Source organism: Megalops cyprinoides, chromosome 8 (genome assembly GCF_013368585.1).
Source record: "Megalops cyprinoides isolate fMegCyp1 chromosome 8, fMegCyp1.pri, whole genome shotgun sequence".
Taxonomy (NCBI): Eukaryota; Metazoa; Chordata; class Actinopteri; order Elopiformes; family Megalopidae; genus Megalops; species Megalops cyprinoides.
This window is the reverse complement of record NC_050590.1, coordinates 36,523,536-36,667,714: the sequence shown is the minus strand read 5'-3', so window position 1 is coordinate 36,667,714 and position 144,179 is coordinate 36,523,536. Positions and strand designations below refer to the sequence as shown.

Here is a 144,179-nt window from a genome sequence, read left to right as displayed (position 1 = left end):
CCTTTGTTTTAAGGCCTAACCTTGTAGCTTATGGCACATAGATATCTGTGTGCCTTCTTACAGTCTGCAGCACTGCGGTCTGGCTAACTGAATTACTTAACCTTTTTTATTATTTAAATGTGGGCCTGGAAATAATGGTAATATTCCAGGCATATATGCTGTGTATTATTTAATTATGTTTAAAAATCATATAGGTGTGGAGTGGGAATAATGGGAAATTTCAGAAGTGGTATGTTTAAAAATAATATACAATTAATGACTATGGAGTTTATGGGACTTTCCAGGCGGGGTAAATGTAACAGCTTAAAAATTAAATAATGGTGTATTAAAATGGAAAATGGGATGATCTTGAAGGAGGAGCCTGGGAGGAGTTGGAAGTTGTGGTCTGGGATAGGAGGAGTGAGAAAAGGCAGAAAGGATGGATGTAAGCTGAGGGGAAGGCGGAGTGATTGGGGAGTGTTTGTGAATGTATACACACCGCAGATACACCTGTTGCTCCGCGGACCAACCCGGTTTACTGTATGTGATTGATCACCATATGCAATAAACCAAACAACCATGATTACATCAGACTCTGTGAGGACTTATTATTTTCCGGAAGGCATCAAAATGTGGAGGAAGACCCTCGGTCCATTTGGCCCAGACCAGGGGGATATCCACCACAATATGAGTTGTGTAAGTTGCCCTAGGTAACGGTGAACCAAATGCAGTGATGTGTGTACAGCTGTACAATAGCAGACTGTGATCTATATGAGCATTTGATTGTCAGCTCTTTCATTACAGAAAAGGCTGTTCTTTCTTTGTATTCTACTGGGGGGGGGGGAGGGGGGTCAGTTGGACTGATAGAGCATAGCGAGCATTGTCTTATTAGCACTGTTTCAATCCCTCTTGGATGATGTCGGTTTTGTGGCCATGAAACGTTTTTTTGCTTCGATCTTGAGCCTTTGCCCTATCTCACAGAACAAGCCATCTGCAGAACACCTGCCCCCAGTGCGCTCTCCTGTTTATCAGCTCAACTAGGCCCATGGGATAATTTACGATCTCTTCTCCCCTAGCTCACCTGCAGCTTTGAAGGGGGAATGCAGAAGCTGGGAACAGTGACTGAGAAGGACACAGCAGTATTTACAGGAGGAAAACATGCTTTTGTCAGGGCCAATTAAGATAGCAACTGTATGTTTTAGAGGGGTTCTGTTTTCTACATTAATGGTAAATGATCTCCTATGGGTCCTTACTGGGATTTGCTTTGTAGGTTGTGAGTAGTGACGAGTGGCCCTTTGCAAATGTATATCACAGCGCATCATAGCATGTTTGTTACGTTCCATTTATGGGTCAAGTGACTGATATCGGTTGCTGTTATCATCAGCAATTTTTTCTCAACTGATCTTATCATTAGTTTTTTTTGCTATTCTAGAATCCTTAAACATTTGTACTAATACGTACTTTTGTTTAGGCTATAACATTTTATGGTAAAGAGAAATGTGAATCTGAATCCATATGGAACATGCAGAGAGGTATGGCTTTTTAAAAATTTAAGAACATAAGAACATATGATGACGAGAACAGGCCATTCGGCCCAACTAAGCCCGTCATTTCTTAATTAAAGAGTATGCAAAACTGCATCAAGTCTAGACTTGAACACAGCAAGGGTCTCTGTCTCAACTACATGACCTGGCAACCTATTCCATGTATTGATAAATCTTCGTGTAAAATAATATTTCCTTATATCAGTGTGGAACTTACTCCATTCCATTTCCATTTATGTCCTCTTGTTTTACAGACTGAACTCACCCTAAAGAATCTATTATAGTTAACCTTATTGATTCCTTTTATAAATTTAAATACCTCAAATAAATCACCCCTAAGCCTCTTCTCGCTCAGTCTAAATAGGTTAAGTAACTTGAGTCTTTCCTCGTAGCTTTTATATTTCATGCCAGGAACTAATTTAGTTGCCCTTCTTTGAACCTTTGAGCTTTGATATCTTTTTTATAGTGCAGTGCCCAGAACTGCACACAGTATTCCAGGTGCGGTCTGACTAAGGCATTGTATAATTTCAATATAACCTCTTTAGATTTATACTCAATACTTTTGGCTATATATCCCAGCATCCTGTTGGCCTTTTTTACTGCTACAGCACACTGCCTAGATCCTGTTAAGCTTGGGTCAACTATTACTCCCAAGACTTTTTCAAATTGAGCACATTCTAGTTTTTTCCACCCATGAAGTAGTCTTGTCTAAGGTTCTTATTTCCCACATGCAAGACTTTACATTTATCTAAATTGAATGTCATCTGCCAGGTATTTGCCCACTTTTGGATGCTGTTTAGGTCTTCCTGTATTACCTTAGTTGATTCTATATGTAACCGGTAGAATGGAATGACCATTGCAGCCACCGTAGCGCTTGTTTGCGATCACGCCCCCTTCTATGCTGCTGTCGAAGTTAGCCGTGCAAACAATTAACTTGCCACACAAGGCAGGTATATATATAGGCCAGGTAAGATGCACGGAGCTGAACTGCTCCTCTGCATACCTTTTGTTTCCGTGTGCCATAATATTCCTGATCTGAGGTAGGTTCCTGACTTGACTTGTGTTTGTCGATTGGGTGTTGTGGGCAGGCTTCCATTACTTCCACGGTAACCAATATACTACACTCAACAGGTGGTTGCTGGTATCCTGGGTTTGAAGAGTTTTGCGGTGGCTGTTCTCCTTTTCCCACCCCGGTTCATTGCCTCTCTCCATAGGAGCAGCTAAGCCCATCAGGCAGGTAAAATTTCAATTTTATGAGTTGGTTCAACAGGTAGCCGTTAGAGCAGCAGTACCATGAGTTGTTCGGTGCCTCCCGTTTTTACCTCCTGTGTAAGTAATGTTGTTGTCTTAACAGGAAGACTGCCACTGCTGCTTTGCCTTTCGTTAGTTTGTATGCTCTGAGTATTGCCCTTGTTTTAGTGTTCGTTGCTATTAGATTGTGTGTCCTTTAAACAAATTGCCTTTGTGGGTTGGTTGGTGTATTTTTGTTTTGTTTGCGTTTGTTCGTATGATTTTCCCCATTCCCGCATATGTGCCTGTGGGGTCGTTTTGTGTTCGTTGTGTTTATTGGTTAAGCCCAATTGGGCTGGTGTGTTCGGCAGCTCGTCTCTTCCGTGCCGCAGTGAGTGCGTGGGGGGGAGAACTCTTTCGTCGGCGCAGCTAGTATTTTGGTACTGGTGATTGCAACTGTTGGTACCTAAAAAAAGGGGTAACGATAATTACTTTGGCTAGCGGGGTCTGACTTTGTGTGTACCCACCCCCCCCCCCCCCCCAACAATATTCTTGACCTTATGAAATAGCAACTCCCGCAAACACGGAGATGTGAGCTGATTGGTCTTTTTTTTGGAGTTTCTGTTTGAGTTGTATTATGTTGGATCTGTTCTTGATTTTGGTTTTTGTTTTCTTTCCTTTGAGTAGGTGCTGAGGTTCTCCTGGGGGAGAGGCTAGGCACTCGGTGGTGAGGTCCCGTCACTGCATGATTTGCTTATAGGTTGCACTGGAGTTCACAGAAGGTACACCTGTTTTTTTCTTTGAAACACTTGTGTGAGTATTTCACTTCTGGACACACACTACTGTAGTCTGCCTCCCCGTGGCTGACCGAGGCCCTCTCCGCATTGGCATTTTAATGTACTCTTTTAATAAAGTAAAATTTTAACTTGTACCGTAGCACGAGCAAATAAAAGTGTGTTGTATTTTGGAAACAACGTCTCTGTCCTCTCTCAGTGAGCAAACTTGTGTGTCTAGCATGTCCTCCTAGGATTGATTGGACTGGTGTTGACCCCGGTGTATATTTCCCTGGGTAGTAGTCCCAGGGTGGCGTAGTTGGTACCTCCCTGGTCAGATTTTTAATCCCCCCCCCCCTTTTTTGTACTCACCACATCTAGAACAGCAACATAGTGCACAAAGGTTCTGGGGTGACTTCCAGGGAGGGCCAATGCTGAAGGCAGTGTTCCTTCTCCAAGGTCACCCACTGTCCTGTAATAGCCCCCAACATTACCCCCCTAGCGGTGTCTTACAATGGCCTACATGCAATGTTTATGACCTAGGGTAAACCCCAGCATCATTTAGGCATAGAATCACATCATATTACTTTTCAGTAGTAGTGCTTAATGCAAACAATATTTTCCACTATACAAAGTATGATAGAATACATATTATTTAAGGCTAACATATTAGATTGTCTGGTTTCCTAATACACTTCCAGACCTCCACATGTACAGTAAAGATAAAATAAATAGCTAATGTAATATATCAATAACTTCAGTTAATATGTCAATAACTGTGGTTAAAATCAAAAGCTAACATCTGTTGGCAATGCTTATGATGTCTGCTGGCAATAACTTATTTCCACCATGTAACAAGCTTAATCGTACCACGTCAAACTCCGCTTTTCTCTGGGGGGGGGGGGGGAAAGTGGCAATACTCATAATTTACATATGGGGTATACACTTTATCAAAAATTTTCCACCACAATATCTTTAAATATTATTATTGCATATGTACAGGAAGCATGGAAGCAGTTTAGGTCAAGCATCTTGTCCTACACCACATATATCAAAGACAAGGCCCGTGGGCCAAATTTGCACAATTCTATCTGGCTCACACAATGATTTAGAGTTTCTACTAATTCTGGCCTGCTTCCATATCGTCCACAACATGCTGCACTACAATCCCCAACATACACTGCAACATGCTGCGCTCTAAACACCTGCATGTCACCCCTCCTCGCCCCACCCTTTCTCCCACCCACAACCAAACACACTGATGAGACAGTCATTGCATATCACAATCCCACACCAGGCACGAACAGTTTCAGCAGCAGCCCAGCATGACTGTTGTATCTCGCATCAAAAATAACTGGCTGGCTAGCTAGCCAGCCAGCCAAAAATGGCAAAAAGAAAAGTGGACAGTGAAGGCAGGGGTTTTCAAGACAGGTTGGAGATCGAGTACGTATTTACTTACAATAGGGATAAACCTGTCTGTCCCATTTGCGGAGCTGATGTGGCCGTAATGAAAGAATATAACATTAGGTGCCATTACGAGACAAAACACCATGACAAATATGGGGACTTGGATAGACAGCACAGGGTACAGAAAGTGGCAGAGTTGAAAAAGGGCCGTGTAGCACAGCAGGCTATGTTTACGAAGGCAAAATCACAGAGTGATGCTGCACTAAAAGCCAGTTTCATCTTGGCACAAGAAATAGCTAAATCAGACCAACCATTCACTGATGGTGATTTTCTGAAGCAGTGCATGCTTAAAGTTTGTGCCCAGATGTAGTGTGCTCAGAAAAAAGGCAAGCATTTTCAAATGTCAGTCTTAGTAGAAGTGGATGTCGAGTGGATGAGCTAGCCACCAATCTACGAAAGCAGCTCAGTGAAAAAGGAAAAGACTTTTTAGCTTATTTGCTTGCTGTTGATGAGAGCACTGATGCTACAGACACTGCTCAGTTGTCAGTTTTCATCCGTGGGGTGGATTCCAACTTATCTGTTACGGCAGAGCTTCTGGGTGTTAAGTCAAATCATGATAAAACTACTGGAAAGGACATTTTTAAAGAAGTAGAAAAATACTTTAATGACATGAAGTTGCTCTGGGACAAACTTAAGGGACTGACGACAGTTGGGGGCCTGCTATGTGTGGTGGTAGGAGCAGATTGGTGAAGAGGATGCGAGAAAAGATGCAGGAGGAGAACTGCCCTGGTGAGCTGACAGCCTACCACTGTACTATACACCAGGAGGTGCTTTGTGGTAAAGCACTGAGAATGGAACATGTAATGAACACTGTAATGAAAATAGTTAACTTTACCAGGGCCAGGGGTTTGAACCACCGACAGTTTCAGTCATTTCTTGACGAGGTGAATTCCGAATGTGAAGATGTGCCCTACCACACAGGTGCGTTGGCTAAGTCAGGGCAAAGTGCTGAAGAGATTTTTTGAGTTGCATGAGGAAATCTGTTGTTTTATGGAGAGCAAGGGGAAAGACATCACAGAGCTCCGAGATGAAAGGTGGCTATGTGACTTGGCTTTTTTATATGTCCCTACAACTGCAGGGACATGATCATGTAGTCACTGATACTGTATGTATGACTCTGTGAAAGGCTTCCAAACCAAAAAGCACTTGTGGGAGAATCAAATGCAGCAAGACAACGTGGGTCACTTTCCATCCAGCCAAACAATCACAAACGAGCTCACTACCACTGCTTTCCCAAGTGCACATTTCGCTGACAAACTGAGCACACTTTGCACAGAGTTTACAAGACGATTTGTAGACTTCTAGGCCCAGAAATTCAATTTTGAGCTTTTCAGTAATCCTTTTGCAGCTGACGTGGACAGCGCACCAATGAACATACAAATGGAGCTAATAGAACTGCAATGTAACGGCGCACTGAAGGCCAAGTATGATTTGGGGCTAGCAAGTTCCCCCCTTTCATCCCAGAAATGATGCCAGAGCTCTGCCAACATGCGGCCCGTATGCTATGGATGTTTGGCAGCATGTACCTGTGTGAGCAGTTGTTCTCAGTAATGAAGATAAACAAAACATCTCACAGGACACATCTCACTGACAGACACCTTCACTCCATCCTGAGAGTTTCGGCAGCTCAGACCTTAATACGGGGGGTCTCGGGGGTCCAAGACCTCTTGATTGACACTTGAGACACCCTGAAAGCCTCAACAGCAAAATTTTGGGGGGTCTCTGGAAAAATCTTTAAAAAATTATTTGTCACTTGTAGTTGTCTCTAGTCTCTAAAAATGTCTTTTAACCCTTAAAGCCCGACAGATGCAGCCTGCGCCCAAATTCACATCCCTTCTTCTCGGTTGAATTGCTCATAAAGTAGCCTATTCAAGAGATGCTAGTAGTAGCCTATTAAGATATGCTAGCTGCTTGTCTATGCAACAAAGTGTTGGCGAGAAAAACAAGTTCGAATTTACGTCAGATTTAATCATTGTTACAATCTGCATACAGCTCTGCATCCATCTCCACACTCATTACCCTTGTTTGAATTAGGCCTACTCATGAACTTGTCATTGCATAGATATGGAACACATGCCACAAGAAAGAGCAGACCCAGAGCTTTATAATGATGCTAGTCACATATTTGTAAATACCAAAGTAATGACATTATGAAGATATATCAAATCTCTGCAAAGTAATATCTTTACTAATTTCTTCACCCAATTTCACACCCCTGTTTCTCAGTTGAATAAGTCACAAAGTCCCTATTGCTTCACAACGTACTGCATATCAAAATAAACAGCAGAACCTACCCTTTCCGATGATATTAGTTTCTCTGTGCGACAAAGCGTTGTCAAGTAATCCGGGTTCATAAATCCGAAATCACAGGAAATTTCTGCATTGGCTCCAACATAGGGCCGACTTTACATCCCACTTTGTATGAAAATAAACTCAAAATAATGTATTTGCTTTTTATTGCAATGATTCAAAAGTTGTGGTCAAAAGACGCAGGTTTTCATAAAATAAAGCACATTCTTCATCCAATGATTCAGTGACAAGACTTCAGTGAATAAAACAATGACATTTATTTCTGTTAGACACTAAGCACATATTTTTTCAAATTGCTAAATCACAGAGTATCCCACCATCATGTTTCTGATATTGCCAGATTCCAGACAATCTCCCAAACTTTATTATGAATAGTCATCATACATGGATCCGTAAGTTTTGTATGTTTGTACCCAAGTTGCCAGATCATCTATGAAACACAAAAACACAATCTACACACACAATCCATACACTACATACAATTATTTATTCAATTATTTATTTATAAATAATTGAATAAATAAAAATATTTTTTTAAAAATAAAAAAAACTCCTGTAATTATATGTAATTATATGTATGTATTGTGATAACTGTTTTTTTTTTTAATTACAAGTACAACCTGCCTACATTTTGCAGAATGGTATTTTTTAAAAATAAAACTATAGGCCATGTCTGGCCCATGAATTCATGGTGATTTTTTAATATGGCCCCTTCAGTGATTGAGTTTGACACCCCTGTTCTAGACCGTAACAGAAGCGACCCATTTCGGAAATTAACTTGCATCGATATAGTTTCAGCTACTCTGCGCATATAAACTTTTGAGAAAATGTTTCATTCATAGAAAGTCGAACATGTTTTAAATATGTTTGCATACATGATTCAACAAAAATCAATCGGGGAAATGTGCAGCTTGCGCGTCCCCTGTCGGAATCTAAAGCAAGACATTTTCAATACCTCTAAATCTCCCGTCTGGAGTTATAACTCCCCCTTGCGACAAAATGTAAAACTGTAAAAGGGGAGGAAGGTAAGGAAGCGTCACTTTTCGAAGCGCCAAACTAGAAGTTTGGCTTGGTTTATACTTTCGCAATCGTATATGATTACACGTAGGTCTTGGGGTGATAAAGTGTACTTTCTTAAAAGTCCGTCCAAACGTTCAACTTTAAGGGAGTTATAACCGAGTAACTGGTTTCATCAACTAGCCAATCCAATTTTCAAATTCGAGAGCACACATTTTCCCCTTATTTCATTGTCATTGTCATTGTCACCACAGTCCTTCCGTTGCATTAGATGTATTTACAAGCGTTTGAAGTCCTTGAAAAATAAAGATTTATTTTACTATGTGGCAAAGATTGCCTCTTGAAGCTATCAGAGGTAATGCAACCTACCCGATGCGGTCAAATTTGCAGGTGAATTTTCAGGAACATTGCGAGGAAACAAGTGATTCGTTTATAGTATTGTGGGCTAAGTGCACGTTAACGTTAACAGTGTTTGAACGCGTGTAATTACTCATATTCTAATTTACATATACATTTTGACTGGAGTCATTTCCCAGTAACTTATGGTATTTTAGTTCTTTCTTGAGCCGCCAAGACAGATTTATCCATCTCAAACTCGGTGGGTGAATGATGAAATTAACTGTATTCTACCAGACATTTCTATAACATTAAGTAACACATCAAACTATTATAAAGTTAACATAAAATGGCACATGTCAATGTGGACAACATGAAGGATGTATGTTTCTTGGGATGTTTTTAGAGGTAAGCCGTTGACTATATGCTTTAGATCTTTTAAAATTTCTGAAACTACTGAAGGTATTCCATTTGTATAATATATTTTAAATACACCAACAGCATGTTAACAATTCGGACTAAAAAAATGAACCACGTACGAATGAATGTTATTACTGTGGGAGTGAGAGTCAAATGTGAAAGGTCCCTGACCGAACACTTATACCGAAAAGAATCCATATTTTTCGTGTTCAACGGCCCACGTTTCAAATGAACCAGCAGCGGCCACAGGACCGCGTTATCGTACATGGAGTGGTAAAACAGAGCTTGCGAAGACCGCGATTTCAGATTTACACAGCGATTCGCTTCTGATTTCTTGCTGCTTTTGTCAAAATTTGGCATCTTCGTGTTTGGTAAATAGGAAGAAAGCCATATTAGAGGCCTTGTCTTTATTTGTTTACTTATTTATTTATATCCATAAAAGAAAAGCTGCTGTCTTGCTATCAAAACACTCGTAGTGGTTCATTTCCTTAAAGGGTCCTGTTGGAAAACATAAATAGCAGCGAAATCTAGTTTACAGTAATAATGGCTCGTCCACGGCCTCGAGAGTACAAAGCTGGAGATCTGGTTTTTGCGAAAATGAAGGGATATCCACACTGGCCAGCGAGGGTGAGTAGGCTATATGCTGTAGCCGGGCCGAGAAACGGGGAGGCGGGGTTGCTTGGAACAATGTAACCGGCGTTGGGGGACGGGAGGTGCCGTCGGGCTTCTCCGTCGTTTTTACATCTTAGCATTTTCTTAAAATCAAACTGTGCGTTATTACGCATTGATCTTTACCAGACCCATAGCATTTCATACCATGATAGATCAATACACCACAATTCGTATAGTAAAGTCTGAGAGAATACGCTACATTTTGTGGGCATTCCTCGCTTAGCAGTTCCGATGGTGTGTAGTGAAAGTATATGCTGAGCTGATGTTGTTTTACAGTACGTTTCTCCATTTTACGTGTTTTCCAGGTGGTGGAGGAGGAACAAATTCACTGAAACATGTCATATTTAGGTTTTGTGTTTAAAAAGACACTATCTTTGGTGGTGTTGCGGAGATGGTGCCCGTGCTGCTACGTACTGTTAAACAGAGAGAAGAATGCGCAAGCTGGTGCGTTCAGTAGGACAGCGAAGGTCCCCGATTCTCAAGCGACAAAACCTCCTTTCACCCTCAGTTGGTCACAGTATTTGCTTTCACTAGACTGGTTAATTGGCCCACGTAGTATCCTGAAGAATGTGTTTGATGCTTTTAAAATGTATTTCTCACTTTCTCCAGCAAGGGAAGAGGTTTAAATTTGTATGTTTAGTTAAAATTCTGTTGTAAATGAAAGAGTTTATTTTGGGCAAGGGGAGGATTTTTTTAAATTTTACTAACATTCACGGAAGGAAGCGTAAGCAAACGTCATTTAACTGTTGCTGAGAGGAAAAAAAACTGAGGTTGTGACAACAGTGGCAAAATAAACTCTTGGGCAACCCAAAGTTCATTAAGCTCAAAACACTGAATGACCAGCTGTACTACTGTAATACTAACAGTAGTGAACAACACGCAACAGTGTCTGCCTATGTATCTATTATCTATCTGCTTTGTATCTATCTACTTGAATTTTAAGAATCAGATATACTCAGTAACATTTATTAAAATGCCATTGGTTATATGTGACTATGGGAAATGTTGCGTTAGAGTCATTTAAGGTGAAATTAACGCTACTTGCTGTAGACACGGACGGTCTACTAACCTTTTTATATGTTGGATTATGCTCGTTTAGTACCACTTCGTGTTTTTACTATATTGTGTGGCAGAAACAAAGACGCGGTTTCGGGGTATTGTTTAACAGTCACTATTGGATATGTGCATCATGTTTTCAAGGGCATGTTGGCCTGTTGACTGAAAATATTAGTAGCTATAGTTATAGTTATTCAGGTTCAGTCCATGCCACCCCTCTTTTAGTACTAAAAAACTGAAAAGAACAGAATAAAAAACTATATTAATCTCCTTGAATGGAAACACATTGCCACCGGCAGAAAACATTAGAGATCTACAAATGATAACATAAAATTATGCTTAAGGTGTATGTAGAGTGATCCTGTTTTTAATCTGTGTCCTACTTCTACTTATAGAAATAATATTAGAAGTATTTTTGATAATTGGCTTTTAAATAATTCCTTTAAAATTCTCAGTATGCATGTACAGTGTATACCAAATTGTGCTGTTGCATACCACAATTCACATCAGCTGTGAAGTTGAACTAAGTAGTCTTTTGTGTTGGCATTTTGCCATGGCTAAAGGTGCATCTCACAGTGGTTGAATACTGTGTATGATGATGTTAAAGTAATTGTACTATCTGAGCCATTGAGAATATGGGTGTTCTAAATGTATCAGATCAGCTCAGATTGCATCTGCATTGTAATGAAAATATGTGATGTCCCAGGGTCAGTAAGCAGGTGGCTGCCAGTGAGCTGGGCCTCCTTTATAAAATAACTAATTTTGAGTTTTGCCATGTAATCTTAACCAGAACTGATTGCAACATACAAAAACGGCAATTTACTCACATGTACAAAGGACATCATATCTGCAAGTCATACATTCATAAATATACACTGAAAATATGTCTACCATTAATGTCATTAGTATCACAGTGAATTTTCTTGTACTATTGCTTGTTGGCTTTTATCATTAGCAAAAGCCACTCACTGGTTATAACTGTGGTGAATAGTTGCTGTTCAATAGATGTTATGGAATGCTCATGACACTTTGTTCCAAGCTTACCTCCTGCAGAAACTGAGATAAACATGTCTCATTGAAAACATTTGTCTGTAATTTATTTACTTGAATTATGCAAACTTCAGAATATTTCTCTGCATTAGTTGGTGTGTGTACATGTGTATTGCTTTGTGCATATGTAGAAGTGTATGCGCAGTTTCAGTTGAGTTGTGGTTCATAACTACATATACACAGTATCATTCTAAAATGTAACCAACAATACAGAAAGAGAATATATCTAAATAAAAAATGTTAAACATTCAAAAACTGCAAATTACTCATATGTACAGAGAATACAAAAATACAGAGTCTTTAAGATAGTAAATACACAGTTCAAAATAGGTTTGCAATTAATATCAATATCGAAATTAAGCCAAGTCACAAAAACAATTTGGGACACATCACTAGGATAGCTATCAAGTGTTTTCCAGATCCTTTCACATCACATATAAAGTGTTGGGAAAAAAACAAGCAACCATAGGCGTATATAATATATCAACTTACATGAAGCTGGCATGCACACAGTCCATAACTGATCTATGACACCACATCAGATTTCACTCAACTGAGGTGGGTGCTGAGGTGCAAGAAGCTAGGAAAGGTATCCATCCAGTTTCTAGGAACCAAGGTGTAGTAGTCTGAATAGGTGGATGTTATGTTTAAGTGGAAAATGCGAGGAAATTCTGCCATTCTAATGGGTGCAGGAAGCTTATCCCACCACCCCCTTTGGCTGTAAAGAAAGGGGTGAGATTACAATGTCCATTTTAGGACATTCTCAGTGATGTACCTCTGTCTGGGTTCTGCAACAGAAAAAAACAGTGCTCTCCAGCCTCAGGTCTGTATTCCAGTTCAGCTCGATTTCACCTCCGGAAAGTCCCTCTTGACACTACCACAGGAAAAAGACTTGATACTCCAACCCAGTGTCCACCCTCGGACTGTGGACAGCCTGTCTCGTTTGCACATGTCATAAAATGGAAAAGCCATATCCACTCCCTCCTTAGCACTGAGCACCCACTTTCTATGTGATAAAAAGTCAAACTCATGCCGAGCGAGGTCTATTTCATAAAAACAAGAAGGTGGAGCACTAGCTCCAGAGCAGCTCAGTTGGTAAAAGTGCTTGTTGCTTCAATTGCAGTCTGGGCCCTATAGCCAGGGCTTGATCCTGACTGTCATCTGCTGATGATGACCAGGAGCCTACAGCAGTGGAACAAATTGGCATTTTCAGTCTAGCAGCTGTGGTTTGCCTATGTAAAGCTGCATATAAAGTGTCCTCCTCTCACTCAGGGCTGTGCAAAATTGGCAAGGGGACCAAGAGGTTTTTAGAAGTGATGGTGGCATCACATATTCCAGATGAGAGCATGTGTGTGTTTGCGCCCAGTCAGTAGAGAGTTGAAATTAAATAAACGTTCAGGAACTGAAATACCAATATGGACAAAATGAATGTGAAAAACATTTGTTTTACATGGTAATCCTGAATCCTAAATTTTCAGTTTGAGACTAGCAATATAACAGTTTAAATGCTGCATTGTTTATAATTCACCTCATTGGGCTGTCTACATTGAACCGTAGGGCAGTCAATTGTAAACACTGCTTAATTTGCAAAAAATGGTATGAAATGGTTTTCTAAGCATTGACAATTGGCACTTCTTAATCAGATGCATATCACAGAGATGCATATTAGTTTAAACCTTGAAATATGGCCATCAACAATCCCACAGTGCACCAGGAAGCAAACACAAGATGATAGGTAAATCTCCCTGAGTTTAATTGAGCAACTCATGGGTGTCTGAACAAGTGGCAAGGTAACAAGGGGACTCTAGCCAACCCACTCACCCCAACCCTGGGGGACACCAGGGCTCAAACCTTCAACACACAAACACTTCAACACATGTGAAGGGAAGTATTTTTAAATTGGGCTTTGAGTACAAAAAGGTGTGACCCTGTGTGGAACATGCTAGAAACTTGAAACAGTCTCTTCCCAAATAAAAATTATGATCCTGACTGATTCTTTTTTTATATATTTTCTGATTTATTGAACAGATTGATGAACTCCCGGAAGGAGCCGTCAAGCCACCTGCTAATAAATACCCCATATTCTTCTTCGGTACTCATGAAACGTATGCACATGCATTTTTATGTTGTGTTTTCAAAGAATTAGTAGTAATTCACTTTAGCTGATGAACTCAAAAAGCTGTTTGATGTCAGGTTGTTTCATACGGGGCTGTTCCGCTGTTGAGTGAAATCTGAGCCGCGTTCAGCAGAAACAGTGGCACACAAAGGGTGCAGTGTGGCGCTACTGAGAATTGTAGTCCAGAGCTTGAGCTGAATTGTGATGTATGTTTAACTTGAGACTACACCTCCCAAAATGTTTCATGGCCCTGAGAAAACAGACTTGGGAAATTGTCAGCCTAAGGGCTAATGCATGTATTGACTTGATCCGCATGGGACATTGTTGAGCTAAGGCATTCCCTTTCGCATGAGTGAAAATAAGCTGCTTAGGTATGATAAAAACACTTATTGAGTGCAATTTGGCATTTGTAGTTTGATTTTGTCATAGCTGAAAAATTCACCTGATATGCATGCAATGTAATTCAATAACAGCTTAACTCATTGAAAATAGTCATTGTATGTATATCTGTATGGGGACTCTCATGTAAGTGTCTAACAGAAATGCAGCTAAGAAATCACATTGAGCAGATATTACAAGTACACCAACATGGGGTCAAACTGTATTTGCCACTGCATGCTTTAACTTAACATTTTTGCCCTCCTGCAACTGCAGGGCATTCCTGGGTCCCAAGGATCTACTTCCATACAAGGATTATAAAGAGAAATTTGGCAAGCCCAACAAGAGAAAAGGCTTCAACGAGGGCCTGTGGGAGATTGAGAACAATCCTGGTGTCAAGTTCACTGGCTACCAGGTGAGACATGAGACATGATTGGGTGTGTTTTGTAATTTGGGGCCAGTTAGAGTATACTCATGAGATACAATCATGAGCCAGAAGACAACACCAAAAATGCCCTCCTTGCCAGCATGTCCAAGCATATAAAATGGCCAAAACAGAACAATGTTGTAATGAATATGGGAAAGTAGAGCTAGGTGGCAGTGTAAACAATGGATTTGGCAAAACTTGGTGGTGATGCAAGTGACACTTACTAGCTGGTGTAGGGTGGTGATGATGTACGTGATTATGTAATAAAGCTAAAAGATGGGCTTGGTGATAATGCAAGTGATGATGCGAAGGCTGAATATGTGACTGTGTGCTGTTTGTGAAGGCCATTCTTCAGCAGAGCTCCTCGGAAACAGAAGCCGAGGGGGTCAACGCTGCCGATAGGAGCAGCGGGGGAGAAGAGGGCGAGTCCATAGACGAGGAAGACAAGGGCAAGCCCAAGGGGGATAAGGCTGGATCCAAGCGGAAAAAGACAGTTTCATCCAAGGTACAGACATTGAGACCCTCAAACATGTTCAGAAAGGGAGGACCTATCCCTATTACCCCTCCCACCCCTCAGGAGATGCATGTAGGGCAGAGCCAGGTAGAGCCAGTGATTTTAAACTTGGAGGGTGGTTCTCCTCAGGTTCTTTTAATCTTGGACATTGGCAAAAGATTTAACACTTTACCTCTTTGTCAGTCATGAAACGGTATGGTTTGGCTTAAAGTTTCCCTACGGGGGCACTTCTGCTGGTCAAGGTATTTAACCCATGATTACCTTAGTAAATATCCAGCCCAATAAATGGATAACATGTCAAAAAAGTAAGACATGTAAGTCACTCTGGATAAGAGCATCTGCTAAATGCCAATAATGTAGTTTAATGTAAACATACCACATAGCACTGTAGGGACAATAATCAGAAAATGTAAAACATATGGAAGGGTTGCAACCTTGCCAGGAAGAGGATGCAAGTTATCTTCAGACTTAGATCCCATCGAAAACCTGTGGTCTGAACTGAAGAGGGCAGTCCATAAGCCAAACCCAAAGATAGCAATGATCCTGAAAAGTTCTGCATGGAGGAATGGTCAAAATCCCTCCAAATGTGTTCTCTAACCTATAAAAAATTGTAGGAAATGATCTTTGTCATCTTTGCCAGGGGTGGTTGCAGAAAGCATCAAACCAGGGGTGCCAATAATTGTGAAACCTGGCTTTTTTTTTTGAAAAATGTAAGACTTTGCTTGATTCCATTGAATCATTTATAAAGCACATTGTTTTACTCGTGTTGGAAGATTAAATTAATGTCAATAACTGTATTATTTTTTAGTTTACAGCATTTTTGTGCATATTTTACAGGCTGATAGTAATTCCAGACCTGACTGTAGTTATGGCTCTTTCATTTTACCATAGCTTTACAAATATAACTCTTCAAAGCTAGAGTTATGAGTAAAAGTTACATGGGTAAAAAGTAGGTAAAAGTGAAGAGGAGGTGAAGTGGGCAAAAATGTGGTTGACCTGCCCTGTCTCCCCAATAAAAAATAAACTTTGGTACAGTACTTCTCCACTGTTTATTAACGTAGCAACCATGGTTGCTTAGAAACTGTGTTGCCTTACATGAATACACTTCCTACAGAGTGCAGTATTAGAAAATATTCTCTTTATGAATCTGGTATTTGATGTTAGAATATAGTGCGATTTCACTTTCCTTCATAATTCACACTTGAGCTGCTTACTTCTGCTTACAGGTGCTGTATCTGCAGGAGGCTACATGTGTGTGTTGTACCTCCAACTGCTATTCTACATAAAGCACAATTCTTAGGATTATTTCTGTGCAAATTTAAATCATGGACTTCTAAATGGAAATATTTATATGAAGGGAGCCACTGGTGAATGGTATAGCAGAGAGGGCGTGATTTGGGACACAGTCTTACATTCTTGAAAGCCATAAATATGCAGGTCAGAGAGTAGACAAAAGTGGTTAATAGCATATTAGTCAAGATGTGACAGGGGTGCTGGCCAAAAACAAATTGATCTGTTTCTCCCAGAAGGCATCCAAGTTATCAAGGAAGTGCTCAGGTGATGAAGATGAGGAGAAGGATGGTGAAGAGGAAGACCAAAAGAGTGACTCAGAGACCGGAGACCCCAACAATGACAATGACATGCGAAATGCTTCAGAAAACAAGAAAGTGGGGTCCAAGGGGGTAATTTTTGACACAATAAACTTCTCTGTTGTTTCCTATGAAATTAATCCAGAACACATCTTTGTCCTATGCTGCCAACTGACAGTTCTATAGCAGTTTCTCATGGAGAGTTTGTTTCCAGCATTACCGACCTACATTATGCTGTTTAGCTTTAAAGGGAGAAAGAAACAAAAGAAAACACTAGTCAAATAATCGGATTTGACTGGTGTGTCATAAGTCATTGTAGGTGCAAATGTCACCACGGGGGGGACTAAACATTTCTTTGGGGAGTAAGGCTTTGATTTGAAGGCAGATTTGAAAGTCTGAGAGTGTGTTCCTGGTTTAGGAGGATTGTGGATTGTTTACTGATAAAACATATGCAGAACATGTTGTTGTTAAAGGAGCTGTTTATATAATTCACATCTAGAAAATCCAAAGGAAGTAATGAAGGTTCTCAGTCCTTATGGTCTTGTTTTCGTGCTGATTGAGTTTAATTTTTCCTGTTCTTTTTCAGACCCAGTTACTCAGAGAAGAACGCTAAATTTTGAGGAATCACTCTTAAGAGAAGTAATTAATTTTGGCTGTCAAGTGTCATTGAAATTGTGAATTTCTGATCGCTTTCCTCTCTCCATTTCATCCATCATCACAAACCAGGGATTTCGTCTGTTACATTTGTTCCTGTGAAGACAAAGCATTCATTATCCAAATATGGGATCAACTCAACGAGGAGGTCGAAGCAAACTGATCAGGTCTGAGGATGGCCAACAATGTTAATTTTCAATTTGTAAAGTTGTTCTCCAACATCAGTAACCCACACAATCCATAGAATCTGTTTTAGTCTGCCTCATTGCTTGTGTCTTGTTACATAAAACTACATCCCTATACAATGATAAAAGAAAATGGACTACCTGCTGGAATATATCTGTTGAAACTTGTGCACACTGCATTATGTCACTGTTTTATGTAATCAGAATAAAACTGAATTTAAAAATAAAAATTACAATAAATGTATGAAATATTGTTCACAGAGTTACACATTGTAACTTAATTATATATTATAATTATTTTACTGTAGAATATAGGATCTCTAGTATTCTACTAAACTCTAGGCCACTGCTCATCTTTTTACAAAACAATCTAACTCTTCAATGTCTGTGGAATGGTTTATGTTTCTAGTGCTTTTTATTGGCATGCCTGACAATTTGTACATATCCATTTGTCAGAGTAGTTCCTTTAGTTTTCCAGTTAACCTGCTTTTGAACATTAGCGTAGCACTGCCACAGTACCATGGTATCAGTGTGTTTGAGCTTGCTAAGGCACTTCTGTTCTCTTCATTAAAATCTCTTCATTATACTGCAATGTGACTGTGCTTTCATAATTAGTTTGGGTGAGTTTGACTGGGGGGAGGGATCCCACCAGTGGTCACATGTATTCTTCCAAAAGTAAGGCATTCCATCAATATTATACAAGTTGCCTTTTGCTTTGCTGTTTTTTTTCTCTTGTCACTACAAAGAATATATTCTATTTATTTTTATTAGCTGAAAAGCTGTGGAGAAATATAAACTCATTTAACTCTTGAGTGTCTGCAACATTTTTGATCTTTTTTGTGCTTGTGATTTGACATTTTACATTTCCCAGGTTTGTAGTTATAAATGTAAAAGGGGTTTTGCTGTTTATGAAGAAAAACATTTTACACAATAAAATCATTGGAATGCTAAGTGTGTTGTGAGCTTGATGGCGTGCATGAGAAAGCTCCCTCACACGAGGACAGGAAGTACGTTGGTGTGTGTCCCTGTGATCATTTTCATGGTAATCACTGTTTTCCTGTTTGTTTCGGAGCACACAGCAGAGCTGCTAGAAAAGATTAATGAGGCAGTCGCATGGCAACACTTCCTTCTAGATGCAGCAGAGGGCTCTGCTCTTATTTTTAGGTAGGCTAGCTGACATCCTGAAAAGATGGGTGCCTGCTCTTGGATGTCACCTGGGTCTTAAATTAGATAACCAAATTGTAGAATTCTTTCAAAGGAGCTGCCTGAGATGTACAGAATGAGCTCACAGCAGAAACCATTTCAAGGCCAACAACACTTAAAGTACCTTGCCATCAGGATTCTGTCAGAAATAGATTTTGGTTGACCTGTCTGTGTTGATATTCTCATTTTAACCTTTCATTCACTGGGGCGCACACCATCAAATAAGTGATTGCAGATGAAATGTGCTGCTGAGTAGACAGGAAGATATAAAAGAAGTGTTTACAGAGGACCTGCTAATACATTAGATACAACCCACAAGTTAAATACAGGCTTTGCACTGCAGACATGTCTCTATACCTGAACATAAGAGAACTGAACCTATCCTGATGTGTCTGCACAGCAATTACATCTCAGAAAAGTAATATAGAGGAGTGAGGGTTGGAGAGCTTGCTTGCTGGAGCTGAGAACCAAGTCTCTGGTGTCTGGCTCTGCTGATCCTGTAGCATGGCTGGAGTGCCCTGTTACAATGCAAAGCTCCTCCAAGCAACCTCACCTTGATTAACAGGTGATGATCACCACACTGCCTTCTCTTCTACGCCTGAGTATCCTGACATTCCCCACTCACTTGGTAGTATCCCAGCACTGATGCCAATGTTGCAAATTGAGGAGGTGTATCCTGACATGCCAGAGCCCAGGAGCTCACGCCACAACACAGTGATATAACAAGTTGAGTCCTGGACCTGAAATTGTCACTACAAAGGCACTTTCCTTATAAAGGGCTGGGCTGATGAGGAGATGGGATGCAGGTGGGCAGGCAGGCAGGTGGAGGCAATCAGGAAATCAGGTGGGCGGGGACAGGACGGAGAGCGGATTTATCCTGTCCAGGTTCTATTAAGAGCAGATTAGCAGAGTGAATGGAAGTTATCTGTAGGTACTACACTATCCAGCAATCAGGTTAAGATAGTTGATGCCTTGATGCTGTGTGTTAATGATAGAGTTGAAAAAGGGAAATACTTTTTTGAGGTGTCTAGCTGATAGAACATGGTGTGAGTCCTATATAGCTGGATAATTCATTCTTATACTAATGGTGAGACAATGAGATAAAGAATGAGAATAGAAAGATGGAAGAGGTAGTTCTCCAGTACAATGTACAGTATATGTAGTACCTGCTCTGGGTGATCCTAATATATGATGTTTGACACTTTTAAGTTAGCTGTCCATTGCTCTCTGTCTTATTTTCTGAAGTAGCTACTGTAGCTAGCTAACCTTGTCAGCTATCATACAACCAGTGCTGCTCTCAAATGTGCAAATCAGTTGGTATAATTAATAATATGTCCAATTATTATTCATAAATAGTTTAAGACAAGGGTTATCAACAGCTTATTTTTTATTCTAATTAGTCTGCTCAATGGGAGATTAATGGAGTTTTGGATAACTTGTAAAAAATTAAGTTTTGTTTTGTTTTTTTTTAGCTGTTTGTCTAACAATTATATTAAGACAAATCTGCAAAGTCCAACAAATGGGTTCTTATGAGAAATAAAAGGCAACTTGATATTTTCCCAGTTAAACCATAAATAGTCTTGTTATTGTATTTTGTATTAATGGTATACCTACCATACGCATTCAGAATAGTTTTATGGAGTGTGCTACCACACTGTTTTATACGCTGTGAACTCAACGGTCAATGTGCGCCATCTGGCGGAGACATTGACCATAACAATAAACGGAAGTGTGTTCTGCCTGACGTCATTAATATGAATAGTAAACAGAGGCTATATAACAGTGAAAGCCGTGACCATCGAAAAAAAATGGTTCTAGACTGTCGAATTAGCGGTACATATTGCTGATATTTAGCGGTTCGGCCACATAAAGCTCACATACATCAAAACCGACGACATGGCAACTGCGCAAAATGTTGAAGGGCAAGCCTCGAACTTCGCACATTCAGGATCTGGGAGAAACGCAGCATCGCTCCCGAATGGAGCTGCAACCGCCGCAGCTGCGCCGATTTCCCCGTCTGCTGTAGGCCTGCCCCGGGAGCCCATGTACAACTGGCAAGCTACAAAGAGCTCCGTCAAAGAGCGCTTCACTTTTCTGTTTAACAACGAGTTGCTTAGCGACGTAAGGTTTGTAGTGGGGAAGGGCAGGCAGGCGCAGAGGATTCCGGCACATAAATTTGTATTAGCTGCAGGCAGTGCTGTTTTTGACGCCATGTTTAACGGAGGCATGGCGACCACCTCTGCTGAAATAGAGCTTCCAGACGTGGAACCAGCCGCATTCCTGGCATTGCTCAGGTAAAAGGAAATAAGGTCGTTCAGTAGCTTGGTTGGAAGCTGGCTAACCTCAAATGAAATATACAGGAAATTAAAATGGTGTAAGTTACTAGCAGCATCTAGCTGGTAAGATTTCTATGATTAACGACTCATCAAACGAGTTACTTTGAGACGCAGTTCACGGGTAAGTGACCAACTGGATGGGTTTTACACTCGTAGGCTGCATATATATCGTAAGGTTAGCTCACATATAACCAATTCCAATGTTATTATTCAGCGTTCCCTTTAGTTTGGCTTTAGTTATAATTTTGTATTGCAGGGGGGTCTGTGTGTTTTTATGAGCTCTATTATTGTTTTCAAAAGAAGTCCAGCTGTAATACAGCTTTAGTCCAGACCTTTTCAGAATGTTTCTGACAGCTAGTTATGTAGGCCTATGTATTAAAACATTAGGCTAGCTAGCTTAATGGATCTTTAATTCCTCTGAGTGCAACGTCTTGCTTTCTGTTTTTTCATAATCAGCCTTTTCATCGTGGGATGGTATTTTATTTTCATTGAATTATCTGAAGGACGTAAGTTTATTGAGGGTAGCTCTGCCACTTCACTTTTTTGTTTCATCTCCAAAATCGTTTGTCAGTTTGACGTTACGGTGTTGATTGCCTGTAATCTTCCTTCTCTGTTGCACAAAGGTTCCTGTACTCGGACGAAGTCCACATAGGTCCGGAGACAGTTATGACAACTTTGTACACAGCCAAAAAATACGCCGTTCCGGCGCTGGAGGCGCATTGTGTGGAATTCTTGACGAAACACCTCCGAGCCGACAACGCCTTCATGCTACTCACCCAGGTAGGGAAAGAAGCAGTGTCATTGACAGGTTATGTCAATGCGCTCTGCAACTGTGAAATGATTGGCCAAACCATTGCATTTCAGGTTTATTTCTCTGAAGTGGAAAGGACCATTGGTTGAGGCAGGAAATGGTAGTTCATACTTTTTGATAACATTTATTTAGACATAGGTATTTCTGTATTAGTCATAATTACAGGAGTGCATTACAGGCTTCGAGTGCTGTGCATATTTCTTAAATTTTGGAACATTTTCTGATCCAGTGTGTTTAATTTTATCTACTGTGATTCATTTTTTAGGCCCGATTGTTTGATGAACCACAGCTTGCTAGCCTCTGCTTGGACACAATAGATAAAAGCACCGCAGATGCAATAAACGCAGAGGGTTTCACAGATATTGATTTAGGTAACAGACATTTCAGCTTTTTGTTACGTTTCCATTTTGCCTGACAAAACTGTTGATTGGAGGATTTCAGCCCTGTCTATGTGCCATGTTTTTGCATGTAAGATTGTGTCATGACCTGCCTTATTTTTGTGCAGACACTCTTTGCGCTGTGTTGGAGCGGGACACTTTGGGGATTCGGGAAAGTCGCCTCTTTGGCGCCGTGGTGCGCTGGGCTGACGCAGAATGCTACAGACAGCAGCTGCCCCTCACCTCTGAAAACAAACAGAAAGTTCTGGGAAAAGCGCTGTCCCTCATCCGTTTCCCACTGATGACAGTGGAAGAATTTGCTGCAGGTGAGTGTCCCTATTGAGAAGACCACATTTTCTTTGTCTAATTTAAAATACAGACATTTTATAGCCATTAGCTATAAAATATAACACATGCAGGCATTCGTGGTTGTTTTCATAGTAGACAGTTCTGGTCAACATTATCGGCACCCATGTATTTTAAGTACATAATGTACAATATCTCCTAAAAAAAGCTGTGGTTGATATATACTCACATGTTTGAAACAGAACAGCACAGGATAAAACAATAACAATTTAAAAAGAAATGGTTGGAAAAAGTGTAAAAAACAGAAACATTGCCATGGACACAATTATTGGCACCCTTTTGAAGGATTCAAATCAGATTGAGAAGAAGTAGTAGACTGTCATTGCAGTGAAATTAGACGCATCTGTGATAAATTGTCAGTGCTCACCAAATACAAGAATTCTAAAGGGTAGAAGGCTAGCTCCAAAGACCTTGGCATCCCTGTTTCAACAGTGTGCAATGTTAAGAGGTTTGCTGCTCATGGAACTGTAAAGAACCTCCCAGGACAAGGTGGAAGGAGGAAATTGGATCAGAGAACTCTTCGGATGTTGGTGCGAACTGTGGGGGGGAAAAAAACACCCCATAAAACACCCACAGAGCTCAAGGGTGCCCTGGAGCAATCTAGAGTGATGGTTTCAACCCATATGCCACACACCAAACGAAGAACAGCTTTATGGGCAAAGGCCAAGGAGGAGGCCACTGCTGAGAAAAAAAACATAAAAAGGCAAGACTGATCTTTGCCAAAACCTACCTAGACAAACCACAATCCTTCTGGGAAAATGTTGTATGAACAGATGAAACCTAAGTAGAGCTCTTTGGCATTGCAGACCAGTGATTTGTTTTTAGGTGACGAAATGAAGCTTACAAGGAAAAGAACACCCTACCAACAGTTAAATATGGTGGAGGATCTGTAATGTTGTGGGGCTGCTTTGCTGCCTCTGGTACTGGAGGCCTTGAACATGTTAAAGGAACCATGAAATCAGAGGATTACCAAGGCATTCTAGAGCGAAATGTGTTACCCAGTGTCAGAAAACTAGGTATGGGTCGAAGATCATGGGTCCTCCAGCAGGACAGTGACCCAAAGCACACATCCAAAAGCACAAAAGAATGGATGAAAATGAAAAAATGGACTGTTTTAAACTGGCCAACAGTGAATCCTTATCTCAATCCGATTGAAAGTCTTTGGAAAGGGCTGAACCTGCCATTGGGGAAAAGGTATCCCACAAACATTCAAGTGCTTGAACAAATTGCACTTAAAGAGTCTGAGAAACTACCAGCAGTCAGGTGCAAGAAGCTTACACATGGCTACAAGAAATGTTTGGAGGCTGTCATTGCTGCTAAGGCTTGTGCAACCAAATATTAGGGAAGGGTAGTTTTAATGCTGTCCAGGTCACATTTTATATTTAGTCTGTGAAATCACTACATGTAAGTTGACAACACATCTTTTTTTGTTGAATGACTTTGGACATCCTATTAAAGTATTCTGATGATACAAAGTTGGTGCATTTCCAATTATTTCTCAAGATATTGTACATAATGTACTTAAAATACAGGGGTGCCAATAATGTTGACCAGAACTGGATGTGAGCTAGTTGACACAAGTGAACAGTTCATTACCAAAGGGTCAGTCCTTTGTATATTGTAATTAAACATAAGGTGATACATTAATGTGGATTGTAGTCCTAATACACAGTCTGTGCATGTCCTCTCCTGAAATACTAATGTATTTGGAAGTGTTCTGTTTCTGCTTTGTTTGTCTTTTTTTTTTTTTACATTTTTGAGAATAGAAGCACCGAAACAAGTTTGATATTCTTTCTCATGCAACAGGGCCTGCCCAGTCTGGAATTTTGTTCGATCGGGAGGTGGTAAATCTGTTTTTACACTTTACAGTAAACCCCAAACCCCGGGTTGACTACATCGACAGGCCAAGATGTTGCCTCCGTGGAAAGGAGTGCAGCATTAGTAGGTTCCAGCAGGTTGAAAGCCGCTGGGGATATAGTGGAACCAGCGACAGAATAAGGTGAGTTCAGCACACATACTGGCATCGCAAAAAGAACCAGGGAGCATCACCGTTGAAAATAAGTTTAACATTTAAAATGTTACCAGAGGTGAGTTTTTAGTTCCGTTTTTCCTAAATGTTTTTGTTTTTTGTTAATACAGGTTCAACGTAAACAGACGAATATTAATAGTTGGGTTTGGACTCTATGGATCTATTCATGGACCTACCGATTATCAGGTCAACATACAGGTAAGGCTGTGGTGTTTTTTTGGCTTTTTTTTTTGCTGATCTGACTTCCTGTAAGCTTGTTTCAGACATTGTCAGTTTTTAATTTGCTCTCAGATATAGTTTGAGAAGGTTGAATGAGGGTTTTTGTCTCTTGCTGAAATAAATGAATGTCCTTTTGTCCATGTAGATCATTGAGAGTGACAAAGGCCTAACGCTCGGACAGAATGACACAGGATTCAGTTGTGATGGAACTGCAAACACGTTCAGGGTCATGTTCAAGGAGCCTGTTGAAATCATAGCAAATGTCAGCTACACAGCTTGTGCGACCCTAAAGGTGAGTGTAGCCTGTTAGGAGGTCACAGTTCTCATCAGAAATATACTAATGCCTGCATTTTGACTTTTTAAAATTATTGTAGGATGTCTTGAGCACTGTTTTGAACAAGCACTGGAAACTAACATAAGCTGCAAATTTAAAAAAGTTGACTTTTTTCTGTGTTTACATGTACCCATCCCTCTCAAACAGTAAAATTTTTTTGAAAAAAATCTTGTGGAAAGCCTCCCAAGAAGAGTGGAAGCTGTTATAGCTGCAAAAGGGGGACCAACTCCATATTAAAGTATATGTATTTGAATACAATGTCATTACAATGTAATGGTCAGGCGTCCGAATACTTTTGTCCATATAGTGTACGTTAATGTGGAGTTGGTCCCCTTTTGCAGCTATAACAGCTTCCACTCTTCTTGGAAGGCTTTCCACAAGATTTTGGAATGTTTCTGTGGGAATTTGTGCCCATTCATTCTGTAGAGCATTATGAGGTCAGGGCTCTGTGCGGTCCAGTCAAGTTCTTCCACACCAAACTCATCAAACCATGTCTTTATAGTCCTTGCTTTGTGCACTGGGGCACAGTCATGTTGGAATAGAAAAGGGCCTTCCCCAAACTGTTGCCACAAAGTTGGAAGCATAGCATTGTCCAAAATGTCTTGGTATGCTGAAGCATTAAGATTGCCCTTCACTGGAGATAAGAGGCTTAGCCCAAACCCTGAAAAACAGGTGTGGCCAAATACTTTTGTCTATATAGTGTACCACCCCCCCCCCCTCCAACAACCTGTCCTGATGGGTACATTTTGATTGGTTGCAGATGTCATGTGACATTCTCTGGTTTCTATCATGCAGGGTCCAGATTCCCACTATGGTACAAAAGGACTAAGAAAAGTGACCCATGAGTCTGCAACAGGGACCAAGACCACCTTTTCCTTCTTCAGCTCTCCTGGAAATAACAATGGTACCTCTGTGGAGGATGGACAGATCCCAGAGATCATCTTCTACTCTTAAACCCAGAGGCCATTTAGCTTACCAGCCGATGGGAACAGCCCCAAACAAGACAGGAAAGGACGTACTCCATAATCAGGATAGCCAGGGCAAAGATCCTCTCCTGGCATGAGTCAGGCCTTTTGCACCAAACTGGCTTTTTTTTTTTTTGCTTCATACAGCTCGCTTAACTGGAATGCAGATAAATCCAGGAAAGGGGATCAGGTCAGGGATGTCACTCTTACAGCTGCATTTATGGTACATTTCCACCAGGATCCAAAATTATTGGGGAAAGACTCTTGGTCTCTTGTGTAAATAGCAGTAAACACTCCCCACATCGCCATCCAAGGGCCATCATCCTTCCATGGATGCAAAAAGGCAACAATGTGGTGATATCATGCAGAGCACCACCTCTCTCCTGTTTTGTTTGCATCTGTGGCTTAAGTAAAATGCTGAAATGTACAGATGCTTTCAAAGGTTGTGAATAGCTTCTACAGGAACATTTACAATGTTTGCAGGTTAAAAAACAAAAGTATGCTTGTAAATGAGGCGGGCCCAGTTGCTTAAGCATGTCAGTGTTGTAGTGGAAAAAAAGAAATTACTGTTATTTGCTGATACATTTTTTTCATTTATTTTATGTGATACAATATCCTGTGTTATTTAATGATACAAGCCTGGGCAATAAAGTCTGTTTGAGACCAAGCACATGCAGTCAGTAATTTGAATGAATTTCAACAATGTTTTGGATCTTTAAAGAATGTGCTTACAGAGGCTGCAAAGCAGAGCTCACAGTATGTGTACATCACAAATATGTTCAGCTTAGTACATCTATGAACTAAAAATTCAAAAGAAAATCAAATTATGGACTTGGATATGTGACAGCAGTAGATAACAAGCAGGTTTGTGGCTTGGGTGGAAGTTTTTGCTACATGTTTCTGCAGTGAGCAGTAAAGTGACAGACACGTGTAATGCTTTAGATGTCAATGACCGCATGACAGGTATGCATCAGCATGCACAGGGAGGAGTCTTGTGCAAGGCACTGCACTGTCTGCGCAGGCCAGCTGACCTGCTGCATGGCAGCAGCGCTGTGGTTCACACAGTCTCAGGATGATTGGTGTACTTCTTGAGGAGCCGGACTGCTTGAACACGATTGTTCCTCACTGCCTCCTGCAGGGGCGTGTTCCCCCACCTGCCGAAAAATTTAATTTGAATGATTTCCTTTTTTTTGGTAGCGGGGGGGCTTGTCTCATATGGATTCTGAAAGAATTTAGCAGTTTCCAGTCTGTAAATTGGCGTGTCAGGTATGGTGGAGAGGGTGAGCTGTGAAGATGATTTGAAGTGAAAGATGAATAAATCTGTAAGATTAAGTACAAGTTGACCACACGATTATCTTGGTCAGTACTGTTCAACAGGAAATGATACGAAAGCTGACAATTACCAAAAAAGGATTTTGGCTTATTTTAAGAGTAAAAATAAGATTATAATTTAGAAGTATGTAATTTTTCTCTTACTTGGGCCAAAGACACCTGTTTGGAGCACAAAGCAAAATCACCCAACTGCAATTGTTCCTCAAGACCATTTTTTTTCAGTTCGGATAAAAAAGTAATAATATATTTCGGTCCTTATTAACAATTTTCCAAAATGAATGCACATAGAAATAAATAATTAACAATCAGGCATTAAATTAAAAGAAAAACAAAAAATATTGACCAAAAAAGTGTAGGCTGAAGCTTTAGCTTATTATACCTACCCCTTTTACATAACCATGTTCGAATAGGCAACCCTTTCACTACTAGGTTTAGGCTATACAAAGACAAAATAAAACAAGCAAAAACAAAAGTTCCAAACATTTCATACACAATAATGCTCATACCTCAGTTATACATTTGTTTACCACCTTATTTTTAAACATTTTTTGTAAATTTCCTAAGTGAACTACACATTCTTAATTCCTTGTCACAACTATTCCACAAGTTTACCCCCTTTGACAGATATACATGTATTTTTTATATTTGTCCTTACCCTTTTTTTAAACATACTTATTCCCCTAAGTTCATACTGGCTCTCTCTAATTTCAAACAACCTCTGAATACAGTTAGGAAGTAAGTTATTTTGTGCTTTGTACAATATCTGTGCAGTTTTAAGATCAACTAGATCACATTTTAAAGCATTTAAGTTAGTGTGTTGGTTGGTTCATAATAATCCAATCGATTTACAATTCTTATAGCTCTCTTCTGTAGCATGAAAATTGGATTAGTATTTGTTTTGTATGTTTCCCCATACCTCCACACAGTAGGTAATGTATGGAACTATGAGAGAACAATACAGTATATATAAGTGAGTTCTGATTCAAGATATCTTTAGTTTTATATAATATTGCAATGGTTTTAGACATTTTTGTTTTTACGTTTTTATATGTGGTTTCCAACATAATTTATGATCAATTATCACACCCAGAAATTTATTTTCATACACTCTTTCTATTTCAATATCATTGATCATAATTTTAAGTTGATTATTGATACAAGACAGTCCATGAATTGTGGCTATCACTTCATGACGTGTTTCTGTCCTTGTCAATGGCTGAGAAACACATGATATTACTGTACCTGTCATTGGCTGAGAAATGCACCCCTGCGTTTTCTATCAGGAACATGATGACCTCTAGGTGGCCTTCTGAGGCAGCAACATGCAGGGCAGACCTCCCATCATAATCGACCGCATTCATATCTGCCCCCGACAAGAAGTACCTATGGAATCAATGTAGCGCACTCCTGAGGTTCATTGAAGTCTGCTGATACTGGTGATGAGGCTCCAGATAGAAGTTTCCCATAAGTACTGATTTAGGACCAGTTTTTCTGTTTGGTTTATAATGGTTAAGGTTAGAACTGCAGCTGGGGAATCTGGTCTTAGATCATCTTACAGGCAACCTCTGCTTTGAGCAGTGTTGACAGGGCAAGGCTTCACAACCTTGGCCCCGTGGACTGGTTTTGGTTCCAGCAGAGCTCAGTGTGGTTTGTTTTGTCCAATTATAGTTCATATTTAATATTGCTTCATATTTAATTCAGTATAGTTTACTCCCTCTCATTAATGGTGTGTCAACTGTCAATACAGACCAAGTGTAGATCAGTAATTAGCTAAAAAGCTGACTGATCTTGGTTAGAACAAAAACCAGTGCACACAGGGGGTCCCCAAGACAAAAACTGGGATATACTATCAATGGATGAAGCTGCCGTGAGCTGTCAGTCATTTAGCAACATGAACTAAACAAAACACTTTACCCACCAAGGTAAAAGACTTTGATTAGTTCATATCACTGAGTTACTGAAAGCACAGGGTATCGCATCCTGTTAATGAACTCTTGCATCATAAGGTAAAACCTGATTTTGACATCATGCTGTGAGCTATATGTTATCAGCTGAGGTGTTAACCGGGAGGTGGTGCTGGTAACACAGAAAATGTGTGTATGTTACAAGTAGAGTGCAGCTGTGTGGCATGTAGCTGGTCTGAAAACTCACTGTTGCCAGTTCAATCCCTAGCTCAGCAGTACTAGATTTGAGCAAGGAATTGACCTTGGATTGTAAATACGCAGCCTTCTATATGGGTAAAATAATATACAAGTTGCATTGAACAAGGGGTGTTGCCATGTACTAATAAATAATATCAGAAATAATAGGATCGATGCTGATGTGAAACAGCAGTAATGTAGTGGTAAGGAGCAGGGCTCATACCACAGGATTCCCATGTGGGGCACTGCTGTTGTACCCTTAGGCAAGGCACTTAACCTGAAGTGCTTCAAGAAATATTTGACTGTCAAAATGGATTACGTGAAAAAATGTAGCCATGTAAGTCACTCTACTAAACAGGCACAATGTAATGGAATGGAACTTACCTCCGTAAGGACTGCACATCTCCCCTGTAGGCCGAGAGTAAGATGTTCATTATCTGATAACCCTGCAACATGAGAGCAGATAGAGTGATACAAGTTAGACGCATGTACTGGCTCAGCAAGTGCACAAAACCAAAAGGTATCCTTCAGCAGGTTACTTAACCTGAATTTCCACAGTGGATCTTCAGCCATGTGGATGGATTCAGATTTGTTTAACATGCAAACATGTCCTTTTCATTTCACCACTGCACTGTAATCAGCTGTGCAGTTTTTCTGCATGTTGTTTATTATAAAATACTGTAATTCTGTATGCCGACCTATGGTAAAATATGTCAACACTTATGACACATTTAACAAAATATATACTCTTGCCACCTTACACTTATGTGTACTTTTATGCATGTATAAAAAAATATTTTTACTTTTAAACTTTCATCATAGGCAGAGTTGAAAGCACAAATGATAATACCTTATTAATATATATGTAATGTATATACAGTATTTGTGTTATATCTCTGTACATTTTTTTGGATCTAATTTTCTGACAGCAGAGGTCCACTGACCTCAGACTCCGCCTTCCATTGTCGGTAGGCCACCACCTGTCGGAATGGGGTTCTGACTTCAAAGCTGTGGAGCTGGAATGTTGACACCAATTCCTGCAGAAATTTCAGAAAGGCTGAAATTAAAACAGCTGCACAAATGAACACCCCCCCAGAAAAGGATTAACCATTACAGTTTCTATCTCCCTGGTTAGTTTGAGGGGTTCCTGGCTGATACCCCACATCTTGGTTGAGGGTTATGCTATGACCCCCACCTCACAGAAGTGGACAGACTTCCAGGAGTTTCCAAAGGCATCCAGCTCTGGCGACCAGCACATGAGTCCCAAGACACCGGGAACCACCATCAGCATGCCCCCTGATTGGCTGGATTTGGCTGGCACTGAAGTCTGTTGAACATAACACAAATGGATATCATCTGTCCAGACATCTCCAATGTCAGTTGTTATTTTTTAAAATATTTCTCTAACTTTCTGCAGTGTAAATGAAGTATGTCTATTGTGCACATTGCACACCTTAAAATGGAATGTTCTGGAGTAATCGTTCATTCCTGCCACTTGCATCATAGACAACATGCTTCGGGTGGATGAAGGACTGAGGACTTGGTCACCTGACAAGGGACAGAGCCCACCATTGGCTAATGTGGCTGCCATGGCAGCCCCAGACTCGCAGGTCACTTCTGTGGAAGAACACTGACACAAGTTTCCACCAGGTGAATTGCCAAAAGTTAATCTTTAAATTATGATGACTGAATTCATGAATGAAATCTGAAATGCATCTTGTGCTCAGGACACCCAAACCATGTGCACACTATAAATTAACAAATCCTAATATACAGATATCACAAAGCACAAAGAAAACAAATGTAGAAAGGACCTAAAATATGTATCTCACTGATTTTCAAATGTCAAATGTTTCTCAATGTTCTCAAAATTATGAGAAAATATTTTTTGCAGTTATAGTATATTTGTAAATCAAATATATATGTGCAGAAATGAAAAAAATCAGATCAAATATTTACCTGATGCAGTAAGTCTAAGGTGGTGTTAATGTCTATTGACTCTGGAAAACACTAACAGAAAAGAAGAAAGATCTACTAGAATTTACCAGAAATTATATACAGCTATAAAAATAAAAATAGATGAAAGACTACTTATTCTACCACTGAGAGTCTAAATGTTATTCTAAGACTATTCTAAGTCATTAATCTTATACTGGATGTTTTCAGATTTCTAAAATGACTTACTTTCTTTTCCTGAAGGTAAAAAGCAAGAGCATGTAGCCCAACGCTGTCCTTCCTCAAGTTCTGGTAACTGAAAACAGATGTATAACCACTCATATTACAAAAAATCCAAAATAATAAATACACAATTTTTAGCTATTTTTAGCAGTTGTTGAAATGTGAGATACCTTGTGCAGTTTATGCTGGCGTGCTCTTTGTTACACAGCTTTCTGATAACATTAAGAACCTGCCAAAAAAGAGCACAAAAGATTGCAGTGTCTTTTGCTGTTGCATGTACTGTATGGAGATGTTAGTTCTACTGTATGTGACAGTCTGACACACAGAGCAGCATTTTTGGCTTGGTTATAAGGATACAGCACTTTGCATGTTTGGAATGTGGCTTACCGACTCATATTTTTCGTCTTCCTCAGTGCCCAGCCGCGCTGCTAACTGTCAAAGTCAATACAAACAGGTCACCTAGCTGCAGAGGAGTGGCTCCTCACACCTGTTGCAGGCAAAGAGCTGTCTGAAAGATGTAGAGTTCACATATTCCATACCTGTAATAAGGAAGTGGTGATAATGGCACCTGTCTCAGTCAAAGGACTGTGCGGAACACCTGAAAGGACATGGAAAAGAATACTCTGTTACAGTACCTGATACTGCGTTGGGTGATATGGCGCAGATGTCTGCTTGGGTTACCTTGTTTGGTGAGCATGAAAGCCGACTCATACTTCGAAAAGTCTTCAACGCCCACATGTCTGTGCACATAATCAACACTGAGCTGGTCCACTGCGATGCCGTAAATTAGGGGCCAGGAAATCTCTCTCAAAACACAAGGCTCGGCACTGTCTCCAATGCACAACCTGGGAGAGTACAGCCAAAACTGCCTGAGAAAACTGTTATCCACTACAGACAAACTGGAGCAGTGCAGCCAGACCAGCGGGAGAAAAATAATCGCATAGTCAACAAGGAACAAACTTGGAACAAATTTAGGCCAGTTTGAGAAAACTGCCATCCCCCAGACACTGGAGCAGTACAGCTCATCCATGGTGCTGTACTTCCTTCAGCTAAAACAGTGGGATGAAATGGCCTGATGACATAGCATATGTTAGCATAGTTTGAATATAGTGTTGCTTTGTAGGCAAGATTGACAGTAAAAGACTTGAATATGAGGACTGCATGGTCCGAAACACGTGGAAGTGTGGTTTTCCCCCTCCAGCAGCGCAGTACCTTTGACCGTCGACCGTGCAGATGGAAACTCCCCATTTTCCACTGTTTCCGCTGACCGAGCCTAGTTCCTGGTGAAGACATCAGAAGCAATGGATATCTGCTGGGTGCTTTCTAGTCTTATCAGCTCAAACCCAACTGGTTTTTTCTGGATCATCTACTTCGAATTCATCCTCCTGCTTTCATCATCATCTATATTACAGGCAAAATACAAACGTGATGAAAATCATGGCTGGCAGTTTTCAGTGAGCCTATTCAAATGTTAAAAATTAAGTGCTTAATTTGTAATGTTGGGGTTCACTGTTTAAATTAGTCACTTAATTCCAGCCATTCTGACTGCATGAATATATGGACAGTTAGCTTTTTCAGTACCACAATGCTGAAATATTGTAATATTGCAGGCTTGGCAGAGGGAATGAAACCAGCGTGTAGACAGGACATTAGTTTTATCTTCTACCTCCTTCTTTACTAAAAGCCTCTTTATTACCTGGAGCATGGATATGCTTCAAAAGTACCTAAAGAACAGTGCTTTTACCCAGAAGGTAAACTTTCTATGAGCTGGTATTGTAACGACTCAGGTAAGGACTCAGTCGCAGACCACGAGAGCTTCAGGTTCCAGGCAGGTTTATTGAAAAATGCAAAACTAAAGCGATATCAAAAACGGGCACGGTCGAACCCAGGAAGGCAGTCCGAGGGCAGAATCAGGGGCAGAGAACAGGAACAGGCAGGGTCAGGAACCAGGTAGGTAGGTGATCAGGCAATAGGACAAGGCAGCAGGCAGAAATGAAGTCGAAGTCGAAGTCGAAAACGGTAATAAACGGAATCGAGAAATACAGCAGGGACGAAACAGGTACAGAAACAGGTGTGCGGGCAGGCAGGTGGAGCAGATCAGGAGGGTGGAGACAGGGCGGAGAGCGGGGCAGGGCTGGAACACAAGGAGAAACAAACAAAAGCACATGGACAGGGGAAAAAAAACAAAAACACCATAGCTAGGGAGGCGGAGTACTGACAGGGATACTTAAGCTTGCCTCTCCCACTCAGGCTCTATGTACAAGTAATGCTTATCCATGTCGCCCTAAAACTGATTCCACCCAAGACCTGGTTACATGCCCAGTCTCACAAATCACATATTAGAAGGTAATTTGATGCAAATGAACTAAATATAGTCTCTCACAGGAGGCTGGGACAGATAGGCAGAGTTGCATGACATCACAGAGTGCTGCTCTTAGTAAGGGATTTGGCATAGAAAACTGCATTCTAGCTCAGGGCACCAGTGTTCTGCTGGAGTTAATGCATTACATTACATTACACGCATTTAGCAGATGTTATTATCCAGAGTGACTTCCAGCACAGAAGAACAGAAGTGTATCCCTCCAAGTAGTAAGAACAACAGTGACAGACCACTCCCAGACCAGCACGTGCATGAACAACAGCATTCAAGCATCACCACAAGCGTGACTTTCTCTAATGCCTACATAATTTGGATTTTTGGCTACATCACTTCAGAATCTGTTGCCTTACTCCCCCTCCTGGTCAATTTCTGTCTCAAAAGAAAGTTTCTGATTTCTAATAGGAAACCTAAGTGGCAATTTTCATTTTTACTTTCATTTGCATTATTGATTGAACTCTCAAACAAGGAGGGGGGGGGGGGGGGGGTACTGGTCGGGTACACACCTTTGTGGGAGACAGGTGTTTGCTCTTCAGAAAAAGCTTCTGTGTTTCTTCGGAGAACGTGGAAAAATCCGGAATGACAAACCGCCCTTGCAGCGCTTTCAGGATGAAAGACACCATGCCAGTCACACACCTGTAGTCAGGGGCAAATGACAGCCCATCAAATACTGCCATGTGAAGAATTTGACACCCGCTACAGAGTGTTCCATTTTTTTTTCAGGTAGATGTACATGCTAAATAGAATGCTTTGCTTTTGTCTGAATCAATTTTGCTATTTACTGTAAAGAGAGGGCAGAAAACCCATTTTCATAATGCTAGTCATCCTGAACCCATTTGTGATTGTTTAACATGATTAACAAGCATCCCAGTTTAAATAAGCACCAGCCAATCGCAGTCAATTATAACTTATTTTTCATGCCACATGTAAATCATGTTAGAAGAAAAACAACAACTGGTTTTAAGTTAAAATTCTGGATTCTCTCTCGTCGGCAAAACTAATGTAACTGATTGTCAATCTAATGTAACACAACTTTTTTGTTACAGTTAAAAGCATTTTTAAAAGTACTCAAAAGTCTAATGCTACCACATTAGACATGATTAATTAAGAATAAATTTATTGGGGCTCTGACAGCAAAAGCACTCGTTTCAAGTGCAGGCTGAGCCCTATGACTTGGATTCAAAATCCGCCATGTCATTTGCTTACAGTGGCCAGGAGCCCACATTGGGAAAACAGATTGGATTTGTTCCACCAGGAGCAGGAGTGGGCTGGTCAGCAAGAATCCCTTCAGCACACAGCTCACTTCACCATGGGATTGGACTGAATGCCTATGAGTTACTCAGATAGTGTCAGGAAGATACACTTGTTCTCTGGTAGCATTTGCCTCTTGGTCCACTGTGGGACTTGTAGTATGGAAACTAGTCATGGTAGGCATATGTGTGTATCAGAAGACTGCATGCACCTAATGAGTGCATACTCCTGAATGAGGTATGCAACTATTACTATGGTGGTGCCTAAAGGTTTAATTGGCAGCTACTAAAAAGTTAAGTGTAAAAGGGGGTAGGACGGTAGGAATGCTAAATAAATTTACAAAAATCAGCTACTGATGGGTGATCCTTACTAAAAGCAAGGTTTTCAATCAGGGAAATGGGACATCATCAGACTAAAGAAGAGCCCTCTATCTCCCCTATCCATATCTCACTGACTGCCACTAAGAAAAGAGCTTATGTAGACAATGACTTGTTAATATATTTTTGATAAATTTCCCCTCCAGGGTGACAGTCTGACCTGTGGAATGTGTTTCTGTCTACAGTTCCATCAGCTTCCTGGAGCTTCTTCATCAGTAAGTAACAGTCCTTAATCCTGGGGTCTGATTTCTGAATCCCAGAGCTCCACACTGCCTACAGGTAAAGAAGTGGAGTACTCAACCTTGCAGTTACCATACACAAGTTATACATGTAACCCACATAAAATGTACCCTCACTGAAAGGGTTAATTTCTGCCTGGTCATGCGTAGTAGACGGTAGAGGGAGCACGCACGCACGCTCTCATTTTTCTTCCCCGGATACCAAGATCAATGCAGACAGAGAAAATTAAGCAGAAAGTTGAGAACCTTTTACTTTACTTTTAATAATTTCTTTGAAGCCAAATCATCACCATTAGAGTACATATACGTAGGAGACATCCCTGGAAAAGTACAGAACCCAGAAGACTTTTTTTTTTCCCGTGCAGTTCTGCTATTTTTTTTTTTGAAACTCCGGTTGGGTTTTTTTTGTGTATACACATATGCAAGAGTCAAGATACAGAGATGGCGAGCCAGAGAAGGTCCAGCGAGCTGCGTTGCCTGTGCTAGAGGAAGGACTGCGTGTGCGTCGATCGTCCTGTCCTGTGCAACTCCCACCATACTCCTCCAACGGATCGGGGCAACTGGATATCAACCGAGCAGCTAAGCAACAGGAAATTTAAAGAGATCTCTAATTTTTTTCCTTTCAAATCAAATTACCGGTAGATGGGACTTTGCTTTGCTTTATTTTTATATCTAGAAGCCATAAGGTTGCAACATAATTTTCTTTAAAAAAAAATGTTAGTACCAGAGTAGTAAGATTTTAGTTAAAGACCTTATGAGTAAAAGAGCGCTCATTTTATTTTTATACTTGTAGCAAATCGAATAGCAAATTGGTCAGGAAAGTTTCTTTTGCCATTACCTTGAGAGATATATTTTGTTTTTTATACTGAACTGTAAATATTTAAAAGTGAGGACATTTGAGCTTCATGTGGTTGATAATAAATGTGCCGGCAATATTTTGTTTTTCCTTACCAAATTCTCATTGAGTTCTTATTCCTCCGTAACCGGACCTAGAGTGGGTGTTTACTTTAGATGCGTTCATCCAGTGACTAGCCCAGCCTACTCCACAGACAAGCCAGATCAGAAGATACTAGGATTTGATTTGTTCTCTACTGTAACATTACTCACCCACGGTGTTACATTCAGATGTAACTGTATGTGTGTGTGTGTGTGTGTGTGTATCTATCAGAGGTTGTATTTAATTCAGTCTTAACTAGCCTCACTCAAATGAAATGTTTTTTTTTTTAAGAAAGAACAGGCAGAATATGAAAATGTTTTACTGTACCTCGAAAAACTGCATCACGCTGATTCTCTCATCAGAGGCAAAACTCTCAAACAGCACATCGGCCGCCCTGTATATATAAGACTGGTAGTGATTCCTTATGAAACTCAACACCTGCATTACACTTTCCATCAACCTGTATTTTTGCTGAAGTTGTTTTGTGTCAACACGGGGCATTTTTCAGCCACAAGTGTTTAATCTACTGCATAACCCTATGTAGGTAGTGATGGTTTACCCCATGCCAGTTCAGGGTAGCTAGAAGACCTACAGTTTCCGTTTCCCAGGGTTCTGCTGGGTCTCCAGCCTGTTGATGCTGTGCCAGTAGGGGTTGGTATTCCGCCCTGATTCTCCATTTGGTCCGGCAATCCTTTGACTCCCACTGCTGACTAGTAACGGAGAGCCTGCAGATTAAAAACAAATCTGTGGCTCACATAAAAAATTAATACCAGTCCTCACAAGACTGAACTACTTGATCCATTTCTCAGAGATTGTTTGTAAGTTCCATGAAAAAATTTAACATTTTGCTGGAGTGTCACTTTAAATCAGTAAGGCTTAGTGTGCTCAGTGAATGCTGATATTTACATTTACATTTATTCATTTGGCAGACGCTTTTATCCAGAGCAACTTACAAGTGAGGTACAACACAACACAATGATGATTGTGTTGTACTGTGCTTCACCTGTGATATGATATGATATGATATGATATGATATGATATGATATGATATGATAGTTATACTATGAAGGGATAGACATTTTCTCTTCTTTCACCTCTGGAATAATTTTGCAAGAATTTTTGTCCAATGCTTGGAATAAACTACAAGGGAAAGTGTTTTAACTCAAGCAGTGAAATGACAGCAGCCTCCACATTAGCAGGTGTCGGTTTAATCTGTATTCTGCAGGGAAAGATATTTCTCTCACACACATAATAAAGTCACGAATAGAACAGAGTGTTTTTACTTGCACTTGAGCCTTTATGCATTTCATCCTTGCACACTTTGCCATTGGGGTGTATACGTCCATTCATGTATTTATACAGGTTGTCACGAACTGAACGCCGTGCCATTTGTGGAAGACGCCATCGATTCCGTTTCACAACACTAAACACATTTTTGTGAACTTGTAAATTCCCGGTGCCGGCGGAACATCAGCGGGATTGGCGAGTTTAAAAATAAAGATGTCTAGCTGTAGGTGAATGGTTGTAAAGAGCAGTTGAAAAGGTGGTAGTTATGCTTAAAAAAAAGCGGGGGGGGTGTAGAAACGAACTTTAAAAGTTGAAATGCTAATTAAGGTAACTACAGCATAGAGATGCCAGGGAGTCCTGCTGGCGAATCAAACACAGTTAAAAAAAAAACTCTTAATCAATGATTCTTTAGGGTCATTGTAATTGGTAAATAAGGGGGGAAACAAAGGAAGTACTTACACACCGGTTTGCCATGGTGTGGCTGTAAAGGGGGGGGGGGGGGGGGGGGGGCGGGTGAAACCATGCACTTAAAAAGAGGTGGGTTTCGTCCAGGGCGAACCAAACAGTAAACAGCAGGGGGAGAATATATGTGAACACACAGCTTCTATGATGGTTGTAAGTGTATTACAGTATCCCTTATTGTATGCTACTCCTGAATAGCAGTTGTCTTTCCTTATGTGAAGTAATAGGAAATGGAAAACCATGTAAATCAAAGTATGTGTCTGAGTGTTTGCTGTATCCCAGGGGGAGGGGCTTCAGGTTTATAAGGCCTGGGTAGAGCACCCTCGGGTGTCTTTCCAAAAATGTGAAGCACGGGAGAGTACGCTAACTCTCCTGGGGTGTGCTATAGGGCCCAGTTGGGGCATAGCCTACTAGTACAAGTAAATTCAGGGTAATCTCTTTCTTTCTTTTCTTACTTTTGTTTTGCCAAGTTTTGTTGTTTGTTAGTACATGTAGCTGTTGCACTGTAAATACCTCGCATTAGTAATTCGGGCACCTGTAAATAAACCACTAGGTTTGGAACTTCCTCATCCCTCTGACGTTTTTATTATGCCAACCGTCGGCATCCCAACACAGGTCCTATGTCAATTTTTAATGCCATCATGACCTTTTGAGTAAACTGTATTCCTATATGTTTGTGCTTTGAGAGTGTTTTACACCAGTTTTAAATAATAAACAAATACCAAATGTGTAAATGATCGGATGCAGGTGAAACATAGCTGAGAGAGTGTCACATTTGTCAGGTACTGAAGTTAATGTTGAGCATCACCCTGCTGTTTGCACATCCGGATAGCTATGGATGGAAATGAAAAGAAAGGCCTTTTAAAATTATTTAAGGTATCCCTGCTCTGTGAGAAATTCATGGAATATATCGGTGACTGTGACACTGTGTGCTGCTTGCTAACTTGTACTCTTTCATTCAGCCTTACTACCAGTTTACCTGGTGATCCTGCAGTCACAAAGTTGACAGATTTCTGAGACTGGAATGCATTTCTTGGTATTGGGCTTGCAATGTTGACTGCCTCAACAGTTTCCTTGGGATACAAACACAAGAAGATCAGATGGAGAAATTCCACTTTACCACAAATCATCTTTGACCAGGATATCTGGAGTGCCACAAAGTCATATTAATGTGATTGCTTTAAAGAAAATGTCATATAATGTCATCTCCCATCAAAATGCTCAGACTCAAAGTCCATAATCCATTAGGGCAAGCCCACATGATTTTCCTGTGGCGCAGAATGCCATCCCTATAACAGAGTGTACTTCCTCACCAATTTGCACTTAGTTCTTATTGTAGTGTGTACATCCAAAATGGATGACATGAAGTCCTGCATTCTCATGGAAACTGGAATAATCTTGGGTGACTTCAAGAAAGCATTCTTTTAATATCAGTTTTCAGATGACACAGGCTAGTTTCCATCACACAGGCCTTCCTCAATGCAGCAAAGAGGTTAAGGTCAGTGTAGCGCAGAATGTAGGTGTGACTGAGGCACAGTTGCCTTACTTGTGGCTACAAACTGTAGGAGTTCCAAAGATTTTTCACTTTGTGTCCTCCAGACACTAAATATATGCAAGCTGGCAACTCCTCACTAAAACCTACAGTAGCACACACTAACCCTATAATGTGCCTATGTTAACTTAGTTCTTCTTGCCGGTGCATGGTGTGTGCGCGCGCGGGGGGGGGGATCGTGTGAATTCTTCCACCATCTGCTGCACTCTGCTGAGAGGTGCAGACAGGGCTGGGCCTGTACCTGGCTTTCAGTGCTCTTTGCCTCAGAAGAATTCCTCTCCTGATGGGACTCTGTCATCAGGCCATTCTCTGAAACACAAGGAAGGCTATTATGCTAGGTAAGCAGTAAGGGACTGGGGGGAGGGGAGAATGGCATGAAGGAGCTGAATGATATTGGTTCTTGAAGGCGTTGCTAACTTCTACCCGTTTCTTGCTGCTAGTTATAGCCCCATTGTTGTCTCTGCTATTTATGAACATTCTGAAATACATAAAAATCCCACAAAACACCACTCCCTGAATAGAATGCAACCCCAGTAAAATCACTGCTCTGCTCTACTCTGGTCCCACTTGGTACATTTAATGACTTTATTTTTAACATGCTGGCTTGAAAATTCAGCAGCATGTGCTCTGGGAGTAGTCATTAAGTCACCACAGACAGAAAAGTGGTATGTTCTTACTTGGAGCTCCCATTTAGCCTTGAAGGGCTGTAACATTTTTTAAGTGCTCTGAGGCTAACAGGTTTGGAAGTATTAAGAACTACTAAATAATCTTCATATTTGATTAGCAATCATTTCCAGTGTAGCTTACATAACATTGTTTTCAGTAAACATTGAAGGTTGTGTAAACAACAATGTAATTCATATGATATTCTATTGAGAAATGTGTAGTTGATCTCTAAGAAATCATGTGCTTGAGAAAAAATGAATGCCTTGTAACAATTGAGATCACTTGGCTTACTTACTGGTCAAAGCACAACCAACAAGAGAATCTGATTGTCAGTATGAGCTTGATTTTTTTTGCCCAAAAGCGACCGTATTATATTGGAACATTCCAGACAAAAGAATGCAGACAGCATTTCCTTCAAAGCAGGAGGGTGTTTCTGAGGGGGGTCACACATACTGAGAAACTATGAGTCACCTGTGAGAAACTGAGAGCATATGTACGTGAAGTTACAGGTGAACTGCACTTACATGCATGTGAACAGAATGACAGATAAGGTGATCATTCAGAGGATGTGTGCATGTATCTCCATGTTCACTTAATACATGACTTCTACTGGTTTTTCTATATAGAACAGATACCACATCAGTTTTTCTGGATCTGGTTTTGGTCTTGACCACGCCCACTTCTGCTTTAAAATCTCACAGCCCAGAGAACCGCTGGCCCTGTTTAATTAAACCTGACCGACAATGAATCACAGATAACGCCCACACAGCTCTTCCTGTTAAAGCTTGTTTAAATCTGGCCCCAAGTCAAGACCATGTTGACTGAAAATCACAGGGTGAAAAGCCACAGGGCTTAGGTCGTGGTTTGGCACATATGTATGCTACAGACCTACCTCTCATATCATCCTCCTTTTCTGGCTCCAGCAATTTGTTCCCATCCAAACCACCATATCGCTTTCTCCATTTACGACGCAGTGACGGCGTTCTCTGGAAGCTAGCAGAGGACAGCACTGATACTTAAATGTGCTGTTACATTTCAAGGCACACAACTTTGAAATACGCAGCACTGAATGATGATGTACCTCATCAGCACATTGATCAGATTGTAATGTGTTGTACTAAGTTTTTAAGTCTTGAGTTTTTGTATGGTGCTTGAATTGTACTGGATACAGCAACAATGCTTTCCACATTGTAAATTTTGGATTTAGGTTGTGGATGTTTCCTTCACATCTGTAGAACTTCACAAATTTCTTTACTGTACTTTCAACTTGCACTACTGTCTTTACTGTAGCACCATATTACACATTTTCAGCTTTGTTTAGATGAGTCACTGATGCTCTGGTTAAAAGCATCTTCGAAATCCAAATGAGTAAATGTAAACACAAAAATGAGTCTTACCACGAGTAGTGTATGTGTGTGTGTGTGTGTATGCTCATGGCTGCCAATAAGAACAATGGCATGGCTATCACTCACTATTAGTGCAGGCAGAGACACCAGGCCATGCGGTACTATTATGGTTGTGTGTCTGACTGTTCAGTCTGCCAATGAGTTCTACATATTTTAGAGGACATACTTTCATATTAAAAGTACTGGGAAAGGACACACAATAGGATAAATTGTTCACAACAAAAGACAAAGTGACAATATGAGCAGTACACAATTTATTATAAAACTCAGTACTTAGATAACAGTTGTTGCATGTTGTAGCAAAACACAAATTGGATATTGTGTCTAATATTTAGACAATTTCATCCGGCTGCACAGTGTACTGAGTTGATTAAGCTTACCAGAGATAAGACTTTTCATCACTGCGGTCCTGACTCGGGCTGTTTTCCATTGGGAGCTGATGCGCTCAGGTTTGTGGTCTTCCTGTGGGTCTGCTGGTCTCGTCCTCTCTTCCCTTGTCTTTGATTGTTTTCAAAACCCAGGTGATTCTGTGAAACAGCTGTAGGTGTCTATCATATCCAGAATGAACACATGTAGTTTAAAACTGAGGCTTAAAAGTCATTGTGAGAAAAATCCACAGCAAAAGATCAGGGTGTCTGTCAGGTTCTGGCCATGGTAAGCATCCTGAATGAAGGGGGTGGGGTGAGGGAGGGGCCAGCAAGCAAGGGGTGGGCTCTCATTATGACACTCCTGGAATGTCTATGCCCCTCATCCACAAACCCTATGCAGTCTTCTGTCTTTGTGTCCACAGTCCTTTCCCAGGCTTAGGAAGTCATCCTAAGGAGGTTTTTGCTCCAACTTTAAAGTAAAGCTGCAACAACTTCTTATACATCCAGTAGAATACCACCAATATTGTCATAAGGATCCACTGGCACTTGTGAAACCATAACTCACTGCATCAAAATGACAATGGAATGTGCAAGTCACCTCAGTTCTTGAACCCCTAAGAGATCCCTTAGGTTGCTTCCAGTAGCTGTTTTCATTACATCTCATGGGAAGGACATTTGACCTAGCCATGTAGAGTAAGTTATAGCATGTTTCAGAAAAAAATGTCAGAACTAGGACTTTGCCAGATGTTTTTTTTTTCCATTCTTACTTGTACAACCTCTTCTTCCTAGGTCAAGGGTCGGCAACCCGCGGCTCTCGAGCCGCATGCGGCTCTTTATCCCCTCTCTAGTGGCTCCGTAGCTTTGTCAAAATATATGGAAGTGAATAACATTTTTTACATTTTGCTATCAGTGTTGTAGGCCTAAAGTCATCGTTACATTATCCAATGTTCAAAATTTATTGTGTGATATTCGTTTCGACAACGATAAAATAACGCATGAACACACGAACACACACTACGGTAAACAAACAACAACAATCGTATGCTTTTGGTGTTTCCTGAAGTCTCGCACAATAGACCAATACTTCCGTGTTGTCACATAGGGGGCTGGTGGCAGAAAGTGGCTTTGGCTCCCGTAGACTTACATGCAAAATTCACGACTTCCTCAATGTTATTAAATAACTTTACCATGTTTATATAATGTCGATATATATATATATATTGCATTGTAGCAGTCACATACTACCAAATATAAAATATATTCTCACCAACATGATCACATAACTAACTTTAGAGATTTATTTTAACGCGGGTTTCCCCCCCATAAAGACAGCTGACCGAATGCATGTGTCAGCCAGCACTTAACAATCACCCACCGTACTGGCTAGGTTCGAGGTAAATTAACTTATTGATTATCTAAGTGCCTTAGATAAAACATAAAACTTCACATTGGGATTTAGTTTTTTTTTTTTTTATTAATATTACACCTGACAGCACAACTCTTCGCTCTTACTATTAGGCTACTGGGGATCCGTTGATATGTGGCTAAACTGCTACCTAGCTGCTAACTCTAGGTAACATTACTTCCCCATACAATCATATGGTTTTCCTCGAATCGGACACGTTACCTTTACATTTCTTTTAATTGTAGGCGCACGGAATCGTTACTGTAGACAGATATTATTTAATATACATCTGATAGATCATGTAAAATTATAAAATGTAAGATTACATGATGATAACACAATAAAACACACTGTCGAGAATGGTCAATTTTCTGTTGGTACTGGTTAGGCTACTGCCTGATGCCTTTCTGCCACCAGGGGCAAGAAAGGTTTAGTGAAAACTCAGAGTTAGGTGACGCAGAGTTGAATGAAACTCTAGGCTTTCGGTTTCACAAAGCCAGTTCAGCGTAACTCGGAGTCACTTACCATGGCAACATACTCCGTGAAGCTAACCTGCTCGCTGGCAGGTTTACTTCAACTAACCCTGAGTTTCTCCTCCTCTCTAGCTGAAGCCTGAAGACTGGAGAAGGTGTCAGACATGGCGTGTCTTTTTCTCGCAGAGCCAGTTGATGTTGAAGCACAAATACTCCGCAGAAGTCTCCGTTGGGAGAGGGTGATGTACGATGGAGTATTAGGGCCACATTGAGGGGAAAAAATATGTGATTTCGAGAACAAAGACTCAAAGTCATAATTTTACGAGAATAAAGCCGTAATATTACGAGAAAAAAAGTCATAATTATGAGGGGCCGTTCAGGAAATATTTCAGACTTTTGTTACACATAGCCTACACATATGAAACACGTACGCATTCACATGTGGAACTGTCACACACGCATCCACACTACTGAAAACTCACACACATATATGTGAAACACTCTTTTGTAACATTGCACACTCATACATGCTTCAGCATGAAACTTTAACTATGTGAAAAATTCTATGTTTTATACAAGTCTATATGCGCGGTTATGTATGAATGCGCCCGTTTCCATAGCCTACACTGTATCTGTAGGAACATTTCATAAGTATGTGTGTGTGAATGCCTTTCGCATGTGTCTATATATATATATTTCTAACTCCACTGGGGAGAAGTAGGAGGATCGAGCCCTTTTTTCTCCTGTCATGATGAATCATCTTATCTGAATTCCATTGATGAGGGCTTTTTATCTTCTCGAGCACGTGCTTTACTTAACTCAGAGTTGATTGAACTAAATGTTATCACCTGTTCTGAAACCGAAAACTCTGAGTTTGACAGCTCAGGGTTAGTTAACCCAGAGTTCAGGTTTGAACTTAGAGTTTGTTAAACCTGCTTTCTGAAACTCCCCCCAGCTAATGCTCACACGCCGCAATGTTTGTAAATATAGGAAATGCAAAGTTAAAGTACCAAATAATCATAAATAGCCTACCGCAGCCACCTTGTGGTAAAACATATGAATGAATGCTCATTTAGACCTATTAGCAATGTTGATAGGCTAATTTAGACTGATACGCTGTGGTAGGCTACCTGCATTTAAAGGGCTCAAATACGCTATTTTTTGAGGCTCCAGACAGATTTTTTCTTTCTTTCTGGCCAAAAATGGCTCTTTAGATAGTAAAGGTTGCCGAACCCTGTCCTAGGTGGATATTAATCGTTTGACAGCGCATTGAAAACTGTTGATTTTGGGAAACGGGGCTCAAGGGACAACTTCCGTTTACACCCATAATTATGAAGAGATCTGAGATCTGTTTACGACAAGCTTTATCTGGGGTGTATTCCAGAAAGCGGGTTTTGTTGAAAACTCAGAGTTTGTTAACCCCAGAAAAGGGAAACTCAGGGTTTTCGTTTCCAATAAAAGACAAAACTAAACCTCTAGGTAAGTTACCATAGTAACTTACTCTGAACATAACCTACTCTCTAGCAGGTTTTGTTGAAACAAACCCCGAGTTTCTGCGTATCTCCTCCCTCCTGCTGACCAGCTATTGGACATGAGCTGTGATGTCGTCGCCTTCCCGTTGCTGTTAAAACAAAGTTAATTTGCATTAGGCCATGTAGGAAGAAGAAGCTGGTTTGAGTTTCTGCGAAGTCCTTACAGACTTTTTCGTAGGCTACTTAATTTAAGAACATGGGGTGTCCTTTCATGAGAAATCCCATTGATATCGAGGCAGAGCTGATTCGCGCAGCTTTACGTCGGGAGAGGGTTTTGCGACCCCGTGTAGACATACTGTCATTTCCAGATGAATACCTAATAGAAAGATAACGGTTTTCTTCATAGTCACTTACATACCTCAACAATATCCTACGGCCTTTCATCGTGTGGCAAGCGGTTGTATTATAGGGCACTAACCCGTGTAAAGGATCCGACTACACCACCCTGGGAATTTCACCCAAGGAAATATTTGCCTAAAATCAGTCCCATTAACCCAAAAGGCACTCAGGTTTGTATACTAATGAGCAGGAGACGTGGTTCCATCCATTAATGATCCTTTATTAACAACAAAAGAAATTAAACAATAATAAAAAAAGGGCCTTCAGTTACACAATCCACCATAGATCACAGAGGGACAGGGATAATCCTGAGAGCTGAGGCTTACCGGTGGAGGGGCAGGCTAGCTAGGGGAAGGGAGGTATCCCAAAGAGAAGCCACCCCAAATCACACGTGCCCACACATCCACACACAATGGTGAAGGGTCAAACCAACGATGTACAGGTGAAAACGGCACACAGGAAAGGGGGATACCGCCACCAGAGAAACCAGCCCGCCCCCCACTTTAGGCTCTCAGCTTCTGCAAAACAGGGAAAAGAATGCATACAATGAATGGGGCAACAACCAGCGCACCAAAACTGCAGTTGGCCAAATGCTGAAACAATAAACACTGGTTATCAGCAGCTATAAAAAAAGGCCTCCTGCCAGTGGTGCAACACAAAATAAAAGAAAAGAAAACCAGAAAGACTGGCGTAGGCCAAGGGCTGAAACAATGACACTGGCTCTCAGCAACTATAGTAAAATGGCCTCCCGCCAGAGATGAAATTAAATACAAAAAAAAAAAAATAAGATAGCGAAAAAAAACAAAGGCAACACTACACAGAATAATATCAATTGCCAAGATGGTCAAACGAGCAATTTACGAATTAGCGAGGGGAGGAGATAAAAGGAATAAACCCCACTCGCAATGCACCCTCACATGCATGCAACTGCAACAGACCCACGGGGGTAGCAAGCAACTAACACCACGAAGGAAAAAGGGTTTCAAACCAACGGTCTGAAACACAAGCAGCTAAAAGCGAAGCCAGCTATAGTGGACGTTAGCTGTAGGCAAAGCAGCAGCGTTCTTGCAGCGGGAGCCACAGTAGCACTCGTAGTTCCCCAGTCATTACGAGACACCAACCCCGGCCTATAGTCCCGATCAGGCAGCGTCTACTTGCTCAGGGAAGGGGAGAGCCCATTACGCTTACTCGGCTACTAACCGCGGTTACCAGCAATGATCTGTAAAAAGGTAGCTTCCAGGGGAGATCCACCAAAAAAGGACCTGCGACCAAGGTGGAAATCAGATAAACAGGAAACGGGGCGTCGAGTTTGAACCTAGACAAGTTACCTTTCCTTATATAGGAGTACCCACGTATAATGATTGGCTGGTAATTGCGGAGTGGTTAAGGAAGCAGAGCAGTGCACCTAAATAGAACGAACAGGAATACCACATCCATCCTGCTACAATCGGCAATATCACTCACCGCGGGCATGCGCTGAAATTAGAACAAATTTTGTGCATTGCTCTACGCTTTTTTGCCAATGGAAGTTTCCTGTATAACATCGGTGATGCAGAAAACGTAGGCAAAGCAAGTTTGCAGAGCCGTTAGAAAAGTGTGTCTTGCACGTCTGCTGCACAATTTTGTAGTTTTCCCCAGGCACAAACCTGTCAATGCCATTAAAGAGGAATTCCACAGGATTGCAGGTGCCTGACAGTGTTTGTCATCCATTCAATTAATATTAATTTTGTCAATTGTATTACTCATTCTGCTGCAACCTCTGCATGGATTTAACTCATGATGCTATTTTACAGGGTTTCCTAATGTAATTGGCTGAATTGATGGAACCCAGATTCCCATCACAGCTCCTTCAGTAAATGAAGGAGACTATGTGAATAGGAAGTCTTTTCCTAGCATTAGTGTGCAGGTATATTGCATGTTGTGATACAGTAGCATACTATATCAGGCTACATCACAGTACACTGTAACTCATAGGTCATCTCTCATTGTCTGCACTGTGAAGATCATATGTGATGCTGCACATTTGATAAATGTAGAAGCAAAATGGCCTGGATCTGTTCATGACTCCAGAATTTTTCAGGAGTCCACTGTGAGCACCACACTAGGAAATGGTAAAAAAGGCTTTGGATAAAGAATTTTGCTCTCTGTCTCTTCTGGCTCTCAAAATATGTTCACTGTCATTTCAGGAGAGTTTGTAGGCCACCTTCTGGGAGATAGTTGATATCCTTGTCTACCTCATCTGATGACCCTTTACCCAGACCCAGAACCAGGCCCACAACAAAGTTTCAACATAGCCCAGAGCAGGACCAGAGCACGGGTTGAAAAGACAATTGGCGTGCTCAAAGCAAGGTTTCAGTGTCTGCGTAAACTCAGAGTAACCCCTGAAAGAGCATGCAACATCATTGTGGCATGTGTTGTTTTTCATAATATTGCTACAATTAGAGGAGAGCAGCACCCTGCCATACAAATTGAAAATGATGACCCCATCCCTCCGGCAGATGTCCTGGATGGCAGGGCTGTCTGGGACACCATTTGTAGAAATAATTTTGCATAAATCACCCCTGGTTAGAAATAAAGACAAGAAAACTAGCCATCATCTGTTCTTCTTTATTTCCTAAAACAGAAATGGAACTTTTATTACATATTGTTCCATTATTTCACACAATGTAACCATGACCATACACCCACCTCTAGTTGGTGTTCCAGTAGCTGAATGTCCAAATCTGTCTTTTTAATAAGCTTTGACAGGTAAGTCCTTTCAATTTCTGTTTTTTCTATCCGTTTCAAAAGGTGCACTTTATACAAGTCCTTTACAGGTAACTGCGGAGAAACAGGGATAGTATTAAGTTTACAGTTCCATTGTACTTGCATAACTGGAACCAGGAACATAATTAACATCTCACAGTGTTCATATGTGCTGTGCTCGTCGATGGCTGGTCCTGGCATGCTCTGTGAAAAAGAATTTAATACAAATAGCTCTTTAAAATTCACTCACCTTCACCACATCACTTCTATACATTTCAACCTGTCAAATCCTCAGTTATGCAAGACAAATTAGGTTGATGTATATCTCTGTAGGCCTTACAGAAGGCTCCTCTGTGGCAGCTGTGGCAGTGTCCTCATCAAGATGACCACAACCAGCACCATGGTCATGATCACTACAGTCATCACCATGCTGTAGACAACAAGCTGTTAGCAGTACAATTGGGAGTACATTTAACCAAATGTCTGGAATTCAGATTGCTTACAACTGCAGGGGCTTCTGTTGGGGTTCCTGGAGGCTCTTGAAGGTGGATGACACCATCTACAACTATAAAGACAATAGTGAAAAAAGCCATGGATGTATATGTGCACCCATCACACCTACACATACAGCATACAGTCTTCTAACACACATACACTGGCATTTTATGTAGCCACTTGTGTCATGGGGGGCACTGGGCTCAGAAGAGCTCCCTCCTGGGATGCCTTCGACTATTGGTCGCCCCGTGTTTTGGCTCAGAGCCAGTTGCTCGGCCTCAGTCAGAGGTGGTGGTGGTGGTCCTCCACCTGTTTTGTGGGCCTCTGCCGTCTTTCTGTTAAAGAGGGAAAATAAAAAAGTTACCTACCATCTCAAGGAACACTTAGGCCTATATGTTAAAACCGACACTTAGCTCTACATACATAGCCTAAATTTTACACTATATAGGGGAGCGCGGGGCACAACCTAATACATTTTGTTTTTTGCAAAATAATTTTTAAAATATTTAAGTTGGAATAATCATGTTTTTATACAAGCAACATATACATCTCTGCTACAAACGAACAGTTGAACTTTGTTTCTAGCGCCTACCGTTCATGTGCAATTCCACCGAAAATGACAGGAGGTGCAATGTTACAACTTACCCCATGGGTGGGGTTAATTGTAACAGACAGAGGGTTAGTTGTAACACTTGCAAAGTTAATTCAATATAATTGTATACTGTATGAAACAAACATATTGTGGTGTGGGGTACACATAGCTTCACTTAACAGTTTAATTAGTTATATTATTGAGGGTGGTACACCGCAGTTACACTCTCTCAGCACAACAGGAAAGAAATCCCTCTCTAATGGTGCATTAGTGACTCAACCCTCAACCCTATGGTTCCAGTGACGGTTACTATAATTCTGAACGTGTAATGTGTTGTAATTCACACCAATAACAACAGGCAATTGTCTAACAGAATGTCTTCTACAGTTACTGCAGTTAATCTAGAAACTTTTAACATTTGTATGAAAAACACAACAGAATAGTACTTTATTAACCCCAGCACAAAGCATGCTGGGTAGGATCAAGAATAACATTAACAACAATAACATGCTGGCTTCAGGTGATTCGCCACAATATTTTCTAACCATACTGCATTATATATTATCTGTCTATATGACAGACAGACAAATCAATCGATAGATCCATACACACACGTCAAATTATATATGAATACTGACATGAGACTCCCCTATCCGTTTTTCTTATTCGATGTCTCATTCTGTGAATAAAACGTTACATGAAATTAGTTGTTTTTATTTTAGATGAGAGAGAAATAGCTTCTTGTCATTGTTTACGAAAGGTGGCTTAGTTGTAACGCCGTGTAACAACTAACCCCGCAGTATGGAGGCTGTACTTGAGCCTAGCTAGTACTTGCTGTGAGCTTGTCATATGTTTCAAAACGGTGCTACATTATAGGCAACAAGATGGTGATTAAAGTAATATAAGGTTGGATTTTGTGATTTACACACACAGCTCAGTAACTGAAAAACACTTGTGATGAAAAAAAAATTACTTGCATGCCCTGAAAACACTCTTTCACAGATTTCTTCAAAACACAGGCGAATCTTTCTGAATTTTCGCGGGACACCTTGGCTAGGACGTGTAGTAATGTGGCCAGAAGCACACGCTGCTTGACCTTGTGTATAACATAAAAAGTCCGTGTTACATTTCGCCCCGCGTTAAGTTGTTCCCCGCGCTCCCCTACACACACACGATTCAAACCAAAGTCATATGCCTTACCTGTTTGCACGATGTTTTTATATTTCATTTTTAACTGCAGCCATGTGCGCTTCACGCCAGTGAAACTGCAACTACAGATATTCTCAGACAGAAATAACTGCCCTACTGCAGTACTGTGAAACTGCAGTTTTCTGAGTATCAAAACTGCATTGAAACTGCAGTATTTGAAGGAGTATTTGCAGTTAATATGCAGGAAATGCAATATATTTATTACACGAAAAAAATGTTTTTCAGTCCCATAACTGCAGTTATTTTTGTAAGGGCCAGTTTGAATGTCTTCACAGTATATCACTTTTGCAAGTTTCAAAAAGAAAAGCCGTGCAGGTTGTTCTAGTTCATGCAAAGCTACTTGCTATTTTATAACGGTCAAATAACCGAAATAGCATTTAACAACGGTATTCACCAGCCTATTCATAGGGCGTAATTATTTTAAAGGATCATACGCTATTAAGAGACGAGAAAGGGCTTAGAAATCGACATTATCAAAGTTACGTACACATTGACTCGGGCAGCAATGGACCCCCATGCTGCCTGTCTTGCTTTTGCGGAAGCTGCTGTGTTACTTTTTTTTCTGATAATGTGTTCGTAGTCGCCGTAGGCTTTTAGGAGTCTCCCTAGTTCCAGTGGCGTGAAATACGATGAACGGTTGCGTTCGCCTGTTGCCATGGTCAATCAATGAATCGGAGCTCTATTGATGACGGCTTTTTATAGTTGTCGGGCACGCGCGTAACTCGAGGTAAACCTACTCAGAGTTAATTGAACTAACCCAGAACATCTGTATTTGAACCGTAAACTCAGAGTTTCCTATCTCGGGGTTTGTTAACCCATAGGTCAGGGTTTATCTCAGAGTTTGTTGAACCTCCTTTCTGGAATACACCCTTGGTAAGAGTAGAGGAGCCGAGACTAGATCATCTAGCAAATATTCACTATCTTTGGTGTCGACGAGCGTCTTTTCGTGTTACGTTTTCACGCATGCGTGTCAGACAACGTTGACATAAGAGGTAGTAGTTACAAATTACTACATCTTTGTATCTGTGCAAGAGGATGGTTTTTTTATGGGTTTTTCTTTAATGATTGCGCTAACTGTTAATATTCGCTATTATTTAGTATCGCTGCTGCTTTCTCGGTTATTTTCAAGGGAGGGCCTTCATCCACAGTCTTTCCTGATAGTCGGCAGGAGGTTGTGCGCCTGGCCAAGGCGGGAGCGAGCGGTCCTTTCTGCCAACAAACTGTGCCAAGGAAGAAACTATTCTGTGACAGACAACATGCCGAAAAAAGACAAAACGGTAGGGAAACGTTTATTTGGCTGATGTGAATGTTTGCAGCTAGCCAACTAGTTAACTGGCTAAAAAACGAAAACGTTTCCGCACTCTCGGTGTTACATGCCAGCTAACCAGCTGGCCACTCGACTGCTTGAAATGCATTGCTCTTCCATTTCAGTAATAAGATTTTATCGTTTGCAAACGCGTCATGATTTTAAACCTGTTGTTATTTGTCTCTTTGTATAGAATAGGAATACACAGAACCAAGCAGGGCGGGCTCCGGGGCCAGTTTCACGGGATAAAAATGGGCTGATCTCTGTAGCGATACACGCTAAACCGGGATCCAAAAAGAATGCCGTAACAGGTGGGCCCATGTAACGTTATTACACAGAAAATATCTGTCACGATGATTTGCAAAATAGTAGTAAAATTAAACACCCTGTCAGAGAAATAAAGAAATTGAACAGCAGATGGGGTCAAAATAAATAACACTGACTAGCTGTCGACACTTTTAATTTAAGGGAGATCCCTGGTTAGTTAGTTATCTGCAGCAGGCAAGCTAAGCTGGGCCAAAGGACATGTATAACTAGCTAGTGCTGTAATGTTTTTTCTAATATCTGGGTCACTCAGGAAAGCAAAAACATAAAATCGCCCTGATTGCAATTTGCAGTGCATGAGATACCTTTTCGTTATGCCTAGATGTGTTCTCAGAGGCGGTAGGGATCGCTATAGCTGCACCACCGTCAGAAGGGGAGGCCAATGCAGAACTTATCCGGTACCTGTCCGAAGTGCTGGGGGTGAAGAAGAGCGAGATAACTTTGGACAGAGTACGTGGGCATACCGCTACGACTTTTGTGACCTCCGTACAGTGTAAAACTACCTTTTGCTGCCCTCCTCAGTGTCTTTGAATGTTGGAGCCTAACTTGTAAATTAAGACTGGCCGTATATCAAGGAAGAACTGATACGCATTGTGGAGGCAGTTGTAACTAGCTGTGCTACATTAAGGATAAGTTTAAGAAGGAATTGCTGTTGCCTGACTGGTGTACCACAATACACTTTCATGAAAAGGACATACAACCATTTCCGTGGATGAGATTTGTTTTCCTCGTATTATTATTTGTCTCCACACAGGGTTGCAAATCAAGAGAAAAACTGATCAAGGTTTCTGGGTTAGTAAGCCCAGAGGAAGTTCTGGAGAGACTAAAAAAAGCAGCTGCTGAATGATGCTATGAAGCAGAAGGACTCCATAATATTCTCCACAGATTTTAGAAGGGAGAGGAATGAAAGATTTGTGGAACTGGCTGTTCTCACGTGAGAGAGGCTGTATGGTAAATTAACATATTTTCTATATTTTCATATATTGAACAGAGACTCAGCTTGCCTTTGCCATTGATGAATTGACTAGTGTTCTGATTTTCTGGCTCATTATGAATATTCTTTAAGGGACATGGACTAAAACATCCATAGTCAATACAGCACCAGAACCTCCTGTTACCAACCAGAATCGCTGGAGCTGATATTGGGTCATGACAGGATATCTGGTACTGGTTTATCCACATGGGAGAGAATATAATGTGCAGCTCAGCACAAACCATCTGCTCTTCACTGGTTTGTCTGTACCTGGGGAAGGCTGTGATAGCTTGCTCCACAGAAGTGACTGCTCCCCTCACCATGCCCATATACATAGCCTAACCAAAATGAGTATCCTGATATACATTTAATGTTTGTTTTTTCCAACTTTCTTTAATAATTTGAAATGAAGATGCAATATGCTGTGAATTGTATCTGTCTCAGTTGTGGGTTTATGCTGTGAGTTCAGACAATTATTCAAAGACCATCATGGTATTCTGTTCTCTCTTCCTGCCATTAAGATATACAGTCATTCAATCCACCAAATTGTTACATGGCATTTATTGTTAGGACACATCACAGAGTGGCATGTGGCATATACAAGTTACAGGAAATAAAAAAGCACCTATTATACGATGGCAAGAGAACAATTTATGAGTTTGCCTGGAGTGAAGCTTTTTTGTTTTTGATTACAAAAATGCATACTACTGGTTTGTGAGTAAAGGTGTCAGTTATATATAAAGGTGTAGTTACGTTAGAGGGCGGAAAACCAGCACAAACAGTTATAAACAAATATATTACTTCCTGTTGCTGCATTTATCACCTCCCTGTATTACAAGGTTATTGAATCCTGTCTATGGCAAAAAAATGCCTAAGGGTCATGACACAGAGCCAGAGCTTGACAATCCTGCAATCAATAAGTGAAAAAGGGTGTAGACATACTTGGAACATACCTTTGACATGTTGAACCAAGGTATACCTTGGTTCACCAGTGTGTCCATGGCCCCAAGCTTGGAGAACAACCAAATACTCCAACTTCTAAACTTCTGAAAGGCCCTCAGCTGAGTCAATGTTTTACTCCACTGGGTCCAATTTGCTCCAACAGGTCTCATGATTTTCAGCCTGAATCCAGTCAGTAAGTGTTTGGGAGATTACGCAGAAATGTGGAACAACATTAATGTTGAAAAGGCAGAAAACATACAGCTGCGCTGATTGTTTCCCTTCAGCTACAGTCAGCTGAGTCACTGCTCCTCAGTTGAAACATCTTTAGCGTGTCAAAAAATTCAGATTATCTTGCATAAAACTGCAATTTCTGTATGCAAAGGAAAAAAGTATGCATGGAGTGCAAATAAGTATTTTCTCTGGTTTGAAGAGAGGGGAAAAAGTGAGGGGCAGGTCAGGGAGGTAACACAAGAGGTGATACAATGACTTTCAGGGGACCTCCTTCTCCTGAAAACCTGTTATCTCATACAAGATCAGAAGGAAAGGTTTTGAAAACTGGCGTGGGTTCCGCTTCTTGCTGGATAATGAGAAAGCATTCTAACAGTAAGTGTACATAATTTTAACCAAAATAATAAAATTCATAATGACAATAGTTAACAAGCTGTGATTGATTTTAGGCCAGATCTCATTTAAATGTCATTTAAGGAATTGATAATGATACAGACAACTGAACTGTCAAAAACTGGAAAAGCACAAGTGTTGCACAGATTTTATATGAAAAAAAAATTCAATACAATGGTTTGTTTATCTCATCAAACATTAATGTAGACCTTGTGTCCACATTATGGACACAAAGTCAGACAATGCTATAAGAGTAAATAATTTAGGAGTGAAATTTGGGCAACAGTTACTTACAGTGGATTTTCTTTGAACCTACAAAAATATGTGCAAATGAGTTGGAGACATTAGATACAAAATGGCTCTGATACGCTGTGTTGACTATTAATATCTCTACTCCACTGCCAGAGTAAGAGAGGTCTGCTTCATGCTTTAAACACTCCCAAATGCAGCTTACTCTTCCAGGGTAATTACTTCATTGTTTACATCTTATTTTCAAAGCAAGCGATTATATAAACCACTTATCTGTATTACTAAAAATGACAGCTTCTGAGTTTTTATTTTTAGCTCTGATGAAGGTATTTATATTTACATTACATTTATTCATTTGGCAGACGCTTTTATCCAAAGCGACTTACAAGTGAGGTACAATACAACACAAGCGAAAAACTATAGAGTCAACAATATTAGAAGTACTGCATGACAAAGTTCTAAAGATTGGCCAGGCGAGGTACAAACTAGCAGGTAAAGCTAGCAAGTGCATTAAGCCATTACAACAAAACCATTACAACCAAGCCATGGCACCAAACCATTACGTTTTTTTTTTTTAATTTAGTTTAATATGAGATGGGGGGAAGTGTTTCAGGTGAAAGTGTAAGAGCTGTGTCTTCAGATGTTGCTTGAAGACATAGAGTGTCTCAGCAGAATGGATGAGGTGTGGAAGTTCATTCCACCACTGGTGGACAATGGCGGAGAAAGTCCTGGATAGTGATTTTACACCACGATGTGACAGGACCACCAGGCGCCATTCAGTGGCAGAGCAAAGTGGTCGGAAGGGAACATAGGGTTGCAATAGTGAGTATTTATGAAAGTCTCATTCATTCTAATGATAAATTTCCCTGTTTAACATTAAGTACATTACCTTTTCTGTAGTTTCAACAAGACTGGTATTGACTGGATCATACTAGAACACAGAAGAAATTGTTTTGGACATATGTATGCTCCTCAGTGCCATCTGACAAACTAGTGAACCTTAGAGATTACTAATTGCATGAATACTTTTTTCTCTGAATGAGCCCTTCTCCAGCACAGAGACAATGGCTGTGTTTTGAAATAAAGCTTCCCAACCTATAATTAAGACTTCTTTCAATAGTTTTTATAGCACACAAACTGTATAAGGCAATCTTGACAAAAAATAAAGACATAATGCTTCATCATTTCCTGCAGAATGCTGAACAGTCCCTTGATCATGGTATACTCTGGGTATATTTGCTTCACCACTCAGCCAGACAACAAGCTTTTCATAATTCACACGTTTCTACTTGACAGATTTTCATATTTCCTTCAAAATAAATATGGACACATTAATGTCAAAATGGCAGTTTGTGCCATACTCTAGTTCCTGTTGATGATTCAGGACAAATTACCTGACCAGATGCCACATAAAAATCTTTCATGTATGAAATAATCACCCAGCATGCATTGCAGTTAAACCTCTATGTAGGTGCCATCACACACCTGGAACCCATGAGTGTATGCCAGGAGGGAGACTACCTGGCTGACTACAGGAGACAGACCACTAGTTGACGTCATCTCTTCCACATCACAACAGGAGCTTTGATAGGTCATTGTCACCGATATTGTATACTCCCCACCAGAAGTCCTGTTCCCTCTCTTACTCAAATAAACACATACACGTCTCTGAAACAAAAATTATTTAAATAACAGATCACTGATACTATGCATGGACAACACTCTAAAACTCAAAGCAAATAACTTTTTCCTTCTTTTAAAGAATGCAACCTTCTATCTTTTGTAAACTTTATTGCCAAGTGAGCAAGTAAATGAGGACAGCATTCCCACAGCAAAGAAACAGCTGCATTGCGACCCAAGAGCCAGTTGCCTCAGGCATGCAGTTATTGTTCTTCATCCGGAAGTGTTAATGGCAGTGACTGCAGTCACCCCGCTGTTCTTCACCTCCCTCTGCACACAGCTGACTGCCCTCTGAAAGGTCACAGATAACCCCTTCCTTGCATTAGAAAGATTGTATTTCTGGCTCTGTGGATATGGATCAACTGGTAACTTCCAGCAATGTGAATGTCAAACATTCATGTAGTATTTAGCTACAGTTCAAGTAACAGGTCTTTTCTGATGTTAAATCAGACCCGTTTGACTCAGTAGAATACTTCCTTTTGTGCTCGAAGGGGACATTTACCTGTGTGCTTCTCCCATTAATCTCTTCTGTGCTTTGGACAGCAGAGGAGACTAAAAGCAATGATTTTACCAGGACATTACAATAAGTGTCTCCTTCAACACTAATTTTCCACTGCTGCACTGACACTGGGCTAGAATGAGCTGGAGCCAAAGCTGGCTGTCTTGGCACATTTGCTCTTCCATTGTGCTAAAATGGAAAACACAGACACAGGTCTAGATCTACCTCATGAAACATACTAAAAACTCCACTTTCAAATGTCTTTCACTTGCCAAGATGTCTGCAGTTAAGTACAATTAGATAATCTATCTCAATTTCAAACACAACTTAAAATTCTATGAATAGTGTGAACTACAAATAGAAAATTGCCATTACTAAAACAAGATTTGAGATTTCATTATAAAAATGAATGAATCAACACAAAATTTATTTTCCAGTTCATTTCATGGAGGATTATCATCATTATCAACATTTTTTGGATGGAAATATTCAGGCCTGCTGAATCACTCCTCAGAATAGAATGAAAATTAAAATTAAATCATTTAACATGCCACAATTAATTTTTTCTCACATTACAGAAGAGAAATATGAGGGAAAAATCAGATCAATGGAGTACAAGCAAGTCACAGCACATTTTACATGGCTCCAGTTAACCTTGTCTTGTTCCTATGAATATGTTCTGACAAGATGAGGAACATTTTGAAACAAATCCTTAAAAATGCCATTATCCATTGAATTTACACTTCTTTTCAACATTCATCCACAAGAATGAGGCAGATGTTGCAGTTTAGTGAAATTCTTTTGTCATGTGAAGGCAAGAAGTCTTCAGGTCATGACTCATGAGACCAAACGTTCTAGAATACTGGAATATCTACCCATGATAGCACTTACAATTTTCTTTTGCCAGTATAAAATGTTGCTAATTAACAAAAATAAGTTAAATACTGGTTTTATTCTTTCTTTTTAAAACTGAGGAAGTAAAACTGCATAATCAATGGGTAATTCATTATTGTACATCTTTCTTCCTGAGTGTAACAACAATCACTTTGTAGAGTGTAATTTTTTACAAAAGCAAATAAAAAAAACTGGAGTATTGCATCCTGGGAGACATGGCATATTTACACATCACATCATTCAAAATACACACCACTAGTAGTTATGAGGTTTCTGGCTGTGTGAATTGTAACCCTGGCCATAGGAGTGGTACTGTCCTGGATGCTGAGAATATTCCCTGCCCCCTGAACCCCAGCGCCGATCCTGCCAATGGGGAGCATTCCTCTGTTCTCCAGACCAGCCCCAGCCATGACTCCTGTCACGCCCTCTGCCAGGCCCCCTGAAATCCTGGAAGCTGAAAGAAAAGACCACAAAACAGCACTCTGTATTTAGCCAACCAAATTCTTCCACTCATGCCCAAGTTTGTTTGTTTACAGATTGGATGCTTTTTGTTTCTTTGAGTGATTTCTGTACACACTCCCATTACATATCCATTAATGAATCCACCTGCATAACATTAAGAATAAGAATAAGAAATACTTTATTAATCCCGAAGGAAATTTGAGAATTAGCTAGCTAATTAAGACTTAGCTTATCTTGTACAATAAGCAATAGCTACACTTTAAAAGCAGATCATCCCACATCTTTTACTGTTAACGAGCTTTACGTTTTAGCTACTTTTGACTAGTCTGCCCAAGGTACAAGATTCATACATTGCACAATTCATTTTAATAACTAATCTTGATTGCTAGTATGCTATCTTGCCTGCCTGTTATCATTAACAATGAATTTAGTTAGCTAGGTATCTAGCTCGCTTGTTTTTAGCTGCAGAATATAGCTATGAATCACTGTAAAAATCACAGTACTTATGTGAAACAGGTCTCAACTAACTGCAAAGCAGAAGCAAGGATGGTGGCTTTCACAGTAGGGCCGGTACTTTTCAGTTCTTAAAGCGTCCCCTGGGAAGTGGAGGCATACAGAAGCAACGGCTTAACGATCAGTGTCTGTTTCAACTTAGGTTTTACTAAATAACATCAATATAAAAATATAAAGTTGCTGGTCCAGAGTAGCCACTGGAAAATATGAAGATTCATATGAAAACTATAAAAATGCTGACTTGGACTGAAATCAGGTATGTATTTATTACTGATTCACTGTAGAGAAGAAGTGCAGTGTTCGGATGTCAGAAAGACTTCAAATTTAAAAACTACAATGCGAGTTAGATGCTCAAGCCCATTGGTTACACTTCATATGAACCTCCACCAAATTGTGACAAAGACACAACCTGCAAAATACATTTATTTTTAGTTTAATATAACCATAACATTTACTGTAGTGTCTGCCCTAAAGTAAATCAGCCTTGAGAAATGACGTCAGGACAGGCACTGCAAAACTGCGGAAGTCAACTAACGTTTTACAGTGTTCAGGATATTTAATGCGTTTCCTTAGGCCAGATTCACACTACACGATTTTAGCTCTGAATTTCCACTCGCAGACAGTTTTTTCAGATCGCCAAGAAAAGCCCCAGATCAGAGGCAAATCGGCTCTCGACCGCTATGTGTGAATTGTTCAAAGACGCCATCCGAGAGACTCGCCGATGCCTCGCAGACGTCCGAAAAATATCTAGCAGGCTAAATACCTGGACTTGTCAGGGAGTCCAAATCCTGTAGTGTGAAAAGTGTTGTGACCCGGTCGTGACGGGCAGTGAGTGCGGCGATGAGCTACAGCTAATGAGAGCGCAAGACACGGGGTGAGGGGAAACCCGGGGGAGGAGTTGTACAACATCAACAAGCGTGGCTTCAACAAAAGTTCTGCAGTCTGCTTGGACCCAAGAAACGGAGGACATTTTGGTTGAACTTTGACAGGAGTACCATTGCCTTTTTGATGTTTCCACAAAATAATAAATTTCTACAGTACTGTGAATATGAATTCACGACTTAAGACTGTAACTCTTACATTACAGTTTAATTACACGAACAATATCAATAATGGCAGTACCCCGTAAAAAGAAAAAATATTGTGAGATGATATTTTGGTCATATTGCTTACAGAGCATATTATCTTTGTCTACAGTAGCCATTTTTGGAAGAAAAAAGTCCCTGTCTCGCGCATGGTATCGTGTCATTCCCCGTGTCACTTCTCGCATGTGTTTTTGTGACAAAACGTAGTTTGGAGACCAGACAGACTCGTCGGAGATTCCTCCTGGTGAAAGATCTTGTAATGTGTGACCCCTCTGTCGATGATCAGTCATGTAGTGTGCAAACTACGACGACTTCCAAATTCCCGATTACAAGACAGCAAGTTGTGTAGTGTGAACAGTACAGCGATCTGACGACTTTGAAAGCCATGTAGTATGAACCTGGCCTAAGTAAAGTAGTCGTGGAGTAGCGAAGTCAGTAACGTTTACAATATTAAAAGCGCGACGGGATTATGCCAATGTGCACTGCTAATCCGATACCTGACGTAATTAATATTCATAGATTACATAAAATGTCTGATGGTGAAATAATGGTAAATTACATGTTACGTGTTTTTAATTGTTTGTCGCCTGCCAGTTTAAATAGACCTAAGATTCACCCACATTGAAGTGATTCCCTTTTAACTGCAATCTAATGTGGTAGCATGAGCTTTGTGTTAGTTAGCCTACAACAAATGTACCATAATCGGGTTATACACGTGTACAATATTTGATAAAGAAATCAATAGGAGATTGGTCTTTATAGTTATTTCCTATGAAATTTTCATGTGAACGGCAAAAGGATTAGCGACAAAGTTACCACTCAGCACTTTTCTAATCGTAACGGCGAATCCGATTCGGTTTCTGGCAGCTCAACAGGCATATCTAGCTAGCTAATTTAAGGACAATTGTTACATCTTCAGGCTCAGTAGCTACCGCAGCGACCTACCGATTGTCCCTGCCGCGCGAAAAACCACCACCACGAACTCTCCAATCTTCCACTATGGGTGGTGGATCAGAACCGCGCTGGACATATTCCTGGTATTCCTTATCGTCTGCAGTGAATCTGTGTGCAAACGTCTCTTCATAATTAGCCGATGGTTCGGGACAAACGGACATCCTGAAATCAGAAGACAACACTATTTTAGCACCTACGCACGTTAGCTATCTAGCTCTGCCATTTCCCCACACCTCGCGTTTCACAGTTTGCGGACTAGCAAGGAAACAAGCATAAAACTCAGGAAAACCTCCGAGTCCGAGTTACACATGAGGATTTGTAACTAAGAAAATCACATTTTATCCACCAAACGAAATACCTACTTAAAATTAAGTGCAGAAGCACCAAGGCGGTGGACTCTTTGCTTGCTTTGAAACGCAACAGATACACAGTGTAACAATGTATTAGTTCCCCCTGAGCTACAAGACAATGGTTCCGGAAGTTACATCCTGCTTGGGTCTTTTAACTCGTCTTTGGAATGCATTTCTCATTTTGTTTTAGAGATCATATACAGCTTCATACTCATAATTATTAATTTTTGCCCCAGTAGTGTATACTATAACTCGCATTGCAGCACAAATCATGTCCTGTCTGGAAAACAGTGCTCGACCTAGCAGGACTGAACTTTTTAACGTAATCAATGAAAACAGTTCGTTCGTTAATTATTCAAACAAGAAATCCCTGCACCCTTTCTCAATTTTTAAAAATAATTTCTTCTCATTTATCTTAGGTTTCCCATTAATTCATTAAAACAATCGAAGCCATACATGACACCAGCGAGAAACAACCCCGGGCTTTTTGGTAAAAAAGATATCCCAATACACGTGCGACAGGTTACCCCAAATTCAGACGAAGGGAATAAAAGGCTGTGTTTCGTCAGCGCGTGCTTTCTGGTTGGATCAATAAGGCACGTGTGCCCTAATAAAGAGCAGCACGTGATAAGCAAAATTGTATTTAGTCTAATTAGCCTACTTCTGTTAAGCCTACATCTGAGTCATAACAGAAATTTCGTTGAGAAGTTCGATATTTAAACAAGCACATGCACTTAAATAGGTAGAATCACTTATTGTTAACAGTAGTTAGGGTTTTTATCATGACATCTGAATCATCTTAAATATTTATTTATTCACTTCCATGCGTATAGTCACCTTGATTCCAAAGAATAAAAAATATGTAAGTAACCACAATTCCATAATTGCTTACGGAATTCCTTTACGGATTCCTTTCCATATGTTTTAGCTTGCTGGTTAAAGTAGCGACCAACCTTGTGTTTTCAGGCAGCGTTTGGTTGCTCCATTTATGACACAATGAAGTAGGTAAACACGTAACGTTAGGTGTATTTGCTCGATCGATATCATGCTACGAAGACTCGTCGAAATCCAGAAACGCAACAATGTGAAACAGCTAAAAGTCGGTTCGTGCTCATTGGAAATGGCACATGCCTCGTATAAAAGGCTATGTGGGAGGGTTATGGTGAGCTGGTGGGATCCGCGTAGCGTCGCTGCTATATAGATCTGCATTTATAACTCCGGCTCACCAGGGAGCAGGGATATATCACACACGAATGAAACCGCGCAAACCTTCTTTAAAGCTTGACAGTTTCACTATCGCAAGAGAAACAAGACATCCATTCCGCTCTTGACATTTTCCTCTATTTGGAAAGCTTCTTAAATAACACAGCTTCCGCGTGAAGACTAGGACAGGGTTGATAACGACCAAAATTACAAGATTCAGCGCACGAATGAATAAAACTCGAACCTCTAGTTCTCCGTTTGTGGTAACCTGAAGCTGGGAAACCGGAATGGACTCAGCGAAGAGCTAATGTTTGGAGTGGATTTAGTTCATTAAAATTTGGTTCTGAGGTGTTCAGAAGGTACGGTATCACGCCTCGAATATTAGTTTTGGACGCTGGATGTGTGTTTGAAAAGTCCGTGGAAATGGGGTGAGTAGGATATCGAATCCGACCTGTCATTTTCTGGAATCGCTAACGCATGTTTTTGACAGCATGTTTCAAATGCCTTGACACATTTTTATTGTCTTTTTCAGTATGGGATGAATAATTGGTAGTCGCGCTTTCCGACTAATAATCCGCATTGTTTTTTTTTTAATTAAAGCACAGTTTATGACATATTCCAAATTAAACCTAGTCAGATTGATGGGGTTATACATCATGAACACAGTTAATCAAGATGAACAAACTCAGACCGCTTTAGGATAGGGATTAAAAGTTACCTGCACCAATTATAGAGTAGCCTGAGTTTTGAATGGAGCACCTTAACGTCCAAAATCTCACAAATGCAGAGCGTGGTGCTGAAACCTAAATTTTAATGTCAGCGAGCTGGGTGGGCGCAGTTCGAGAGGATCGTAACTATGTAGGCTACTCATTCTTTGTGATATCTTATCATTACAAGTAAATCCGTGGAGGTGCTTTGCGCAACTTAACGCTTTTAATGCCATAAACGCGCCGACACAATACGCGTGTTTGTTTTAACCTCAGAAATTTTGGAATATAACTTTTGTAAACTTTCCCCCCAGGTGTTAACTTAGCAGCTAACCATTTTTAGCAGACGTGGACATTTAAGTGTGTGATCACGCGAAGGAGACATTTCCGAAAAATCAGAAAAGTGTGCTAAATAAACATGCCAGGTTCTAAGGTTACAATGAACCGTATTAAAATGTCATCATTTATATTGACAAGATAATTGCAGTTAGTTGGACAAAATAAAAAATGAAACTATATCAGAATTCAGTTTACCTTAACATCGTGAAGATACAATAAACATGAATCTGAACATATTTTTTCTTGTACACAGGGTAGCTATGTTATTTATCGTCCGAATATTAGCCTATGTCAAGTGAAGCGGCGGCGTTTACTGCGTTTTCGTTTCCACGACCCATTTTGATATTCGGACCCAAGATGCTAACGATTCCCAGTTGAAGCCGATTGTTGTGGGCACCTGGTGACACTTGAGTGAACCATGGCCAACTTGAGGCTCCAGTTTGTAATCGACACTTGCTCGAGCCGATGGATTCCTTTTACGGTTTCCAATAGAAACGGATCTCTGTACAGTGGCGAGACAAACCGACAAACTCAGTAGAACGTAAAAAGTGGGACCAAGACCGAGCTTCGTCCACTTGAATCCCGAGATGACCCCTGCTCCAATTATTTTGTAGTTTTGTGTTTAAACCTGATATTTAAAGAGATGTTTTGCACAATAGAAATGACCCCATCTGAGGGTTGCGAATACGCTGATGTTTTTTGTGGAGAGCTTCTTCCGCTGACCAGGGAGTAGCCTATGGTTTTGGTCGATGATTGTGTTTCAACAAACCACCGCAAAATAACAGTAGTTAAAGTCTTTGTGTCTGAATAATAGTATAGATTACGGTTTAATCCCAGCGCACCTGCCACATTTGCTACAGGTTGTCTGTTGCTTGTTGTTGCGTCAGGATGGGTCTTTTATAGTTTCCTATACGCACACACTTGAGAATTGGAGTATTTCTAAGGAAGCTCTAATTCTTGCCGCTCAAGATGGCTGGAAAGATAGAAGTAGCAAAACTTTAGCTGTGATAGAGAATTTCCTCTAGCCCTTTCCCCGGTCACCCTGGAAGGGTTCTCTCTGTTTAGTGTTTTACATATAAGAAGGAAAGGTTTTCACTCACACACAGTGAAATAAATCGGCAAAGCAATTTGTGGAAGTGTTGAAGGCAATATTTTTTAGGCAGTTTTTGGTAATTATTTCACGAGATTATTGAACTTTGCAAGCGTTTTACCTGCATGTTTTGCTGAGTGTGTATATGAATAGCTGTTTTTTTAAAGTTTAATATTTTCCTTTATTTTCATTTATTTTAGTATAATTTTTGAAAGAAAAAAAGCCAAAGTAATACGTTGGAGTCGCTCATTGAATCAGACAGGAAGCAGCAATGTATAATTGTGGTTATGGAGCAGGACTCATAACTAGAAGGTTGCTGGTCTGAATGCCCACAGGGGCACTGTTGCTATACCCTTGGGCAAGGTACTTAATCCACAGTTGCCTCAGTAAATATCCAGTTGTTTAAATGGATAACATTGTAAACACCTGTAACTGATGTAAGTTGCTCCGGATAGGGGCACCTTCTAAATGCCAATAATGTTTAATGATACATTTCAAACTTGACTGATTTGACTGAGTTTATACTATCTCACAATTACACAACAGTTCACAATTCACCATATAAACAAAAGCATTAATTATCAGTAGATTTATTTGGCCATCTGAAACCTGGCAGACTCCCATGTTCTTGTTCCACTACAACCTACCTTCTCAGCACATGCAGGTAACTTGAATAACCAGTTCTCTGAAAGACTTGCATTGTTTGACAGAAGGCATAAATCAAAGGCACTTCTCTAAAGCAGAGTGGTGGGAGCAGACCCAGAAGACCTGAGTGGAGGAAGTACAAGTATTGTACAGAAAACCCTCTTGTTCTTATGGAGATGTCTCCGAGTTCTCTCTGTGATTGTTGAAGCTCCTTTGTAAAATGAATTTTGGTCAGCATGAGGGCGTCTCACTTTAATCCACCTACCCCAGGATTACAGACACAAAAAACTAACAACATTTCATCTGCAGTGTTTCAATGATCACTATTCTAAAATTAAACCCCTGTCCCAATATGCTGAAGGTGCTCAACTCAGCAATGTTGAATAGAGAGGAGGGAACTGACGTCTTGTTTTTGGGTATAAAGCGGGGTTACAATTAGGCCTATGGGGATTCACTGAAATTAAGATCATCCCGAGGAAATCCCCTGACTGTCTGGCTAATTAGAATCCAGAATGTCATCTTCAGCAGTATGAAATGGGTGTTAACAAGGCTGAAACCATGAATGGAATTAAATTTCTATCATATAAGCAGATGATTATTTATTAGATGTTACAGGTTAGAGGACATAAGTCCTCTCTTGAAAAATTTCCAGCTCTGTGTTTGATTTTTTTTAAAATGGTCAAACATTAATAATTTGTGATGACAGAAGTGGTGTAGAAGAACCAGACTGTCATGTTTTCCATAACAGTGACTGAGTTATAAATATGCCCTTTTGAATCTTTGCTCTGTTTTCATAGCTAAAGTGGTTTAAAGTGGTTTGTTGCTGACTTTGTTCCAGATAGGGTTATAGATTAACCTCATGGTTCAGCAATTGTTAACCAGCTCAGATGTATGACAGCCTCACAGCTTAGTTTCTCTCTCACTCCTGATCCACGGTCACATCAACAAATTTAGGGATTCTCATTGGCTGGGATGCTCCTCGGGCCTTGGCTGGCAGCACATTTTTGGTAGACGATTATTGAGTTCACTGGAACAGTACATAGTACAATGCAGGATTAGATTCGCACATGTGTTTGTCCTTCTCATAAAAGAAAAAGTACTATTCCACCTGTGTGCTCATTCCCTACATCCCTCATCCCTGTACTTATTGACAAGTCATTTATGCAGGCTGTTGAACATTACTCAAAGTAGAAGAAAGTCTCTGCCATCCAACCTTTTCATTTCTAAGAGCTCAGAGCCTGCCAAATCCCACAGGGCTCAGCCAAAGAGGTCAGACAGGCACCAGTGCAATCGGTGGCACCAGCTGTTCAAAGCATGCCAATTTCCTGAAAAAGGTGGTGGGATGTTCATTTTGAGACAAGGGGGTGTGAGGTTTTTAAGTGTTCCTTCAGGCCTGACAGGGCACCTTGTGTGGAAATGAGAGGTCTGAACAGCATATGCCTAGGCTGATTTCCCGCCGTCTAAGAGCAAGAAAAGTCCCAGGGGTTGTGGCAGAATATTATTACTTAAAGGCTGATATGTGAAGGGGACAGGCTGGTGGGGGGATTGAAAGTCTTCTGGAGCAGATGGTGACAGCTTGGGCCATCTGTTATGGATTTCCGTGGAGCAGCAGACACCTTCACTCATGCTGTAAGTGAACAGCAATCGGACAGTAATTACAGAGGCTTCCCCTCATTTGAACTTGATTCTCTGTCCAGGCCTGTTATATTGGCAACATATCCCTCTGTCAAGTGTGTTTTTTTTGCTAGATATATTTCCAATGTATGGTGGAGTGCAAACACATAGAGTAGCCAGGCTTTTTTGTAAACAATATTTCACTGACCCATGTGAGGATTGGAGTAGCTTTTATCTGGGATGCCTGACATGCCCTGTCACCAAGGTATAGAGTTCCCCTTTGCATCTCTGGGGGTTGGGGGGGGGGTTACTTCTCCCCTGGACTTTCTTGATTTCAAACATTCTTGTCAATGTTTTAAGGCTTTGTCACATGTCTGTGAATTTTAAAAACCTCCTTCCATTTAGTGCTGCCAAAATGCACTGTACACTCGACAAAGATCTGCAATGCTGGCAGAAACCCTATTATTCATGGGAAGCCTCTCAAAATTTTTAATACCTTCTCAGTGGTCATGGATGCATTGTCCATCTGAGGGCACAAACCAGCCTGGATATGAGATTGAACTCAGGAAGAACGTTAGGGTTGATGCCTTTTATGTTTTGGCAGGTGCTTTTTCTCTTTAAAAGATGTCTTTGCTCCCAGTGAGAAACTGGGCTTCCTCATGTAAGCTCATGCGTTTGTTCTTGTGCAGTGCCATGGACATTCTTGAAGCTGACATGTGCACTCCTTACTCCAGGTTTATGCACCTCTAATGTTGCTTTTTCCTTCAGCAGGATCAAATAAACTGCAATTTGATCATTGAGGGGGCCCTCTCAAACAGAACCTGTTTGGGTGTCTGATGCATTTTGCACCTTGAAAGCAGGGCTAATATGGTCTGATAAACTTATATAATCTTCCACGTCTGTGATCTCATGCCAAGTTTACCTGTCTGGAATCCCCAAAATGAAATTCTCTGGTTTAGTTCTCAGATTGGTTTGATCTGAATTTATCATTAGAGGGTTTTTGATAATTCTCATGCCAGTTCAGTTGCTTACTTTATAGATGTCTATAATACATATGTATCATTGTGACTTAAAGTGATTCAAGAGAAAAATTTGGAAATGAAGCTGAAGGAAAGTGTGTTAGCATGGATTATGAAGAACACTGAAGCTGTGACCTTTTCTAGGCAGGTTTATGGATGTTCAGTCTGTCTGGCCAAACACTGACGCTGAGTTTGTGTTTTTGCAGAGACCACAAGTGATTCTCTGCTGTGAAATGCTGCTTATCATTAAGCAGGTCTGGATGCTAGCTGTGTTTATGGAACCACTTGGACTTGCAAAACATGAAATTTCTTTTCATTTATTATGAATTTAACTTGCAAACATATAAACCTGCACAAACTTGTAAACAGTGGCAAACTGGCCACGATTTCCTGAACGCATAAGGAATGCACATAAAGGCAAACACCTATGGCGTTTGTTATTGCTTTTGCCCGATCTAAATTAGCAGGGAAAGGTTGCTTAAATGCCACGGGGGGCAGTGTTTGCACTCCACTCTGTTTTTTCCTTGTACCTGTGATATTCACATTTGGATGATGCCGTCTCAAATGAGTAATCATGGTTGACGTACTGCCAGCAACGTAACCAATTTCAGTTGAACAATGATATGAACTATCGATCTACGCTAAAGTAGGACATTTTGATAAAGCAGGACAAATCGACAGAACACCGGCACGCTGCCTTTGTCTTATCCACTTGTCTTTGCCCATTGCTACTGTAGTGCACTGGAAAACCGAAATGTTCCCAAACAGGAGACCTGAAGGATAGGCGACGGGAGGGTCCTCCAGGTCTGGCTTTGCGGTTGCCATACTTACGAGGCTGCATCACTGAACATGTGCTAATTCAACTGCTAAGTTATGGCTCCGTTATGTTATCAGAGAGGAAACTGTTTTTTTTTTTTTTTTTTTTTTAGTTTCGCACACAGAAATGTAGAAGAGAGGGCACACTGTATCGTAAGTAACACTTTATTCGCTAACGTTTCGGTCGACTGACCATCAGAGCATAAAAAAGTTATGCACGTAATGTTTGTGGTTAAGGATAAACTATATTCTATCCGAACCAAACATCCTGTACCAAACGGTACGGTACAAATACGTGTACCGTTACACCCCTATTAGATTGCACCCCTATTAGAATATAGAATATATAATTTTGTGATTTACATGTGTTATAGTGTTCATTGTGAAATGAAAAATGAGTTTTGTTACAGCTCAATGACAGCTCAACGGGGGGGGTGGAGTGGAGGGGGGCGTGTCACAGTTCCGTCCTCCGGAAACATGACACGAGACCGTGGACGTTTGTATCGCAGTTTCAGTTTTGGTTTCAGAACTGTTACAATCCTAACCAAAAATTCAGATGCATTTTGACACACCTATGCATCAGGTAGCCAATTGGATTAGTTTTGGCTGTGTCTGACTGTTAGCAGTTCTGTGCTGGCACACTAGGGTAAGGTCCATCTTAAGACCAGGGATACAGTGGAAGTCAGGTGACCCTGAAAGAAGCTCAGGCAGTGGGACGTCACATCTGTTCATCTGTCTCAATCAGGGTAAATGAGGATGGCAGTTCCCAAGAAGTGTGGTCCAAGTGTCAAGCAACACGAAATCCATGAAGCAAGGTTTGAAGGTTTTACCAGATGGCAAAGCTGCCTGCAACATGCCCTTTGCCAGTCTGCACCAGCCAACAGACAGCACTGGGGCATTGATAATGATCTCCTAACCCAAAGGTTGTGGGTTCAGTTCTCTAGGAGGCCACTGGTAGTATACCCTTGTGCAAGATAATTGCCCTGAACCGTCTCATTAAATATCCAGCTGTATTAATGGGTAACATGTATGAACTGTGTTCCGTGGATGAGCGTGTTTAAGAAAAATATAATGTGGTGTAGGACTTGTTTTGTGAGACAGGTCAGTTTGCAGCAGCAGGTTCTGTGATGATCTTGCATATTCCTCTGGGAGGAATCTCAGAAATGTCTGAGTCTTGCTTGCTTCAGTTTGCATTGTTTGAAACTCAGCAGGACAGCCCTAACATTTTACTGTGCATTGGTGCATGAATCATCTGTCACAACCTTGAAGAATTTACATTCCAGCAAGTGTCAGAAGCCGAAGCCATCAATCACAGAGGTGTTCAATGCAGAGCAGTTCATCTAGCATGATTCATGCTGACAGCAAGACTTGTGATTTTTGGGCTCAGACTAGTGGAGCCCATTCCTGAGATCCCAGTGATCCACAGTCCTTAGGGTTTTAGAGATACACCATATGGACAAAAGTATTTGGCCACACCTGTTTTTCAGGGTTTGGGCTAAGCCCCTTATCTCCAGTGAAGGGCAATCTTAATGCTTCAGTATACCAAGACATTTTGGACAATGCTATGCTTCCAACTTTGTGGCAACAGTTTGGGGAAGGCCCTTTTCTATTCCAACATGACTGTGCCCCAGTGCACAAAGCAAGGACTATAAAGACATGGTTTGATGAGTTTGGTATGGAAGAACTTGACTGGCTCGCACAGAGCCCTGACCTCAACCCCATTGAGCACCTTTGGGATGAACTGGAACGGAGATTGCGAGCCAGGCCTTCTCGTCCAACATCAGTGCCTGACCTCATAAATGCTCTACAGAATGAATGGGCACAAATTCCCACAGAAACACTCCAAAATCTTGTGGAAAGCCTTCCAAGAAGAGTGGAAGCTGTTATAGCTGCAAAAGGGGGACCAACTCCACATTAACGTATGTGTATTTGAATACAATGTCCCTGTTAGTGTAATGGTCAGGCATCTGAATACTTTTGTCCATATAGTGAACCTTTGGACACCTGGAGCAGCAGGTGATTCAAATTCCTGTCCAATCAGGTACTGTCATTAAGTGAGTTGGAATGAAGCCATGACACCCACAGTGGACACTACAACCTCTTGCCAAGAGAACCAGACCCAGGTACCGTTGCAGCATATTACAGCAGGTTATTCCAGCTCTTCTTTCACAAGGGCAAGGAGGTGTAATTAAAGTGACTAGACTAGCCTCATGTGTAAGGATGTCTGTGGAGGCCTTCAGGTCAGGATTCAGTCAGGGCTTTACCCATTGGTTGGGAATCATCACCCAGGCCTACTTTCAGACTGTGGTGCTGTCCCAGGTCATGTGTCTCAAGCGCTGGTAATTGACTCCACGGCCGGTACAGGCAGCGAATACCAATTCTCCAGGCAGCAAGAGCTAGTGGGGATAATACGGTGAATCCAGTCAGCAGGTTAGAGCTCAGTGTTTCTGCTCTATAGATTCTTTGGGCAGGCATAGAGTGTGAATTATGGGGTACACTGTGATAGGAAAATGTATTTTTTCTTAGCTCATACTTACTTAGAACATCTTTACTAGGATTTGCTCTTTTTGGAGAGAATTTGGACCAGGAAAGGGACTGACTCTGCCAGATCTAGTCTAGATCCACCATGTCCTCTGATATTTTCCTTTTTGAAACGGTCGCCATTCAAAAAAAAGTTAATCATTTTGCACTCAATGGATTTAGAAGGACTTTGAATCTGATTCTCAGTTTCTGATATAAATTCAAATTTTGATTGAGAATAAAGCTTTAAGATAATTATATCTTCTATTATATCTGCTTTCAAAAGACTGCTTTTTATTTAGCTGAGTGCCTGTGACTGAGGAAAAAGCAGTGGTTTATGCTACAATGGATGACATTGTGATAGCAAGACAGGTCTGTTGCACAACCATACATGCAAATGTTTTATTGCATGAATCCCTTTGTCATTTCCAGATTTGACTGCTAAACTTATGGCTATTTTGCTCATGCATTACTGTGTGTCATGAATCTGCTTCAGTGACAGAGATTAAAAAAAACTGGTACAGGTTGGGAATGGATGCATGATGCATTTTTTTAGTTATCAGGTTGAAATGGGAAACTAAAATGTTGCATTTGAGGGTCAGACTGAGAAGATTTGTCCAGTTGTGGGTTATGAATGGGCTAATTGCATGTAGTCTGCAAAGCACCTAGCTCTGGTGGGTCAAAGGTTGGGAAGAACATTTCAGTAAGAGTTTTTCTCAGTGTGACCCCTAAAAGGAAATAATAGGAGAATATTTCCCAATTGCATTTTTTTAATAATTAAAAGATGATTTCACTTGTTTTTAGCTTCAAGCTCAAGGTGTGAGGTTTCAAAGGCCAAGCTACCACATTATAGTCAAGTTATAATGGACTGTAAAAAAGGCTTCTAAAGAGTGATTCTTATGTAAACTGCTTTGCTTGGTAAGAGTGTTAATAAAACTCGGGTTGAGGATAATTATCATGTAAAGACAAACTCTGCGGCTCAGCTTTCTGTAGCTTGCTGGCCACCTCTGCTGGCCAAGTTGTCACTCAGATGAGTTTATTTCCTGCTCCCACAATGTCACGGATCCTGATGCCCCTCCAGGACATGCCAGTCAAACAGGCCTCCTGCCTCATATGGGCAGGGGATCTCCTGAGCTGCACCTCCACTGAACCCAGTTGACCAGTTATTATCAATGGATTTTTAGCAGTGGAAGAGGTGCAGGTAGGTCACCTGAGTTTGTGTAAGCCCTCCTGATGGTGTGTGAGGGATGAGGGGTGTTTTGCTGGATTTAATGTTCATATAATAATGTTCATGTTATTGCTCCTCAGCCTGCATCGTTATAGCCCCCCCTGCTGTTTGTTGCTGATTAAGAGTACACATATAGCAACTAGTCTAATCCCAGTTGAGCAACAGTACAGCCCTGAGAAGCCCTGCAGCCCCCAAAGCCAGCCCTGAGCAGGGTTCCCTTGTGGAACAGCGGGATCTGCATCTGTGTTCCTGCGATCTCACTCCTCAGTACTGTTCAATTCAGAGGATGCTTTATTGGCATGATGTACAGAATATATATTGTCAAAGCAGTAACCACAAAAGTGTTGATATCTTCTATTTACAATATAAGTATTTAAAATAAAATAAATAGAAAGATTGAATATGGAAGATATGTCTCTGCCTCTTTGTCTCTCTCTTTGTCACCCCGCCCTTCTCGTCTTTCCCTTTGACTTTCTCCCCCTCTCTCAAATTCAAATTCAAATTCAAATGAGCTTTGTTGGCATGACAAAAACTCCATCTGTATTGCCAAAGCATTTTTACATACATTAAAACAAACAACAAATACAGAAGTGTGTGTGTATGTGTGTGGTATGTGTGTGGTATGTGTGTGGTATGTGTGTGGTATGTGTGTGGTGTGTGAGTGTGAGTGTGAGTGTGAGTGTGTGTGTGTGTGTGTGTGTATTTATTTCTTGAAGTGTTTTACCAATGGAGTGACTCTCTTTCTCTGTGGCAGGCATCCACATACCTAGCTGCGACTCCGGCACTATCTTGTTCCTCTCCTAGTAATATTCTTAGAACCATACTGTCCTCAAACTTTTCAAAGTCTGGGTAGATTGTTTTGAATTCAGGAAAGAATTTCTTCCGGATATCTTTGAATTTGCAGCATTCACTCAAGAAGTGGAGCTCTGTTTCTATCATGCCCTGGCTGCAATGTACATGGTATGTAATGGTACATAGTCTCTCTTCTGTGGGCAGCCAGGTTTGCCTGTGTCTGCCTCTTTCAATAGCCAGGTTATGGTTGCTTAGTCTGTACCTGGTCAAGGTTTTCCTTTGTTTTGTATTAGACACTGTGGACAGGTAGTCTGCTACAGTGTATTCTCTGTTTAGGGCCAAATAGCATAAAAGTTTACTTTGACTTTTTGTTGTTTCAGTCCAATATGTCAGTTTTCTTTTTGTGTTTTTATAATTTGGTTAGGCCGAATTTTGTGCGAGGGTGGCATAGTCCTGAGGCTGATTGTTAGTTGTATTAGTCTGGTTATTCTTGTTTGTCGTATTAGTTTGTGTGAGCCTCAAGACTAGCTGGCAGAGGGGACTTATTTTTGTGCTCATCTCTTGGCTTTTCAGGGCTTTAAAACAATAAGCGTTGGGGTCACTTGATTTGAGATGTTTCCAGAATTTGATGGCTCGTTTCTCAATTTTAATTGATAGGGGATAGTGGCCTAATTCAGTCCTGCATGCATTGTTAGGTGTGCTCCTCTGTACTTTGAGGATACACTTACAGAACTCTGCATGCAGGGTTTCAACTGGGTGTTTGTCCCATTTTTCAAACCCATTGTACATGAGTGGACCCCACACTTCACTGCCGTATAATGCAATTGGTTCTATGACTGATTGGAAAATTTTGAGCCAGATTCTAATTGGTATGTCAAATTGGATAGATTTTTTTAATGGCATAGAAAGCCCTTCTTGCTTTCTCTTTCAAGTCATTCACGGCCAGGTTAAAGTTACCGGTTGTAGTAATCTTCAGCCCAAGGTATGTGTAATTTTTTGCATGTTCGATTGTATTTGAACCGAGGGTGAATTTTTTTCCCTGGATTTTGGATCTGGATTTTTTCTGAAATGTTAGTATTTTTGTTTTTTGGGGGTTGATAGTCAGGGCCCAGGTCTGACAGAATTTGTGCAAGAGATTTAGGTTCTGCTGTAGACCCTCTTCTGTTGGAGACAGCAGGACCAAGTCGTCTGCAAAAAGAAGGAATTTAATTTCAGAGTCATTTAATGAGAGACCAGGTACTGCTGACTGCTCGAGTCTTTTTGCCAATTCATTAATATAAATATTGAAGAGGGTCGGTGATAGTGGGCAGCCCTGTCTCACACCCCGTTCTTGAGTGAAGAATTCTGTTTGTTTGTTTCCAATTTTAATTGCACATTTGTTTTTTGAGTACATTGATTTTATTATGTTATATGTTTTTCCCCCTACACCAGTTTCAATAAGTTTAAAGAATAATCCATCATGCCAAATTGAATCAAAGGCCTTTTGAAAATCTACAAAGCAGGTGAATATTTTGCCTTTATTTTGGTTTACATATTTGTCAATTAGGGTGTGTAGGGTGAAAATGTGATCTGATGTTCTGCATTTAGGTAAAAAACCAATTTGACTTCTACTCAAGGCATTGTGTTCGATAAGGAAGTTTATAATTCTGTTGTTCAAAATGCTACAAAACAACTTCCCCAGGTTACTGCTCACACAGATGCCTCGGTAGTTGTTGGGGTCGAATCTGTCTCCGCTTTTGAAAAGGGGTGTAATGAGTCCTTTGTTCCAGACATCAGGGAAGTATCCGACACTCAGAATCAAGTTGAACAGTTTTAGAATAGCCACACAGAGATTGTGGCTTGCGTTTTTTAGCATTTCATTGAGAATGCCATCAGGCCCGCTTGCCTTTTTTGGTTGCAGGTCTTGGATTTTTCCTAATAATTCTTTTTCTGTTATTAGGTAATCTAAAGGGTTTTGATATTCCTTAATTGTCTTTTCCATATTGATCATTTTTTCGTATATTTGCATTTGTTCTGAGTTCATGTTATATTTACCATACAAGTTTTCAAAGTGGCCTTTCCATATATCTCCATTTTGTATGGCAAGTTCCTCATGTTGCTTTTTATTCAGTGTATTCCAATTATTCCAGAAGTTGTTTGAGTTTATAGATTCTTCAATTGTTTTTAATTGATTTTGAGTGAACTGTTCTCTCTTCCTTCTGAGTGTGCTTTTATATTTTTTAAGCTCATTGTAATAAGTAAGGAGTAAATCAGGGTCGTTGGGTTGTCTGTGCTTTTGGTTTGATAGTAGCCTAAGGTTATTTCTCATAATTTTGCAATCCCTATCAAACCATTTTTCCTTTTCTTGGCTATTCTTATGAGTTCTTTTTGTTGTTTTAAGATTAGAAATTGATGCCAAGTAATGGAAAATGTTACTTAGGTTTTTGACAGCATGATTTACGCCTTCTTTACTATGGGGCCAAGTATTAATTAAAAAGTTTTTTATCAGTGAACTGACTTGGGGTTGGCAGATTGCTCTCAGGTAGTTTTCTTTGCTGTTTTCGGCCCATCTGTATTTTTCTCTGATGTTATAGAGCTTGCTGGGCCTTGTGAGTGTGTTAGTATTTTTTGTTATTTTAAAATAAACAGTAATTTGACTATGGTCTGATAGAGGTGTTAGTGGTTTGACCGTGAATGCTTTGAAAGTGAATGGGTCCAGATCTGTAATCATATAATCAACTGTTGAGCAGCCAAGTGATGAGCTGTAGGTATATCTCCCAAAGGAGTCCCCTCGCACCCTGCCATTGAGCAGGTACAGACCGAGGCTTTTGCAGAGCTCAATGAGTGATTTGCTGCTTTTGTTTATAAGTTTGTCAGAGGTATTACGGGCAAAGTTGACCAGGTCTTGTGTATAACTGCTGCCAAATATGTGACTGTTGCCTTCATCTGAATTGTAGTCAGGTAGGGATCCTGTCCTTGCATTTAAGTCTCCACAGATCAATACTTTTCCCTGGGCCTGGAAGTGGTTGATCTGACTGTGGAGATTATCAAAGATCTCCTCATTTGTAGTAGGGAGATTCAGAGGGGGGGATGTACAGAGCACAGAGAAATATGTCATTTTCTGTCTGTTAGTTTTTTGTTGATTTTTAGCCAGATATGTGATTCTTCTTTTTTGATTGTAGTGATGTATTTCGCTATTTCTATTTTGAACCAAATAATTATGCCCCCTGAATCTCTTCCACGTGTGACCTTTGGATGTTTCTTGGATGAAATTGCTACTTCACAGTAACCTGTGGGACAAAGAGTCACTTCACCAGTTCTACACCATGTCTCTTGAAGGATTATTATATCCATGTTTTTCATGTTTTTCCTAAATTCCAGGGCTTTAGTTTTATAACCAAAGCTGGATGAATGAATGCCCTGGATATTCCATGATGTAATCATTAAAGATTTCATTGTATACAAGCATTTAACAAAATTTAACAAGCTTCAGGAACTCTACAATGAACAAAACCCATACTGAAATCTTTCTTTGAAATCCTTTTTTTTTTTTTTTTTTTAATTAATATTTTCACTATATTGTTGTGTTAATGTTATACCTTTGTATTGGTCAAAATCATGAATTATTGTAATTAGACATCATGAGTTACTCACAACTAGTCCATCAGTCGTGTGCATATGATGCCAAGTAGGTCTCTGATCTCTTCGAGTTTGGTATTGCTGGTGCTGTTTGTGTTACTGAGCACTGCAGCGTAGCTAGGCTGCCCCTGCTGCTCCGGCTTGCTGAGAGGTATCTTGAGGGCTGGTCGCCGGCCTGCCAGGGGGCTGGGGTGGTTACCCTGGCGTCCTGATGTTGGTGGATGCTGGTGTTCTTGATGCAGATGTCGAGGATAGCCAATATGATGCTGGTGTGGCGGCGTGGGGTGCCCGTTCGGGTGCGTGGGGTGCCTCTGATGCCTTGTAGGGCGACGGGGTGAGGGATACTGCAGCTTTTGATGTCTGTGTCGGGTTGCAGGGTTAAAGGGCACTCCACATTGGGGACCAGAGTGTAGCTTGGGCATAGGATGGTGGTTGTGATGGGGTCCTGGATGGTATGTTTTGGCAGGGTGAGAGGCCATGGATGTTTTCTTTATGAGGATTCGGCCAACAGCAACATCTTTTAGTGTTTTGGCGAATACATTGACAGTGTCTTTGCGGAGGTGCACGTGGTCGTGTAGGCTGTGGAGGCCAAGCCTAGGGTGGTGTGCCAGGTGGACGTTCAGCATGAGGGCACATCCACGGGAGATGGCTGCATTCACCTTCTCTATGGTGTCTAGGTGGATGTCAGTTCTTGGCAAGATGGTGGAAATGACTATCTTGGACATGGGGAATGTCTTTGTTGCTTTCATTGCCAATCTTATAACAGACTCTGCCACACGCTCTTGTTGTGTCCTCAGATTATTTGTCCCCACATGTATGATAATGTGGCTTGGTTCTCCTAGAAGTTTGTTGTCCAGTTGCTGAAGCGCGTCATCTGTTTTTGGGCACCAAACCTTTGTTGCTTTTAGGCCAGGAAACAGCTGCTGTTCGTTTATGAACTTCCCGTTGGAATCAATTAGGATGACAATGTCTGTAGTTCTAGCTGTTAGTTCCTGGCTGTTGGGACAGGGCTCAGAGGTATTGGCCTTTGTGCTGGGTGGTGTTGTTGATTTGGGGGGGAGCTCCCTCGCAGCTGGGGTGTTGGGTGCTGGTGTCTGTGTAGTAGCTGGAGTGATTGGTGCAGGTGTGTATGGTGTAGCTGGAGTGTTTGGTGCATGCGTGTGTATGGTAGCTGGGGAGTTGGGTGCAGATGTTGTGGTGGTTGGAGTGTTGGGTGCAGGTGTGTGTGTGGTAGCTGGAGTGTTGTGTGCAAGTGTGGGTGTGGTAGCTGGGGTGTTGGGATGCAGCTTGGTAGTGTGTGTGGGGCTCATCTCCTCTCCAAGGCTCACCAGTGCTTCATCTCTCAGGAACTGCGCCTCTCTGGCCTCTCGGAGCTGTCTCCTCAAGGCCTCCTTGTCCTGCTGCAATTCCATGATTTGTCCCCTCAGCTCCTTCACCCATGCTGTGAACTCCTGTTTGAGGTGGTGGAGCTGTGTCTCTAGGTGTTGGTTGGATGTAGTGTGCAGCAATACCTGTTCTTTGAGCTCCACTAGTTCAACTTCTTGTAGGGATAGGCTGTCTTTTAACTGGTTGACAGACTGCTCAAGTTGTGCAATGTAATTGCTGGTGCAGGGTTCCTCCTCCTCTGCTACCTCTTTGCATTCATTATTTGCACTGTGTGTTTCAGGCTGGTTGTCTGTGTCTTGCGCTCCTTTCTCTGACTCTGCCAGTCTTTTTAAAATGTCAAAGTCTTTCTGGACTGAGATCAGACTTGCCTCACTTCCTTGAAACATAACAGTGCCGTTTTGGTATAGATTTACGGTGAGGAAAGTAGTACTGTTGCCCCCTTCTTTGTGGATCTGTATCTGCCTTCCATTGCAAATTCCCAGTTTTCTATAGTATTTAAAGTGTTTGCAGATAGCTTTATGCCATGCATCACTGTCTTCTATGTGTAGGAGCAGGTTTGTGGTGGTGGGCCTGCCCCCTGTTTGAGTGGTATCTGACCATAAAGTCTCTGGATTTTGCCTGAGAAAACTGTGCTTGTATGTCTTTTTCTCCTTTGCATTCTTAGCTGTTGCTGGATACATTATAGAGTGGGGGAGGGGCACTCTACTAGAGGCTGCTGACAATGTATCCATTTTTTCAACTGTCACTGTCACTGTCCGTTGGCTGTGTGGTAGCTTGTTTAGCTATTTGTTAGCTAGCCCTTAGCTTGTTTGTCAGGGTTAGAAAAGATTGTACTCTGATTTAATTAGGTTATGTTGCTGTGTTTTTCTAGAAGGTAAATTAAATAGAAGCTCATCACTCTCTCTTCCTGTTGGTTGTTTGAGGATTGCTCTTTGGATTGTGTTATTCCTTTTTTTTTTCTCCTTAATCTCCTCTGGCTTGTTAGCTGCTGTTTTGCTGCTGCTGTTCCTCACTGTCCTTTGGTTTAGAGGTGTTTACCTCTAGATGAAATCAGGAGAAAATAGAGAAAACAAAGCACAGAAGAAAGGCCATCCAGCAATATTCTTGATCCTCTTCTCTTTGTCCACAATATTGAGTGTCTTCTTTTAGGTTTTGTACATTTCAGAGTTGTGAAACTTGAAGTTAAATTTTTTAGGAGCTCCAGGGGAGCATGACTCACGTTCTCTCTCTCTCTACCTGTCTTTTTGTTTCTTTCCACATCTGTTTGTCTCTGTCTCTCTCTCTCATTCTCACTCTGTCAAATCAGTTTTAATCAAATTTGCATCATTGGCTTGAATGACATTTTGTGATTATTGCTAAAGTATGAAGAGAGTTACATAATACTAAATGGAAAAAAAGAAAACAGCTGTAAGCTCTCTCTCTCTCTCTCTCTCTCTCTCTCTCTCTCTCTCTCTCTCTCTCTCTCTCTCTCTCTCTCTCTCTCTCTCTCTCTCTCTTTCCTCCCCCTCCTCCCCCCGCCATCCTTTCTCCCTCTCCCCCTTCCCTGTGTGTCTGGCAGCTCCAGTGTGTGGCTGAGGAGTTTGTCCTGGGGAGTGGGGCTGAGAGAGGCACTGCACAACCACTAACTCACCTACCTGTGAGTTATTTAATTCTGACTGCAGGCATGCCATGGTGGGGGAGAGGTTAAAACAAGCACCTCCAGAAAAGTTCTTAAGCTTATAGTTTCAGCTCTTTTCCTGCCACCTCTTTAGCAGCTTCATTCAGGGGTACCTGTATTTTAAATCTGTTTTTTTGTGAGTCCAACAAAGGATGGCCATCTTGATTGACTAGGTGGGCCCTCTCAGGCAATATATCATCAGGATCCAATTGAGGGATAATGATTCCTAGGTGTTGGTGTGTCCAATATGTTCTAATGAAAACATTTGCCTTGTGCCTTTAAATAGCCCCAAGTCATTCGGACTGGTCTTTTAAAGTTCAGTCATGAAGCATCTGGATATCAGGAGTGCTTTTGCAGTGAGGAGCAAAGTTTTCTTTTCAGAGCTATATTATGGCATAATTCATTGAAATGACACTCCAGTGTCTGTACAGTTACACTTGAACTGCCACAACTATTTTTGAAGTTACATTGTTGTTTCATGGGTTAGTGAGCCCAGCATGGTGTACTAGCTGCTACAGCACACATCAGTTGGACTCAGAGGTCCACCCCAAAACCTTGTCGGAATCATAGCTATGGTTACAGGTTTGATCTAGGTCACTAAAAAGACTCCTTCCTTTCCCTCATGGTAGCAATGATGGGGAGTTTCACAGGCAAACCTGAACTGACTGCATCCTTCCATCTATTTGGCCACCATATCACAGTTGTCTAGGTGAAAATGGTCTGGTCTGGTTGCCATCCCTGCCGTCTGGGACAGACATGGTTTGATGGCATGGTGTGCTGCAAGAGTCTGAGTCATCAGCTGCACACCATGAAAGTATAATATCCACTGTTAATTCACCCTTGTGTCTCATCGTTTCATTTGCTTTGGTCAAAGCTTGTGTGTGCGTGCATGTGCATGTGTGTGTTTGTGTTTCTAAGAAGAACTGTAAGATTTTGAACAAATTTGGAATTCAAAATCTTATGCACATTACAGTTAGTACGTAATGTTGTCATACTATTCATGTTAATTGCTTTAGGGGCATATTTGTCTGGGACATCTCTTTAAACGTCTTTAACGTCAGATTTAATATATATATATAGGTATTTTCAAAATGCATGGATTGGTTGGTTTGTCCATTTACTCATGCCATGGCTGCACTCACAGGGCATACTCATTGTGTCTGAGGCAGCTTAGCTACCTGTACCTCACCAAAAACTTACCAAACCCAAGTGGGATTTATGCCAGTGAGCAAAGATTTCCAGCATGATTCATTTGATGAACCCAGATGCAAAGATCGATTAGCAACATATGAGACCTTAACCAGCAAAGGGGTGTTTGCTACCACCACCTGCATCCTGTGTGTTGTGGCGCACTCTGAGAATAAAAAGTGCTGAAGTGCTAATGGATGCCACAGAGGGATTGTAGGCAATGTTGCAGATGCTGGAGGGGGGATTATAGGTACCAATGGCATGCTGTGGTGTCACATGATCTGTCTGGATACTGCAGGCTAAATACTAAAAAAAAATCTGTTCAGCACAGGCTGTGAGCTGTGAATGATGATGATGATGATGATGATGCTGATGTTTATTGTACAGATTTTTTTTCCTCATGGTCTCACAGATATCTCTCCATTCACACACCCCCCCCCCCCCCCCCCCCCAGGGAGCAGCCAATCTTTACCACACGTGCTCACATATTCCAGATTGACCCCACCACCAAGAAGAACTGGGTCTCTGCCAGCAAACAGGCCGTCACTGTCTCATACTTCTACGACAGCACGCGCAACAGCTACCGCATCATCAGTGTGGATGGCTCCAAGGTGAGGGCTGGGGCTGGGGCAGGCGGTGGGAGGGGTGTTTGGGGTAACATACATGTAACAGGGAAGAACAGACTAACCACTGCCCTTCTGTATCAAAGAACACAGTAGATGACCTGCAGTAATGCCACAGTTGTGGTTGAGTTACACAGCCAGCAGCCACTTCTGAGAGGGGAATGTTCAGTGTGAAGTCTCTTGAGTGATTTAAGTGGGTCCTTGGACCTGCTACAGAGACAGCCTTTAAAGGACATGGTGGTCCTCTGCAATGTGGCCAGACAGAGCACCCACTATGCAGGTCTAAATTAAGATCCATCCCTTTGGGTCTTTTCACACTGTCTGCACAGCTAGAGAACAAGTAGTTTATAACCAGCCATGTAACAACACCCAGAAGTGGAGCCCATTCCTTCTGGTGGTGGTCATGCCTGGCCTTAGACCATGGCTAGGTTATACAAACTGTGCTGTGAGAATAACGGACAGCCACTTTAGCATGGGACTTTGCTCTCCCACCCCCCCACACAGCCACCCTTCCCTTGCTTCAAGGCTGACGTTGCATGTTTCCATGGAGATACGTGAGATTGCATTTGCTAAGTGTGGAGGAGTGTGGGATCCATGTCCAGCCTGCCTCCATGAGTGCTCCAATGGTGAACACCTAAGAGGCTGTGGAATTTTGGGGGGGCGGGGGGTGGAAGGGGCATGGGTTTCCCTTGCTTGCTGGATGAATGTGTCTACAAGATCAGCACATCTCACAGCACTGGGTCAAATTAAGCAGTATGGCTTGGAAGCTGAAAGTTGCTGTCCAAAAGGTGTCTTTTAGAGTGAAACAAGTGAGAACAAAGTGCAGAACTATAAATATAAATTTGACCTTTCTAAAGAATCCCCAAAGCATTTGGCAATATCAGAATGTTGGGTTGAGCATTTCTTTATCGCATCTTAATTTAGCAATCCTCCATGTCACTGTTTTATGATGGTCTGATAAAGGTGCTGTTTTTCCATTTCAAATTAAGAGAAAGGTGAAAATTGTTCCAAAGTCACATTCTCTGTATAGCCCACTGGTCTTAATCTACATGCTCTGAGACCAATGTTTAAGGGAAATGCCATGCTGGAGAGATGGCCACCTGTGCATTTCTGTGGTATGAGTGGATATTGTGGCATTTGACTTTTTTCACATACTTCTGGTGAATTAGGACTGAGTCACACATGTAGAAAACAGAAATGTCAGTTTGGTAGCTGCAGCCCCACATTCACTGTGTAGATGTGTCATTTGCATTTGGCACAGAACCAAGTCTTGAGGTCATGTATTCTGGTCCCTCCATCCAATGTTTTCTCAACACCAAGATGGCTACCCATTCAGTGCAACTATGTTGTATGTATGAATCTGCTCATACCGATGGTAACAGTGGTGACATACTAAAGCTTGGGTATCACAAGTAGGGATTAGTGATCCACGGACTCAGTTAATGACAAAAAAATAAAGCAGGACAATTTGAGGCAAGCAGCTCCTTGTGGTTCCAGATATTACAGAGGTTATTAAACCAGGCAACATAAAATGCTGACACATAGAATACTGTGCTTTGATGAAGGAAAGCACTTCAGAACATATTAGTGCTTATCAATTCTCACAGTTTAATTAAACGTAATATCATCTCTGGGAGTCCTGTTGACTTCTGTTTTGAATCTGAGAGTTGAGGTCCCACAGTTATCTTACTTCATTTTTTGACATGGAATCTACTTGCAATTTCAGGATCAGGTTATCAGTATTATATGTGGACAGGCTTCTGGTCAGAGCAGGGGTGTCTGCAGAGTTTGCACAGCTCATGTAGCTGATCTACAGGGGTCAAATGATCACAAGGTGGTTATACTTGCTGTAGTTTGGTGAGTCATGGCCCCTCCTTCAGCTCTAGGGTTTTTAATTTTAGGCCAAACCAATATTAATTTTCTGACAACCTAAGCCATATTGCCCCAGTAAAGCTTGTATGTAGACTGTGGAACTCTGAATTAAAAGTGATGCAGGTCTGAAGAAATGATTCTTGACATGCAGTTGTAGGGAGAGTTTAGAAGCATTAAAATAGGGCATGGGTTTTGGTTCAGAGCAAAAAATCACAGATAAATGCAACTCAGGTTTTCTGCAAAGGACCTTCCATTTTGGGGGTGAAGAGAAGAGAAATATGCCTGCAATATGGGGAGAAATATGCCTGCAATTCCAGCTGACCCTGAGTAAGTTCCTAATACCCAGCACTTCAGAGGTTATTATGATTATTAAGAGACTATGAACAGAGAAGTATTAGAGATTGATAGAGGTGAAATGAGGGGCACTTGGTGAGCCACTGAAAAGTGGCAAATATTTACAGGATCTAGATATTCACTGAATAAATTCCAGTTTGGCACTGTAACTGTGAATTCGCCACATGCACACATTAGCCACACCCCCAGTGAACAGTTATGTCACTATTTGAGCATGGTTCATTTTACATTACTGTAACTTGCTGAGGGATACTATAGCTGGAGGGGGACACCACTCTCTCACCTCTCTCACCAGCAGTAGTGTGAGGCAGGGTACGCAATTGATATGGATATGGGTGTCTGTACACACCCCAACTTCTGTACAGAGGCATGCCCACAGAAGCACACCCATTTGGGTGTCATCAATTCTGCACTAGAGGAAGCTGAGCACCTGCTCCATCTTACTCCTCCATTCCCACTACACACCACAAGCCATGGATTACATTATTGCTGCTTAGCAGGTAGCTGTCTTATCCATAGTCTTACATAGCTTACAATTTTTGCATGTCATGTATTTATACAGCTGAATATTTACCAAAGCAACTCAGGTTGTGCATGTTGCCTGATGGGTACAACAGTTGAATCAAACAAGTAGCCACCAGCTATAACCCACTGATTAACCACTACACCAGTTTTAGTTGAATGTTTGTACTTTGTTCTCCATTTGTTTCATTCTGAATAAAGCCAGGCCATCCAGTTGTCTGTTACTTTGAAGATCTCAAGGAAAAATGTGATGATGTCCATACATACTATTGGATGACCATGGCTGTTTCCTCTTTCTGAAATGTTCTTCTACAAGACTCTCAGACTTCACCCTCTATTTGCCAATAAATTTTATGAATGAAGCTGGATTCTGTGACCACAATACAGCCTACTCTGTGTTCCAGTAGGGATGACCGGCTGTATAAGAGGAGTCATGCTGGCAGCACCTGTTGGTTCCTATTTCACATGGTTTCTCTGTTCATAACAACCAAGCCCTCGAGCGCTCCACCTGTTCCTTGAGAGCGCTGACAGGGGGAATGCACCGATTCCTCTTTTTCCCTTCATGCCTCTCTGGAAGATGTGTTTGTATTTCCCCTGGCCCTAGGTATTAAGATAAGCCCCTTGTATCACTTGTTCCACCAAGGAGGAAATCCACAAGTGTGTGGGGGAAGGTTTAAGAGGGCTCTGTTTATGCATATGCATCTAATCCCCCCCCCCCCCCCCCCAACACACACACAATACACAAACACACACTGAAATATCTGCTGATCCATCAGCGTTTCTGTGGCCTCGCACATAGACAGGTGTCCTTTGTCCAGCTGGCAGCTCTGGCATTTTAGTCTGGCCCTCTCTGCTACAACATTACTTACCACAGCCCCCTGCTCTGATGTTACCTACTCTTTACTCACTGCAGCCCCCTGCTCTGATGTTACTCACGCTTTACTCACTATAGTCCTCTGCTCTGATGTTACTTATTCTTTACTCACTGCAGCCCCCTGCTCTGATGTTACTCACGCTTTACTCACTGCAGCCCCCTGCTCTGATGTTACTCATGCTTTACTTACCACAGCTCCCCTACTCCAATATCTTGTATTTACTCATTTATTTTTATCTATTATGATGGGTCAGGTGTCACAGGAGCTGGTTCCTCCAGTGAGTAGAAAATAACAAAACAATATTGCAAAACATTAATCTTCTATGCTTGCTGCCTTGCCAGATGGGGCACACAATATGTACTATAGTGTTTTTTCTCTAATATTGATGCATTCTCTGAGAAATATAAACCTGAGAGAAAAAATATTAGACTGAATTTTGCACCTGCATACCACCCGTGAACACAAAACAACCAGGACTGGTGGCTTTTGAGGAAAAGAAAGCAACGGGGATTCCATTGAGAGCAGGTTCAGAAGTATATAAGAGCTTTAGTGGTTTCACTGGTGCAAAGTGGATTGTTGGCTGGAACACTATCCTGATTATCCTGTTTCACATCATGTGACTGGAGATTTACAGAATGGCTCAGAGCCCCCATCCCATTGGTTTGTCAGAAGAGAGGTTCTCTGTTTTACACATGGGGGCAAGATGAGTTTATTAGTTGGATTAGATCATGCAACTGGAAATTACAGGATCTTAATGTCAACATAATGCAGTACTTCAGTTACTCAAACATTTCATAAAACCATTTTTTTTTCACTGCACCATGGCTTTGTTCACTGAATATCTTGTTCATTAGTTTAATCGTATCCAAATGACTGTACATTAACTACTGCTCCCGGCACTGTACAAGGTAACATTGAAACTTCAGATGGAATTGCAGTTTTAGCCAGAGATGGTGTCATCCAACAGTTCTGATTGTTTGGCATATTCTCCATCAACTTATGGTTGTTTTTATTTTTAATGGAAAGAGTTCCTCGATTTGGCTTGTGGAAGGATTGATAATACCCTCTAAAGGGTGGGCAGTGGATGATTTGAGAGTGAAAGTACAATGGTTCCTCTTCAAAAGAGGCTCTCTTTATTCATACCTCAGTTGGCTGAGCTTGGTGTGTGACCCTGCCCTCATAAGACTGCTTTATGTCACAGTTTGGCAGGTCCTCTTGGAAATGCTTGCAAACAGATGGCCATTTCAGAAACACAAATTCAGGCCCGTGCACAAGGCTGCAGCGCAAGTAATCTCTGACCTTTTCTCACTTTATGAACTCGGTAGCTGTGGCAACAGCTCTGCTCAGCAGGCAACCAGCAACTCAGTTCTCTGGAGCTCTGCCAGTGAAAACAAATTTAGGGGAGAGAGCGGGGTGCAGGCAGGTCATTGGCACACAGATGCTCATTGCAATGGTGACTGGGAAGGCTATCAGTGAAGGAGTCCAGCAGACTCATTGGCTCTCTATTTATGAATCTCCCAAAGAAAATGGCCAGCTTGTGGAGGAGATGGTGAGACAGAGATTTGCCATGATTTCTTGAGGGGAGCATCTCTGATGCTAGACTGCCTCCCTCAGCGCAAGCCATAACAGCTGACGTGGTGTTCTCCAGGCCTCAGTGGGAATCTCTAGGAACCAGCGAGCTACAAAAAACCGAATCTGGAAGGCATGGCGCACAGTTGGTATAACCCTGGATTCTTGGGAAGGTATTAGTGAAGGGCAGTTGGCAGAGATTAAGCACTACCCTGCAGAACAGATTGAGTCCCCTACCTAGGAAATGAACACGGCTGCAGTGTATTAATTGGTTATTTTTACTGTGCCTGAGCACTCTACAGGATGATTCAGGGGGCCAGTCATACCTACTGAGATTTGGCCTTTTCAATGATTTTATGTCACCAGTTTTGAGTTAGTTTGAAGAGATTGTAATGTTTCTTTTATTTAAAGATGAAGTTACTATGGAGATTTTAAAGTATTTTCATACACAAATACATTACACTTCATTAATACCATGTAAGAAACTTTTATTTCCATGACCCTAAGGAAAAGGTGGAATTTGAACATGGATTTTATACTTAATACAGAAATGTTTTGGATATATGTGATATAGTATACTTACATGGTTTTTATCATTGCACCTTAGACTTAAGGATTTTAATGTTTGTTATTGTATCTTATTTCTCCTAGCAAAAACAGGTACATTTAAACATGCATACTTTCTGGCCATCAATAACTACGATAAGTGATGTTTTGTGCTGTGTGCTAATAAACCTTGCATTTGCATTCCTCTTCATACTAGCCAAATGTCACATTATAAAGCTAGGTTTTTTACGCTTTCATTTGTTGCAAAGCCATGAAAATGTTTGGAATATATTGGATTTTCCTCAACAGTATTCCAAATATAATCATCTACACAGAATTACATTCCCACAAAAAGAGTATTGCAATATAGATATGGCGATTCTATTAATCTATTTTTGTTGATGTACCAGTGGTCATGACCTATACCATGCCTATATGCATATCACACAAGTTTATACCCTGAAATGAATATTATGTAAAGATCTGCTTTAGGATTCTTAAGAGAAGGATTTGAAGGCTCTGAAACACTTTACTGATCCCAGAGGAGTGAAGTAAGCCCAGTTGTTTAAGACAAAAGGAACAAATCTCTTTGCATTTGAGATTATTGTCTTTGTAAGATTAATAATAGGCTTGAAATAGTACTGGGGCTTTTTTGTCATCGTGGAAACTGTGCATTTGTTTATGAAGTAACAAGCGAGCAGAGGGAAAATGCAGAGGTCATTCCAGTTGGTGTCTGACTCGCTGCTTTGAGTCCTTGGATGCTTGTGTGTTTGTACTCACTTCGGAACTGTCACTTTTGAGGGAGGGTGAGAGTGATTGTAGTATAACAATCATTGGGTGCATTGTTTTTCAATATTAAAGTTTTGAGTTGCAGTCTGTGGTGTGTATGTGTGATGTAAAAATGTTCTCTGAACAGTTAAAACTAGAATACACAGGCACATTGCAAGTAAATATCTCATAAATGACACTATTTAAAATCATATGCTTTAGAAGTTTTCCATCTCACTGCAGTTGTACTTAGAAAATGTTAGTGCACATTGTATATAAATCACAAGAAACCTATGTCCTGAAGGCAAGCTTTAGAAAGAATTAGTCAAGACTGAAATCGCAGGATTCTGTTCTTGCCTCCTTCCTGTCTCATGGATGGCGTCAAAACCACAAATTGGCTTTATTTGAACCATAAAGCCTTGCTCAGCTCAGGAAAGTTTTGAAGGTATTCACAAGACTCCATACAAAGCCCCCATGGTGGCAAGGGCATTTAAAATGTTCAAAATTTTTGACTTGTCCATCTTTTATACAATGTAGAAGATGGGTTTTGAAGAAATTTCACCTGAAGTTTATGATTTGGTTTTGTTTAATGTCCAACAGGTGATCATCAACAGCATGATCACACCCAACATGACCTTTACGAAGACCTCTCAGAAGTTTGGCCAGTGGGCCGACAGCCGGGCCAACACAGTTTTTGGCCTTGGGTTTGCTTCCGAGCAGCAGCTCTCCAAGGTTAGTGAGATTCCTCGGGGGTTTCAATATGCTGTCACGTCTCCATCTACCATGTTTTCTATTAGTTGTGCTTTAAACAACTATTTTAATTTAATGATAGTGATAATGAAATGATTTTCTGCTGTTTATTTAATTGGTTTTAGTGACAGATATTACTTGTCAATAACTTGATGCTTTTTAAAAGTTGATTTACTGTGCAGTTTGCAGAAAAATTCCAGGAAATCAAAGAGGCAGCAAAAGTAGCAAGGGACAAATCTCAAGAAAAGATGGAAACTTCCAGCAGTCATTCCCAGGTAAATTAATTATGTAACTAGTTAAAATATGGTAATAAATAATAAATTCTGAATAAACACTTCTCCTAGTTGATGAACATGGTATTTGACCCACGCTTGGAGCAGGTATCAGCTAACCTATTTACTGTCTTTAAATGCATCCCCTCTGAAATGGGCCTTTGACATTACTGTTAATGGATGGATGACCAGCATTCCTGACAAGACAGAATGAGGATGAGGGGGGTCAAAGGTTGCATATCACTGGACCCTGGTCCTGAAGACTGTGGCCAGGGCCTCCAGGCCAGGCATTCCAAAACCATCAAAGCCTCTAAGAGGCATGGAGGAATGGAGATTGACTTAGTCAAAACCATGAGTTTAGCAGGCATGCAGGCACTGCGTCTGTCCAGGACCGTGGTAGAGTAGCCCTGTCAGATCACTTACGCCAGTGTTCAGATCTTCTCCTGCTGCTGAAAATAGACTGTACTGAGATCAGCAGGGAAGAGGGGAGTTACAGGGTTCTCAGGTGTCAAGGATGACACTAGACTGATTCAGGAAACTGAATCCACTGACCGTATGTTAATATTAGGAATAACAGATACACTGTCAGAATAATGACAATTGGATGCTGACAACTGCAATATTACATTGTTTGCTGGGCAGTCACTCATGCATAGTTTACATATGATTTATATTCCTCTATATTTACTGAAGCGTCTTACTCAAGGATACAACAGCAGTGGCCCACCAGGGAATTTAACCTGCAATAATGCGTTGCACCCCCAGTATCCTTCCCACTTGACCAAACTACCACTGCTGCACCACCAATTTTACAAACATTTTTGTGCACAGTGATATTTTTGATCAAAAGTGGTCATGACACTTTGATAAGTCAGCAGTTGAACAGGATCACAACCATTCAGCACAAAAAGCAATTCTCTGCAACCTTTCCTAGGACCAAATGAGATTCTCACTGTTTTAGTTTAAACCAGGCTGAAATGTGCTTAGTGCTGATGTGTGTTGACTCTGTGGGGTGAAATTTGTTAGGCCCTGTCTAGAGCAGGGAGGCAGTTCGGGTTTAGGGAGTGAGCAGATGAATGTGGCAATCAGGATATACTGAGACCCTCTTGGTACCCATTTTATTGAGAGGACTGAGCTCTGTAAAGAGGTCTCTTCTCTCTCTCTCTCCTCTTTTCTCTATCTCCTTCAGGAGTCTGGGTGTGAGACCCCATCCTCCACATTACCCTCCAGCATTAATGGCACAGACGATGAGAAGATCTCTCACGTGGGGCCAGCTGACTCATTGCTCAAGAGCGAAAATGAATGGCTCAAGACTGTTGTGGAGCAAAGGTAACCTGCAGTCACTATAGCCTTATAGTACCAGCAGAGTAGAGTAGTCCACAGTATATTTTCTCTTCTTCCATCCTGTTTTTGCGCCCCGCCCCCCCCCCCCCCCCCCCCCTCCATCCTCCTATTGTCTTACTCTGGTTTACCAGCAACACAAATGTCAAAAAGTGGGAGACAGAGCTGCAGACCCTGAGAGAAAGCAACGCCCATCTGGAGGATGCCCTGGCGGAATCTAACGCCTGTGTGGAAACATGGAAGAAGCAACTAGCCACCAGCAAGGAGGAGAATGCCCAGCTAAAAGACAAGGTGTGGATACCTGTCTGTGAGTCATGATGACACACATAGAGTCTTTCTGGGACTAATGGTGAATAATGGGGGCGGCAGTGTAGCATAGTGGTTAAGGAGCAGGACTCGTAACCGAAAGGTTGCCGGTTCAATCCCCACTGGGGCACTGCTGCTGTACCCTTGGGCAAGGTACTTAACCCACAATTGCCTCAGTAAATATCCAGCTGTATAAATGGTTAACATTGTAAAGAACTGTAACCTATGTAAGTCGCTTTGGATAAAAGCGTCTGCTAAATGAATAAATGTAAATGTAATAGGAAGTTGATAGAGGAAATGGATCGAGGTGCACTAATTAACTAATGTAGATGCAGATGGAGAATCTCAATGCTGAATGTTATATCAGCAGCTATTTCTAGTTCAAGGACAGACCCATAGGATTTCTACCAGACCATATCAAGAAAAAGGTCATTCTGTTTTCATTATCGCTGTGAGCCAAAGGTATAATTAACTGAAAAAATCAAATGGGAAACCAGTTAGTCTTTTCTGCTTTATTGACCCTAAGCCACTGTTCAGCCTCGGTTTACTCACATTCTTTAAATCAACAGAATCAAAGGGAAAAAATATTACCATTGCACAGTTCTCAGAGCATAGCAGTTAGTCATGGAGTGCCCTATTTCACATGACATGCTTCAGGCTGACCCAGGGGGCTGTGACCAGCTGACCCCACACTGGCAGAGGAAGCTGGGGGTGTAGTGTTTTTAAGAGGTTCTGTATCCTTGGCTGCAGATCACAGAGCTGGAGGCTAAGTGTAATGAGGCCACTCAGGAGAAGGAGAAGAACAAGAACCTGGCGGTTCAAAAGCAGACACTGGAAAATGAGCTACAGGAGAAGGAGCAGGTGAGGGCTCAGAGCTAGCCTGGAACCCTCTCCTTGCAAATATGCAAGCTTTCCCTCTCTTTCTCTCTCTCTCTATCTCACACACACACACACACACACACGTGTATGCATGTACGCCCTCACAATGAGATAAGCAATACATGCCCAACCATTTCACAGTGGAACAAAGCCACTTCATTCCACCATGGGCTCCGGGTCATAGTCTGAATTCTTGATGGCACAACTTGAAAAGAACTGCAGCTGTAGAGCTCAGATAATGCTCAAAATGAATGTGCTGACCATTGCGTTACTCATGTGCCCCATGTTGCCATGGGTTTGTTTGGTATATAGTGGTCACTGGTTTGCTCCATTTCCTGAGCTTGACCATTTGTCTGGAGCAAAACAGTCACTGGGTTGCTATGATATGACTGCTTTGGAGCAAAGTAGACATCTGGTTTGATGTGTTTCTAAAGCTTGACTGTGAGGTTGGTGCAGTCTACAGGGGGGTGGTGTTCTAAGGCTGATTACTGGATCCTTTGCCATCGATCCCAAGGATCTGCCATCGATTCCGAGCCGTGCAGCCACGATTGCTACATGTGTGTCACTCCAGTCCCACAGAAGGTGATTAACTTCCAAAAGGAAGTGATAATATTGATTGTACACACATATTTTTCAACAGGTGGCAGTTCTAGGCCTCTTCCTTTAAACATTTTGTTCTCAGCAAATTCCAGACATTTTATTTGTTTGATAGTTTTATCTATTTTCTGTTTGCTGTTCAGCATTCATTCAGCATGTTATGTCACATTTGCCAGTCTTACTGGAGATTACTGAAATTCCAGTAAGTACGGAATTTACTTATTGAAAAGGGACATTTTCTTTGTTGCTAGTAATTTTTAGATTTTCAGTCCAGTTTTGGCCTCATTACTGTGTGAAGGAGAGCCTTCACCACCTCTCCCTAAAGCCTAATCGTTAATTGATTGTCAATCATTGTTAATTGTCGATCAGTGTTAGTTGACTGTGTGCACCTGTGTTTGTGTGGTATACCAGCCTATTGGCTAATGAGCCACACCTTACTGATTAAGGCCAGATTAAATACAGGTGTGGCTGCAGAGCAGGAGAGGCTCACTTTGTCCCTGCTGTGAGTTTGTATAGGCTGGTTTCGTTGTCTGTTCGGTTTCTGTTTTTGGCTCATTTATGAGAGAAGTGGCAGCCAGCATCTCTGCAAGTGGTGTAAATAGTGGGATTCATACTCCCCACAATGAAGGAGTGACCCACAATGAGCAGGAAAAGGGAACAGGGGGCCCTAGAAGAGGGAGCAGCTCAGGAATCCCTTGGAACTGGCATGGCTAGGAGGGAAAGCTGGTGTCAGATGCAGCAGGAGAACAGTTCAGGTGATCAGAAGGGAGATTCTCAGTGACCAGTGAGAGGACACCCTATAGCCCTTGGTGGGAGAACAGCTGGGGAGCCCTGGGAGGCTGGACAGAGCCTTTGGGTGTTTTGCTGGATAGGCAAAGGGGGAGATTGGCATCTGCAAAGCAGGAGGGAAGGCTCCTGACATCTGGCAGTCCTTTGTTGGTGGGGACTCTGGCTCTACTCTTGCCTGCTGTGTGGACAGTCCAGGGACATTTCGCTGGAGCTAGTTCTGGCTGTGTCACTTTTTGTGAGACTGGGAGAGGGGGAAGAAAATGTGAAGGAGAGCCTTCATCACCTCTCCCTGGGTGCTAATTGTCAATTGTGTATTAATTGGTTAATTATGTGCACATGTTGGCAATTTGTAGGGGGACCAGCCTATTGGATAACGAGCCACACCTGACTGAGGCCTGATCAAATACAGGTGTGGCTGCAGAGCAAGGGAGGCTCACTTTGTCCCTGCTCCTGGCTTACATAGGCTGGTTTTCTTTGTTTTGTTGGTTGGTTTTTATAATAAATTATGGTTGTTTTAACCTGTTCTTTTCTACTTGTTTATGGAGAAGTGTTGGCCAGCTTCTCTACCTACTGATAGAAAAGTGTTGCATCATGAACTGCAGAATGGTATAAGTGACAAGCTTGACCAATAACACTGTTTTGCTTTGAAGAATAGGCTTTTAATTGGTTCCAACAAGTCAGCAATTCAGAGTTTGTTGCAGCTCCACCAATTTTGGCATTGGCAAAAGCTCATTTTCCTATTGCTGTAATCTCTTACTGGTGAGAAGGCCTCCACAATCCAAGCTATAATACGGTAAACCCTATATATTGTCACTAGACTGAACTGAACTATGTTCAGTATGGTCCTCCATCGTGTGGTCAGTGAAGAAAACAGAGCTGAACACACACTACATGGCATTAAACCACCTCTATGCTCATACACCTGCTACGAATCACTTTTGCATCATGAGTAAAATATATTTGCCAACATGGCAAGAGAATGAGAGGGTAGTGCTGGCTACACTCTAGTTCTGTTATCCATAATTGCATTGGAACATGAGAAAGGTCAGTTATTTACACAATCAGCTCAATAGAGGAGTTGCTGTGGATTCATGATGCCTTGCCCTCAATATCTCTTAGTGGTGTGAATCTTCACTGGTCTCACGATTCAATTCGATTACGATTCAAAGAGTAGCGATTCGATTACAAAAAGATTCTCGATGCATCACGATGCATCTTGTCTTTTTTTTTTTTTTTAAATACTAGAATACAAGCCCTCAGATTTGTTTTTAGTTTTCAACTTTAACAGCTGTTTTCAAAAATCATAGTCATACAACACAAAAATCTTTATCAAGTAAAATTACCACAAGGTATGTTTCTCCCCCCCCCACCTTTTCGCACGTACCTTCACACCGGTGTGGTTTGCCGTTTAGCGCGTATGCTAAAACCGGTGCGATTAGAACACTAGACTGGAAAGATTCTAGCTAATTTTAGCTTTGAGGAAACAGCGATTTAACATTAAAAAATGTAGCAAATGCTAACTGAAAACTGTGAGGAGCTTAATAACGCTAAAAATCAGCAAGAGTTTCCTCTAGTCATTACAATATTAATAATTCATTAATTATATTTTTCCTAAACCTGAAATATAGTTAAATGTGCAGGGCGAGACATGGTGAAAAAGATTTATAACAATAGGCTATAACAATTAGGAATTATTTGTTTAAGACGGGTATAGCAGAGAATGGGAGAGTTCGCTCTGTACGTAAGTTTTAATCCTCAGTTTTGCGACAGAAATAAAGACTCTCCCCCTGATTTACTGAGGTAGGCGCAAACCAGGTAGATTTAAAAAAAAATTTATGTGTGCGCCTAAATTAAAACATGCTTTCACTGGGCAGTATAGTGTGATTAAATAAGCTGTTTTCCTTTAAATCAGACGCAAGGAGCTAATATGATAATTAGAATAAACCCATCCTTCATTTTTGCGCTCTCTGGCTGACACTCCTTGAAATACACATTCATCAGTTCTACTGCTCAAGTTGATCCCCAGGGAAATCCCCGTAAATAAGTAATAAATATATATTTTTTACGTTACAGTGAACAAACTAGTCCCTAGTTCTAATCACACCGGTTTTAGCATAGGCGCTAAACGGCTAATCACACCGGTGGGACAGTACACGCTAAAGGGTTAATTGCAGTTTTTAAGGATCGATTATTTTCTTTTTCTGCATCGATGCACAATCTTTCACTTTTGCATCGCGATTATTTTCTCCAGCTCTAATATCTCTGCTCTAAGCATAGGCGGAGTTTGACATTTGCGCTGGGGGGGGGGGGGGGGAGTACACAGTCCAACTGTTGCGTGGCACGCATAAACATACAGTAACAGAAGACAATAATGCCAAGGTTGCCATAAAGCCAAACAACACAGTGCATCAAATCAGTTTCTGACCACTTTGTACTATATCACACATCGGCTTACGTAGGGTATTTGTCTTTCACACATGAGCGCACACAAATGAAGCGCACTAACCATAAAGTTTAAAAGTGAAATATCAATTTGTTTATATTATACTGTTATGCTTTCATTTCCCATGTACCCTTTTAAAACATTTAGTGTACACATGAAATAATTTTGTGTTAAATTGAAAACTATGAAATATGCATACTCACTCATATGGAACTTATTGTGCGCACACATGCACACAATTAGAAAATGCTCAGCAACAGTGTCGTCTGTGTTACAGTAGGCTTGTAAATAACCAGTGTCCTACCTACCTATTACAAAAGCAAACATAATAGAATTCAGATTTATTTCTTACAATCATTTTATTTTATTGCATTACTGTAGGGTTGTCAAAATAAGACGTTAATTGAGATTAATTAATTATAGAAAAAATAATGCGTCAAAAAAATTAACGCAGATTAATCGCACTCCATGATGCCCCTTGACCCCATACATCACTGTGCATTTAAGCAATATCACACGAGAGGTGAGTACTGTTATACAGAATATCAGCACGGCTGTGATTCGGTCGTAGGTACGAGGCTGCAACCCGAGTGCTGAAGATAATCACAGACGTGCTGATATTCAGTATAACAGCACGACTTCGAGTGTGATATTGCTTTTATACAACAGTTCTACAAACAAGGCTGTTTATCAAGTAACGATAATTTGAGACAAGTTTTGTTGTCTCAAAGTTTTGTCTTGTCGTTTATTCGACTCCGCCGACAAAAATACTTCCTTCAGGATTACATTTACACGTGCTGTCAAGCAACACATAAACAGTTTCTTGACTGCAGGTTAGTTAGCTAGCTAACTTCCTGCTTTTTATCATACACGAAAAGGCTAGCTAGCTACTTTCATACCCAACAGCAGACTCGCCAGCTACTTTTTATCATACACGTAAAGGCTAGTTATATGGTAGGCAAGCAAGCCACTTTTAATCATAGCCCACTACAGGCTACTGAGCTAGTTTTTAGCATACATGGACAGGCTAGATATACGGTAGCCTTGCTAGCAAGCTATTGTTTATCATACCCAACTGCAGGCTAGCTAGGAGTATTTTAAAATATTTTTAAATGCTTCTCATGGCAAATATTATATATGCGATTAATTTAGATTAATTAATCATAAAGCATGTAATTAATTAGATTAATTTTGGACCTATTTTAGACTAAATGTAGTGACATATTTCAGCGACTGAGGGGGCAATGCCCTCCCTGCCTCCCTGCAAACTCCGCCTACAACTCTAAGCAGAATGACCTCAGAGCTTTCATCACATTCTAAACATGAAATGTGCATGCATGTGTGCATGTGCATGTGCATGTGTGTTGTACGTATAGTCTAATTTGAGCTTTAGCATATGTGCGTGTGCGCATGTGTGTATGTGTTTGTGTACAGTCTGCTGGCTAATGTGAGGTATAATGTGTTTGTCTGACTTTTTGCAGGAGCTGGAGAACCTAAGAAAGCAGGCAGAGATTATCCCTGAGCTCATGAGGGAGTGTGAGAACATCACCCAGAAACTACAGGTACATAACATGATTACTAGAAGGGTCAGTGCTGCTGTACCCTTGGACAAGGTCCTTAACCCAAATTGCCTCAATAAAAATCCCTCTGTAACGATAGATAGAGTGAAAAGTTTATGTAAGTCACTATTAGTCATTGTAAGTGTCTAGGGCATTATTATAAGATCTTTGTAATCTTTGAATTTTTGTTAAAGGTTTTCTGAGATGCCAGTAAAGTTCTTGAAGCAGAACACGAGGGCTTCCCAAAATGTTTACTTATAATGGAACAACAAATAGTAAAGTAATTAACAGAAGTGGGAAAATGGTATTAAAGATAATATTTATCTTTGAGGTCAATTTTATGGTTGAAAAAGAGATGACAGTAGAGCCAACAAATAAGCGATTCTAAGCAAACATACTTTTTCTTTCATATAGGTTCTGTACAAACTAAACACTCCCATAATGGCTTTCTTTGCTGTGTTTAACAGGGGTTACAGGATGCCTCATGCACTAATCAATCCCATAATGCTGTTCCTTATGTGTGTGACAGAGGTCAGGGATTCCTTGTGCGCTAGTCTACATCGTCCCTCACCATCCACTGACTGTCCTTCCCTTTGTCAGTCATATGCTTCCTGCATTTGCCAGCACGCCATATCATTTTATTCCTATTTCAGATTATGCCAAGTTGACACGTTCTCTTTCTTCTTGCTTTTTGGTCTTTTGATGCGCCAGTATGATGTGGGGACTGATTGCAACAGCTGTTGCCCGGAAACACTTTGCATGCTACACTATATTATTGTGCTATAGAGACAGAGCGCATTTAGGCCATGCCCATGCCATGGGGGAAAACAATGCTGCACTTTCCATCGATTTGAATTGCATAGTTTTCTTTATTGTCTTAAAACTAAAATCACAACCATGCCAAAAAGCTGTTGCATGGTGGGTTACACAGCAAATAAGATAACTAACCCTGATTTAAGCTTTTACAGGATTCCAAGACGCAGAACGGAGCCAAAAAGACATCATAGTTGGCTTAAAGCTAACACACAGGAGGGCTCCCTAGCCATGGGGATCTTATGGGATCCCGATACTATTCACATCTGTGTGTGCAGCAGACATTTTGTGTCATGTAGGTCAGAAAGTTAATTAATTCTCTGAGAATTTGTTGTTAAATTTGTATATGATTGATTCCAGTTTCCCAGATATATTAGTTTAGCTAGTTAGCTAGCTAGCTATGATAGCTTGCTCTAGGTTAGCTAGCTAGCTAGCTACCAAAGTACTCAATCTATGGTCGACTAAATGGCTTATCCTCACCTGTTAGTCACTTTTAATAAAGCCTTCTGGAAAGTGGCCACTTTGTGGGGTCATTTTTCCACACTGATTTTGGGATAGAAAAGGGACACTGAGTCCAATCAGACTTGGTTTCTCTATATATCTGGCCCTTTCTTCGGGCAGAAGGGTATTGAAATAGGCTGGTGTTGACATTTTATGTTAAAGCTGTTTCAAGACACGGTGCCCTGCAATTTCCCATTCACTCCCTTTCAAATTTGTGGAATGCTTATTTACAGTTGCATCAATAGGTGTCTTATCTAACACATTCATTTCATATGGTGCTTATCTGTGTCCCTTCATACATGTTGCTGTGTGTCTGCGCATTTAGTTTTTTTTTAGTATGAATTATTGTGGTCTTACAGCGTACACGTTGTTGAAAGTCAGCACCATATTTATATCTTTGAGTGGCTTTGAGTGGCAGAATTATGGTTATAACTGACAGTTTTCACTGACACACAGAGAATATATGATCTGTGCATTGTAATTTAGGAACTTGTGTAGATTATATACATTCATATTGTAGCTGCTGTAAGAATTGTTCCCAGCAATGTAAACTGTTTTCTGTAATACCAGATAGCCAGCTAACATTGACTTGTTGTTGAATCCAAGTAAGAGTAGGAGCAGGAGAATGTGATCTGCTCCACAGCAGCTCTGTTCCGAAGGCCTTGCTCTTGTTGAATGTTAAAGGGGAGTGTAGAATCTACCATTCTGGCCCTTTAAATGAGTGCGGAAAACAAAGGAGTGGCAGCGAACAGTGGCATCCATTTGTCACAGCATGTACAACACGGCCAGCTTGCCAATGTCCCAAAATGAGAAGCTGTCAGCCATTCCACAGCAGTGTATAATTTGATCCTGAGCGGCACCTCAAGACCGTGCAGGTTTGCATTACACTTCTGTCTCCCACCGCGGGAAATGCCCACTGGAACATCACACCTGCCAGTGTGTTAATCAATAATCACCCCACAGGCTCAGTCTTTAATGGGGACACCCACAGTTCAGTTCAGTTCAGTTCAGTTTACTTTATTGGTACCCGTGGGTAAACTGGTTTTGCAGTTCAAGAGAGAGATGGGTATCCTTAACATGTAAGCTACAAAAAACACATGACACATGTAACATGGAATTTAAAACATACAATATACACAAAAATAAATATTACAAAGACAGTGCTGACATATGACCTATAACATATATGACATGCACACACACACACACACACACACACACACACACACACACATAAAAAGGTTAAAAATGTTGGAGCGTGTGACTATGCATAACAGTTGCCCTACATGACCTTACTGACTTGTTGTTTGCATAGTATAAGTACAATAAACATTATATCTTACAGTGCAAACTTAGGTGCAATTAAAGTGCTTAAGTGGTTACAGTACATACAGTAAACCTAAAGTGCATTATGTAATTGTAGAGGTAAACCGCAATCTAGATTTACATTTTGTTTAGCAGAATAATTGCAGCAGGAACAAAGCTGTTTTTAAATCTATTTGTCCTGCAACCTGGTACTGCCAGCCTCCGTCCAAGGGGGAGGTATTGGAACTCACTGTGCAGGGGGTGTTGGCTATCATCTAGGATAGCCATTGCTATCCGCTGTAGTTGACTTGTGTATAGAGAAGAAGGGTGCAGCTGCGACTCACCAGTCAGTTTACTTGACCACTTAACAATTTGATATAGGCGATTCTTGTGTGTAAGGGGAACATTGCCAAACCATGATGCTAAACAGAAGGATATGACTGATTCAATAAAAGTGCGATAAAATAAAGTCATCATGGTCTTATCAACATTAAAGTGGAACAGCTTCCTCAGGCAATGTAACCGCTGTTGTCCTTTCTTGCAAACAGCTTCACAATTCTCCTGGAAGTTTAATTTGGAGTCAATGATTGTCCCTAAGTATTTATAGGATGTGACTTGTTCCACTGTTTCACCTTTCACAGTAGTGGCCTCATATCTTAGGTTTTTTCCAAAATCAATATGCATATCCTTCGTTTTGGATATGTTCAGCTGAAGGTGAGATTCCTCACACCACTGGACAAAATCTTCTATTATTGGCCCATGGCCTCTTTCATTCTTCTGCAGCAGGCTCACAATCACAGAGTCATCAGCATATTTCATAATAGTCCTATTGACATATTTGCTCTGACACATGTTCGTATACAGGATGAACAGAAGGGGTGAGAGGGCGCACCCTTGTGGTGAACCTGTGGAGGAGCAAAGCTGACCAGACATGACTCCATTTACCCTGACTTCCTGTGTCCTATTTGTTAAAAAGTCCAGAATCCAACCAATAAGGTTAAAACTTAAATCAAATTGTGCAAGAAGACAATTTACTAAGATGTGCGGTTGGATTGTGTTAAAAGCAGATGAAAAATCAATAAATAGAATTTGTGCATGAGACCCACTTCCTTCAAGATGTTTAAGAAGCACATGAAGTAGAGTAAGGGTGGCATCTTCTACTCCTCTGTTTGGCCTATAAGCAAACTGCATGGGGTCCAGTGCATGTTCAGTGTGCCTTAAAATTTGTGACCTTACCAACTTTTCAAAATTTTTCATTACAATTGAGGTTAAAGCGATGGGTCTAAAATCATTCAAAGTATTTGGCCTACTACATTTGGGGACAGGGACCACAGCAGCATGTTTCCAGACCTTGGGTACATGTTGTGTCTGTAGAGATTTGTTAAAGATGAAATGGAATATCAGGCTCAACTCTCTTGTACATAACTTAATTACACGCCCACATATATTATCTGGTCCATGACTTTTATTAATTTTTGTCTTGAGGAAGACATTTTCAACATCTGTACATGTAATGTTGGTGTACTGATTATTTTTGAGTTTATATTGAAGTTCTTCAACCTCCTGACTGAAATCAAACTTATCAAAACGGTTATAAAAACAATTCAATGCATTAGCAAGCTCATTATCAGATTTAAAACCCTCAAGGGAGATATGGCTACTGTTACTCTGGTTCTGAATACCAGCTATAGTTTTCATACTGGACCAGGCAGAGCCAAGGTTATTCTCAGCCATTCTTTGTTCAAGTTTGGATTTATATCTTTGTTTGGCTTTGGATATCTCAGTTTTCAGCTCTTTGGTGGCTACATGTAAATCAGTGGCAGTACCATGTTTCTGGGCCTGCCTTTTTTTCCGCAGACAGTTTTTTATAGACCCATTCACCCATGGTTTATTATTAGGATAAATCTTGATTTGTTTACATGGGATGATCATATCCCTACAAAAAGCCACATATGAACACACCACATCAGTGAGTTCATCCAAGTCATTACAGGATTCCTTAAAAGTGTCCCAGTCTGTGCAGTCATAACACTCCTGAAGGCACATAACTGATTCTTCCGTCCATTCCTTTACTTCCTTGATTTGCACTTGTTCCCTTCTCAAGACAGATCTGTACTTGGGGATGAGTTGAATACAGTTATGGTCCGCAGAGCCCAGCGGGGGCAGTGGAATTGATTTGTAAGCGTCCTTCACTGTACCATAGCATAGATACAGTGTCTTTCCCCTCCTGGTTGGACAGTTGACATACTGGTAAAGGTCTCTCATTGACTTTTTCAGAGTAACATGGTTAAAGTCACCTAAGATAAAGTTCGGAGCGTCGGGTGAGAGTGTTTGTAATTTTTGGATGACATCAGAAATAACATGGCAAGCAGTGGTGGCATTTGCCTTTGGGTGAAAGAAAAACTTGCGGAAATTCGCGTGGCAGATAGAATGGGCGAATTGACACGGACAGGAGCTCAATGTCGGGTAAGCAGATGCTTTCTCTGACAGTCACAGAAGTACAGTAGCGTCTATTAAGATATACACATACCCCGCCACCGAGCGTCTTCCCCGTTACGTCGGCATCTCTGTCCGTCCGGATAGGTGATCCGAAACCGTCAATCCACAGGTCTCGGTCCTGGTCATGGCCAGACAACCAGGTCTCCGTGAAGGCCAAAACGCAGCATTCCCGAAAGTCCTTCTGCAGCTGGACATTTCCCTGCAGTTCATCTAGTTTATTCCTGAGGGACTGTACGTTTCCCAAAATCATTGTGGGGAGGGGGATCCGTTTGAGACTTTGCTTCTTCAGGCGTAAACGAACACCTCCGCGTTTGCCCCGTTTCCTCTTTTTTCTCTGCCATGCTGAATGTTCGGATTTGTGATCTTTCCTTATACCATCTGGTAATTGTAAAGCCACATCTGGTGTGCTATGCACGCTCTCATAGCGGAGTTGAAGCAGCTGATCTCTGCTGTACACAGTTCTTGTTTGAGCGGCCTGCTTTGTGTCTCGGGCAAACAGCAGGCACGTCAACAGAGTCCAGGTTAAAATCAGATAGAAAAGTTCCATTTTTGTTATATCGTCAGATCGGAGTTAACTGACTTGGAGAAACTTTAAAACAGACTTCAGACAAACTTTGGGACATTCACGACTTATAAAACGGATAAAAAACAAACAAACATATCGGACGCCACCTCACTCACTGCCAGTCGCTGCGTGCGCAAGCGCCTTACCGGATGTCAACACTTTCCACCACCTCAATGCTCATAACCACACTTCCCAAAGAGTAGCAGAACTTCAAGTGTGAACTGTGAAACTGTGAAACTGTCAGCACATGTAATGCACTATAAGCTTGTCACACCCGTAATGCCTTGCAGTCAGAAAGACAATATTAAATTGACAATGACACACTCCGGGTATGTCTTTCCCCCTTGCAAAGCAAGCAGATAACCAGCAAACTGTCCAGCCCACAAGACCATTTCCCTAACCACTACATCAGAATGCTATCCCACAGTAATGCCTCAGTGCAGTCATTGCTAGTAATTATATTGTTCTCCTTTGTTAACGTTTCCACAGGCTGCAGAGATAAAGAACGAAGCAGTAGAATCCCAAATCGAGATGCTGCAGAACAACATCACAGAGAGCCACCAGAAACAAGGGCACCTGAAGGATGAGCTTAAGAGTTTGTTGGATATCCTGGACGGGAAGCTCAATGAGCTGCAGGAGTTCAGACAACAGCTGTCCAAACTGGAAGGGGACAACTAGGAGCATGGTCAGGGAGAAGGTAAACTTGGTGTGAGAGCACATGAGGGGACAGCCTTTTTAACTTCCACAGGTGGGACTTTAAGAGGATATTTTGAAATGCCTAATTAATCAAATGTGCTGCAGGGCAACAGAGCAGAATAATCTGTCACAAAGAAATGGTGAAAAGGGAAAAGTGAATCTTTTGAAGGCTTCCCTCAGTGGATTCATGCTGATCTCACGTCAGTCGGCAGAGTTTGTTTTCCCTGATATGCACATACTAGCACTGCACAGTGTCACAAAGTGCCTCAATACAGAGTCCTCCTGGTCCAAAAGGAAGGCTCAGATCTCTGTGAGTGTACTCTCTTTTTACAGCCCTAACAGGAGAGTTGAAGGTGAATCTTATTATTACTGCTTTGGGCTATCTGTATACATGCACAAATATTTAAGGAGGCCATTATTTGCTTTATGTTTCCTACATGTGAAACACATCCAGGGTACTCAGAGGCGGTACTGGTTCAGGTAGATAAAACACTGCAACAGTGATAATGTTTCAACATTTGAGGGTAAATTAGAAAAGGATATTCAATCCAACAAAACTCTGAATGCAACGTGAGCATTGCAGTCATGCTAGTCTTGAAAATGTAAGGACAACATGAAGAGTCTGTCCGTGGTAAAGGTGAGAGGTGGATTTTGGGAATAATTGACTGGTGTTTTGAATACACAGTTTGCAAAATTGTATGTGCATTTGAATTAAAGGCCTTTTTTACAAGGAGGTCTGATTAACCATGAGCGCTGTGCCTGTATGCTGTGGTCCATGTATGAGTACTCAATTTGGGTGGATTTTTGCATGTTTGATGTAGATTTTTGTGTATTGTCAAAGCACATCTATGAGCCAGTGGCTGACAATATGCACACATGACTTGATCTTTTGCCGGATGCCAAGAAACTGGAGATGAGGGGACTAGATGCTCAGATTCTGGACCCAGGTACTGTGGATCTTCAGCACGAGCTGATGAAATTTCTAGTTCCAAACACATCTGGGTCCTGATGCTTGGAGAGACCCATGTCTTGTCTAGCAGTTACACCATATCATATTGACGGCTTGATTGATGTATGTCCTCTGGGAGTGCCATTTAATAATTCTGGGAAGGGTTATTATACACTGTTTTTCGTTGACAAAGGGAAGCTGTGACGTTTGTCTGCGCTTTTTAATTGTGACTCAGCACTATACTTGAAGGTTGTCATTTACGGGAATCTGGAGATCTTGTAAATAAAACATTACAATTCTGTGTTCTGTGCCCTGACTTCATTACTGTTGAAATATAGTTGGATTAAAATGTGGCGTTCATTGTTTTTTTTAAGTGCAAGGTAATTCACTATCTAGTTTTAGTCTAGTAATCCGGTTTTGGAAAAAAGGGAATATGAAATCTTTGTTCCCATGGCATCATTATCCATGTACTCTTCCCTCTATCAGATGTTTCAGTATAACAGTCATGGTGTTATAAACCATGGTTCAGTATGCTTTGAGCCTGTTTATCCGAACATCCACAGTGAGCTCACAAAGGGTGATGAGGTGATTCTAATTCTCCAGGTACACTTAACAGGAACACACAATGAAATATTTTTTATACCCTTCAATAGGTATGTACAAGTACTTTCCTAATCATTTCATGATACTGTGTGTGCTTTTTATTCTGCCTTTGTCAGATGGGTTAACTTTACTGGTTCTCTGTGTTGTGGAAATGTCTTCATCGGAGAGGCCACGTTGCCTTGGCAACCTGATCCCCCCTCGCATACTCCCAGTTTTTTTTGTTTCTTTTTTTGCAAGTGGCTGTGTGACCCTACCAGCTTTGTAATGTGTAGATATGAAGCATGCACTTTGTTGAAATGATTTTATTGCCTATCTTATGAAATGCAGCACAATGACACTGTAAAGGTGTCTGTACCCTCAATATTGTAATCGCCTTGCCTCCACACTATGGTCATTTTATAGAAATGGTTGTATCAAGGCCACTACTGTTAGTTTGTATGTGCCTATAAATCATCAATCAGCTTCATATTCATTGTATATCACTCTGTAGCTATTTTGTTTCACCACCTAAATATGAATTTTGCTTCATTTTAGTTATTCCAGCCTTTTCCAGAGTAGCTACTGACACATTCCACCAGCAATGGATCCTAGTATGGGGTCTACTGAGACAGCTCTCCAGCAATGGAGCTATGATAAAATTTAGAAACACATTTGAACAAAAAAAATCAAGTGCAAAAATGCACATGTCCAAATAAAATAAGAAAACTGACATGAGTGTTTTGATACTATTAAAGTACAATTAAATAAGCTGAACAACAATTGTAAGAGTGGTGGATTGTACTGAAGTTGTTGGAGAGAGACACCACCAAAATAAACTGGTGTAGTTAAAAGGAGCAGAGGATATTCACAAAGAGGTTGTTGCAGAAGATGTTTTCTCTCTGCCTCCAGAGTGCCAGCATGGAGCAGGCGCGTGGGTGAAACAGTATTAAAAATGTGATGCAGAGATGTTAGAGTTACCCAGCTCCACCACCTGAGCCCATCTTGTTTCTATAGTAACGCCAGTCGCTGGGATTTGCCTCTAGGCCATTGGGTGGCTCTGCATCTGAGGTGTGTTACCCTGGTGTCCCCCATATGTTTGTTCAAGCCAGCAGCACAGATTCTTTATGTACAGACCAGGTAGTCAACTCAGAATGCACAATGTTGAAAATCCTGCCTTTGTGGAAGCTTGTAGGTTCTGATTTTCTGGCTCATTATGAACATTCTTGAAGGGGTGTGATCAACAGCAACATTTATAGTCAGCGTAGAACACAGACACCACCAGAACCTCCTGTAAGTAAGGTGGAAGGAAAGCAGGACCTGAATAACTGGCCATTATAGAGAGTCTTTGGCAACATTTGTGTGCTCTGTTGATAAAGGAAAGCCAGAGGGTAGGAGTGGGGAGATAAAAAATTGCAAAGCAGAAGTGATTATTCTACCACTTGGGATCAAATCACACAGCTCAGGTCCATTGATCCATTAACCATGGTAGTGGAAAAATTAGCTTCATGGTGCCAGGATAGGAGTGGGTTTGCCAGCAGGGTTCTCTCATCTGTCTACTGCAGCAGCCTCAGCGCCAGGAGAAAATACAGAGAGGTGCTATTGCAATCCACAGCAGTGCACAAAAAGTCATAAATACCATGTAGGCATCAGGATGTAAGGAGACAACTGGGGGTGCACTGAAGTCCGTCTGGGGGTGCAATGCACTCCTAAGCACCCCCTTAGCGCTGTCCCTGGGCTGCAGTGCCCTCTAAAGGCTTGTGAGGTGCCTGCAAATTCCTAAAATTGAAAGGTGCTATGCTGTTCTTCTCTCAAAACTCTGTACAAGTGACTTCTAAAAATAAATATATTTGTATAAAAACAATGAGCAATTGGTAAAAACAGATAATAGACTGTATTAAAAGTTGTTGTTAGATATTCCTCATGAATGTTCTGAGGTCTCTGTGAGTTCTGTCCTATAACTCCTTCAGTCCTCTCTCCTAATCCCCTCTGTTCCCTCTCCTCTGTGGTAATTGTAACAGAGCGCCCGAGTCGACCTGTTCATTATTACCTATTTATTTATGTAATGGTAGACTCATTTGCAATGGTATAAAAACAGGCTTGTTCATCGACTGATTCAGTGAGTTACTCATTCATTCACAGGTATGGGCTAGGGTTGCCACCCATCCCGGTTTTCCCGGTATTGTTCTCTTTTTTGGGTGACTGTCCCGCAAAATTAATGTTCTTTTTGTGAAAATGTACTTCTAATTTAGAATTTCATAGTTTCAAATACAACCTGATTTGGTTTCCTTCTACTGCTATTCTGTTTTCTTCTTGGTTATGTTTATACACTCAACCTGTGCCCGTAAACGGGTAAAAATGGGTAAAACACAGCGACGATTGGCCATGTCTATACTTTTATTTGATTGGTATCAGAAATATGAAAGCTTACCTTATAGCCTAGCAACTGCCCAGGCTGTCAGTCTGCCGCGAGCATCCACATCCACGACCCCACCGTTTCAGTTGCTAGCTAGAGGTAACGCTAGTTTTGTTTTTTGTTTTTTTTTTAAAACTTTAATTAATTTTGTCGGTTTTGTGAAATGGGGGCAGAGACGGACAAGGAGGACGACAAAACAAAATGGGACGAGCCACCATCGTCAAAGAAAAAACTAATTACAACGTACAACTCAGACTGGGCGAAAAGAGAAAACTTTTCTGAATGGGTAAGGCCCACCCAAGGAGACCCGTTCTCCGCCACGTGTGTTTTGTGTCCAGCCAAAATTTCAGTTAAATATGAAGGAAACTGCGCTGGAAAATCATGCAAAAGCAAAGAAGCACCAAAGTTTTGTATTAAGCAAATGCAAAAATCTAGCCATTGCAACTTTTATGACAAAAAAATGTTCACCAGAGGAAGACAGATAGCAGTAGCAGAGCAGTGTGTATATACCACAGAGTGCTTCACAGCCACAGATTGTGGCAATAAAGTAAGTGCGAAAATCTTTCATGATTCGAGTATTAAAGCATTCATTGAGGGACAGCAGAGACTTCTGCACGCAGCAAAAACGGATGAGAAATAAACATGGAAAAAGAGGTGAGAAATGTCAGTGTTAGGTTTCCCAAATTCCCAAAGTTAAAAAGTTGTTTATAATCTATTATAATACATCTAATCATGTTTTCATTGCTAAAGAGAGAGTACCTTTGGACGTATGATTAGATGTTATAATAGACTATAATTAGACAGTGTTTACACTGTGTTTACACTTTATAGTAAAAGGACTGTAATGTAGAAAGGGACAGCAGCAGACAAAGGAGTCCAGAGTGAGTGCAGCTGTGTCAGGGAGTGCATCTGCATCAGGACAAATATAGGTAATAGAGGCAATAGGGAGTCCTACAACTGTTAACATAGTATATTTGTAAATATGGTGTAATAGGCTTAACCCCCCCGCCCCCCCCCCCCCCCAAAAAAAATCGTCCTAGCATCCCGGTTTTTCACTAATCAAAGGTGGCAACCCTAGTATGGACACATCCCCTCCTTCAGCTTCTCATAAACATTATTCATTGATTCATTCGTTCATTTGTTCGTTCATTCATTTACTGACTCCTTACATTTGAGTGTGCTTGGAGAGAAGCTGTTTGAACCCCAAAGGAGCCATCACTTCTAATGCTTCAAAAATGAATAAAGCCAGGGGCGTAAAGTATCTGGCAAAGACTTCCTTCAATAAACACTCCATTCCCAAAAAGGGGTGTTGTTTAAATTTTTATTATTTAAATTTTATTTATTTATTTACTACTTTTCTGTGGGAGAAAAATTCTGATGATCCTTAAAGTATTTTTAGCCAAATTTTTAGAAAAATTAATATGAATTCAAACATCTTGAAGGAATATAGTGTGTCTTCTAATAAAACTCCTGAAGAATGCTAAAGTGGAGCACAAACACGCACTGAGGAATTGCAATAGTGTTTGAACAAAAAGCTGGTTGTTTTGTAACTCACACACAAATCTGTACCTCAGGTGCTTAATTCACCACACAGCAAATGTATGTACACTGACCTGTCTGTGAGTTTGGAATGTACTCACAGGAAGAAGTCATAGTTCAGCTTCAATATTGCCCAGTAGCGGAGTGAGCAGGAGGGCAGAGGGAGCGGCCCCACGGTTCTTCCAGTTACAAAGGGGCCCACCTTGGGCCTAATCTGCCTGACTGAACATGCATTTTTGTTGTTTAGTTTAATATCTTGAATAAAGTTTGTTTGTGTGTCTTGATTGCCGCAAAAAAATAAAAAGTCAGGCTGAGGGCGTAATGCTTTCGATCGACCCCTAGCTAAGTTTCTCGCCGCGATATTTGTTTTGAATGAGCAGAGACACAATAAACTTACAGAAAACTTTATTCGCTGTCCAGTATCCTTGTGTAAGTGTAGCCTACAAACAGAAAAATTACGCCCTCTGTTCGAGTCCCAAAGTAGGAACTAGGCAATCGCCAGCTGTCTTGTTTTATTCCCATCACTGTCACTGCGACGGAGCTGCAGTATTTAAAAATGGTCTCATGCAATGAGGTGGGCTGAAATAGCACACCTCATTGTATCCGCATTTCTCTCCGTTCCTTCCTTCCGTCTCTGTAAGTTTCCCCTTGGACCTGTCTTGCATCTCCATACAGCCTACACTAGGCTGTATAAAGGCCCACTACAGGTCCTCGCCCCCTCTGCAATGAGCCATCGGCTCCGCCCCTGATATCGCCCATTATTTATTGCCTCATTGAAAATGTTCTCTCCTAAAATGCTTGCAAGTAATGACAAGCAAACACATATGGGCAGCACTTTTTCTCCACTGCCACCAGCAGCCTGCATTGTTAACACCCGGCAGGATGGATCCATGGGCTCATGTGGTTTTCACCATAACCTGGTCCTCTGATCAGTGTAGAACAGCAGTAACTGGGATTCATCAGACCAGGTGGAACTTTTTGCAGTCCTACATTGTCTGCTGTTTGTGTTCCTTAGCTCACTGTAACCATAGCTTCCTGCATTTCACTGACAGGATTGGAGCCCGGTAAGGTCATCTATTGCCATACCCCATCCTTGAAAAGGTACGATGAGTTGTGCATGATTTGCCTCTTAAGGCACCGCTGTTGCACTCAGCTGTTAGTTGGCAGACTGTAGGCTGTCTATTGCTCTGCACAAGTTGTGTCAGCCTCCATTAGCCTCTTTCATAAACGGTCTGTTTCTGACCACAGGACTGCAGTTTTCTGGATGTTTTTTCAATGGTGGACCATTTTCAATATACCTGTGACACTGCTGTGTGTGAAAAGCCCAGCAGGGCTGCTGTTTCTGATATACTCATACCAGCATGTCTAATGTCCACAGACCAAGCCACATTCAATGACACCTAATAAATCATTTGTCTTGCCCTTTCTCCCTCTCTTCTCAATGTGTAGATATGTGCCTACTTGTTTTAACCCTTTCGCATGTAAGTTAAAAAATACCTCCAACTGCCCCCCACCCTGACTTATTTCAGCTCGTGCACACCTGCCATTCTAAAATCTGGTCATGACATCAAAGTAATATTTTAAATATAATTTTAAGAATACATAATATGATATCAATTACAAATAGAATATCATGCTGCAAATGTCCTGTTCCACCACATCCCCAAGGTGCTCTATTGGATTGAGATCTGGTGACTGTGGAGGCCATTGGAGTACACTGAACTCATTGTCATGTTCCTGGAACCAGTTTGAGATGACGTGTGCTTTGCGGCATGGTACGTTATTCTGCTGGTAGTAGCCATTAGAAGATGGGTAGACCGTGGTCATAAAGGGATGCGTATGGTCAGCATCAATACTCAAGTAGGCTGTGGCATTTAAACGATGCTCAATTGGTATTAAGGTGCCTAATTTGTGCCAAGAAAATGTTGCCCACAGCATTACACCACCACCTCCAGCCTGAACCGTTGACACAAGGCAGGATGGATCCATGGATTCATGTTGTTTACGCCAAATTCTGACCCTACCAATTTTGATGAGCCTGTGCCCACTGTAGCCTCAGTTTCCAGTCCTTAGCTGACAGGAGTGGTACCTGGAGGGGTCTCAATGTTCGAAGGTGTTTTATGTTCATAAATGCGTTTCTGCATAGCACTGTTGTAACGTGTGGTTATTTGGGTTACTGTCACCTTCCTGTCAGCTTAGACCAGTCTGGCCATTCCCCTCTGACATCTATCATTAACAAGGCGTTTTCACCCACAGAACTGCCGCTCGCTGGATGTTTTTTGCTTTTCGCACCATTCTCTATACACTCTAGAGACTGTTGTGTGTGAAAATCCCAGGAGATCAGCAGTTTCCGAGATACTCAAACCACCCCATCTGGCACCAACAATCATCCCACGGATGTTTGGTCTGAACAGCAACCTCTGAACCTCTTGAATATGTCTTCGTGATTTTATGCATTGAGTTGCTGCCAGATGATTGGCTGATTAGATATTTGCAGGTGCATTAGGTACAGGTGTACCTAATAAAGTATGCACACATCTTCAGCAGATCTGTATAATATAACATAATTTATTTTTTATTTATTAAATTTATTTATATCAGGGACCATGTACAAAATACATTAACCTCCAAAAGAGGAAAGATGCTTTGTACCAGATTTAGCTACTAGCTAATTTCCATCTGCAGTCCCTGGGTAGGTGAAGGAAACAATATAACACAAAACAAAACCTAACATCACCACTACAAATAGGCCAACATCCTATTCATACCCACACAAGCACATGGAAACACACACACACACACACACACACATACACAGGCACATAATGATACATTTCATAGGAATAAACACATGACAGAATATAGACATAAAAATATTACATACATATATCCAAAGTTATAAAATCAGGTCATCAGAATGTCGAATTAATGCTCAAGGTTTCTTCCTGTTAATTGGGGAGTTTTTCCTTGCCACCATTGCCTTAGGCTTGCTCTCAGGGGGTCTCAGGCCTGGGATCAATGTAAAGCTGCTTTGTGACAACTTGTGTTGTAAAAAGCGCTATACAAATAAAATTGAATTGAATTGAATTAATGCTGACAAGACTGGTTACTTAAAATCCATTTTTTTACTTCACGAGAGAAAATATGGAAGTCTGTGCAGGTTTTCAGATTGGCAGGGAGCTTATTCCATTCTATAATGGCTTTGGAAGAAAAGGCAGATTGTGCAAAGGCAGAGCCTTGTTTAGGGATGCTACAATCTCCCCTTGAACCAGACCTTGAAGCTCTGCTCATTTGCTCAGAGCAGAGCTGAACAAAGCTCTTCAATGGTGGAGTAGCAGCATTATGAATAATCTTATGTACTAAAGGGACGTCTAAATACAAAATTGAGTTGTCAAAGCTTAACAATTTTATATTTAACAAGTATATCACAATGGTGATACTGTTGTGATTTCCTGTCCAGGACTTTAAGGGCTTGTTTGTAAAGTGTCCTAACAGGTTTTAAGACAGTTTTAAGACAATAATAGCATAATCAGGTGTCTGATTCTGATTGGACAGGCATAGTTGGGACATCTAGGCCCATTATGGAGAGCATTCTCCAGGTCTCCCAGCATCACAGCCTCTACCTGGTGAGTAACCATAGAAACCAGCACCACCCGCCGCGCCTCAGATGCTGAGCTTGCACAAGTCATAACCCGGGAACAACCACTGTGAGGCAGAGGGTGAGACTAGGGGAAAACATGAGAAGAGTAAAAGATGAGGCAAGACTGGGTTGAGGGTGGAGACCCAGGTGGAGCTGCAGCAAGAAGAGATTCTCAGCTGTGTGAAGTTAATGAACATATAGACAATTTGTTGATCAAATGATAAGAAACTGTTTTTCTTAACTAGCGTGACACCCCATCTGCGTATACCTACCTGTGTCTCACATTTCCTTACACATCACCGTACTCTTAGCTTCAAGCAGGAACCCAGTCAATGATGTCCAATCCTTCGCTTTTTGGCACGTGCATGCTGAAACTGCTCAGAGCCCCCACTCGTGTAGTTACACCCTCACTACTGCCCTGCTCCAGAGCTAGGCCCCTGCCTGCTGCTGATGCTGTCGCCATGGTGATGCACAGCCAGCTGGGTGCTCTGTGGGGTCTCCTGCGGCTTGCTGACAGAGACTGGAGCATGAGTAGTTTCCAGTGCTCTTGCTCATTCTCTCTCTCTCTATCCCTCTCTCTCTCTCTCTCTCTCTCACACACACACACACACACACACACACACACATTATGCTAATGGAAAAAAACATTGCTCTTAGTACTGCTCTGAAACTGAAACATGGCTGTGGCAGGAATTTCCATCTTTGGTCATATGTGTTAGCACATGGAGCAACACACTGAAATTGTTTTTTCTTTGTTTTTGGGATCAATGCTAGTGCAGATGTACTGATCTTTAAATAAGCTGGATGGCCGATCCTATTCACTAAGCCCATTGCATCAGCTTGAGAGGGAGTTTCTTTGCATGAACCAAGTGCCCTATAGAGAATTTGCATGCCTTCTCTTAGGCAGCAGAGGTTGAATGTTGTGGTTACTGGGAGAACAAGAGACCATGCTGAAAAATGGGTGACTCATTCCTTCAGCCCAACAACCACTTTACAGCACAGCAAGGGCTTTTCATGACAGACAGCTCAAAACCTTGACGGGTGAAAAGAAAGGGTTGGCGAGTGTGTTGCCAACTGTGTTGGCAAGTCATGTGGTGGTTTGACACTGTCTTCCTGCAGTCTTCCCTGAGCTACCCACTGGTGTGGGGCTACACTGATGCCCACAGGATTACACCAAAATAATAACCACAGAGGGAGTTGCACAGCAAAGGCTTTGCACTTTTAGAATCTGAATAAGAGCTTGAACTCAGGCTCCTCCAATCCTGAGTAAACACCTGCAGTTTTTCCCCTGAAGGCATTAGTTTTTCCATTCCTTTTCATTTTTCTAATGCTCTGGTTCTCAAAGACTCAATGGTCTCTGTGTGCAATAAGATACCATTTGAAATATCATTCAAAAAAGGAAATAACAGGATTTTAATATTTTCTGTAATATTTTACAAAAACATTTTATGGTTTGTAAAATTCGATTCATGCCATGCTTTTCATTATCAAGATTTCTGAAGACTTCCAGGTAACATGTTTTACATCATTTTTTTTTTACCTTTCCTGTTGGGAGTATGTCAGATTGAACTGGACCTGTGGTCAGGCTAGTCTAAGAGTGGTCCACAAAGTAGTCTGATAAAACACTGTTGATCACCTGTGGTGGCTCAGGAAAATGAAGACGTCCAAAAAGAGCTTGTTAGGAATAAGGGAAGCCTCTTAAAGCGCCATAATACTCAGTCTGTGGAACAGTTAAATACGTGACAGGATCTACAATGGGGATACAGACACATCTTTGCAAACAAAACCAACCTTGTTACAATGCTTTCTCTTGGCATCTTCAAAATGTATAATATATGCCCCTCGCCCCCTGGGAAGAAGAGGATTAGGCTCTGCATGACCCCTCACCCTTATCAGTACGTGAAACACTACTCAATTTGTAAATTGACCTTGTGATACTGCTTTTGATTTCTGAGAGACACAAACATCCTGGCACTGCTTTTCATGTAACCCCTCTGAGGCACCCAGCACTTAAAAGGTGAGCTCCATCTGGATCACCCAGTGTCTACTGGAGATTCTCAGGTCTTTTTCAGGCAGCGTCTACATGGGCTCCCATTGTCCAATCAGATTGTGTGACAATGTGGAGGCACAAGTTTTCTACCAGTGATCAAATCACGTGACCATGTGGACTAAACTTCTGAAGTGGCCTAATATAAGTTCAGCAAGAACAATGGTCACTGCATTCCTCCTCTAATGGCCTCTAATGGCCTCTAATGGGGGGGGGGGGGGGGGGGCTCAATATTGTTTTTAATCAGCTAGCTCTGGAAGGGGAAGAATTCTGGACTACTGATGCATCCTGAACTCATCCACAACTGTGGAAGCAAGTCCTTAGACAACAAAATGACACACTCTTGGAGACTAAAATGCCCCAATATGAAACTGGAGGCTGTCCAGGAGGAATGCCAGAATACCAAGCTGTTGGTAATGTGTAGCACCTCCCTTTACACATGAGCACCACCCAACACGACATTGGAGGCTGTCAGTGAAGACAGCTATTACAGATGCAAAAACAACCAGATCTCTGATATCCCTCCACGTCAATCGCAAGAAAGTCAGAAAAAATGAACCTCCAGTGACAGACTTGGATGCCGCGTTTGTTTCCCCAACAACAGTCGTGTAACAGATCTCCTCCTGCGCACCTCTATCTCCTGCAGTAAGCCCATCTGATGGAAAATGGACTGGGGCCAGCCCAGCAGGCCCACAACAAATGAGCTTCCATTCCTTCAAATCCAGTGGACTGGCTCTCCTCAATAACTCGATGACTATTATTGTCAGGGCTCAGGCAAGGACTCAAGTGCGGACACAAGAGCTTCAGGTTCCAAAGGACTTTATTAAGGACGTCAGGCGAAATCACAAAACCAGAACAGGCAGTGTCAGTAACAGGCAGGCAGTCCGTGGGCAAAACCAGGGTCGAAAACAGGAACAGGTAGGGTCAGGAACCAGGCAGGCTGGCAATCAGGCAAACAGAGCAAGGCAGCGAGCAGAAACAAGGTCAAGGTACAGGCAGGATCAAAAATGGCAGGACTTACAGGCAGAAACACGACGGGAACGAAACAGGCACAAAACACTGCAACGAACTGGCAAACAGGACAGAGATAAGCAGGGTGAATATAGGGCTGGGCTGATGAGGTGATGGGAAGCAGGTGCGCAGTTCTGAGATGATTCCACAGGTGACATATTTTTAATATGTGGATTCTGAAAGAATGAATGAACAAATATTTGTGGGTAGGCTGATTTTTTACTTCAGTTCATGTCAACTGCCAACTGAAGAACACAATACAAATGACAGTGTAACAGTATCAACATTGTATCAGAATCATAAAAGTATTAAAATATCTCACAGAATACAACAGATATTTCCATTTAAAATCCATAGGCTAATGGAATTACAATAAAGATGAAATACAGTTCTATATGACAATAGGCTATTGGAAAATTATCAATTCTATATAAAGGCAAATTTATTATTCTGTAACATTAGATTATCTACAATTTGTACAAGTCATTGCAAGTGTGAAACAGTCACTGTATTCCCATTTATTCTCAGTCACACCCCAACTAGGCTTCATTATCTCGGGCATGCTCTCTGTTTATGTGTGACGTCTCACAGCCAGTGAGCTGTCCGGTTGCCTTGGCAACGATAAACTAAAGCGGCTAGTCAGCCGTTCGATCTCTGGCTAAACTGTTAACATTCTACGGGAAACACAAATAATCAAACTACACAGCATATAACATAAAATCAGTCTGTTATTGGATTATTGTCATTGAACTGGTATTCCGTGGAGCCAGGCAAACGTTACATCTAACTCACTCCTACTCGTTTTGATCCCAGGTTTGACAACGTAAATGGCAAGCTAGCATACGCATATCGGTAACATTTTAGCGATTCTGCTATAGACTGATATAGTAATAACAACAAGCTACATGACAGTAACAGTTTCACTACCCAGACGACGTACGCTAATAATACAATGTGGTTATGGTGATATCTACCCACCTGAAAGAATGAATGAACAAATATTTGTGGGTCGGCTAATTTTTTTACTTCGGTTCATGTCAACTGCCAACTGAAGAACACAGCGCGTTCCCACAGCTTAAATACCCACAGGTGGTCTCGTGCGTTCTACACTCAGATAGAGCAGTTAAAATACAGTACAGGAAAAAAAATGAAATGGGGTGGTGTCTATAGACATTCAAGATTACCTGTATACCTGCAGGACCACACACGTATGACTTATGTTTATTAAACATATTAAATATTACATGACATGAAATATCCTGTATTTCACACAGGCAGGCAGGTGGAGATGATCGCGGTATTCAGGTGGGTGGAGACAGGGCGGAGAGCAGGGCAGGACTGGAACACAAGGAAAGCACATGGAAGCACATGGACATAATGACAGATGGGGAGAACATAAACACAACAGCTAGGGGGCCGGAGTACTGACAATTATTGTTTAATACTAGCATTCACTGTAGCCTACCTGATTTCATCTTGTACAAGATTTGTACAAATATATTTTTTGCCATTACAGTTATCTTTTGCAACTGATTAGATTAGCTTACAAATAGTTAAGTTAAGCTTATGTCAAAATGTGATAACTTGTAGTTAGGCACATGTCTAATTAATGTTTTGCCAGCGCACGTCAAACTTAAAAAGAACTGGTAACGAAAGGTTTTTGTGCTTATAATGCTCATAATTTAGAAGTGTTTTCTGGGTGCTTTGGTCCAATATCAGTACTAGTGGTAAACTTCTCCTTCCAGTAAAAGTCAGCGATGCCTACCTGTATGTCTACAAGAGGCGCGGCTCCAGAACTGCCTGGTGTCAATGCATGGCTGTAAAGGTTATGCACGTGACGTCATAGTAGGGGAGTCACTGCGGGGCCCCGCCCCCGCCTGTCAACAACATAAGAATTTTTTTTAAAAAAAGTTTTTATTATTAAAAACAATACAATTACATAGGGTACACATCATGATATTGTCTGTATTTTCAAATATAAAGCAAATAAAAAAAACAGCGTCAGAGAGTTTTGGTCCAATTGATACATTAGGCGGAAAATTCGTTTAGACAGCTACTGACAGTGTTTGCAAGATAAACAGTTAGGCAAATTGTGTTTAGGTTATCTCTCCAATATACCATTTTACTGGCGTGTAACAGTGGATTTTCTGCGGCTAACTAAAAGTAATCCTGGGCGCTTTCTGGTAATGGTTAGCCTTTTAGTTTTTTCCTCAGAAGCGACCGTTTAAGACGAGTAGGCTACAAGTGCATTGGATACACTTTACAGTACTCCACGGCGCTTGATAAAAATCAAACGTTTACGGTGCTTTCTGAAGTCACACTCTTTGCTGCATGTTTGGTGTAGGTTCTGATGGTTGGTGGCAAAACACGTTTCTAAGAAATGCAACAACATTTAGCCTGGTAGGCTAAATAATAGGCTACATGTGTAGGTCACATGCTGTCCTGAGTTAGTGCCACTATTAGGGATTGACGACAGATGTCACGGAATATTTCCTATTTTTATTTTACATCTTTTGGGTGCCTATCACCTCATGGATGGCGCGGAGTTATCTGTCCATCGTCCATTAAGCGGTCATACGCGGTGCCTCTCCAATGACTCACTCCGCTCGCGTGCCTGTCTCAGGGCTACCCAGCCGTGACCCCGCAAATCTATACGCAGCTGTAGGTCCTGTTTCGTGTGCCTTTGACAGTGCATTGGTGCTCCATATTCCTTCATGGTAGTCCTCCCGGGGTAGGGCAGATGCGATACTACAAACACTGCAGCATGTTTAGCTAAGCAGAGGCTCGTGTTTTCGCGTCCCTGAGTTCCGAGTTACCCATGATTTTCCCTTGCTTACAATTCTGCTTTTTTTTCGGGGCTCCGAGTACTCGTGCTGTTGCGCAATCTTAATGCTTATATTACAATCTTTCGAATTGGCTTCCTATGGCCATAAAATCCATATCAGTCTTGCTTTCTCTGTACGGCTGTCGCAGGATCAGCACCTTGACAGCGGTTGTGACACTTTATAGTTTGTAAGGTTAAAAGCTCCAACAGTTTAAAATTTTCTCAATACAATTAACTCCATAATGTGTCCAGTGTTATAAAGTGGTCAGTTAAATTTCGTTGTGCGTTTGTATATGATAAGTATCCTCACTATGAATAATGTTAAAATTCGCCTGCTCTGTGCTGCTGGAAAAGGGCCCACTCAGGGTTATCTGCGGGGGGCGGGGGGGCTCACGTTTTTGCGTTACGGTGTTCAGATTCAGATTTCCTTTACTGACATTTTATCATGCACTTGCATACAATCAAGAATGAAATAATGTTCTCATGCCAACAGTGTACATAAATTAAGGAAGACAATATACATTACACACTGTACAAACAAGGAATGTGCTGTAAATTGAGTTTTATAGCAGCCAAATGTATCAACAGTATTTGGAGGGGAATAGCAGCATGTACTGGCAATGAATTATCCATATAGGCTGTACAAAAAGTGCCAGGTGCAGTGTGAAAGGGATTGCACTGGTGGAGAGAATCGAACCATTTAGCCCCTATGGAGGGGTTAGTGATTCAGTGAGGCTGGGGGGGCAAGAGTGTTCATGATCCTCAGCCTGGGGTATGAAGCTGTTTAGCAGCCTGGTGGTCCTGGTACGGATAGTAGTTGTGTCAATGGATAAAGGCCGTCCTATGTAGTAAAGACTGACAACCCTCGTGGTTTAGTTATCAAATCTCTGGGGCGGTTGCAAACCTTTCGGCTCTTTATCACAATGATGTTGTCAGCCCAAGTGGTGATCCAGAACGCAGCAACCCAGTTGACGTTCAACCTCCCCAAGCAGGCCCATGTGACACCTCTCTTTGAATCCCTCCACTGGCTACCAGTTGCAGTGAAGATCAAGTTCAAGACCTTGCTACTAACCTTTAAGGGACTTAACGGATCAGCTCCCCCAATACATACAGGATATGATAAAATCCTACAAGCCTGCAAGAGTGCTGCGCTCTGCTACCTCGGGTTACCTCCATATCCCGAAATACAAGGGCAGCATCTCTCGAACCCGCCTCTTCCCAGTACTGGCATCACACTGGTGGAATGAGCTTCCTGTCGAGATTCGGAAAGCAGACTCCCCATGGACGCCTTCAAGAAAAAACTTAAAACTCATCTGTATCTGTAGCTAAAAAGTACTCCCCCCCCATATATATATATATATATATATATATATATATATATATATATATATATATATATATATATATATATATATTCTATCGATTGCTATGTTAAAAAAAAAAAAAAAAAAAACTCCACACTAGCCTAGCACTTAACTTTGTATCTTACAGACTTTTTGTAAGACCTTACGATGTCTACTCTTAGCAGAGTGATGCACTTATTTGTAAGTCGCTCTGGGTAAGAGTGTCTGCTAAATGATGTCATGTAATGTAATGTCCGCTCTTGTTGTCGTCTTCTCGCAATTGTGTGATATCCAACTCCACCTATTTCGTTTTTTAATAAATCTTTTTTTTTCTGACCTCGGTAAATCTACTCTAGCGTCAAAAGACATGCCGCAACCTAACTTGCACACTAGTAGCTAGCTACAGCTAGCTCTTGCTGTACGACCTAAATGGCCAACTAGTTCTGTCTGTGACGCAGCTCATCACTGTAGGTTTGCTAGCCAGCGTTCTCTTATGTATTCTCTGATCCTCACAAATTCAAGTAACGCATGCAATCACAGTATTTGTCGACATCTCGTTAGATAGCTGAGAGCTGGTCCTGGTAAAATGAAACGTTACCATCTAGTGCCAGATCCCACAACTATTGGTTTATTCTGACTGTTTGTCCGAAGTAACGTTAGACGATCTCTGAGGACTAGCCCAAAATTCTATCAAATTGGGAAATTAAAGCAACATCCATGCAGTTGGCGCTAGACTTTAGGGAACATCAACGACAACAGTCAGCTGTCAATTTATTTAATACAGCTAGCGAACTAAACGCTGATTTTCACAGTGGGAGTTAACGCATTTTTCTCAACACAGTTACTTTTATGACTCGGAAACTAACCATGCCCTGTCTAAACTTTGACCCCACGACGAGTTTTTTTTATATACATTTTAAACCTAATTTCCTTTGCTCTTCTCAAGTTGGTTATTTATCTTGATGTTTATTGGCTACCTGATAATGGTCGTGCATCTTGAATTTCCTTTTCTGTGCTGGGCAGATTAATTGTAATGCGCAGTTATATGAACCCTGGTGACATTTTAGAAACTTGCCTTGCTGGTAAACCCCGCTCTATATTTGTCACCAGCTGTCAAACTGCGTTCACAGAAGGAATGAGGTGTGAAGCTACCGTCAATGACCGCTCAGAAACGCCTGTTGAAATCACCATTTAAAACGAGGAAAATCTTCAACAATAAGCTGTTTTCAAAGAGGTAAATTCACATTTACTGGCGCAGTGTATATCCCTAGTCTTCTTTCGTATGTATGTGCATGCTCTTGTATTGTCTGTAAATCTGTTTCTTAATGTCTGCGTATAAACTTCTCTAGTATCTTTTTCACTGGTGGTTGGGTCTACAACACACGGGCTGAGGCTCGTTTTATACCTTAAACCTTGAACAATATTTCTCTGATTGTCTCCTGCTCGCTTCTGTACGAAACTCTTGCCCGCCAGGGAATATTCATGAGATACTGCTAACTAGCATGCTAATTATTTACCTGACCAAACCGTTATTAGTAGTTTCAGCATTGACAAATTATCTAACTTGCCATTGAACTGGCTTGTGATTTTTACATAACCTTTGGTTTACTGGTGTATATTTTCGTGTCCATCGAGGTCAAAGTGTAGCGACTAAAATAATTTTCACACAGATCCTACATCGGAGGACTTGGATACTACGTTTTTGATGGTTATGATGTGCCATATTTCAGTTACTCCAGATAAGACGCAGTGAATTCGTCTCTATTATACTTTGAAATAAAGACAGAAAGAAATTTCAACTCCATGGGAGTACGGTGATACATTTATTAGTTAAGGTGATTGCCTTTGATAGTGAGACCATTTGCTTTTATTATATAATATGTATTTTAAATCGTTTGATGTAAAATAGTTGGATATGCTTCACAAGCTATGACGTGTAATCAGACATTTTCATTTTTTGCAATACTTTTTGCTGTGCACTTGTGAATACAATGGATATTTGATGTGCATTTAAGTCTCAAACCTCTTACTGTAAAGTCTTGCATTTCAAACATAAGGCTATTTTAAGGGGGAAGATATAATGTTACTTTCACAATCTTTCTTTTGTGAATGTTATGTTATAAAGCTGCATATATCCATTTGAATAGTGGGTGGAGAGGATATCTTTCTTTATTCTGAAAATCCACATTATGCTGTTCCAGTTGGTGAATAATTTCAATGAAATACTTAAAAAAGTAAATAGTGCTGCGAAAACAGCCATTCTATCTTGTTCCTAAAGTCTGTGAAATAGTATTTACAGATGTGTAAATATGTATTGTCTAAATTAATTTTGACAAAATTCTCTACTTTTTGAAATATGTTGACTGGTCCCCAAAACACCTTGACTAAGCTGACTCACATCACTATCTCACATATACACCTTCAAACCACAATCATAACATTAATGACCTGAAAGAAATTGCATGTGACCAAATATCTGTAACAATTGTTGCTTTATGAATGTAACAGGAATTATACATTGATCCCAGAACTCCTGACAATGGAGGAGGGACCCAATGTTTTTTTTTTACATCATTATTCAAAAAGCCTTGAACAAAAGAAAACTTTTCAGGTTATCTACTGGCTCTGTTGTTGTCTCTTTTTCAACCATAAAATTAAAATTGAAATACACTCCAGTTTCTGGTCCATCAGTAGAATGCTGTGTGTGGACTTTGGCCACATTGGATCTGCTTGATACCATTTAATTAAATCAACTTAATTTTTTTTACATAAATGAATCGTACATGCCATCAGTTTTGGTAAACATGCTTGATGCATTTTACTGAATAAGATGTAGTCCTGAATAGTAAATGAATATAAGTGATATGTCCTCATTATTTTAACTCTTACGCAATATCTGTATGTCTGACAGTATACAAGTTGTAACACTTGGTTCAGCTAGTCTGTATAAAATGAGCAAGACTAATATTGCTTCAAGCTGTTAGTACATCTTTTTGCCTGTTGCCTACATCATTAAGGTTTAAAATTTGTTTTGTAATCATTAAAATGTTTTAATTGTGCTACCATTTGGATTAAAATTTGTCTTAACTACCTCTGTAACTTGCCTTGCAGCCATCAGGAGAGCTTAGCACTCTGTAGTACACCATTTGCTGAAATAGTGGAGACCAACACGGAGTTTAACTCAGAGATTTGTCAGCTGTGAGGGCAATGGACGTCTGAAAAGGGTGCGTCTTCAGTGAGATTGTGATCGAGACCAGTGATTAAGACTGCACACGGCCTAGAGTCAGGAATCCGTTTCTGCGAGATGGACCTGTACATTTCAGGGGAGAGGCTGGAAGTCATCGCCGAGGAAGAGACAGACACCGAGCAGGAGCAGGGCTCTGCCGACGAGGCCTCCGGGGAAGTGCATGGGGAGGACGTCTACAACGTGGACAAGAGGGAGAGGGTTGATCGTTATGGGATGTGGGACAAGGGGGATGTTGGCCTGGAGCTTCCCACGAAGGAACCCTATGTCCTGGTGACAGAGAAGATGGTGGGACCCCCAGTGTCCACCTTCCAGCGCTTCTCTGTGGAAACAAATGAATCCTTGCACTTTGAGCCGTACATACCCTCGGACGAGGACGAACCTGGTCCAGTGAGGCTTTTTGGTGGGAAAATGGTTGATGACAATGAGGTCTTCGAGGAGGAGGTGGGGAGAGAAGGACCAGGTGAAAGCCCAGGTGACTCAATGGTGGGAAGAGTCATCAATGAACAGAGAGTGATGGAGAGTTGTGAAAGTGGTGAGAGTGAGCCTCTAGATATGTTTTGCACTGACTGCAAGATTCCCATCCGTGCTTTCCAGAGGCTGTTCGACCCTCACAAAAACCACCAGGTCATCCTGATAACCAAAGCTGCTGAGAAAATTAAGGTATATAGAGATTTGATGGTAGGTCTTAAGATGGTAATTTTGGTGTTAACTCAATTGCTTACATTCAATGAGTATGGCCCTCAAACGACATTAATACAAAAGTAATTGAGAACAAAATAAACTCTGTATGATCAAGAAGACAGCTGAGAGAACACAGTAACACGTTTGAACAACACAAACAGGATGGTATATAAAACCATGACTCTACAGTAACAGAAATAAAATTATTGTAAGATTAAGAAAGATGGCAGAATAATGGCATGCACCACAAGTCAAAAGTACAGCTGTGGTAAAAGTCATGTTTCTACAGTAAATCAAATTAATATTCCCTGCAGTGCATTAATCTGAAATGTGAATTCTGTCCCTAGGCTGATGTTCGTAATACAATGCAAAAGCTGGAAGAACAGATTGCACAGATGGAGAATTTTGCTGGCCACTTGGAGGAGATATTCATCACTGTGGAAGTAAAAAATAATCTTTTCACATAGTTGTGTTATATAAATGCTTTCTTTATCACTGTAACTGCATTTTGGATGCAGTGTTTTGCTTTGTGTGGGCTTATATGTGTGTGTGTATGTGTGTTTGCATGCGTGTATGGGATGTATAGCAAAACATTCAAACATTACGATGATGTCCACATGGATTAAAGGCCTATATTCAAATCCCATAATAACTGTGAACGACCCTGCAGGAGAACTTCGGAAGGCAGGAGCAGAACCTGGAGCAGCACTACAATGATGTGATTCAGACGCTGACGCAGCGGTACGATGAGCGGGCATCAGGATTGGAGGACGAGAAGAAGCTCAAGCTGGAGTCTCTGTACAGCCAGCTGGTGGACTGTGGGAGGACCCTCGACCTTTCCAAGGACCTCATTGAGACAGCACAGGAAATGCACCGCAATGAAGACAAACTTGCTTTCCTCCAGGTCAGCTTCTGATGTTTAACATCTATGAATGTAATTTTATGGTTATTATTAGGAGTATTATAATTTCCTATTTCCAATGTACCCATATGTATAAATAGATATTTTTTAACATAGAATCAGTTTCCAAAACCTGAAAATCACTGAAGCAATTCAGGTTACAATAGCAATATCTTACCAATGATTCAAATCTACAGCCTCCTCATTACAAGTCTATTTCCCCAGTCACTGCCACCTTAGATACTTACTTTCAAATTCTTTTTAAAATTTTTTTTTTTTTTTTTTTTGTAAAGTGCCCCAGATCATTTTAGCATAGCTAAATGCTCTCAGGCTTTCTCATGTAGTGTGCCAGAAATTAATATGAAAACATAAACATTTTCACTCATAGGTGGTTATACCCACTATTGAAAGGTACTGTATGCGTGGTTTGTGTTTGGAGTTCTGTGTGTTTCGTGTACTCTAACTTAATAGCAGCTAAATGCAAAAGCAGCTGGTGTTAAACAACTGCATGGCTTGTGGTGGGCCTGCATGCTGTGGCCTTTGCATCAGCCCTTCCAGAACTCTTCCAACAGAAAGTGCATGTGACTTCTCTGTGTCACTCTGGCAGTCAGCACAACTCCATTGCATGTGAAATGACTCTTTTGTTTTGAAACAGAATAAAGGACTTCACCAAGGAGGAGCTGGATCTCAAGCTGGCCGCTTCCCTCGAATTCAAGAACTCCACAGTGGATTTGTCAGATGTCAAACAAATGATGGAGTCAGTCAACATTGTACCAGGTGCAGTCTCTCCATATCCCATGTGACCATTAGAGCTGAAGTGGTCCTTTACAAATAAATAGATCAGACATACATTAGACCTACAACAAGGAATAATACAGGGGTTTAAATATTCATTGCCTAAAATAGAGGTTGCTTAGAAACCAATGAATTCTAGGCAAATGCTGCCCCCCCCCCCCCCCCCCCCCACTTTAATGATGGACCCCGAAAGTTTAATTACAGGACGGCTGACAGCTCAAGAACCTGTAACACTACACATCCTGCAATGTCACCCACCCACAGCACTCCCAGCATCACAGAGGATAAAGCTGGGGTTTTTCCCAAGTTCATTTATGAATGAGCAGAGAAAAACAAATCCCAGTGACATCTAGCCTGTCTATCTGTTATTATACGCCTTTGTATGGAATTATTTATGGTGGGATATGTCATTTAAATGAACCTTCATTTCACATTTACATTTTGCCATTTGGCAGATGCTTTTATGCAGCGAGAAAGCGAAGAGAGTGCATCCAGGGAAGTTGCATGAAAGGCAGCACTAGATTATGCCTTTGTGTCATTGCTTTTATTTGCAAGACATGTTGTCTGAAAAGCTGTTTCCCCTTTGAGGTGTAATTGGCACCAGTATCTTAAATGCCCATGCAAAGCCCAGATGCTGAACAGAGAAATGGGGGCTTTGCATGTGCATACAATATTTAATTACAGGACAACAGGAATTCCATTCCTCAGAGCAAAAATACAGGGGACAGCAGTATGGAGTACATCATGAAATAATGGATTTAGCTCTTTATAGATTCTGATCATATTTATTAATCAATTCAGGATAAACAATGAACATGATTGTTCCGGCCTGAAAGTCCAGCAGTGTTGCAATAACAAAGTGGATGAAGCTGGTCGTAAAACTAAGCCACCATGATCACATGATCATAATCAAACACATCCAGTTGAGCAAAACCAGTTGCAAAAGGAAAAATGAAAGTGTTATTTACAACAGCTAAATTAAGCAACATACCCCGTAAACTAGGTTCAGGCTAATTTGCTGTCACAGTGGGGTGTCGGTCAGGACACATGAGTTAGGTTCTGGGTTCAGAAGTTTATTGAGGATTTTCGTGAAGTGGATGTGGAATGTGTGGATGTGTGTGTGAGAGTTGAATGTGTTGTGAGTGTGTGTGTTGTTTGTGTGTGTGGTTTCCTCCAAGGGAAGGAGCAGGAATACAAGTTGAGTGTACAGTACAGTCTCTTAACTGTCTTAATGGTTATGGCAATGGCAACATTTAGACAAACACTATCTTAATTAACATGCATACACATCCTTCTCTCTCTACAGACAATTGTATTACAACCAGTTGAACTCAGGCATAGTACTTACGTAGGCACAGACGCACACAACAGAACACAATGCTTGGTCTCTAAGGGCTTGGTCTCCCCAGTTCTTCACCTCACAGGTATTGGTGCAGTACTGAGGTGGGGGAGGTCACCACTACTTTATATTGTCCTGTATCCTTGGCCCTATTGAGGTTCTCATTGGTTGCCATAGGATACGGACAAGTCAGAGGACAAATGGTGACCTGGGGGCCGTCCTTGGGGGTACGCCTGTGGCTTGGGTTACCTGCAGGGGTCCTGCTGATAAGGGGAGCAGCAGGAACGGTTTGGGCAGGTTTCAACTGAGTTGTAAACAAAGTGCCTGTGAGATGGGGGGGTTGTGTGCACAATCGAAGACTAGGGAATGTGGCCCTTTTCTACAATACCAACAACATGTAACGACTTATTAGTTATCAATAGTATACATACAGAGTAGGTTTCACGTTGTCCTTATGCAGTCAGAAAGGCCACAAAGTCACACATTAACAAGTATGTCTAAGTAAATGTTTAAGTAAAACATCAACAAATTCATCAATTATTAACAGGAAAACTACAAGAGATAATTATCAACAAAGTTAAAAGTATATAAATTAGTTTAAACCAAGCAGAAAAAGCGAGCTAATGGCTAAAGCTAAATTTGCAAAGTCTTCAGAGAATGTGCTGAAAATATCCTGAGAATGTCCAAGGTGCCGATATAGATTATCCATTTCATACGCTGGCATCTTTTAACTTTTGCTGCTCGGCGACGGTCCACAGCGTCCTCAGATGCTGCATCTTCTAAACACATTGTCAGGTGATGATTGTAATCCAACTTGTTTCTTCACGACAGTCGTTGGTGCATCCAGCTGTTCTGCATCTTCTAATAGCGTCTCCTGGCAACGAGATTGGTGTTCTACATTCCAGCTTGAAAAGAAAACAGAACACACAGCAGCGCCAAAACAGAACGCAGTGGCAGGGAAAATACAAAAGTAAACAGAGGAACGTAACAATGATATTTTAAGGGAATGATTGTTACTCTGACATTTTGTATTTATGTCTTTAAAATGGCAGCCACTAGTGAGAAAGTGAGGCTTCCTGAACCTCCCCCAAAATGGGTTAATCCAGTCATTGAATGCTGTCAACATGGGGTAGTTTGACAGATTATCGAACTATTAAAGCCTCTCCCTCCTTGAGATTCAGCTGCACACATCATAGTGATTGTGTGTGTGTGTGTTTGTGTGTGTTGCTCATGTGCATGTGTGGTCATGATGTCATCTTCCAGCCCCCTCTGCCCCGGTCATCAACCCTCAAGTTCCTAACTCTGCCAGTAGCACCTCAGTACGTGTTTGCTGGAGCCTCTTTTCAGACGACACTGTGGAGTACTACGAGCTCCACTACAGGCCCGTGCTGGAGGACACCACGGCCGAGGACTCCCAGACTCCTGAGGGTAATGGCTGCAGAGTACCACACCCATGTGTGGCCCCACACATTTTTGTATAATGTGTGTCAAGTGTTGTGCCCATTTATTGTACCGCCCACCAAGTGTCCACATGTCCATGTGTGGCCCCACCCATGTATTGTCTTGCCCCCTGACTGTCTTGCCACAAAACATAACCATTTTTACCAGACCCATGCATAGATCTGCTCCCTCCAGGCTACTGTGTTTGTCTTTGAATTTTCAACCTCCATTCTCAGTTTCTGTTTCTCTGCATTAGCCCTACAGAAAAATATCTTCATCAACATGTTCTCTTTTGATTGTTCATGAATTTGATTATAGGACTTCTTGGGTAACAACCCTTTACTGAACAAATTGGTTACTCTCTGAAAAAAGTACATACAGTATGTCCTGGCACACAAAATACAGAGTCTGTATGTAGGGTTAGAGCTTAGGGTATAACAGTATATTTTTGTGATGAACAAGATAGTGAGAGGAACGAATGGAAGTCCCCATGTTTCTCTCCCCATTGGCATTTCCCACAATGCAACTGTCCCAGCAGGTGGTACAAAGCAGTTAGTGCTGGTAGTGTTACCCTGAGATGTCTTTTGGAACACTTGTGATTTTAACATTGTGCTGTGGTGTGCACTTTAAGTCCAGTGAATCTGTGATTGTGGGGAGAATTCTTCCAATCCAAAGCCAAAGACATTTTCTTCCAGATGACAGAAATGGAATCAATGAATCAAGCTTCAGGACAGTCCTGTAGGACAGAATTGGGGGAAATATCTTGCATTGTTTGAATGCAGGGTACAAAGGTATGGTCAGGTGTCTCATGGTCTCCTTAGGTAAAGCAGTTCACCATGACATCACATAAATCACTGCTTCTCTGTCCTCAGCATCAATGATAAAGGTGAAGGAGACTTACCGCACCGTGACCGACCTGCTGCCAAACGCTCAGTATGAGTTCTGGGTGACCGCCACCAACACCACTGGCATCAGTCCAGCCAGTGAGAAAGCTGTGTATATGACTGGTAACTGAGCCTTTTTTTCAGGCCACATTTTATGTGATCAAAGTGTGACTCAGTCTCACGAGCCACCCTCTCTCGGCAGTCCCATCTCCACCTGTGGTAAAACCGCGGGAGTGTGCCAGCTGCCCGTCGGGGGCGCTAATTCGCTGGGACTCGGGGAACACCAACCCAGTTGACTCATATACGGTGGAGCTGAGGGAGATCAGCGAGAAGTGGAGTGACACCGCCATCACTGAGTACGAGCCCCATCAGGGTTCCTGCGGCCACCCTGGGCCGAACACACAACATCCAGATGCAGTGGGTGTGCCTTGGGGTCAACAAAGCTGGTCAGCCCATTCATCCAAGACACTCTCTGGGGCATACACTCATTTTGTAATTCAGGAGGCCACTTTCAACAGATGTATATGGTTTAGGTACAAAAGGTATCAAGTAGAGATGAAGCGTGATCCTATTGTCACTGTTTTAATTTCTAAACAGAATGATCCATACCGTGTTCTGCTTTACAATTGACTTAAAAATGAAAGAGTAAATGCAATCCCTAATGTAATTCCATGTACATGATGCTTTTTACATTTACATCAAATTACTTATGTGGCAGTCACTTGTATCCAAATCCCCTTACAATGTTAGACACAACAGAGCATGTATTAAGGGCACATGAACTACAATGTGGATTCACAACACATCAGTAACACATTTGAATATAAATGACATAGTATTGCGCAGTGATTGGGCTTCCACCACATAGAAATGGAAGACAGGCCAATGATAAATAAAGTAACCAAAATTATTTAATTTGAATCAAAAAGTCTGATATGTTTCAGTCTCAATTACTAAATGGAGGTGGGGACAGGCTTGTCTGATCAATGAAAGATGTAGACATACTTTTGAGGCCAATTTTAGGCTGGTCCCTGCCCTGGTTTAATTCCAGCTTTCCTCTCTGGCTTTCCCCTCAGGTCCATCGTAGCCATTCCTACCTGTGAATGCCTGATCCAGCTGCAGCCGGACAAGCTGTACTCCATCGCTGTGAGAGCAGTCAACATTGGCGGGCCCAGTGACAGGAGCAATATTGTCACCGTCCGGACCATAGGTGTGGTCCGAATCTGCCCCCACCATCACCGTACACACACACACATACACACAGTGTAACATCTGTCTTCAAACCTTACACCCTATGTGTGATGTCACACAGACACTAACTCAGCCTTCAGCTCCGAGAGATTTCCACGGCTTGAACAGCCAGTATCATGTCATAGCATAAGGACACCCATAAATTCTGGTTTTGTAGGAATAGTATTTCTTTATTAATACATTATTATAGATGTTTGTTTGTGATTTACCTCAAAAGATCCATGTCAAGAGTGCCCTCAAGGCCAAACTGGGCCCCCTGGCTACAAGTAACTGGACATTATATACAAATAATAAATAAATAAACACATAACATTAGTAGTAGTAATAATAATAATAATAATAATAATTCACTTTACAGTGAAGGGGATGCCTTACCTTAGCTGCTAATGTGTAACACCCACATTTCACCTTAAACGTCGCTGAAACTTCACTGAAAATCTAGCACGGTATGCTGTTCCATATATTCACTATAGAACGATTGGTTTCTATAATAAAGCCAAAATATACTAGTGGTTTAAATGAAGAGCACAAGCTTATTTGAAATCCTTTTTTATGGCTTTCTGTGCCAGCTTCGTGCTATAACCCAAAGCCCAGAAGGAGTGCTCCACCTACTCATCTCTGTCATATAGTTTGTAAGTGGAGATAAGGCTCACAACCAACTCAAATGCCTGGAAAACTGACCCCCCCCCCTCCCCCCAGTGCAGGTCCAGAGTACTGCACAATGTCTCCATCCCCTTGATTGTCTCTTGGGCCTTTCTGGGAGTTTCTTTTTTACCCTCTGACACATACCATTATAAAGGTGATGTTCAGATGTGCATATGCACTCAGTCAGTGCTGGGGGGTATTGATTAGCAGCAGCAGGTTAACTTGTTCCTTCTTCCTCCTTGGCTTGGAAGAAGCCTGTCAACTACATGTGATTATTTAATTTTATTTCACTGTTATTTTACACGGTAGGGTGATTGGAGAATGATTCATAACGTGGCTAAAAGGCTTCCATCACAGACTTAAATACTTAAACATACATGAGCTCCTGAGTGGCCTTTTAAGTACAGGCTGGGCTCTACAGCCTGTATTCAAAATAGACCACATCATTTGCTTGACAATGACCATGAGCCCACTTAAGAATATATTGTCTTTGTTCCACTGTGGATAGTTGGGTGTGTTGACCAGGGTCCCCTGATCTCTCTACCATTGACACCCTAGCATCATGACGCTGTGAAAACATTGTCCTCCTGGCACATTGTTTGGAAGTATATAAAATAGTCTCAGCAGGCATATGTGTGTATTGGAGGACTGCTTGCACCTACTTTCTTACCCGTTTTTTAACCCCTGTGTTTAAATGCATAACTGGCAGCTTCTATATGTGAAACTGAGGGGGCCGTTTCACCCGTGCCCTAGGTTCAAGAGAAGGTTGCTGTTGCATTAGTGTGTCGGTTGGAAGACAGAAGTCAGGTTTCCAGTTCAGAGCTTTATTGAGGAGTTTGCATGGTTGACAGTGTGTGTAGAGGGTGTGTGTGTGTGTGTATCTGTGTGTGTGAGAGTCCACCTTATGGAGTGTTTGTGTGTGTGGTTTCCTGCAAGGGAATGAACAGGAATAAGGAATTAGGCCAGTTACAGTCACAAATGTGAACAATTCCCACTGCATTAAATACTACAATTGAATGGATATTTGTCTTCTGCAAAATAAACACTTTGTTTCAGTTCAAATGACAGACGAACATGATCTTAATTACAGTGCACACACAATATACATTTATCAAGAATGTGTACCTTCCTTCTCTCTCTACAGACAATTGTAATACAACCAGTTGAACCGAGGCATAGTACTTACATTGGCATAGACGCACACAACAACACAACAATCTATCCCAAAGAGTTTGGTGTCCCCAGTTCTTCACGCCACAGGAGTTGATGCAACAGTCCAAAATCATTGGCCCTTTTGGGTTCCCATTGGTGGCCAATGGATACAGACAAGTCAGAGGGCAAATGGTGACCTGGGGGCTGTCCTTGTGGTTGCACCTGTACCTCAGGTTACCTGTGGGGGTCCTGCTGATAAGGGGAGCAGCAGGACCAGTTTGGGCAGGTTTCAACTGAGTTGTAAACAAAGGGTCTGTGAGAGGTGGGAGTGGTGTACACAAATGGAGGCAAAGGAAAATGGCCCTTTTTAACAAAATGATTATGGGTGGCTTCTAACAAACTACAAAAAATTAAAATATGCAATAATATACATGATGACCAAAGTACAGCAATATATACAATTCAAAACATCCAACACAACACCCACTAAGTATGGATGAGTGTTACGTGCTGACATCAGTACTTAGTGATCTTGTGGAAGGGATGGAAATTAGTTCAATCTGTATAGTGCCCCCTTGTGTTTCACCTGTCCCATAAGGCACGTTCTTTCACCTTCTGGAGGACACAGCCCACCCTTGCCTGTCCATCTCTGAGGAGGGATTCACCATATTCTATGGCGACAAGCACCTTTCCATGAGTGACATGATCTTCAGTGACAACACGTTTGCCCGGTAGGCCCTGATATAAGAATAAGGTCTTAAGACAACCGCATAAGCAGCTTTGTAGGTAGTAAAAAGGACATAACTACTCCAGGTGTTACTCTCTTTGCTGATGTGCTAATGTAGGAAATGTATGTTTATGCAGTGTGCAAAAAGTTCCATTTCCTGTGGTAGGGTATGCCACTTGAATCATGATGTTGTACAGAAATAGGCATAGGCATAGGTTTCTGGTGGATATAGATTTGAGATTAAGTGTTACATTTGTGTTTGTGCATGCATATGATCATGTGCTGTGTTTATGTAAAGATGCATATTTGTTCATGTATGGTTGTGTTTAAGGTGCATGTAGTGTGTTATATTTGTATAATGTGTACTTTTGTAGTGTTTTTGTGCAAATATGCATGTTAATACGTGTTTGTGTAAAGATGCATATTAGTTTGCATTTGTGTAAAGATAGAGATTTGTATGTATTGTTTCTGTAAAGATGTGTAGCAGTGCTAGGTGAGCTGATCCCTGTCAGAGGAACGCATTACTGGGAGGTGGAGGTGGAGGACAGCACTGAATTCAGGATTGGCGTGGCATACCAGGACACTCAGAGGAATGGCTACCTGGGAGGGAACAATACATCCTGGTGCATGAGGCACGTTGTCACGCCCTCCAGGTAAGAGCCTCACCTTGCCAAAGACAGTGGTGTGGGGGCATGACCCAGGCACGTCAGCCAAAGGGGTTTCAGTATAGAGACCAACATGCAAGCTTTAGGACACATAGGTTAATTCCGTTATATCTGATTGCATAGCATTTCGTATTTGCTGCTTTTTCACATTGCAGGCAGCTCGATTGCAGGCATCAGCTCAGATCAACTTTTATGTCACACAGCTGCCCTGCTCTCATGTTTACTGTCAGAACATCCCAACATTATACAGATTATACAGATAATTATACATTATACGTTTTCCACACTTGTGCTGTACCAACACCCATGATCAAACAGACCACAAGACTGTTGCCATAGCAGTTGCGATACAGATTAAATGCCACATTCACACCTAATAAGGTCAATTGATTGGTTGGCCATCACTTACCATAGTCATGGCAGGAAAGCTCCAGTGTTAAGGACTGAATCATAGCATTGCTTTGGTTCAATCTCCATTCTGATTTTATTCCCCCTTCAAAAATACACCCTGTGCTCTTGCACTACAGTGACAGTTGACAGACTAGAGACAAGGTGCCACTCCTTTTCATTTATCCCATTTACCCTCCCCCAGACACAAGTATGAATTCTTGCACAATGGCTGGACCCCCGACATCAGAATAACCATCCACCCCCGCCGGATAGGAGTAGTGCTTGACTATGACGCTGGGAAACTGTCCTTCTTCAATGCCGGGCTGTGGCAGCACCTGCACACCTTCGACTGCCACTTCCTGCACTACGTCCATCCCTGCTTTGCCCTGGATAACCCCGGAGCACTCACCGTCCGCAATGGCATTGAGGCACCCAACTATGTTCGCTTCATTTGAGTACCCCTCAATGCCTGCCTGCCTTGCATCAGAGTGCATCATGATGAAAGGAAACCACTACCACAAAGGACTACCCATCTCTAACACAACAGTCAACATTATTTTAAAAACACTAATTAAAAAAAAAGCAAGTTTACACTGTTCTCTGCAGACTTCTGTGTTCAATATTCAGGAGAATTGAACAGTAGCTGTTTCTTGTGAAGCTCTTCAAAATAAAGAGTGAAGACAGACCAGATTTATATATTTTATTAATTTATTCCATGAGAACAGGTTTACACTATTTTCCATATAAGAAAAGTTAACAAGCTCATTTACAATGTGCATGTCAGCTGTACTTGTGCAAAGAGAACAAAGGAATGGTTTTGGGGTAGATGTTTAAAACATACTGTTTAAGAATTAAAACTGAATCTAGAGTTTGAGGAATCCAAACCACTGTAAAGTTACTATGAAGAAAAGTCTTGGGTGGCGGGTGTGTGATCAAATCTAAATGTAAAGATTGTTAAACATTAGGCAGCTGGTGTGGTGTGGCTCAAGCTCCAGCACACATTGGTTTACAAGGAAGCCTTCTTACTGCCCTTCCTCTTCATCTGAGGAGTCCAAGGAGTCCAAGCCCAACACTTCCTCTCAAATCTTCACCTTCAACTGCATTGGTTCTTTACCTGCTATAACAAAAATGAGAGGGGGAGACAGAGAGGGAGGGAGGGAAAGAGGGAAGAGAAAGAGAGAGAGAGAAAAAAAGCTTTCGGGAAGCCCCATAATAGCCACAGAATGTGTTCAATCCACAGCCGAGGGTGTGTGGGGGGGGTGTCATTTGTGGGAAATGAGCACACCCCCACAGCAGGCCAGTCCACAAGGGCACATGGAGAGAGAGGACAAGGGAAAGGCAAAGAAAATATAAAAAGTAAATCAAGTTAGTGCTTCTCCCGGTGATGGCTTCCCAACAGGTCCCAATTAATCGGGCCGGGGATGGGGGAGTTGAGATCAAACAAGGTCAGAATTAAAGGAGCGAGGCCATGGTGCGAGCATGCGGAGGTGAAATCGTGTGGGGTTTTTGAGACGCAACACATACCCAGTGCAACAGGGGTGCTGTTTTGATGCACTACCTCTCTCTGCCTCTTCCTTGTAGTTGTGGCTGAGGGGACCGGAGTTGGTGGCATAAACATCCTGTGACAACAGCAACAAACTAATTAAACCACAAGCTGAAAACAAACACAACCAAACCAGGGTGTAAACACAGATAAACCAGGGTACTGCAGGAAACAGGAGAGAAACCAGAATATATGACCTATCATGTTGCCAGGCATCTTGTACAGAGTCCTCCAGAAAGCATCGCTTTGAACTGCCAGTACTGGGACTGCTGGAGGAGCAGCTCTCAGTAGCAGGGATGTCACTGGCCCCAGTGGCCTTGACTTCATGGGCCTTATACCACAACCCAGCTCTTCTACAAGGACTTGCACTCCAGTTTGTAGTATTTACTGACTGTTCAAAGTTCATCTCAGTTTATGCTCCCTCAGTAAAATAAATAAGGTAGCCACTGACTAAAACGGTACACCCGTGTCACATTCTCACAAAGCATGGTTGTTTTACATTCTGCCTGTGCCAGGTAAGGTGGTGACTGCCTTGGATACACTGGATACTGAACCATAACCTGGGAAGGTGGACAGTATGTGGCAGAACCACTCTCAGCGGGTAGTGGTACAAAGACACCATCTGCAATTGCTATTAGCTGGGTATCCATGGGATGGGAATGCTGAAATCAAAGAACAGACATGCAGTTCAAACCACAGCTGAAAGAGCATGCATACGCTCTGTCTCACATATCTCTTTAATGGGAAAACTATGTGATAATGGCTCATCTCTGGCTAGGCTTTTTCCTGATTTTGAATTGAACTGAGCGGATGTACTCACCTTGAGTGGACCGAGTGGCTATATAGACAGACACCATGCCGGCATGCTTTGCACGTACCTAGAGCAGACAGTGTGGGAAAAAATTAAGAGAACGGCTACTGTTATTGGCTACATTTCTACATCTCTATAAAGCATTTATGGCATATACATCAGAAAACACCCAGAGAAAGTGCTTGTGTTAAACCTCTGAACAGGAGGGAAAATAGTCATAAAGAATTAATGACAGAACACGCTGCAGATGTCTTCAGTCAGGTGTTGTATTGATTACAACTGCAGCACATGCCCCACACACTAATGAAATTACACCAATACTATAATAATTTTACAACTACTACAGTTGATCAGATGAATCAAACACAAAATGTAGGAGGTCTGGTTTATTGCTGTAGAGCAGGCACTGCACAGAAATTTTGTTGAGACAGGTCAGTCAGAACCAAGATTCCTTCCATAGCTGCATGTACATACGCCTCTGCTGTTACTCTGTGCGATGAAGAGATCAAACACAGTCTCCAGCAGGCTCTCAAAGTTTCTTTGCGGCCTCCATTCCAGCTGAGTTTTGGTGGCTGCAAAAGTAGACTTTCATGAACTCACTGAAAAGAGCTACTAAAAACAGCATTACAGAAGACATGACTGTGGAATAAACAGCCATTGCTACTTAAAATTAATAACTGTTACAAGTGGATAAATGCCTTGTCAGGAGATCTCAGTTAAAATAGCCCCATAAATGATCCTATATGGCATTCCTCATCCACTGACTGATGGAGAGAGGGATTCCCCAAGCGTAATATAACAGTTCAACTGTCCCACCACTAGATGGCAAAAGAGCTCAACAAAATTGGTCAGAACCCATGAGAAGTTCCTGCTGTGGCTCTAGATCAATCATTTAACATTGTACATGCCATTGTAATTATAAGTCTCTATAGATACGGGTGTATAAATAAAATGATAACAACAACACAGAAGAAAACCCAACAACAGTACCCGATGTAGGGATAGGGGGGCTCAATTGACTCTCGGCGTGAGGCTATGTATTCTGAACCCTTGCCACGGAGGAAGACATGCGCCCCTGTCTCCGTCTGGATGTACTGTAGGTAACTGCCCGCAGGGCCCTCCACTATCTCCATATTGAAACAAGGCAGCGCTTGGTCCAACCTCACTAATACCTTGGTGTGCACAAAATTCTGCGAGACACAAACAGGTGGAACATTGCATGTTAGCAGGAGAAAACAGCCTGAAATGAGTAACAGAGTAGGTGATCCCATTACCAGAAACCACAGGCAAAACTGCCCTACGAAGCACCAAGGTCTCCGCCCTTTTAATAATCATCATAGGCTTATCTTACCATTTATACGTGTCCACATCAGGTGTGGCAGAGCTGAAGTGAGTAGCTCGTGTGAGCCCTGCGTAAAGCCTGTGGGGTAGCGGGTAGCTAGCTATGTCACTCCCTGAGACTTTGTCAGCTAGCGTTGCTGCCCTTGTAGGCTAGGGGCAAATTGCCTTTAGCTCAACTGGTAATGATTCTGGCCGTAAGGGTTGGCAGTGAGCAGTGAGAACCCAGGTTCAAAACTTGCTCGGTAGCTGACCCACATAACATCCATGCAAAAACACAACGCAGTCCTGTTACACAAGCTTCACAAAGTTTTCTGAAACACATGTTCTTTAAGTAAAAAGTGAAAATTAACCCCCAGACATGTTAAACTGGATGTCCACAGCACACAAAATAAATGGCCCTTGTCATTCTGATCGATAACTGCCATGGTCCAACCAAACATTTCCCTATGGGTAATTTCTTCCTTTTAAAGGTGAAGGGATGGGGGTGTGAGCTGCAGAAAAACACTGAAGCCTCTCTCTGGAGTTGCAAGTTTAGTCTAGGAGGTGGGTATCAGCGAGGCCAACATGGCCTTGATCGGCCTCATCTTCTTTAACCTCCACTGTGAAAGCTGGTCGGCATGGCACACGGCCCACCACTTCCACACAAAGACATGGACTCTACTTGCTAAGATAGCAAGGCCAGCTAGTCCAGTCCAGTGACTAGGTCACCTATTTTTCAAATACTATGCGATTGCAGTGGTAAGGCATGTAGCTACATGGGTTTCTTCCATTCAGAGAGCACCATGCAAATGAGCACCGTGCAAAATACCTTCCTTTAAATATCAACACTTGGTCACACTAGTTGACCAGCAGCTAGATTAGATGAGCACAATGAAACAGAAATGGAAACTAGAACACTCAAATAACCTGAACGCCAGATTTACTTCAAGTAGTCCATGAGACTTTGGAATTAGCAACAAGGTAATGCATTTTATTGTGCTCCAAGTACAAGGCTTTACAAGGAAAATACACTTGTGTTGTACAAAGTGTAAATTTTATATTCTTCAAAAAGAGACACTTAGAGTCAACCAAACCCTCTCCCTGAGTTTCATTATCTCACTAAACATCTGTATGAGCTTGTAAGACAGCATACTAAATGCAGAGATAATACATATACTCCTGTGGCTTCAGCCTTCTCCACACAGGTCATGTAGAAGCCTTTAGTTGACAATACTGCTCCACTATACTGGTGGATCTGGAACATCTGGAAAAGATCACTTGTGAACATAGATATGTGCACACAATATTGATTATTATGATATACAGAGAAAATGCTTACTGACAAGGCGACATGTACATAGGTTTTCATCATTTCCAGGAACTGTTCATTGAAATGAAGCCTTCATACTTGATAATGTTGCTCCATCAAACTTTACCTCTTCCTGTGTCTTTTCTTTGGTTAGCAGGTTCTTATAGTTTATGGGCAAATCATGACCACCTGTGTAACGTGGAGACTGTTACACAGAGTGCAATCTGAGTGTGATGACACAAAAGTGACATAACACCACACAGTTCTGTTCAATGATAACTGTATACTACTGTCTCAGCTACAGCCCGAATCCAGGACAGCATACATAATTTAGATTTCACATATTCTTCACTTATACAGGTGGAAATTTCATAACTGAGTCAAGGCAGAACAGCACAGTTCAACAGTATAAATAATATGGGGCCCTCTCAAAGAGGGATTTTAATCACTTAATGTTTTAGGAGACATGCTCTGTTATATTAAAATAATTATTAAAAATAGCAAACAGCAGTTTTCCTTAAAAGTAGTTTTACATACCACCACGTACTACATTAAGTGACAGCTAAATGACAGCTTCCTGGGCTACACAGTTGGTTAAGGGTTTTCATATTAAGAGAAGAGAAAGAGAAATCTTAAAGTGGATACACCAACTTACTCGTGCTTAATATCCAGTCGGACATTGTTCTTTGGGTTTTAATTAGATAAGGTTAGCCTAGCTAGCCAAAAGCACGCTCTCACAAATTGTGCAACAAACGCTACCAAACGAGCAAGTTATCTAAGCAGGAGAGGCATTCCAACGTATTGTCCGACGACCCCTCCATAAACTTAACGTTGACACAAACAAGTCAGGTAACGATGAAAACAGCTAACAAACTCGACAGCTAGCTACCATCACCTACTCGAGAAGCAAAGAAACAATGTGTTAACTAACCTAGTTAACATACAACAGACGGCCTACAGAGTGGGCTAAGTTAGCTAACGTTACGTTGTCTATAATGTAGCCCATACTAAAATTACCTCGCTAATCTCTTAATACCATGCATTTGACTAACTAGCTAAAGTACTGTAGTTAATTAACTACCTGGTTTCGTAGTCAAAGTGCGAACACAGCTAGCTAGCAAGTCTATTCCATTCTAGAAAATTCGTTAAAAAGACGTCTAGCTAGCTAGCTAACACAAAAATAGCCCCAAGGTCGCCCCTGGTAGCAACCACAAAAAATATGCCATACTACGAAGACTTACGATGTCTGTCCTGTTATCCGGGAAGCCATATCAACGATTAAAATACTTATTTATCGGAAAATACGTCTGTGGCTTGCTACATTTACCTGAAGTCACTATTTCCTCAGCTATCGTTTCCTCACTGAGTTTTTGAAAGACAACTTGTGTAGTATCCTACTTATCACCACCCCAACTAAACACAGCAATCGGAAATACGTCGCTTAATTATGGTAAGTAACGTAACTAGACGTCACATTGCCCTTTGAGTTAATCATAAAAAAGCCATGTGACCTCGATTATGAAAAAATTATCTTTCTTTCCTGTAAAAAGAAAGCAGGCTTTCAACTCATCAGCCTGGTGAGCGGCTTCGATATACAGTCGATATGATACACAATGTAACAGACGTAAGGGAATTTTTGTTTGGTCTGTTCAGCGCTATTAGTAAATGTTGAATGTTGAATATTGTGGACTTCTGCAAGTATAAACCTGCTCGGACCCCTGTCGCAATCCATAGAAGTTGAAGTAGTACACTCCTACCTTGGAGTGCACCTAGATGACAGGCTGGAGTGGACTAAGAACACAGAGGCCCTGTACAAGAAGGGCCAGAGTCGGCTTTACTTCCTGCGGAGACTACAATCCTTCAACGTCTACAACAAGATGTTCTACCAGTCTGTGGTTTCCAGTGCCATCTTCTACGCAGTGGTGTGCGGGGGGTGTGGTCTGAAAGCTGGGGATGCAAACAGACTGAACAAGCTAGTCAGGAAAGCCAGCTCTGTCATAGGGGACGGAATTGAGCTGGACTTACTAGGGGAGCTGGCGGAGAGAAGGATGCTTAACAAGCTGGTGAGCATCCTAAACAACACCTCCCATCCTCTCCATGACGGGCTTGTGAAGATGAAGAGCACCTTCAGTGGCAGGCTGATCTCCCCAAAATGTTCCACTGAGAGGCACAGAAGGTCTTTTCTGCCTGCATCCATCAAACTATATAACTCTTCTGCTCTCTGCTGCAACATGGGATTGACTGGCACTTGATGCCCTGTGCTGTCCCCCCCCCCAACACATAATCTTTGCACATGGGACAATAACTGTTCTCTAGCCATCTGGTCAGGATTTGCACTATACAGTTATCATTGTTTTGCATATTGTAAAACAATAATTTTTCTACTGCACTTCATACTGTATAATAGCAATAACCTTACCCTTGTTTATTTTTGTTTCATAATTCATTTTATACTTTGTATATAATCATAGCACAAGCACGATAACTTCTCCATCTCACTATTCTCATTTATTTTATGACAGCTACAGAAGTACTGCACAATGCATAATTGCACAAACTTCTATTTGTTGTATTTTATACCTCTCTATTTATTTTATTCAATTTATTCTTTTGTTGTTTTTGATGTGTGCCGGACGGTGCAGTTGTGACACCCAAATTTCCTTTGGGATTAATAAAGTATTTCTTATTCTTATTATTCTTAATCAGATAATCAATGGCTGTGGTTGTATGTGATGCAACCTCAAAAGTGCTTTAAATCAAATGCAAGAGTTCAGACCAACATTTTCTGGTTTGGACTAATTACAAAGCAGGCTCCACAAAGGGAGAAACCCTGACAATCAAACTAAAATATAAACACCTCCCTGGCTGCCCTGTTACCTCATAGAACTGCACACAAATATGAAAATTGTGGAAAAACAGTGGAATTTCATGTTTCTCAGTGGAATATTTCTGTGTCTGTATATACACACATTTTTATATATATATATTATTATATAAAAGTATATATTTATATATATTAAAAAAATAACAGCTGACTCACTTTTCTATATCATTTGTTAAGGAATTTTAAACTTTTTTGCTTGTCATTTCAGTCTTATAATAATTTATGTCACAGTAACACATGGAGTCCAGCCAACATGTTTGCACTGAAAAATACCACATTGGGCATTTATCAAACCTTTTTATGGCCAACATGGCTCAGGCACAAAGATACTGAAAGTTGCACTAAATAAGAGTGTACATATATCATTTTAATGTTCTTTTAGGTTGTTTGATAGACTGGAAAAGTGAAGTTCATCAATTCAGTCCAATTTCACTGTTTAATTGTAGGATGACCACAGGAAGTGTGAGAGGTGAGAAGGAGCAGTAACTATGAGCCAGTGGCTTAGAAAAAGGCCTGTAGTTCAACACCACCTCATAAGTCATTCCAGTAGAAGAGGGGTTTAGACCTTGTGAACATCAGATAGATGATACATGTTGAAAAATAGCAAGGAATCTCTTAGTCTTAGTCCAGTCTGTACGGTGCACTGTGGACCACAGCAGGTTATGTGCAGGATTTAAGCACACACCTTACATAAACTTTCAGACAGTGTACTGAGAGGGGGTGGGGTCATTGCAGAAATAAGACACAAGAGAAAAAGAGTCAGATCCACTTTAATGTTAATAGACTAATTTCATTATTCCCCCCTGCCCGTTGGTTCTGTCAGAGCAGAATATGCAGTTAATCAGTATGACTGAACACAACCCCTGATTGAATGTACAATCATCAGCCTACAATAAAAAAAAAAAATAATAAGCTTCTGATCAACACAACATATTGACCCGTTTAGTCTCAGATGTCACATAAAATTCATATACATTTCCAAAAAAAAAAAAAAAAAAAAACAGGAAA

The 144,179-nt window shown here is 41.3% G+C and overlaps 6 protein-coding genes across 15 annotated transcripts; 5 read left to right on the top strand and 1 right to left on the bottom strand.

The window, feature by feature from the left end:
* Positions 1–9,031: 9,031 nt before the first annotated feature.
* On the top strand, positions 9,032–18,309 carry LOC118782126 (hepatoma-derived growth factor-related protein 3-like). 3 transcript variants are annotated; one of them, XM_036535385.1, is made up of 6 exons: positions 9,032–9,064; positions 13,883–13,959; positions 14,625–14,763; positions 15,119–15,280; positions 16,816–16,956; positions 17,465–18,309. In XM_036535385.1, exons 1-6 carry the CDS (start codon positions 9,041–9,043, stop codon positions 17,489–17,491), a joined length of 570 nt encoding a protein of 189 aa, XP_036391278.1. In that variant the 5' UTR covers positions 9,032–9,040; the 3' UTR covers positions 17,492–18,309. The 3 variants fall into 3 exon arrangements, with proteins under 3 accessions (XP_036391278.1, XP_036391277.1, XP_036391276.1); XM_036535384.1 differs by lacking the exon at positions 9,032–9,064 and adding an exon at positions 9,305–9,703 and having other exon boundaries at positions 16,819–16,956; XM_036535383.1 differs by lacking the exon at positions 9,032–9,064 and adding an exon at positions 9,305–9,703.
* A 2,372-nt stretch (positions 18,310–20,681) lies between these two features.
* Positions 20,682–27,020, top strand: LOC118781875 (BTB/POZ domain-containing protein 1-like). 2 transcript variants are annotated; one of them, XM_036535003.1, is made up of 8 exons: positions 20,682–21,214; positions 21,880–22,036; positions 22,333–22,438; positions 22,573–22,770; positions 24,680–24,809; positions 24,950–25,037; positions 25,204–25,350; positions 26,188–27,020. In XM_036535003.1, the coding sequence occupies exons 1-8, from the start codon at positions 20,817–20,819 to the stop codon at positions 26,344–26,346; spliced, it is 1,383 nt and encodes a 460-aa protein (XP_036390896.1). In that variant the 5' UTR covers positions 20,682–20,816; the 3' UTR covers positions 26,347–27,020. The 2 variants fall into 2 exon arrangements, with proteins under 2 accessions (XP_036390896.1, XP_036390895.1); XM_036535002.1 differs by having other exon boundaries at positions 24,617–24,809.
* A 220-nt stretch (positions 27,021–27,240) lies between these two features.
* Positions 27,241–42,998, bottom strand: glsl (glutaminase like). Its single transcript, XM_036534683.1, has 21 exons — positions 42,944–42,998; positions 42,050–42,150; positions 40,733–40,800; positions 39,919–40,012; positions 37,782–37,914; positions 37,517–37,691; positions 36,174–36,286; positions 34,892–35,021; positions 33,221–33,288; positions 32,690–32,853; positions 32,548–32,606; positions 32,396–32,440; positions 32,179–32,237; positions 32,015–32,081; positions 31,790–31,840; positions 31,284–31,460; positions 31,026–31,157; positions 30,775–30,867; positions 30,215–30,276; positions 28,932–29,072; positions 27,241–27,511 (listed from the first exon to the last, which is right to left on the bottom strand). Exons 1-21 carry the CDS (start codon positions 42,991–42,993, stop codon positions 27,415–27,417), a joined length of 2,079 nt encoding a protein of 692 aa, XP_036390576.1. The 5' UTR covers positions 42,994–42,998; the 3' UTR covers positions 27,241–27,414.
* A 9,285-nt stretch (positions 42,999–52,283) lies between these two features.
* c8h15orf40 (chromosome 8 C15orf40 homolog) lies at positions 52,284–55,939 on the top strand. 3 transcript variants are annotated; one of them, XM_036535242.1, is made up of 5 exons: positions 52,284–52,448; positions 52,851–52,998; positions 53,221–53,338; positions 53,674–53,801; positions 54,106–55,939. In XM_036535242.1, exons 2-5 carry the CDS (start codon positions 52,978–52,980, stop codon positions 54,196–54,198), a joined length of 360 nt encoding a protein of 119 aa, XP_036391135.1. In that variant the 5' UTR covers positions 52,284–52,448; positions 52,851–52,977; the 3' UTR covers positions 54,199–55,939. The 3 variants fall into 3 exon arrangements, with proteins under 3 accessions (XP_036391135.1, XP_036391134.1, XP_036391133.1); XM_036535241.1 differs by lacking the exon at positions 52,284–52,448 and adding an exon at positions 52,477–52,713; XM_036535240.1 differs by lacking the exon at positions 52,284–52,448 and having other exon boundaries at positions 52,723–52,998.
* A 7,592-nt stretch (positions 55,940–63,531) lies between these two features.
* On the top strand, positions 63,532–106,044 carry LOC118781588 (homer protein homolog 2-like). Of its 3 annotated transcripts, none has more exons than XM_036534555.1 (9): positions 63,532–64,204; positions 82,850–83,006; positions 90,125–90,256; positions 90,457–90,549; positions 91,736–91,875; positions 92,022–92,178; positions 92,944–93,054; positions 98,383–98,463; positions 104,633–106,044. In XM_036534555.1, exons 1-9 carry the CDS (start codon positions 64,200–64,202, stop codon positions 104,819–104,821), a joined length of 1,065 nt encoding a protein of 354 aa, XP_036390448.1. In that variant the 5' UTR covers positions 63,532–64,199; the 3' UTR covers positions 104,822–106,044. The 3 variants fall into 3 exon arrangements, with proteins under 3 accessions (XP_036390448.1, XP_036390449.1, XP_036390450.1); XM_036534557.1 differs by having other exon boundaries at positions 64,051–64,135; XM_036534556.1 differs by lacking the exon at positions 82,850–83,006.
* A 16,135-nt stretch (positions 106,045–122,179) lies between these two features.
* LOC118781898 (fibronectin type III and SPRY domain-containing protein 2) lies at positions 122,180–135,984 on the top strand. 3 transcript variants are annotated; one of them, XM_036535038.1, is made up of 13 exons: positions 122,180–122,421; positions 124,299–125,094; positions 125,463–125,558; positions 125,786–126,019; positions 126,405–126,427; positions 126,672–126,793; positions 129,414–129,578; positions 130,463–130,597; positions 130,677–130,830; positions 131,551–131,684; positions 134,121–134,253; positions 134,726–134,902; positions 135,507–135,984. In XM_036535038.1, exons 2-13 carry the CDS (start codon positions 124,492–124,494, stop codon positions 135,757–135,759), a joined length of 2,229 nt encoding a protein of 742 aa, XP_036390931.1. In that variant the 5' UTR covers positions 122,180–122,421; positions 124,299–124,491; the 3' UTR covers positions 135,760–135,984. The 3 variants fall into 3 exon arrangements, with proteins under 3 accessions (XP_036390931.1, XP_036390930.1, XP_036390929.1); XM_036535037.1 differs by having other exon boundaries at positions 124,299–125,112; positions 125,463–125,552; XM_036535036.1 differs by having other exon boundaries at positions 124,299–125,112.
* Positions 135,985–144,179: the final 8,195 nt, after the last annotated feature.

Excerpts from the sequence above, each read along its gene's own strand:
- glsl (XM_036534683.1), bottom strand. The coding sequence starts at position 42,993 with ATGGAAAACAGCCCGAGTCAGGACCGCAGTGATGAAAAGTCTTATCTC. Across the intron at positions 32,238-32,395 it reads AAGACGAAAAATATGAGTCG|GTTCTTAATGTTATCAGAAA; the intron begins GTAAGCCACATT and ends CTTTTTTGGCAG. Across the intron at positions 27,512-28,931 it reads CATTTCTCAGCCAATGACAG|GTGGGGGAACACGCCCCTGC; the intron begins GTACAGTAATAT and ends ATTTTTCGGCAG.
- LOC118782126 (XM_036535383.1), top strand. The coding sequence starts at position 9,620 with ATGGCTCGTCCACGGCCTCGAGAGTACAAAGCTGGAGATCTGGTTTTT. Across the intron at positions 9,704-13,882 it reads ATCCACACTGGCCAGCGAGG|ATTGATGAACTCCCGGAAGG; the intron begins GTGAGTAGGCTA and ends TTTATTGAACAG. Across the intron at positions 15,281-16,815 it reads AAAAGACAGTTTCATCCAAG|AAGGCATCCAAGTTATCAAG; the intron begins GTACAGACATTG and ends TGTTTCTCCCAG.
- LOC118781875 (XM_036535002.1), top strand. The coding sequence starts at position 20,817 with ATGGCAACTGCGCAAAATGTTGAAGGGCAAGCCTCGAACTTCGCACAT. Across the intron at positions 21,215-21,879 it reads GCATTCCTGGCATTGCTCAG|GTTCCTGTACTCGGACGAAG; the intron begins GTAAAAGGAAAT and ends TGTTGCACAAAG. Across the intron at positions 25,351-26,187 it reads CAGCTTGTGCGACCCTAAAG|GGTCCAGATTCCCACTATGG; the intron begins GTGAGTGTAGCC and ends TCTATCATGCAG.
- LOC118781898 (XM_036535036.1), top strand. The coding sequence starts at position 124,492 with ATGGACCTGTACATTTCAGGGGAGAGGCTGGAAGTCATCGCCGAGGAA. Across the intron at positions 126,428-126,671 it reads GTTATACCCACTATTGAAAG|AATAAAGGACTTCACCAAGG; the intron begins GTACTGTATGCG and ends GTTTTGAAACAG. Across the intron at positions 134,903-135,506 it reads CACGTTGTCACGCCCTCCAG|ACACAAGTATGAATTCTTGC; the intron begins GTAAGAGCCTCA and ends ACCCTCCCCCAG.
- c8h15orf40 (XM_036535240.1), top strand. The coding sequence starts at position 52,768 with ATGGGTTTTTCTTTAATGATTGCGCTAACTGTTAATATTCGCTATTAT. Across the intron at positions 52,999-53,220 it reads TGCCGAAAAAAGACAAAACG|AATAGGAATACACAGAACCA; the intron begins GTAGGGAAACGT and ends CTCTTTGTATAG. Across the intron at positions 53,339-53,673 it reads CAAAAAGAATGCCGTAACAG|ATGTGTTCTCAGAGGCGGTA; the intron begins GTGGGCCCATGT and ends CGTTATGCCTAG.
- LOC118781588 (XM_036534555.1), top strand. Across the intron at positions 83,007-90,124 it reads TCAGTGTGGATGGCTCCAAG|GTGATCATCAACAGCATGAT; the intron begins GTGAGGGCTGGG and ends AATGTCCAACAG. Across the intron at positions 98,464-104,632 it reads ACATCACCCAGAAACTACAG|GCTGCAGAGATAAAGAACGA; the intron begins GTACATAACATG and ends ACGTTTCCACAG.